The sequence below is a fragment of the Xenopus tropicalis genome, chromosome 3 (genome assembly GCF_000004195.4).
Source record: "Xenopus tropicalis strain Nigerian chromosome 3, UCB_Xtro_10.0, whole genome shotgun sequence".
Classification (NCBI taxonomy): domain Eukaryota; kingdom Metazoa; phylum Chordata; class Amphibia; order Anura; family Pipidae; genus Xenopus; species Xenopus tropicalis.
The window spans coordinates 74,093,444-74,237,622 of NC_030679.2; positions in this window are offsets into that span (position 1 = coordinate 74,093,444).

Here is a 144,179-nt window from a genome sequence, read left to right on the forward strand (position 1 = left end):
ATATTTATACACACCATTTGCAGCAACAAAACCTGGGTGCTAGTACCAAAAGAAATACACTGGAACAAGGACAGCACTCCTAGGATTTAAAGAATTGAGTCCAGATGAAGGTTTCTGTGTGAATATACTGTATGTGTGTGTGCTGATCATCTTCAGAACAATTGTCTTTTTCCAGCCTGAATCATCATGTAACTATGTTACTGTATCTGTGTAATAATCGAATAAAAACACATACATCATTATATATTATATATAAATTCCACTGGGGGCGGCCTTATAATTTGCTTTTTGATATTTCAGTCCTACGGCTACATAGAAAATCCAGTTTAATTTCCTATCAGGGAAAATGATAGTGCTTTCTCTCCTAGCAGTAAATATTTTTCAAACAAAGGCTTCTCTTAAAAGTGGAACTAAACTAAATGTATCATTTTTAGGAGAAATGTTTGAACAAACTCCAGTCATGATATAAAAACACAACAGTCTTCAATAACTTATAGTATATATCACTAGTGTACAATATGTATGAAAGAATAAATATGAGCACATATACAAACTCATATGATGCTGCAGATCTTTTTTATTGCAACGTCTCTCTTGACTATATAGTATTTTAGATTATCTCTTGCAAAGAAGCACAATATGTCTAGGCTTTTAAGGTGCATTTGACACTGCATTCTTAGTAAAATACAGGTGTTGTACATAGGACTCATGTAGGAGATCTAAAATACTTCCATGTTTGTATTCCTACAACAGCTTTGCTATCCAGTTATCAGTAGAGGCATGGAGGCCTTTGTCAAATGCTGGGAAAGGCAGAAACTCATCTGCATCTCCCTTGTCAGTGTCCACAAATAACTTATGCATGGGCATGATAGCTTTGACTAAGAATATTTCTATTCATCTCTTTGTGCAGGACAAGCATAGATAACCTCTTAGCATTTTCAGTATCCTGCATTAGACGGATGCCTGAAGAGGATGCCTGTGAGAAAACAAACTATTGGCAAAAGCTTTTCTCACAATGCCAGCCAATTAAAAACTAATATACATCTATGTTTGAAACCTCACTATAGACCTATACTATTATAATACAATGTCTGACTGCAATATTTATATTACATATCTATATAAACATTTAAGAATAGGTTGTGTTTATCCATAAGGACACTGCAGGGAGAGAAATCCATCTACTATGAGATACATGCTGCTTCTTCCCGATATCAGCAAGCATTTGCAACTCTTTTCTTTCCACAATGGAAGTTTTGCTCCAGTTTTTTGCACTTTACAACTAGTCCCTCCCCCCTTCTTAAATGAGTCCTTTAAAATGTCAGCTACATAAAACACAATAGACAAATGGTGGAATTACATTGTCAGTCGCATGAAGTCACTTAATACAGCTAACCTATGAAAATGAAACAAAAGGGATCTTTTTCTTTTTTATGCTTAAGATAATAGGCGAAAAATTATGTATGTATGGAAAAAGTAGTGGCGTTTTATTTTTCCAAGCAGTGATACTGAACTCTATGTGATTTGGTTAAATTCTGTATCCATCCCACCCAATTAGTAAAGTAGCTTTGTATTGCAGTTTGAATTCTATCCCCAAATAATATTCTGAAGATGTAGATTTCAAGGTTTACTGTTATAGACCATATATATATATATATATATATTCTTTTAACCATGTAACAATGTAGTTTACTTTAAACAGGGGTGCTGGCCCATTTTTCTGCTTAGTTAGGGGGTCATAATTCTGTTGCATGTGTTTAGGAGATAATTACATATTTGTGGATACATTTGTGCTTGTGGTTTTTCTGTAAATAGAAGCAACATATGTGGGATAATAGTAGCAGTTATGAAATTCTGTTTGTCAGTTGAGTTGACCTGCTGCACACAATAGCACAATGATGCAATGAGGAGAAGGTTATATTTTCTTCCTTTTTACATTTTACAAACCTAGCTGGGTAATTTACTGAAGTTACAGATAAACCTTCAGTTTGTTGATGTTTTTTCTACAAAAGTCAGCAAGATTGGTACCTGGATAAACAATCTTTGGATAAAAAGTTATTTGATTAATTGAAATTTGGCATGCACCATATACACCAGCTTTATATCTGTCAACATTTATAGAATGTGACATTTCTAAATCTACCTCTTTTTACGGCTTAGATCATTTTTTGAGCTGTTTTATCCTTGTAAAATATGTAGCTAGAATATATATCTTCACTATTAATCATACACTGTCCGAGCATTTTTAGCATTTTGTCTCATCCAAGCTTGGAGAATTGAAATAATTGGGTAATTTGTCCATGTCTGAACCAGCCTGTGTTTGGAAAAGTTGGTACAGTTCAAAGGACATTTGGTCTACTTCAATAGTACTTCAATAAAAATGTGTTAATACCTACTGGACTATAGTGTAAGGGCAATTCCACTCTAAGGCTGAAGTGAGACAGGTACAATTCATTAAGCTGGCCCTGTGGAAAAGATTAACCCCAATATGTAATAAATATGTTTACCATAGCCTTAGGGGGTTATGTAATAAAAGGCACTAAGTTTGCCCAGTAGTAGTAACCCATAACAACCAATAAGATGTTTGCTTTTAAACAGGAGACCAGTAGATGCTGATTGGTTGCTATGGGTTACTGCTCCTGGGCAAACTTAGTGACTTTTATTACATAACCCCTTAAGGCTCTGGTAAACAATATATCTTTTAAATAAAAGATCTTCCACTAGATATTTCTGTTAATACATATACAATGAACACAAATACTGCCGCAGTGTTTTCCTCCTGCATGAATGATTTACCTTGTGGCTGGATCATTAAGAGGCACAGGTGAAACAATTATTTTGAGTTGTAAAACAGTACCAGGGGCAGTATTGGGTTGAGAGTGAACACAGTGCACTAGAAAAAAGAGAAAGCAATTCTTAAACAGCACTTGGCAATAGCCTACCTATATTATTAAAATAAAAACAATTAAATAGAAGTGATACAGGCCTAGAAAACACAAGTGAATTTAATTTTAGACGTCATTCTACAAGGAGCTCTGTATCTTTGAATTGTTAAAGGAATACTGTCATGGGAAAACAAAAATAGATTTTTTTTTATTTAATCTTGAAATTTGGGCTAGCCATAGTCTTTCCCGGGGTGCCACAGCCATGTGACCCATGCTCTCATTAAACTTCAGTCACACTTTACTGCTGAGCTGCAAGTTGGAGTGATATCACCCCCCAGCAGCCGATCAGCAGAACAATGGGATGGTAGCAAGATAGCAGCTCCCAGTAGATATCAGAATAGCACTCAATAGTAAGAAATCCAAGTCCAGCTTGGGACTCCTCCAGTTACATGAGAGTAGGAAAAACAATAGGTTATTGAAATAATACAACAAAAATACACTTGTTCAAGAATCACATTTTAAATGGCAGAGTGAGTTATTTGCTATGTAAACAGTGTAATTTAGAAATAAAAAGTACACCAGGAAATTCATGACAGAATCCCTCTAAGAACCAACACAATGCACAGACCCTAAATACATTTTCCAGGGTTACCCCTATCTTGTTGATATAACATACTGTATAGTACTAACAAATACAGATATGCATTCTTTAAGAACTAAGTATTGCACCTATAGGAATCACCCACTAATATTAGAGGAACATGATTTCTGAAACAGGTATAGGCAGATACAGTATATTTATGTAGGGCTCTCATGATGACAAAAATGTTGAATGTTTTCTTTCTTAGGTGTTATTATTATTTATTTAAGGGGGTGAACTACAAATTTTCCACATGGCTGCACCTCTGTTAAAGAGGTGGTATACACCTATATACCACTTTGCTTAAATTGAGCATTCTTACATGGACTTGTTTTGCAACTGCTATTCTTTAATTATAACGCACTATTGGAAAATTGTTTTGTTTTTTCCCTAAACTTTCCTTGTGAACAGGGTAATTTAAAGGAGAAAGAAAGGTAAAATCTCAGTAAGCTTTATCAGAAAGGTCTATGTAAATACAGCCATAAGCACTCACAGAAACGCTGCACTGACTTCTCTGTGAAAAGATTTCTTGTGTCTGTAATTCCTGTGCCAGAGACACACAGCTTTCTGCTGTCTCCTCTCTCCTGCTCCCCCCTCCCTCAAGAATGCTAAGAACTCACTAAAGCCCCCTTAGGAATGTGGATCTGAGCCAATCAGCAGGATGCTGACTCTATAGTCTAACTAACTGAACATGTTCACTTGGTCTGGGTGGATGCAGGAGTGAGGCATTATGAGAACTTTCTTTACACAGCTCAGCATGTCTGATCATCTGAACAGGTGAAATTTGGGGATACTTAAGGGCACTATTGAGAGAACTGAAGGTATGCCTGCAGCTTGAGATTAACTCTTTATTAGCCTTTCCTTCTCCTTTAATCAGATGGCTATAATGAGCTCTGTATAAACAACCCCCCACCAGGGCCGGAACTAGGGGTAGGCAGAAGAGGCAGCTGCCTAGGGCGCAATGATTAGGGGGCGCCAGGCAGAAGCCTCTGCTGCCTACCCCTAGTTCCCCTACTTTGCCATTGCCCCCGCCGCTAATGACAAGTGGTGGGGGCAATGACCCACGGCATCGCACCCTCCCCCCGAACTGCGCATGCACGCCAACGGAGGGGGCGGGCGAGGTGGCCGACCAGGTTGCCTAGGGCGCCCGGACGGCTTGGCCCGCCCCTGCCCCCCACCCCTTTCCTAAAATGCAACCCTTGTTTGGCTTTAGATAAGAGGTGTTTGTTTTTTTTTTTACAGAAGGCTTATCTGCATACTGGTAATTAATTTAATACTACTCCTCTGGAAGCAGCCAGAACAACAAATAGGGATGTAGCGAACCTCAAAAAAAAAGTTCGCGAACGCCAAAAACGCAAATATTCGCGAACTTTGCGAACCCCATAGACTTCAATGGGAAGGCGAACTTTAAAACCTAGAAAAGTCATTTCTGGCCAGAAAACTAATTTTAAAGTTGTTTAAAGGGTGCCACGACCTGGACAGTGGCATGCAGGAGGGGGATCAAGGGCAAAAATTTCTCTGAAAAATACTTTGTTGACACAGCGTTGCGTAAAATCGCAAAGGCAGCTGGCAGACCTAGCGTAAATACGCAGCGTTTTTTGCTATTTCACGTTATTACCACCATGGAAACTGGATTTGCTGAAAAATGCCATGTGTGGTTTGCGCGGCGTTTTTAGGCCGAGAAAAAACGCAGAGGAAAAATGCCACGCGAACCCAAATTGCGAACATACGCGGAAAGTTCGCGAACTTGCGCGTTCGCGAACACCCGATGTTCGCGCGAATTAGTTCGCCGGCGAACAGTTCGCTACATCTCTACCAGCAAATGAGAAGTTTAATTTTAACAGTTTAACTTACAAAGAAATAACAAATAAACTAGATATTTCAGCACAGCCCTTACTTCCCAAGCCCATGTTGAACAAGGGTTATACTCTCCAAATACTGTAACTTGTCTACAGGGCTCACATATCATTACACAGAGCCCTGTGACTGGTATCTGCTTTTAACATTGTATCCTGCTGCCTGTGGTGACTGAACATTATGTTGAAGGAACAAGGATAGCTAGCAGTGTTGCAGAAGGGTTGGAGATACTCAAAAAAATAGTTTGTCTATTACCACTGCACACAAGCTCCTTATGCACAAATATTGTGGTATGAAGTACTTGTTGCATATAATAGAACAGGGGATGGAATCTTCCAAAGATTTGTTGACATTCCAGGAAATATTCTTCTGCTTGCTGCACAACAGTGAAAGTAGTACCTTGTATTCTTGTTTCGGCTTGAGAGGGGCAGTTTAAAGACACAACCAATTGCTCATTGTCCCAGAATAGTACTGTCAACATATAAGTTTAAGTTGAACTGCCCTTTAACAAGTTAAGCAAATGTATAAGTTACTTTATCCATTTGAGATAGAACAGGTAAAACTGTCTCCATGCTTAGAGCATAGATTTTTTTTTAAAGCTGCAGTTATCTCCTCTTTTCGCTCGTTTCTATTGTTTATTGGCATTAGGCTTAGTATATTGTATTTTCAGTTCCTTGCTAATGCTGCATATTGATATGGGATGGATAGCAGCTTTGTTGTTCTGTGCCTGTGAAAGGAATTCTCGTTAGGACAATGAACACCTGCAGAATGAATCAATTCATGCGGCAGAATATTGAACTGACTGGCTAAACATTAACATTACCATCTTAACAGCATGAGGATATATACACTTTGGGAGAAATATAATTAACTATTATTATAAATTATTTGAAAGCCCGATTACTGGCAGCTCTACACTGATCGCACATTGCCATTACTCTCTAGTAATTAAATATATTGTAATCAAGCATGTAACTTTATTGGGCAATTTATTGTACTCGCTAGTGGGGCTCACATACTGCACTTCTGCAGCAGTGACCCCTTTCAACCTAGCATTTGATCAGTCTGCTGCAGAATGAATAATGAAAGCAAATCTCTGATTGTTTGCTATAGATTACTATCCTTGTGGAGAATAGCTGCCTACCTGAACATGAATAAAAAGGAGTCTGTACCTGTTGAATGTCAAGGTCCTTTCAATATTTATTCAAGGTGCATTAATATACACACGTGGCTCAAAAGTTTAAGGACTTGTTCACCCCTACCTGAAGTGATAAATGCCTTTGGGGACTAGTGTATCAAGCAAGACAATCCAGTAGGTCTCTCTTTGTAAATGTTTGACCTCCAGATGTATGTACTCCAGTACCAAGCATCTTAATTGTGATACTGAGTGGTTATACTCCACCCAATGTCTGCAAACAGATGTGGGTTTTGTCTTGGGATTGTAAATATCATTACAGTTATCATTCCGTCTCCCCCTATCTGGGTGGTTAGTCTTATCCTCACTCATGCATTGATGCCTGAATGTTTCCACACAGTCCCATGCTCAGATTTATGCTCGGTGCATGTATGTTGCTGTTAAACAGACAGTTTGGCCTTTCCTTTACTGATACGTGATCATTGTTATTAGTGAGATGTCAAGCCTTTTTTCCTGCTAATTTCTCCTGTATTTGACTTCTGCCTGATAAGTCTCTACTATCTGCATCAACCCCCTCCTTTCTCAACTACACTACTTGCCTGCTGATTCTGATTTGACCCCTGACTTTTATGGCACTCCTGGCACCCCTAAAAATCACAATCAACAGAGGGAACATAAATAGCTATTAACATAAACAGATGAATAAATAAATAAATAAAAAGAAGATAGGTGCTAGGGTCACAATAACCCCCACCACAACACAGAATATAACAAAAGTGATCCTGCACACTTAATAAAAAAGCACGAGTGGTAAAGCAAAAAATAAAGTGTCTAGCAATTTCAAATACCACCCAGCAAAAAATCCAATAAAGCATACAGGAAAGGATAGCCCTGGAGCTATAAACGTAGGGGCTGCATGACAAGGGATCCGAATAACCAGCAGCCAGATTACACTGGTTTATGTTTAGAGATTGGCAGAACCAGGTGCAACTGTGATTAGGTGAGAAGGAAAGAGTTAAGGCAGTAGAAGGCTGGCCTGGGGAGGGGCGGAGAAAGAGAGGGATGTGATGTCAGAAAAGCACTCACTTCCTTATCTTCTGAGCAGGTAGAAACATCCCACCCTCCCTCTTTTTGCATATTTTGAGAAATGTCAGGAGTTTCTCTTCTTTTGGTTTTCATATTATCTATTAATAACTGAATGTGGAATTTTACCTGAATGCATTTTTATATTGTGCTTTCTGTATCTTTATATGGTATAAACTTGAGAGTCAGCTTTGTGTTTAATTCATGTTAACAACGATTTCTTGATCCAGGGAATGTTTCCGATCGCCCAGGGGGTCAGGAAGGAATTTTTTCCCTCTTGAGGCATAATTGGCACTAGCTTCAGGTTGGGTTTTTTGCCTTCCTCTGGATCAAAACAGTGGATATATGATAATATATTTTAAGTTTTATTTGTCACAGCAGCGGTAGGACCTTGCCAGAGTACTGCACAGGTCATTTTAGCAGAGGGAGAAAGGAGGTTCTCTCCTGTGACTGCACGGTGGATTGATAGATACAGACACTACTACTGCTTGTGCTAGGTGACAGCCTGCTTGGATTTCCTATCATCGAGACACTGCAGATCCAGGACTGGCAGCAGGGCTGCTGAACTTCTCTCATGGTTGGTAATGCAGCTCCTGCTGGTAGCAGAGTTTGGGGCCATCCTCTCTGTAGGTAGAGGCAGTCTAATACTCATTCAAGTCTTCAGCGAGGAACGGCAGAGCATAGTAGCGACCTCTTATGGAATTATGGCTTTAGAATATTGCATTGGGTTAGGCTGGCAAGGTCATATTTATTTGATAAAATGTGAATAAATGATGTGGCCATTTTCTCCACCTCTGTCTCCTGGTGTTTCATTGAGATATGTAACAATGGGGTTCAGTGGGGTGCCTCAAGGCGAAGGGTCAATTGAGGAGTCCCCTTGTCAAGTGAATATTCAGGCAAATGAGAATCACCCAGATCTTTCCGCAATAAGTCTTTCACGAAAGGAATTCTGGTTCAGGGTTATTCACATATCCTATGTATACCTTAATTCAAAAAGATGCCAAACTATTCCTGTATGTGCCTGTATGTTTCTAGATGTGACACCATCGCTTTTCTTTGCTTTTGGGTGAACACCAAACTTGGCACATCGCTTGCTGGAGCAACAAAGTCTAGCAACGTTGACAACATATGAAAAAAGTCTTTCTAGACTACAAACTCTTAAGTTATATGTCAAAGTAATGGGGGTTCTATGTATATTTGCAAAGAGGGTGGCATGTAGGCTGGGGCTGTGCCCCCTGTTGCAGTGGTTTGCTCTTCACGACACGAGGTGCAGATAACAGCTGAATCTGGGAAAGAAGTGCTGCCTGAAAGAGCACTGAAGGGTTTGCTTTATGTCCCTTGCACTGTATTCCATAAGTGAGATAAATTGTTTACTCTTATCCACAAAGTGAAGGTTTTGCCATTGACTAGAAAATTTATATTTTGATCCACTTTAGTCCACAATAAGAAATTGAAGTTTTTGAAGAATAACTTATAAGTCAAGTCTGATGTGCATTGTTTGTGTATGTACATATAATGGGGAAATATATGAACTGACTAACAAGGTAGGATGCTGGCTGGTCCCACCTTCAGCATGGTTAAGTCAATGGATTGCTCAATGTTATGACACAGGGGCTAAACTGAGTATTCCTCAAGGATTCCCAGTAGTTCAATATTTAACTTGTTTATCAAAACGTTCCTGACTGTCATGACCATTTTCTTGACAGTAAAGAATGTTTTAATGAATTGACACATTCATCAAAGTTGATACCTGTGTCACTATATTAAATGTGTCAGACAGGGCTGACAGTGCTCCTTCCATAAACAATTATGTTCTGCACAGGAATGAATTGGAAACAAATTGTTAAATCTGTAAATTTTTACCTAACCTTCATAAATCAATCCCTATTTTGCCACTGAAAAACAATTTATTTAGGAAGAATGAAGCATTGCATATTTGAAAGATTATACTTTTGCATGTTCTCCTTCAAGAAAAGCTGGAAAAAAATATCTTGTTATACAGATATGGGACCTGTTATCCATAATGCTCAGGACCTGGGATTTTCTGAATAAGGGGTCTTTGTGTAATTTGGATGTTCATACCTTTAGGGATCTGGCACACAGGAAAATTAGTCGCCCGTGACAAATCTCCCTTGTCACGGGCGACTAATCTCCCTGAACTACCATCCCACCGGTGAAAATGTAAGTCGCCGTTGGGATGTCACACACTGCGCAGGCGATTTTGGCAAATCGCCAAAGTTGCCAAAATCGCCTGCGCAGCGTGTGCCATCCCACTGGCGACTTACATTTTCACCGGTGGGATGGTAGTTCGGGGAGATTAGTCGCGGGCGACTAATCTCCCCGTGTGCCAGAGCCCTTAATCTGCTAAAATAAATCCAATAGGATTGTTTTGCCTTTAATAAGGATTCATTATATGTTAATTGGGGTCAAGTACAAGGTACTGTTTTATTATTACAGAGAAAAGAGAATTAAGTTATAAAATTATTAATTAATTTTAATTGTAATTAAAATTGTAATTATTTGATTAAAATAGAGTATATAGGAGATGACCTTACCATGATCCAGAGCTTTCTGGATAACAGGTTTCCATATTATGGATGCCATACCTATATAGGTATTATTTGCTTTCAGTGCATGAGGTATATGACTTGATTCATACAAATTTGCACAGTCAAACAGAAACATACAATAAGTCAAACAGCAAAATGCTCATTGAAAAAAGAGTGTTATATTTTCTGGGATGGTTGAATTCAGACAACTATGCATACTGCTAAATAAAAATCCTCAACTCCTTAAGATCACCTCAGTGCCCACATGTTCTCTTTCTTGTAGAACCAGGGAGCTTATCTGTGTGCTGTAATTTCCTTTTAATGAATTCAGGGAACGGATTTCCTTATATAAGGGCCCTTAAATAAGTAAATAAATTGCCCTTATATAAGTGGCTAAATAATTACCACTGTACTTTTCCCATTTTATTCCACATAAGTGTGACTTAAAAAACTGCTTTTTCATTGGGTGATCAAAAACATGTAATAAAATAATGAACATTGTTGACCTTTGTATCCTGTTGCTCCTGCGAAGTACATCTCTGTCCCTATGACATAAATGAGTACGTTTGGTAATGATTTAACTTCCTTTCTCCCACTCATAATTTAATCAAAACAGCACGGATGCAAGCAATTTGTAAAAATCAATTATTGAAATGGGACTATTTTATTTGAAGGTAGAAATGAAATTGCTTATCGCACTAATGTAGCTGGACAAATGTGAGCAATGCATCTACTACCTTTCTCCTCTATCAAAATACTTTCTGACAAAAGGAAATGGCATATAATATCCCTTAATAATTGCCTTGTCTAATTATGCAGAACCGAGCAAGTAGAAAGAGAGATTTCTATTTGGTGATTATGGATAAAAAAAAAATGGAGTCGTCAAATTGAATTTTACTGCTCTCTTAATTTCACTGTTCATTTCAGTTTTCTTATAACAGAGCAGGAATGGGTCTTTAAAGGCTGTTCCAGTGACCAGAAGTTTGCCTCTGTGTGCCTGTTCGAAATATTTATGGTATTTATGTTCTAGTTTAGAAAATGTAAAGTGGATAACTGTGCACTGGACTTTGCTGGTCTTACAATAGTAAAGGTAAAATGGTGTAGCCACCTCTCTTCTACCTGAAATGTTGATGCAGTGGCATTGATGTGGTATGGAATGGTTAAATGAAAGGATTGATCACCCACCTGTCTGTGCCCAAAGTTTTGTTTGTTATGCTATCATTGGTACAGAATCATGTATAGGCATCCAGGGACCAGCACTAAAGGAGAAATCTACTTTGTGAAGAGCGGGGAGGGAAACTATGCTCATCTACTATTTAAATTTATAAAACTGTTTAGGAGTTTTTCCATGCTGGAAGCCTTAATTGCATAATAAAATTAAAATTGAAAAGAAATGCTACTGTATTTCTGTTTACAAGAGTTATATTTGCAGTTAGTATGTATCAAACATCACAGCTACACTTCGAGCTACTATAAGATGGTTTGTACAGGAGATGTTTAACTGAAAATAACTACATGTTTATTAACTCGCTATATAAATCAAGAATATGGCCAGCACAAGCCTACAAATTTGTATAGCGTAGCAAAGGATTGCTATTGTTAAATGTTAACAGGGAAATAGAAGAAATAAACTTGTCTACATCAAGGTGTAATAAAGAGAAAAATATATCTGATCATAAAATGTTTATTACATATTAAATGTTTCTTTAAATACAGACAGATTACATACTAGACTACTAGACATTCATATCATTCATTACGCTCTTATCTTATAAAAAATATTGAACTATTTGTACCTGGTATTTAAAATAGGTATAGTTTTATGTTCTCTCTTTGGAAAGACTGTAAATAAACTTAGGTCCTCTGTCTGTTTCCATCCTTCCATGGTTATGCCTGATTCAAATTACCTTGAGAAATTTTGCTTGAGACAGACTTATGGATTTATGGGATCAGGGAAAAACTCTCAAGGGCAAGTAAATGGCAAGTAAAGTTAGAAACAACTCTACACAATTACTGAACCATGAATGCATCCATACATTTATCTCTTATTACCAAAGGGCAAACTTTAAAAGTTTTAAAAAAAGTCAGTGGACCTTTAAAACATACTATAGATCCTTGTTGAATTTCAGTTACAGCTTTAAGTGAATGTCATTCTATGTCTGTAACAGAATTACACAGCTTTCTTCCTAGTCTAGCCCTAGTATTTTAATTATGGTGTATGTAATGGCATCTAAAGGGTGCCACACGTGGCGATTTGCATTCTTTCGTGCGACCATCGGCCGCCACTAGCGTTCAGGGCTGAAACGGCTGATAAGGAGGGAGAAACAATAGGATTTCTACCTTCTTCTGCCGATTCAGCCCCGACGGCAGATTTTGCTCAGGCGCCTTCTATGGCGCCAGATCAAAATCTTTTAACCTGGCCGTTCGGCGAGTCGACCTATATCAGCAGCCTCCTGCGATATCGGCTCGCCGACTTGCCATATACACACCATGATCCAGTTTATTATCACATTAGCTGATTGTTGTTATCAGATACTGGGGGTCATTTATCAACACTGGGCAAATTTGCCCATGGGCAGTAACCCATGGCAACCAATCAAATTTCTGCTTTCATTGTGCTACCTGCAGTGGGCTGAAAAAAGACAATTGCTGATTGGTTGCTATGGGTTACTGCCCACGGGCAAATTTGCCCAGTGTTGATAAATGACCCCCACTGTCTTTTACACCACTGTTTACTGTGTACATACCAGCAAAGATATAAATGATAGTACCGGTGTATAAAATTAAATGGAAATGAGAATCTTTCCATTATTTCTGCAGCTTTATAAATATGTGATTTGATATACATGAAACTTCCTGTCTATCATTTCTGTACTCCCTTCTGTAAGTGGTTTTGAAAGAATGCTTTATGGGTATGGCACATCAATAAATCACATATGTTAAAATAACCTTTATTAAGATAGCAGGGTGCCAAAGAAATACAATCACTAAATAGCTCTTAATACTTAGTGATTTTGTTTGTGTGACATCTGATTATTTCAGTGAAGGTAATTTTAACGTATTTGATTTATTGCTATGTCTGTCTCATTAAGCATTCTTTTGGAACTGCTTGTAGTTTCATCACTCCAGTTTGCTTAGTATAGAGAACCTATTTACTTTCCTGCGTGCAGTGGTAAATTTCCATTATTTTTGTAACTTATACTTATAAGTATACTTATATATACTTATACTTCTTTGAAACAAATAGGCAAAAACATATATTTCACTGTTCATACAATGTACTAATAAAATATAATCTGGAAGCATCTAATGACAAGAGCAATACAATGTTCTTTATAGCATAACAGTACCGTCAAGATTACATTTCCGTGAGTGCCCAAGTAATATCATGTCCATTGTTCTTTGGGAACATTGCCAATGCATGTGCTTGCTTGTTAAATGAAAAAGCATCACAATATGGTAAAGGTAATTTGAAAGCGAAGGTAAAAAAGAGAAATATAATTTTGAGGAGTAGATGGACATAAACCAGTTAGGGGTCATTTATAAAGTTTGCACAGCATATATTCCTTTTGCATATGGTTGTTTTGTGCATGTTTTCCCCTTAAATGGTTACATTTTGTACTGCTGTGCCTGTCTTTCCTTTTAGTGCGAATCGCTGTGAAATGCACACTTTGCATAAAAATTTGCAAACGGCTCACAAATGAGGTTGAGGTTTGCACGGGCATGGTGTTAATATAGTGCATGAATATAATGCAATTTTCACTTTGCAATTTGTGAAATCTAGTTAGTGAATATTTTTTTTTACCCCACCAAAGTTGTGGTGCAATTTGGATGCAGAGTGTGCACATAAATATTCACAATTTGCAACTATGCCATGTTTAAACCCACTCAAGGACAATCTCACTGTGAATAAAAAATTTGCAATTTTGTTTGCACATTAAATGTACCAACTGTGTCCAGATTTACAAATATAAACACAGCAGGGCAAATATGTTCACTGTGTGAATAATTCTGCGCTGAGCAAACTTTATATATGAACCCCATTGACTTAAACCTTGGAACCATGTATTATGCCAGTTTTTCTAAGCTGGAGATACAGAAACAAGAGGTACAAACTATCATCAAATTAGGGGCTATATTGTGGAGGAGGATAAACCTATATTTAATGTCTGCATTGCTATTATTTTTTTATGTAGTTAAGGGTTGGTGTTTTCCTTTTGGATGCAATAGCAATCCATAGTATAGCTAAAACATGATTTACTATTTCTTTTGTGACTTAGAGAGCCTAATAATAGGTTTCCCGAGCAGGAAGGTAAGTATATCTTATTTTTGTACCCCCTCCTGTATAACAGAGAAGATTGTTATTGAAATGTTCTTAATTATTAGTGGCCATTTAATGCCATAAACACATTTTCAGTTCAATAAAACATGTCAGCCAGTTGATGCCAAATGGTCAAAACTATTAAAAACTGTATAGTTGGCTAACACGTGAAAGTATATACCACACTAGACGGCATATTTAACTATCGTGACGGTCTGAGCCTGGCCCACACTCCTTTCTTATCTCACCAAATAGGTAAAATTTCTGCTTGACACTGGTTACATGTATCATGTTAATAAATATCAGGGTAAAGCTACAGTCACAGTCATACTTATTGTAATCACACCTGAACAGGACAGAGGAAATACGGATGAGTTTGTTTGTATAATCTTTAAGTCCAAGTTTATAAAGACAGGAGAATACAATAAAAATATATGGGATTATTCAGAGGTTATTAGTATTAATAAGACCCACTCAAGGATCGCTCATGTTCTCATGCAAAATAGAAGTATTAAGCAATAATAATTCAACAACATTATTTTAGCCGTTACATTTGTCATTAAAGCATGGGGCTAATTAATTATTATTCTTTTTCTTTTTTATGATGGATAGTGATCTGTTTAGTATTCAATAATTTATTTTCCACACTGAAACAATTGGATGAAACTGCTGCACATCTTCTGAAAACCTCATACCCATGTATATATAATAACTCTGCCCCAAAGCTTTATGTGCAACGATGCAGTTGGAGTTTCCTGGCATCTTTATACAGTTTGGAGATCTGTCCCCATTAAACATCAGACTGCAGGCCATTTTCATTTCAAAATGATTAATCACCAAACAGTCCTCAACTCAGCCATATACTATAAAATATACATCTGCAGCTCCAATGTCAATGTATGTGACAGATCTGTTGATAGATATGTAGCTGTGCATCCATATCTGCAATAGTTTATACTGCACATGAATGTCAAACAAATTTGCAAATAGTTTTGGGATGATAGAAATAAATAATATTTCATTTTCTGTAATTGACCATGTCTGATGAAGAGAACTAAGTAGTCCTCAATGCTTGTAATTGTAAAGTTTTCAGTTAGATGATAAAATGGCGTCACCACATTCATATTCTGTGACGTTACGTAGAGGAAATGTTAAATGTATAGTTCTTTTTTTTTTTTTTTTGAAAGGTGTATTTTATAAATTATCATATAAACATGAAACACATCTGACAATACAATAGGATAAAATATAGTATTTATTTTCCAGGTTAAATTATACAATTGCAATAGACATCGTCTCCAGGGCTTAATACAGGCATTAAAAGGATGGGTATAAAATTACAGGGTATAAATCTGGCAGCATTTCCACTGTATTAGGTCCGTCAACCAATTAAGCTAGGTAGTCGGGTTGTGTCAAAAGAGATGGGGAGGGTCTGGGAGTCATGAGATGGGTGTGGGAATCCTCAGTTACCCTCTAAGTCACACCATGGACCCCTCTATCAAATGTATTAGGTGTGTCAGTGTTCATCCAGTGCATTGTGACCACGTGACAAGACATGGTGTGAGTGAAAGGGTTTGGGGCTTGTTGAGAGTAGATTTTGATATAAACTTGAGGTAAGCTTTGCTGGGTTACGAGAATGAAGGGTGTCTCTACTGTTAGAGAAATAAGCTGCGTTGCGAGAGTAGTAAATTGGTCCCTAAACACTGGTATAGTTCTTTTTATTCTGTGAAATAATAACATAATAATGCCATATATTATCAGAATAGCAACATAATATCTATATTAATTGCGATATTATGTCTCACAAAAAACTTCTCTAGTTTATAAAACAAGATCCAGCAATGTTCAACTTTTGACTGTAAGGCAATCATTTTGTTCTTGCCACTGTTATGTTCAGAATCCTCTTCTTGCTTTATACACTGGAATAATTTCCCTTGAATATCAACAACTGTTTTTCCACATCATCAGTTTGTGGTGATAATGCATGTGCCATCAGAAAAATAATTATTGTTGATAACATTTAATTGAGACAGAAGAATGTTGCCATAATTGTAGCTAATTGCAACGATCACTAGCATTACGCAGATTGTTTTAGAATAAATTGCTATTCTCTGTAAGTAACTTTCCTGACACAGCTTTGCTGTTGTTCCAAATGTTTCTACATCTGATCCTGTTGTGCCTCCAGTAGTGCAGAATTCAAGAAAGTATTGAATGAAAACCCATTTGCACTCGATATGGGACTCTTTACCCCTGTCATTCTTTGTGCTTGCTAACTCTTTGGGCTCCAGGAAATTGTTTCGCTTTTCTACCACCCAAAGGGGAAGTCAATTTATCCCAAAGCACAAGAAATACAATATTACAACCTTTTAAAATGCATGTCATATTAAGCTCAACACAGCACAATATGTTTCTTTAGAAAATAATTTTATATATATATTTGCCAATTCATATTACCCTGTATCTACTGTTTCTTCCTGATCTTATACTATTATAATTAATCTATCTTGGAATAAAAGCATTGAAACTATAATTCTAATGGTGCTGCTCTTGTTACTATCTAGGACATTTATTTCTATAATACATGCACACAAAATAATCCTGGTTTAGAGTGGCTCTTACAACAATGGTCTATCAGTTGAGCATATAATGATCAATGAAATTGTTTTGATATACATTGAATCATTATAACTGAATATGTTTACTGGTCTGACAATCACAGTTCAAGGTGGTAAGCAGGTACAGACAAACTGTTTTTACCCCATTTGTGTTCTGGTGGACTAAAGGCATATAAGATAGGTGGACACACTACAGGTTGATAGTGCATATAATTCTGAGGGTCTCCCTTATTTAGATCACTTGATTACATCATTCTCATCATTTTGCTACCATAGCGGTTAGTCCATAATAGTACTAACATGCCTTCTACCAATTGGTACATCAGTTGGCCTTAGGGCTAATATGTGCCTTCCTCTTCAGTGATGGCCATGAATCTTCTAATCACAGGGATCCCCTTCCTTGCTCTGTGCCATTTACAGAGATGTTGATGGAATCTTGCAAGTACTTTAATGGGAAAAAAATCATAATGTGATGTCTTCTGCCCTCCTCCTCTCTCACTATGAACTCTGTGGAGGGGGTCATTTAGTGTAGGTGTAAAAATACATGAGGCTAGTGATGGGCGAAATCTTTCGGCAGGCATGGATTTGCGACGAATTTCCGCGTTTTGCCATTGGCGGATTGTTTTGCGAAACGGATGAAAAAATTTGCCGCGGAAAAATTCGCCACGCATCCAAAAATTGTTGCGGGTGACAAAACAATATCCGCGGGCGACAAAAGAATAGCCGCGGACGACAAAAGAATAGTCGCGGACGACAAAAGAATAGCCGCAGGCGAGAAAACAATAGCCACGGGCGACAAAAGAATAGTCGTGGGCAACAATTTTTTTGATGCACGACATTTTCACCGCTTCGCAAATTGTTCACCGTTTCGCAAATCTTTTGAAAGAAACGGTAACGAAACGGGACAGTTTCGCTCATCACTACATGAGGCCACAGGAGAATAGTACAGGTGTACCCTGTGTCACAAGGGGTATAACATCTGCTTGGTGGATTGGTAGTGCTACATATCTTATGCTTTGGTCCTATGGGGCATGAACTACTGCAGTATTAAATCATATACACACAGACAGCACAGCCTTCTTGACCTGATGGAACCTCTGATATACATACCAGGGGACCATGATGCAGTGTACCGGCATTCATTATGTCATCCCCTTCACAGCATCAGTGTCAGGGGAATTAATTAATTTAGTGACTTGCTCTTGTACCTCTGGCCATGTGTAAGGCACAGTAAGGACAGTCCTGTTCCACCTTCACCACCACTGTTGTTTTGTCACACAGATACTTTGTAGTATACATTCTATGGCCCTGTGGAGTGGGATGTGTTGTGGGATTAGTGTTTGGGAGCCATTTTGAAGGAAAAAAGAGTTTTAGTAGCCTACGGATCTATAAACTCTTGAGGAAAGGCACAAAGGGTCTAAAACTTCAGTTTAATATTTAAGAAGTTGGTGTTTCTTCTCATATTTGAAAACAGGGGTATGTTATTTATTTAATACACAATCACTATGGGCAAAACACAATCACTATGCACTGATTATGAGTTTATAATTTACAAGATATTCATGGTTTTTGTGTAAGAGATATATATACTGTATAAAAAATTTGTATTTGTTTGGACTGTGCAACTTTTTCGTATATTTGCGTGACTTTTTCGTACTTTGCCACAAAATTTGTGCGACAAAATCATATTGTTGTGCCGAGTATGAAAGTTTTGGATTCATTCAAGCTTCGGTATCGTAACTTTCCTTGGGCCAGGTTGGAGCTGCAGAGTGCCATCGAGTCCTATGGGAGGTTTCCCAAAACATGCACAGAAGGATCAAAGTCAGAAAGGTTTTCCCGCCGTTTACGATCGTTCGGATACAAAAATGTTGTGACTTTCGGATCGCCAATATGATATTATCGTGACTAATACGATTTTTTCGTAAGCCTTTTCGTGATATTTGCGATCATCAGAAATTATTATTACCCAATTCGGGATTCAAACTCGTACTGTACAACCAACGTTTCGGTCCCTTTTGGGACCTTTTTCCCAAAAGGGACTGAAACATCAGTTGTACATGCAATTATAATACACTAATATTTGTTTGAACCACAAGACCCTTGGTGCTGGTTGTGTTTGATTTGGTATCTATATGGTATTCCGTGCACAGGGGCAGCTACATAGCAATCTTTGGAGTGTGGTGCTATTGTGTGGATATATATATATGCTATTTATTCATTTTATTAATACCAATTAATACCATTTAGCTGTTTAATTCTCTTTTTTAAACGCTGGATATCTCACTACAAAGACATTGTAATATTTTGTAGCAATGATGGAAACAATTTGATCCCAGCAAGGGAATAAATCTGCAGTGCTAAATTCATTACTGGTAGAGTTAATCTGTTTAGGAGTTTAGAACAGTGTGTAATGCTCTAAACACCTGAGCAATATTCATCTTAAGCCTGCAAATTGTAATATCAAGAACAGCTCACAATAATGATATCTTCTGTTTCCAACTGGAGCAAACAATATCCCATAACATAAACCTTATTATGCTGTTTGAGGAAATATAATGACTGTGGGGAAGCTGCTTAACAAAAGCAAAATGAGGTAATTTGGGCAAGAATCCAAGTAGAAAATTAAGAAGAAAATGTCAGACATACTTAAGGATTTCTCCTGCCAAAAAAACTTATTTTGCAACCATCAGCATATTGTTGCCATTTTACCCCAGTCCTCTCCTATTAAAAGTTTTTTTTATAATAAACACTAGTTTAATATATATATATATATATATATATATATTGTATATATATATATATATACACAAATATTCAGCTTCAGAAGAACTCTTATTTCTGTACTCCTTTAGTTAGTAATGGAAACATAATTGTTTTTTCCCAGTGGCTATATCACAAGAAATTGACAGTAGTTTTGAGAATTGTACTTGTTTAGTAGGGGGACCAGGACAGGATTTTATTGGCTTTCTTACAGCACTTGAATGCCATAAAAAAAGGATTCTTGTCTGGCTTCAGTTTTAGGAACTAAACTGGAAATTCATCATGGCATTAATGAGATACTGACACCGGAATTAAACCATCTATTATAACACTATCTTTGCATGCTATTTCTTATTGTGCCTTTAAAGTGTTTGCCTGATGCTTTCACATTACCTATCTGATCCCCTATGTTCCTCTATGAAGGGGCGGCCATATTTGTGCAGTAGAAGTTGGTTAGCATTAGAAGCTATAACTGACAGGCTGAGAAAGGACAGGTCAGGTTGGCAAAACAGTCAGGTTTAGGAACTTCAAGTAACAATTACTTACAAAAGTCGACCCATCAGTGAAAAAGATCCACATGACCTATATAAATATTTTGAAGAGTAGTTTTTTCGTGTCACAAATCTTTTGAAAGTCTAAACTAGTTATCTCACTGCCAAAGAACTGAGAATTTAGAGCTTTAGAGCTTTAAAGATGAGCAAAACCTGACCACCACAACTTTATCAAATATTTTAACGACAGTTGTCGAAATTCATTGTTAACGTAACAGGAGATATATTGCTAAGGAATGTGTCCGCTTATTTTTATTTAAAGGAAAACTAAAACAGCAATGAAACTTTGCACAGATTATTGTTAATTGCTATTGAATGAAATGATGCACTTTCACCCACAACACAATACTCTCTATGAGTGGGAAGTAACTTCTACCCAACAGTAAAGTTCTGTAGACGCTGGCATCATTAGCTATACCTATTTCTATGCATGTTTACTTTATTCAGGTTTCCTATACACGCTTTGCAGTAGCTTCTTTGTGGCTTCCTAATTTATCAAATATGTTTTTGTATGAATGCGCTGTGTAATATGTGTATGTGATGTGATGCAGTACAGTGCAAATATTCCCCAGAGTGCAACACTGCTTATTGCACGTCTTATCTTCCAAAAATTCTTACTTAAGGAATTGCTCATTTCTTGAGCCAAAAATAGACAGGATTTGACTATTCTATTACAAAGCATCATAGCATCCATATCATTACCTATAACTTACAATCCCTGTTAAAACACAAATGTTCTTTTCAAAAAATAATTTTAACTGCAATATAAACAGAGGAAGTAAATTGGCAAAATGCTGTATTTGCAGTTCTTCCATAGAAGGTAAAACTACATTCTGAGAGGTTTTTTCCAGTCTTATCTTAGTCCAAGTGCAAGGGATAGCTTATGATACAAGAATCATATCTTGACGCAGGTGAACAAGTATGTATTTGTCTTTACAAAGTAACAATGTATAAATATATTTTTATTTTAGCATGACCCCTTATCTTGAAACCCGTTATCCAGAAAGTTCCAAATTACTGAAAGGTCATCTCCCATAGACTACATTATAAGCAAATAATTTGAATTTTTACAAATTATTTCTTTTTTCTCTGTAATAATAAAACAGTACCTTGTACTTGATCCCAACTAAGATATAATGAATCCTTATTGGAGGCAAAATAATCCTATTGGGTTTATTTAATATGTAATTGATTTTTAGCAGACTTAAGGTGTGGAGATCGAAATTACGGAAAGATCCTTTATCCAGAAACCCCAGGTCCCAAGCATTCTGGATAACAGATCCCATACCTGTACTTTGCAAAATATACTGTGGCTGTATCTCTTTTTGTCACAAAATATTTGATACTGGTCAATGCTCTAAGTAACTGTGCTTGAGGGGGCTAATAAATACATATCATGCAAAGTATAGAAATTGTATGTATGTATGTATATCTTTATTTATAAAGCGCTACTTATGTACGCAGCGCTGTACAGTAGAATACATTAATACAAACAGGGGGTTAAAGATAATGGATAAATACAAAGTACAACAATAAATACAAGGTACAGTTGCAATAAGAGTCAGAAACAAGATGAAGGAGGTCCCTGCCCCTTAGAGCTTACAATCTATATGGAAGGGGTAACTAACAGACACAAATGGGCAAATGTAAGTGCTGTAGGTCACAGTGGGTGACACTACAATATAAGAAATTAAGATGTATGTTGTTTAAATATAAAATTAAAATAAAATAACATTCTGGGTTATGTATGTTTAGTTTCTATTAAAAGTGTGGGTTTCATTATTGGGTGCATTACAGCAAAAACGGGGTTTCTATAAGGATTAGTATGGATTGTAATGTGTACTTGATCTGATTATATTTTGTTTTCAAGCTGTCACATTGAAATACGCTATTTATAATTAACAAACTAACTGGAACTCGCTGTATGGTTCTGAAGTATGGGAAATATTAACTACGCTTTCCCTAACATACTCCACTAATTAAATACTTCACTCCATTGACTGCAGCATAATAAATGCAGCAATGGCTTGACATAAAAGTATATGTACAATAACAAGAATTTACGACACAAAATGGGACATTTTATGCAGTGGCGCAAAAAGGCGGTAGTGTATTAATTGATTCTGACATCTCTAAAATTTCATATTAACAAGCTGGGCAGCAAGCAGTTTATCAACACATTAATGCGCTGGGTAATGATGTTTCCTATGATTTCCTGTATTAGTTTTGACTTTCCTAAGATAGAGAGGATCAAAGAAACTTATTTAACTAAATGCTGATAGCAATGAATTCTGGCAAGTCTAATTACACTTGACAGAATATGGAGTAATAGAAGTTGTTTTTTCTGGCTGCCAGATGCTTCAATTGCTTCAGGCTCTCCTGTGGACTAATTTCTTCCCTGGTAGATCTTATTAGGACATGCACCTGTCAGTTGGAACATCACAAGTAGGTAGCAAGACATGCAAAGTGTAACAATGTGTTACAGAAGTGCTACTATCAACAGCTCTTTTCTGTCACTGCGGACTATGCTCAAAATGGGAAAAAAAATGCATTTAGAAGAGGCATGTTATTGATGGAACACGACAAGTTGTGCAGCTGTGGTTGGTGGGGGTCACATTCACAAAGATATCGGGCTGCATCACTGTCCAAATGCTTAACTTTGATATGCGCCTTTAATCTCAACAGTCCAGTCTACTTTCTAAACACTCTAGTGGTTTCATAAACTCATGCTTGATTAATAAGCAGAGCCTGACGATGATTCAATGACTACTGCGATACAATCCTTTGGGGAAGGCTAAGCTCTGTGCTTTCTGTTCTAGATAAATCACAACATAACAATCTGTCAAATGCAGGAATGTATTTTTCCTATTAGTTTCTTTTTCTGATATGTAAAACTAACCTGTTTGCCTTTGCCTTTTATCTTAATTTAAGAGGCTGTAGGACAAAGCGGAAAAAAATAGAAGTCACCCAACGCAGCAGTTCATCATAGTTTATTTTTAAATGACAGTGAAAGTACAAACACATTCAACTATATTAGTATAGAATGTAGGACTTTTATGTTATGCTTCAGCAATAGGAAAAAAAAGAAAAATGTGAAGTGAGGATTCAGGCTGTACTGCGGAGGGGTTTGATAAAGGCAATGGGATATTTGTTGGGCTAAGCATAACGAAGGTCTTCCGTTTAGATTTGGGGCCAGATGATGAAGCCTGGGCTGCTTGGGTGTGATTGAAAAATATTATATAACACAAATTAAGTAAGTAACATTTAAAAATTAAAAAAAGAGTTGGTTACAAATAAAACAGTATCCACGTGCATGTTATATTCTTCTTTGACAAACTAAAGTACATAGTTATCATATAATGCTCTAATACTTTCTTGGCACTGGTTTTCAGGGCCACGCTGGGGCATTGACAGAGTAGATCCAAAGCCTCCACTAAAAAGAGATTTGAATACATTATGGCCCTCAATCCAGGGCTCAACACCAGGAACTGGTGGTCGTTTAACATCCTGGGGACTGTATTAGCAGTAATTGCTAACCACAGTGTAATAGACCTTACACTATGTATATGCAGTACATTAACTATATTAGCAACAAATGCCATAGACAACAAAAGAAATGCCTCTAACTGTCTTGCAATGGAATTAGAACAGTACAATAAGGATTCCCAATAACACAAAGTATAGAATAGCACAGATTGCAACCATGGGAAATTGCTGTTGGGTTACCCCTAACACAGAAATGTCCAAGATCCTTTTAAAAAATGCAGGACACAGTGTGGAAAGTGCAGAAAAAGGCTGAAATTAGACTTTTTGCACTTTGCAGGCTACATTCTGTAATGTTGCCACAGGCCTCTGTTCTCCATTATGGAGCACCGAGATCTGCAGCACCTCTGACAAATACAGTGCATACTGTGTAAGTGTGTAAGTCAGAGCTCTATTGGTGAGGAGCAGGTGTGGGGGCATGTAGGCATCCCCCATCCGATCCCCTACCTTGTGCATCATTCAGAGGAGCAATGTAGGAAGCAGCAGAAGATGCAGCACACAGCAGGACCTTGTCCTTAAGGCTTCTGCTATTGGAACAGAGGAAAGCTTCCATGGAGTCCTTGGGAGAGCCAATTTAGGTGTAACAGAGGCTGATGCAATAATGTCCAGATACAATATATCGGCTGGGGGCCCAGTACCAGTATTACTTCTCTATTAATAACTCATGACAGCTGCACCAGTGTCATTCAGGTTGGAGATGAACTAACTATTTTCCTGTGCAAAGACACCAACCTAGTACTTCTGAACTTGATGCATTGTGGCCACTCCTGTATTAAACTCCTGGCAATGCTCCAGACCTTGCTCTCATGTCTCCCCCATGCTGTTTGTCTTTTTACATAACTTAGATGAGTTCTAAAAGGTGACTTGGTTACTGAGGGGTGTGTCAAATCTGGGTGACTCTTGTAGAGATAGCATGTCTGCCTGTGCAGAGTATGAGCAGATTAGGTTATGCCTGGGCGAAGGGAGGAGAGGAGAGGCTCAATAGCACTCTGTGTGCAATGCCAAAAAAAAAGAAAAATTCAAAGGATGCTTTCTTGCTTTACTGTCCAACACCTGTTGCCTAGCTCTGTATATCAGGTAAACAAATGTGTGTCTGTAGCTGTGTAGGTGGGGGACACACATAATTAGTTATAGGCTATAAGGGGGTAACAAACATCATGCATTAGCAACCAGCATAGGTAGAAGCATAAAAAACCAGTGCAACTCTATTCATTTTTTGTGAAGAGAAAATTGTGAAAATGTGATGGTCAAAGCTACTATTCCCCCTACACTTTCTTACTGACCATTTATATTTAGTTCTACTATACAACAGATGTGAAAGTATCTGCTTATTTTAGAATACTGTGAACATAACATACAAATATTTACTATGGCCTATGGGGCATGGCCACTGGCTAATGTCTGCAAATATATGTGAGAATAACAACAACAACAACAAAATAAATGGATCTAGAGGTACTAAAGTGACTACACAATGAAAATAAAATGATTACTTTTCAGAGTGCTTGTGTAGGTCATGTTTTAACAACAACCTGCTAATACAGGAGACTGTAAGAGGCACAAAGGGAAATAATGCCTTTGCTAGAAGACTTGTAAAATATAGGAAACTAGATACAGAAGCAACAGGGAAAAAAATTACAAAACATTCATGCGAGATAGATACTAGATCAAGGTTTTCAGCTGCATTGTGTCCTGAAAAGTTTATTCAGCCTCTGTGTAGACAACAAATGTCTCACATGAATTACTAGAATGAACATACAGTACTTCAGATTTTCCATGGTCCTTTAGAGGGGTTTTATTTGTGCTTTGTCAAATTTTCATTTTACTTTGTCAGTTACAAGTATTGTGATTCTGAAAAGGATGCAGTATTTGGTGCTGTTTTTCAATGTGAAGGGGTGGTGGCTGAGATTTTGCTGAAGGCTCTCTGAGACCCACCTCTGCTGCTGCATACCATCTTACAATCACAACTTCTGTAGCTGACAGCGCAGACAGCAGATACTGGCTATGGCACACTAGACATTTGTTGTCCATGGTAAAATTGCAAAACAAGTCATTGCCTTTCAATTAAGCTGAATCACTGCAAGTAATGTAACTTGTGGTGATTCAAATTTTAGTGGAGAGGGAGGCATTTTCAGGAGAATTGTGTCCCACGGTAAAGCTGTACCACGGGCAAAAAATCTCACCATGTCCGATTGCCCTAAGGACAGATGGAATGATGCTAAAAAGCACCAGAATAAAGAAGCTGTGTTATCAAATCACAACTAAAACTAGAACATCAATAATATCTATTTCCTGGTATTTATAATATCAAAGGTTTTCAAAATGTAATTTAATGATTATTTCCATTATAAAATGAGTTTGTGAAGTAAAGTGAGCTTGTTAATTTGTTTTGTGGACCATTGCATAATGCGTATTCATAACCTGCCCCCAAAAGCCTACTTGCTTCTACTGAACAAACCTGTGGACCTACCTGTATTTATAGCCCTGGTGAGGCAGAGCAGCGGGTCTGGTTTGGTTTGGCCAGGGCATGGTTTAGTAGAAACAGGGCATGGCCTAGTTGGGCTGAAGTGTGAGTGTGACCAAAAATCACCAAGGTTCATGTAGGGTAGGTTGATGTCTCTGCCTGAATCACTATACTAAATCACTACAGTCTCTAGATTTCTAAAAACAACAGCAGCATCTATTTAAAGAGAGTAATAATGCACAGCAACAACTCTAAGAAGGATAAGCAGATAGATCCCAAGCTTTAACTGGAAAGTGGGTAACTTAACAAAAAGCTTTTAATGTAATGCAAATTTCCAAAAAATATTAGCAATAATAGTGCTTTATTAACTTCATTATTATTATTTATGTAGTGCCATGATTTCATACAGCACTTTTAGCACTTTTACAGAGTAATGGGATACAAATACAAGACCAAACAGTTAACATTTACAGACAAGCATGTTTTCAAATTTGATTCATTTACATTGGCTGCTGTTAGGAGACAGTAGGGTGAGGGCTTGAGAGAACTTCCATTACTTAGTTTAGATAATTCAGTATACCCTACTTCATCTATATTGAATATCTATTTTTACACCAAACTAGAAAATGTGCCACTTCTCCTCTAAAGACTGAGGGCTATGGCGCAAGGGAACAGAGAATACATGGTTCCTTTGCCTTTTACCCTGAATGTGCATTGACAGGCGGGTGATGTGTCAGGGAACACAAAGTTAGGAGAGAGGGCAGTAAATCAGCATATTCCCTGTCAGTGTATTTGCGCTTAAAATTATGGATGTAATACATCCTTTCATAGAAATATGTACTCTTTTAGAAAATTAAACCAAACTTCAAGCAATGTGTGATTATCCACTTGATAAAACCATGCTAGAATTCATGATAGGAAGCAAATTATAAACCACTGGTGTAGAGTCCTTGAGAAGATAACATCTGAGAGCATTGTCAGCCCTTATCGGCTCTTATTGCTTGGTTGTATTTACTATCTATCACAATGTCATGTTATCTTCCCTATCCATAATGATTAGCAAAATAGTTTCATTAAACCTGCAATGTCATAGAACTGCCAAAGACCTAGAGTGTCAGAAACAAAGGATATGGCAAATAAATCTTGCTGAAAGGATAAATATTCAGTCAGATGTGCTCTATTAAATCACTAAAATGTTTAGAAAAGTGTAATGGTTTTCACAAACAACAGGGAATCAGAAAGAGGATTATTTTTCCATCTTATTAGCCTCCTACCTTGATGAGAATCTGGGGCTATACTGTATGTCACATAAGAAGAGTGGGAGACAAAGGCAGGACAGAACAACACAACTAAAGAAAACTTTGTAGATGTGCGACATGATTATACAAAATGTTTAAGGAAACTCTAGGTTGTTTCCTTTAATGCATTAGTCAGTTGGGCATATCCATAGACTACAAATAAAGAGTTTTATCTAGTGGTTCTACTGCCATCTGTTGAGTAACGTTCTAGCAAGATAAGTATTATGGCACCTCCCATAATCTCATAGACCTGTGTAATGTCTTTTTATCATGCTGCACACTAGATACCTATTAGGGCTGTGGCACATGGGGAGATTAGTCACCCGCGAGAAATCTCCCTGTTCGCGGGCGACTAATCTCCCCGAAATGCCATCCCACTGGCGAAAATGTAAATCGCTGGTGGGGTGATATACGCGGCACCGCCGATTTCCCTGAAATTGCGGAAGTTGTCTTGAGAGGAAACTTCCGCGATTTCAGGGAAAAGGCCATCTTCCATAGATACATTTTAATCAAATAATTCCAATTTTTTAAAATTATTTTTCTTTTCTATGTAATAATTAAACAGTACCTTGTATTTGATGGTAACTAAGCTGCATTAAATTGATATTGGAGGCAAAACAATCTTATTGGGTTTATTTAATGTTTGAATACTTTTTAGCAGACTTAAGGTAGGGAGATTCAAATTAAAGGAAAATCCCCAAATCCTGAGCACTCTGGATAATGTATGATATACCTGTATTTATATATATTTAATATAGTTTTTTTGTTTTGCATTTCCTAAGGTGTCATTTACTCCTTAAGGTGCAGAGAATAAAATGCAATTTTGGAAGCAGGTTACCATTTTTTTTACCCACAATGCAAAGTTTTCTCCCATAATTCTAGCATAATTGTGGCAATGAGATGGCAATGCACCTGACACAATTGCACTAAAAAATCGACAGTGTTTGGATGCTAGAATTTCTGATGCTTGGTGTAAACAGGACATCTCTACCTATGTATACAGGTGTGGGACCTGGGGTCTTCGGATAAGGGATCTTTAAATAATTTGAATCTCCATAACAAATCGCAGGATGTTCTGACTATAATAATTGCCAGACAACTGTTGTACCAAAGTGATGTCCCAGAAATGCATTGTAGGTCACCCAAGGATCAGATACACAATAGTGTAGATATTATCGTTATCCTACCATAACTTTCTAACCTGTCCGATCGACTAAATGACCGATTGCCATGGTACGAAAATTATGGGGATGATAATTCAGAAGCCCAAACATGGGCCATCGTTGTATGTTTACTGATATCTGGCAAATGCACAAGAAGCAGGCCTAATGTTAGCCAAATGTTAGCCACCGGTGATCTTCAACCCCCTACAACCCCTCAAGCACCTAAAAAGTTACATTTTAAGCTAAGGGCTGGCCAATCCTGTAACCAAACAGCAGTGCGCACTCCTCCCAAACACACTAGGCAGCTGAACTCTGGCTTTCATTAGATTATTCTGCCAAGGGTGTGGAGTCACAGCACACAATTGCCTGCTATGTGCTCTTAGCAGCCGGCGGTATGGGGATATATATTTAGCGCGCATGGGGAGCGAGCAAGCGCGCACGGGAGTGCAGAACGAACGTCCACGGGGGATGCAAGCGAGTGCGCACGGGAGTGCAGAACGGACGTTCGGGGGGGGGGTGCAATGAATGACAACTTATTTGTATACTCGAGTATAAGTCGAGGGTGACTTTTTCAGCACATTTTTGGTGCTGAAAAACTCGGCTTATACTCGAGTATATACGGTAAACCCAATAGGATTGTTTTACCACCAATAAGGATTAGTTATATATGCGTTGGAATCAAGTACAAGGTACTGTTTTATTATTACAGAGAAAAAGCTCCATAATTTGGAGCATTCTGGATAACAGGTTTCCAGATGACAAATCCTATACCTGCACTAGCCTTCTGTGTGTAACAGAGTTTACAGTATTCTGTTTGGAGGCAAGCATCTGATTTTCTGAAATGCAGACTGTGGTTTGCCCAGGGATTAAATGCTGAGCTGGTTATGGGGAGGTGGAAAATGCTCATATAGTTTATTCCGCCTCTGTCAGGCTGTGATCAATGTGATTAGTTCTGCCCTGAAAGTTAACTGGACAATGCAGTAGGGGTCAATATCAATTGATCAGCTGTGGGCAGGAAGCTTACCTGTGGTGGGAGAACTGGGTTAATTTAACAGTCTCCTGCTGAAACCACCTAAAAAGAAATATCCTAACGCAGTCAGCATATAGCCAGACTGGTGATGCAAGTGAATTGCATGGTAATATTATAACTACTACTACTGCCCAAGATTTAGTAGCTAAGGATTGCAGCTTTACACTCAATTCCTTTTATGTTTCTTCATTTTCTGTAGTAATTTTGCTCTTTGCTCTTATTCAGTATGTGAACAAAGAAGATTATTATAACTAACATTAAATCTCAGAACTATTTCTTTATTTGCCTCCTTCTTTTTATTTATCTTTTTCCTCCTTCCATCCCTCCCCATTCCTTCCTTCTCTATCTTTCCTCCCTTTGTTACTTCTGTCATTGAGTTAAAAAATAATAAGACTGATAGAAAAATCGGGTGTGTAAACAATACAACAGGCCTGTCAGAAAGCAAAGCTAAATACCATGTGTGCATCCGACAAGTTCAAATCTGATGGTGACTGAAAGACTATTTTTCTCATTGAAATACATTGCCTGTCAGATGTAGATGCAGGAACAAAACACACAATCTGACTTTATCTGACCCGACTTACATTACAGCTGTGGGAATCAGATTCTGTAGGATCCTACAAAATCTTGTGCTATTGGAAGGCATGATTTTGTGGATCAGATAAAGTCAACCCCACAAAATCTGTTTAAAATCTCCTGTGTAGTCTTTTATGCTCTCACACTGCCAAGGCCACTGTATAGTACTTATATCTTATAGATTTTGTAACTAGAATTTTCCTTCAGTATATGCTAATAAAGTCCTTTTGATTTATCTATGAATAGTGAATTAATGCTGCGCTAATTTCATCCATCTATGTCTGATGATACTTCCTTATATTTAATAAGCTGGGTTAACACAGGGTTTTATAACTGCCAGATAAGGGGTCATTTGAAGATTATCCATGTCAAGAACTACACACAGCTCCACACTTCCACACTTAGGGGCCTGTTTATCCAGCAGTGTTAAATGTTTTACACCAAAAAAGTGTAGAAAGTGGTGTAAAATAAGAATGTATTTGTTTCGTTAGTCATGATGTAGCGCTGTCCTGTAACATTTCTGCAAACAACATGCAGAGTTAATTACAAATACAGTAAAGAAGTGGTGATATTTTTATGAAGGTGTGGATTTACATTTTCTCTAGAGAACACAACATTGTTTTACACTGCCTCCGTCCTGGTATAACCTATTTAATGTCAATGCAGCACAGTTTTACTCCACCTCAGCTTAAAGTAACTAGGATAAATATTAAGGTAAGAAACAATTCTTAGTAAAAAGTAGGGCAAACTAAAGATGGCCATACACTGTCCACTTTGTGTCTATATAGCTACTTCTTTTAGTTTTAATACAAATATTAAAATTAAAAAATAATTTGTAATGTTTTTTTCTGGTATCCTTGAAATATTCAGATATGTGGTTTAGATGATCCTGCTTCTTTAATTATGATTTTACTGTGGAAATGCATGCAAGTTCTTTTATTTAAATATTTCCCACATTAAATATTTACACAACAGTGCATTTCTTAAATTCGTTTTTTATTGTGAACTTGGTTCAAGAAAAGCCCAGTATCTGAGGACAGTTAAGTAAGAAACAGCATTTCATATAATGGCTTTTTTCCATTGATGAAACCACTACTGCAAATTGATGAGTGATGTTGCATTTATAGAGTAAAAAATGAGGCGCTGCCTACCATGATAAAAGACATTTATATCACTGATGAATAAAATGGGATTATCACAGTAGTAGTGTCTATCCAATAAAGTGTTCATTTTTAAGTTAATGCTTTCAAATATACTTCAAACAAGAACATTTCAGGACTTGGCATGAAAGGGAGAAAATGATCCATACATAGTATTTATGAAAACAGTATTAAATCCCCATGCAAATTCCATTTCCTGAAGCCTATGTAATCCACCATCATTGACTGCAGTTATTAGAGGAAACCTTCATCTGACAATGATGTACCTTTAATACCAGTGAAGCATCTGAATGTTGAGCCTGCTTATTTCTTCAGGGTAGATTTGGTCATTTTCTTGTTAGTAAGGGTGCAGTTGATGGTTCGCTTTATAGTAGTTTGTATAATAAAGTAGCCTACAGCCAAAAAGACTCTCATTAGCCTCTCCATCATAACTGCATAAAGATAGTATAAACAATAAAAATGTTGTTTTTTTCATTTTTTTTACATTACCACATGATTTTATTTTATTTTACAATGCCAACTATGTAGCATAAAGTAAACCTTTAATGCAAAACTTCATACATTTTCTACCACCTTTTCCAGTGTAAAATCTTTTGCACAGCTAAATAAATAGACCCCCTCTGTAAAGAGGTGCTCTTAGTGGTTTAGGAGGGAATTACATGTATTTTGTTTTATATTGTGGCATATCAACTGTTTTCATAAACAAAATTTGTGCAACAAAATCGTATTGTTGCGTCGAGTATGAAAGTTTCGGATTCATTCAAGTTTCGGTATCGTGACTTTCCTTGGGCAGGCTGGAGCTGCAGGTTGGAGCTGCAGAGTGCCGTTGAGTCCTATGGGAGGCTTCCAAAATCATGCACAGAAGGATCAAAGTCGGAAAGGTTTTCCCGCTGTTTACAATCGTTCAGTACAAAAATTTTGTGACTTTCTGATCGCCAATACGATATTATCGTGACTATTCTGATTTTTTCGTAAGCATTTTCGTGATATTTGTGATCATCAGAAATTAGGATCCAATCCGAATTTTACCCATTTGAACTCGTGATTTAATGAATCTGGCCCTAGGAGTACAATGCTGATCTTACCAATTTATTTGATATTGCAATGTTACTGTGAAAATGTACCAGTTTTGAGGTATACCTTAGATAGGTGCTCTTGCAGGATCTTATTAAGGTGATCTGGCCCTGCACTCAACACTGCTAGGACTTCAGAACTGCCCAGAAACAGATGAAAAATGGATCACTCCAAATCCAGACTTGTAAGTAGTGATGGGCGAAATAATTCAGCAGGCATGGCGAATGAAAAAAAAATGTTTTTTGACGCAGGCGTCATTTTTTTGATGTACACACGTGTGCATGACAATTTTTTGGACATGTGACATTTTTGCCGTTTCACAGAAACGGGACAGATTCACTGAACACTACTTCTAAGGGCAAGCGTGTTTATTTAAAAAAAAACAACATAAGCTCAGCCTTACACGTGTTGTGATGTAACTAAAACGTATCCATAGCTCTACAAATATGTGCTAGGTACAGTATGAAATGTGTAAGGTCAAGCTTCTTGTTCTTAAAAGTCTGGATATAAAATGACTTCCAGTAGAGCTGTACCTATGTTTAGAAGCTGATACTTGGGGGCACATTTACTAATCCACGAATCTGAATCCTGAATGGGAAAAAATCGGATTGGAAACGAAAATGTTGCTACTTTTTCATCGCCATCGTGTTTTTTTTTCTAGTTTGCGCAATTTTTTCGTCGCCGTCGCGACTTTATCGTATTTTGCACTACTTTTTTGTCACCGTCGCGATTTTTTCGTATTTAGTAATTGAAACGGCGGAAAAACCAATCCGTTGAAATACAAAAATACCGATCATTATGGAAAAAAACGCATTCGGGCGCTTTTGGGACGTTCGTGGATTAGTAAATGTGCCCCTTGGAGTTGTAGAATTGTTAGCAATGTAAACTTGTCTGATATTTAATGCCTTTATATGTTGATTTCTTTTTTCCCTGTAAAAATAATAAGATGGCAGGTAATTATTTCTCTTTTGCTTCCCCAGGCCTAATTTATATGGTAGGACTGCTGTCTTAACTTAAACTTAAAGCAGTTATAATCTTGCCAAAGCAACCAATTGTCTCTCAGTCTTTCAAGCCACAACCTGTCATAGCCATCTCATTGGTTTAGAAGGCATGGCTTAGCAACACAAGGAATAGGACTGATACAGCTGAAGTTGAGATTAGCTGAAAAAGCCTATAAAGAAGCCTATAAATTTTTGTAGGCTCTAAAGATAAATGACACAAAAATATACAAGCATATGTATCCCCATCTCTAATTCTTCAGGATAAGTTGAGGCCATTGTGGCCTTTTAATAAATAAACATAATCTCTCTAATCTAATTTCCACAACGCTATTTTGGTCCTTTGTTTTCATGTTTGTATATACATGTGCTTATTTGCTTTCACTTTGTTTTTTGGACAAGCTTAGTTTTGATTGCAGAAGCAAAAATGAATTAGAGAATTATCAAGCGTATGAAGATATTACCATATGGTAATTTTTGCTGGGATATGTGCGTAGGGAAATATAAAATTAGCGTTTCTTACAATTGATTCCATAGAACAAAGAGTTTAAAATAATTTGTAAACCAAGAACGAACATAATACACAATTCCCAACCCGAATATGAATTTCTAGTTAAACAATTGAATTTAAATGTAACAGTGTTGGCTGCAATATTGGCTTACAAAAACAGACAAGGTTCCTGGAGCACAATCAAAAATTAAATCACTGTGGACTGCAAGTCCCTCTTAAAGAAAATAATAGAAAACAATTTGAAACTATCCTATGTTTAGAATGCTGATCCACATCCCAAGATTGAGCAGTGTCCCTTACAGCCTCTTCTTTATTGGACTAAGGCTGCCTCACTTTACCATTGTGTGAATGCTGGACTGGGCCAAAAATGTTCCTGTACTTGGTCAAGTTAGTCAAGTTCTTCTACAGGCTGTTTATTGTTGCCTAATGCCAAATGTTTCATTCAAGCCTATTGATAGTTATGTTCTGTTTTTTTTAAAATGTCACCTTAAAATATAAATTCAGAGTGAGTGACAGAGATAGCAACCTAAATACTGGGACCTGAAAAATGGAAAAAAAAACACAATTTATACAGGCACTTAAATCGCTAGATACAAAAAAATCAAAGGGGGTTGCCTCCCCTCCTTATTAAAAAACACTCCTGGAGATAGGCAGAAGGGGGATAGTAGCCTCAAGTTAAATAACTATTAAATTTCAACTAGTACATGAGGCAGCAGCAAATACAGCAACTTTGCCCTTAAAATAATTTGTCACTAAGGGATCCCCAACCGTTTATACGTATGAGCCACATTCAAATGGAAAAAGTGTTGGGGAGCAAGTTCCTGGGGGTGCAAATAAGAACTATTATTGGCTATTTCGTAGCCCCTATATGGACTGGCAGCCTACAGAAGGCTCTGTTTGATTGAACTATAGACACTGTTTAAAACTTGTAAAATACTCATCATCATTTATATTAAATTGAAAATATTTGATTATAAAACTCACAAAATCAAAATTATTTGTATGTGTTACCCTGAGTGAATAGTTAGACATAAAGGAAGACCTTCCCACTCTCTAATAAAAGAAATTGGATGTAAAAACCTGTAGAATTTACTGGAACATTAGGGCTGGATCATATGTTGCACGCTTAGGGGCCCATTTACTTACTCACGAACCGGCCGAATGCGTCCGATTGCGTTTTTTTCGTAATGATCAGTATTTGGCGATTTTTTCGGAAAATTGTCGCGACTTTTTCGTTACCAATACGTTTTGCGCGAAAAAACACGAGTTTTTCGTAGCTGTTACGATGTGCTCGTATTTTGTTGCGACTTTTTCGTAGCCTTCGTGCCGAGTACGAAAGATTCGGATTCATTCAAGCTTCAGTATGGTGACTTTACTTGGGCCAGGTTGGAGCTGCAGGGTGCCATTGAGTCCTATGGGAGGCTTCCAAAATCATGCTAAGTCTGAAAGTTTCGCCCGCCGCTTACGAGCACTCAATATGAAAAAGTCGCGACAAGATACGAGCGCATCGTAATGGCTACGAAAAACTCGCGTTTTTTCACGCAAATCGTATTGGTAATGAAAAAGTCGCGACAATTTCCGAAAAAGTCGTAAAGGCGCCGAAAAAATCGCAAAAAATACAAAAAAGTCGCAAAATGTTCGTTTTCCAATCAGATTTTTCCAATTCGGATTTGAATTCGTTTCTTAGTAAATGTGCCCCATAGTGTCTGAAAGTGACTGGTTCTAAATAGTCCCCATGTGCAGAAACACCAAATGCCAGCAGGGGAGAGTACTACAAAGGAACAATGGAAGAACAAATGTGGTGAATGCTTATGCTCGGGATGTGACAAACAGTGGCAACATTTTCATCTTCAGTTCAAAAGAAAATATCTTCTTTGGGATTAACATATTATGTACAGGTATGGGATTCCTTATCCGGAATCCCGTTATCCAAAAAGTTCAGAATTACTGAAAGGCCATCTCTCATAGACTCCATTATAAGCAAATAATTCTTATTTTTTTTAATGATTTCCTTTTTCATCTAATAATAAAACAGTACCTTGTACTTAATCCCAACTAAGATATAATTAATCCTTATTGGAGGCAAAACAAGCCTATTGGGTTTATTCAATATTTAAATGATTTTTAGCAGACTTATGTTATGGAGATCAAAATTACGGAAAGATCTGTTATCCGGAAAACCTCAAGTCCCGAGCATTCTGGATAACAGGTCACATACCTTTAATTACAGTAGCTGTTGTGATTGCTTTTTCTCTTAAGGTCTGCCTATGAAGGGTGTATGGCAAGTCCCACTAAAAGAAAATAAGACACCTGACGACAGTACAACGAATGTATTTTAGGATATAGCAGAAGTAGCCAAAGTAGGTTCCATTGCTCTCATATTGTGAAAGTGAAAAAGTGCACATGAACATGCAATCCTGAATGTTCCACTGTATATTTTTGTTATGCAGAGCCATCTTTTTAATAAGAACATGCCCATGCCCATTTGTCTGCATGTAAGAATGTCACCCAATTGGGACATCTTATAATGATATCTAGGGCTAAAAAGGAGGTTCTTTTTCAGTGCTTTGTTAACGTGAAACACTCTGTTGTATGAGAAGTCTTAAACATCATGCTTGTAACTGTAGATTAATAGTCCATGCAAATAACCCAATAAATAAAAATATGTTTGACATCAATATTAATGTTTCTAATTTATGCTATATCTACATTTGGCATTCCAATGCTTTAAGCCTCATTTGGCATACACATTCTGTAAAACAGTGCAAGAAACTTTTTTTGAGAACAAACTTACATTTTAAGGTAGTGAAATTATTACAATTGTTTGGAATTTTCTCCTTAGCGTATCCTAGCACAGATGTTCCATTTTATCACTGCCATGAAACTCACATAGGAGTCATGTTTGTACCCAAAATAAGTTGCTTTTTTCACCTGTGCATGGCTATCCAGTGGAATGCAGAATGGTAGCTGACTGGCCGAATATTATGATTTATCGCTGCTGTAGTCTACAGCTAAAGTAAAAGCGGCTACTACACAGAGATAAATAAAGATGGCTATTTCAGGAGACAATGTGATTAAAGTACAGGCAAGGCTTTTATCTTCATTCTTACATTTCTTTCAAAAAGGTACAACTCAGATCATGCTGCTGCGGAAAAACATACGGAATCTGCTAAGGAAACAAGGGTTGGACGTCCCACAGGGCAGGAAGACCAAATTACTTAAAGGAAAAAAAGCTTATACAAAAATAAGGAACCTTTCCCACATCCAATTTCTGATGTCTTTACACTGAATCAGCAGCTGTCTCAGGTGTCTGAGACTGAAATTTATAGTCTGCTTTAGTGGTGTGCAGCAATAGGCAGGTACAGCAAGGCAATCATTTGCTCATTGCATTACAGCTTAAGATCAGGAAAACGTGATGGCTCAATGATGAAGCAACTGGATGCGCATTTTTACTGTCAGTCTGACACCTATTTAGTTTAAACAAGCAGTTGGCTGTTTAGCTAAAATGAATAGTTACTCTTTCCCAGTCAGCTTTCATCCTTACCTCATTTATTCTGTGCTTGGGACTAAAGCAAACTGGCAGCTCAACACATTTTCATACGAGTTTAACAGTTTGGGAATATCAACTCCTAAAAAAAAATTATTCAAGCCCATCTCTTTCTGCCTCCAATAGCTTTAACTTTTTAACAATTGTAACCAGAATAGGACAAGAGGGAATTTGCTCGGGGTCCCTAGTACCGGATGGGCTCTTTAAAATAATTAAATAAAATAATTGCATAATTTATTATCTGTGTATATTCGTTTAATGCATGTTTAGTCCTTAGACAAGTTGTATGAGTTAGCTCTAACTGTCCCTCAACACTAATGGGGCCGCAAGTGCAGTTGTGGTCATGCAGATTTCTATGTAGTCAGCTGTATGAAGAATCTCATTCATTAAAGGTACTTATGTCAAAAAGCGCACCTTACACTTCTGTATAGACCTGATAAGTAAGATGGGTGACGGAGTGTGGGTGAGTGCGGGTGGAGAAGGAATGCTTGCTATGGGATGGGGGCTAGGCCCCAGTGTTTGACACATGGGTGTCAAAGCTGGATGGTAATCTCTTTGTACAAGGGTCCCAGGAGGGGGGTGGTGTATTACAGTTTGCCTGCTCTAACTTGCCCACCTGACGCTGCTGCAGAAGGCGGCTTGCATGAAAGAAAGCTATTTTGGATGGTTTCTCAGTTGGCAAGTATTCCACTGGTGGTATAAAATTTAATATTGTTTTGTGTTATTTGTTAAATGTTGCACTATATCTTACTGTTTTTATGCATTTTCTGTTAATAAAATAACTGTGCCCTGTTTCCATCCCATCCTGTATGACATCATAGGGTTGATTCACTAAAGTGCGTTAATTATTATCGGATGCTTTTTTTAAAATAGACACGTCAATTAGCGCACGATTCGCTACAGTATTACCGCGTGCGTTAATTTGCGCACCGAATAATATAAATGGTAGCATATAAATAGTAGCCGCATATAAATATTTATATGCTACTATTTTTATGCTACTATTTATATGTGGCTACTATTTATATGCTACTATTTATATGTGGCTATTATTTACTGTATATGCTACTATTTATATGCGGCTACTATTTATATGCGGCTACTATTTATTTGCACATAATAATAGGCGTTAATTAGCGCACATAATAATAGGTGTTAATTAGCGCACATAATAATAGGCAATAATAGGCGTTAATTAGCGCACATGCGGCATCGCGCGTAAATTAACGCAAGTATGCTTATAGTGAATCGTGCGTTAAGTTGTGAAAATTTAGACACAATAACATTTTTAACGCACGCTATAAATAGCTCACGTTTTAATGCACTTTAGTGAATCAGCCCTCATGTCTCTTATAAAGATAGTGGAAAATTGGGTGGAACAGGTAAATGCATGGTGATAAGTAAGGGGGCCTGCCAGACAGATGCTGCACAGTTAAAGTTACACAGCACACAGGCTCCTTTCAACCAGTTCAACCGGTTCTCATAGTGGCCTGCGTCAATTGGTGAAATACACTTAAGCATAAAAGTGCATATGAAGCATTGATAAGACAAAAAGTAAAAAAACTGCCTAAGTAGACAAGACATTTAGGAGTTAACATATAATAGACAGTGAGCCAAGTGGGCTCTCAGTACTCTTTATACAGGATGTCAGGCTTGGCAGTAAAATAGAAAGTCATAGAAAAATCTTAACATTGATTAGTAAAGCAGTAAAAGTGGAGATAGTAAACAATATACTAACATCTTTAGGTGGCATGAATTAGAGGTTAGAAAAGATGCCCTGTTTAAACTGAAGCCAACATTTCCTAGGGTGTCCTAACCTCTATAAAATGAGGGGTGCCATTATGTAGTTTCACAATACCTGATCAATTTAAGTTAGGGTAGGTGGAGTGGACATTTTCCATTTAGCTGCAATGGATAGGCAGGTAGCCATGACAGTTTGGTTGATTAAGGCAGATTTAGGGGTCTTTGGAAATGATTTACCCAGCAAAAAATGACTGGGATCTACTGGGATCATTCTATGAAATATTCTGCTTAGGAGCCCTGAAACCTCAGACCATATAGGGAATATGACAGAACAGGTACAGAATATGTGGAGAAGGGTGCCCAGCTCCCAACAGCCTTTCCAGCAAAGGGGCAAATGGTCTGGGAGAAAATAAGTAGCTAAGCTGGAGTATGATACCAACACATAAGGATATTCAATTGATTCTCTTTAACCCCTTTTGTGACATTAATCATTACGTCTACTGTATAGGCTGTAAATTACCATATTGCAAGAAATCATAGATTCTACATTCCAGGTCATCTCTTTGATCTATGATGTGTTAATGTTTACATGGCAACATGTGGCTTGACAGATGAAAGTGCTGCCCACGCAAAAATGTTTAAAGGCCATGCAGAGAAAGCAGTCAAACTGTCAATCACCCCACAGTCTCTTACACATCAAGAAATGTATTTATATTTTCCTGACAATATTCTCTAACAAGATATTGCTCCAACCCTGAATGAGCCCATATTTTCTTGTGATATAATAATAACTTTATGGGAAAAAGTGCCCAAACATGCAGCTTATTTCATATAAGTAGTGATAAGGGAATTTGTTCAGTTTCTCCCAAAAATTTGCAAAACTGCTGAAAATGTGTGAAGTGGCAAAAATTTTGCGAAATGTTCACAACTTTTCTTATGTGTGCGGCATTTCTAATGCAACCGCAACTTTTTTCTCACTCCAAATGCATTAGTCAATGGGTGTTTTCTCTGCAAATATTTTGTTGCAGCAAATTTTTGCAGCAGTTTCACAAAAAAACTCACCAATGGCGAAATGTGAAATTTCACAGCAAATCCATGCCTGGTGAAAAGAATTGCTTATCACTACCAATAAGTATTTTCAAGCAGTAATGTAAATGTCAAATAACTTGCGTTTGCGTCAATACATTCGATAGAGAGACAAAAACGCCCTTGAGATGTTAATACAAAATCTGAAATGCTTCAGCAACATTAGGCAGCAGCTAAAGCCATGCTCTTTAGGCTTTGAATACAATTACAACATGACTGCTATTAAAATGAATTTTGTAGATATGGAGTGTGACTGTCTAATGGTTTTTCACTGACATGCAAATGGCCTTTTGCTGAATTTATGAGTACACATGCCCATGTTTTGCAGTAATATATAGGGCATAACAATAAAAAGAAATGCATTCATTCTAAGAAACAAGGTGATAAAAACAGTCCATATAACAAACTCTCCTTGAACTTAGTTTCATTAACAGGGAAACCTGAAAGGGGCATCCACAACTGATACCAATTGTATATTTAAACATACTTTGATTGTATCCTAAGCATTTAAGGCTTCTGGCACATGGAGTGGACTTTTAGACACTAAACCCTTGCCTGACCTTGTTAATAAGCAACTTATTTTCATATACAAAGCAATATTTTGTGCAGACAAATCCAGAACAAGATATACAAACTGCATATTTATGTTATTGTTGCTATTTAAAGCAATTAGTCAGCCATGTTGCTCGTCCATTTCCTAGAACTGGAACACAGTTGAATAATAAACAGATGCAAACCATATATGAGGTGCAATAATATATGCTCTAGAAATATCACTAAGCAATCATGCATAGTGTAGAAGGGTATGCTTAAACCTTGACTAAACTACTAATGATAAATCATTATCCTGGCATTTGTGACAATTATTATTAAAATCTATTTTCTGTTAGTTTTAAGACACAAAGACAATATTAGATTTCTTTGTGCGTGTTGTGTTTCCAGCAAAGGTTTTCATTGTGCATTATATCTATTATATGTATGAGGGAGATGTAAACTCCCTCTGATGGCCATTTGGACTTGGGTTTATACCCAGCCACAGCTTAGTGTCAAGTTTATTATGGTTGCTGTTTGCAAACCATTCTTTGTAATTATTGAATGTCCTTTCATTTTTATTGTCAGATCTTCTTGTAATGGTACTGTGTTACCATCAGAAAAGGTATGTGCTGGTAAAGAGGCAATTTGTGGTATACCAAGATTAGTATATACCACAGTAACTACAGTATTTGTTTTGCTCTATGTTCTATAGCTGCCATGAGAAGGTTGTATATCTGAACCTGGACATATGCTGCAGAAAGCACAAAAAGCAGATCTAAACAATACTGCACTGCTCAACTATACAGGATACTTTAACAAAACAAAAAGGCATGCAGGGAGCTGTAGCCTAGGACATTATGGTTGTATTCTTAAAGCAAATGCATTAAAATGCAAAATAATTAACCAACAGGAGTTCCATCTGATCTGTGTATATTTGGCTCCATATTCTTTGTTCCTGCATTTGGAATTGGAAGCATTACCAATTGTCCTTTATCCCTATGATTTATTACTGTGTAATATAATAAGCCCAATATTGCACAAAAATATCTGTTTGTAAGATAACAGTATTGGCAGTTTGGTCAGTGTTATTATCATTGGTAAATGTTTTGAATGTCTAATTCAGTTTTTGTCTAGTTCTATAAAGAAGGGGGTAACATGGGATAGCCTCACACTTGGACTATCTGAACCAAAGTGCATGTTGAAGAACCACCCTTTATATAGATTAAGTTAACTAGTGAATGAGTTGAAGGCACACCACTGTGTCTAGTTGTGTAAATATTAATAAAGGTGGTAACCCCAACCCATTTCTTTTAGCTAGGGAATCAGTAGCCTTGAAAGTGACATGGATCAACCACTCCCCCATACAACCAGACACAAAATATAGGGACACCAGAGTGTATGAAAATTGTTACATGAACAACTCTGCATTACTGTCTCAGTAACAATTGTGGATCAAAACCATTGCATTGCTAATCCAAAGAACATCTTCTCTGGAATTTAAACATCAAGAAGCAAAAACAAGTAGGTATTGTATCTACACAGTGCACTTCTATATAAAAAGGCTAAAATAATTTTATATATATAATCAGTCAAGATATTATAAAGCCTTTTCTCCTCAAAGCTTATCAGTGCAAAACCTGTAATGTAATTTGTTAGTAAAATTAGTCAATATACAGAATTCAGTATTTTCTCTTTTTACAAACATCCTATTTTATGCTTACTTTATTGAACTGGCACATTTGTAAAAGCTTTTTGAGATTTTAAATGTGCCAGTTTTTCCATAACTGATTCAACTACAAATTCTATTTTTTTCTGTTGAGTGTTAGAATTTAGCATCAACGCTATACTAGAACACCACATTGATTTGTAATTTTCCAAAAACAGAGTGAGCATCAATACTAATCATATTCTGCTTTATTACAAATTTGGGGTTATTGTTCTGCTGAAAAATAAACTTTCTCACAAGCTTCAAGTTTCTTCCTTCCTATATCATGAATCTTATTGAGCCTTTACAATTTAGCCGACCACTGTAAAGTATATGATCCAGATCCACAAACTTATCCTAGGACCAAAAAGAAGTAGGTGTTCATTATCTATTTAAAAAGGTAGCAGATTATAAAGTAATTCAGACAGAGCTAGCTGTGTCACTATGAATTATAAACAAGAAATACATGAATAGCAAAAAAAATAATTGTTGCCACAAATGAGATCTGCAAAAAAAAAAGTTCAAATATGTTCAATTCCTTGCATATCCATGGAAGCTTAGCGACATTATTCATTGTAGCAAATAAAAAAGTATAGTACTAGTTAAATTCATGCTGCTCATGATCACACGGATGATTTTACAGGTATTATAGTTCAAGATTTGTGCTGAATAGAATCGATCACCTTTGAGGCTTTTGATTAAAAAGCTTAATTTTGAAATGTAAGAGACATTTCAGACAATTCTCAACCATTCACATATGCAATTAATATTTCTTTCCTGCATGTGGTTGAATTAATGCAGAGTGCCCTCTTTTATTCTTTGAGGAATAATTGTAATTACTAACTTTAGGCCTCCAACTGAGGTTAGAATAGATGAATCAACTGAGACAATGTTATTATTACAATTTCTCAGTTTTAGATTCAGATGTCATACCATTAGACAGTCAAAGACATCATTCATCTGGGCTGTCCAAAGTATCTTTAACTGATTTATACCTAAGATAAATTGCAAAGCCTTAGCCATCTTTAATTAAAACTATCAGTGCAATTCTTTTACTCAGCTGCAAATCAAAAATCCCTAGTCATTTTGTATGTGTGACTCTATCTCTACCACTTGTGATAAAAACAAAATTAAAATTAGGAGGGTGAACAGAACACCCCCTGTTAATACTGTATATATCTGACTTTCATTTGCACAACTATGGTTCGGTAGATTCCAATTATTACATATTTATCTAGGTGTTACAGGCCTTAAAAATAGCCTTTTTACTTATTCAATCATTTCTTCATAATTTGGTCACAAAACTTCATAAAAGTAATTTTATAACTTGTTTGGTATTTAAACCACTTCAAGTGAACCAAGGCAGGGTTTTCTCCCCTGCTTCTTCATTGTCCAGCTATCATACACATAAAGTCAAAAAATGTAGCATAGTTATAACAGTATATCTTTAATCATTATAAGTGATAATGCAATGTACCATTACAATTAAAATATTAATTAACTTTAGAAGCTCAACAGACTTTTAACAGCTCTAAGTGCAAATATAATTTTTCTTATAATAATGTTTTTGTACAGTCATTACTTTTTCCATTAAAATGGACTGCTATGTGGGCCAAATACAGCAACTTTACTAGAAAATAGAGCAAATACAGCAGCTTTACTGGAACACAGCACATAGAACTGGGATCAGCAGTGCTGGGCCTACGCGACCCGGCCAGTTACCTCTCCCATCGTACTCCCCCCCTCACTATCAGCACATATGCATGTGATCATCCCGTGTTCAGGCATGTGTGCTGACAGTGAGGGGGGAACTGCAATGTGGTGGGTCAAGCCTATGTGCCTAGCATCTAATCTTTAATATGAGGTAAAGGATGTTACAACATCAAGGTGAACCAAAAGAATTGGAAAATAAACCCACGTATTTGCTGACATTGCAAAGTAGACAACTCTTTTGTTGTAACTGTATGCAAGTTTTGCCATTATATGGGGTATTCGACTGTGAATAAACCACTAATGGTAGGGTACTTTAAGAGATATAGAATTACTACATCTCTACTGTATGAGGATTTTAGAATAAGTCAGGCTTTGCATAGCACTTGGTGTGTGAGAGCAGCTGTGCATCTTCAAGGAAATTTGGGAAATGCAGGGTGGCCTAGGTGTAAATAAGCGCTGACTGAACTGTGCCTTTAAAGGAGAACTAAGGGTAAACTATCTGAATGGTTTAACATTGTTTGGCACCCCCAATAATTCTATAATTCTAGTTGGTTACTTCCTACTTCAGGCTGCTCTGGAGTATTTTCACCTGAATGCTGCACAAGAATATGCATCTGCTTCCCTGGGTATTCCCTGCAACTCCCTGTTGTACAGTGTGGAACCTCTTTGGCCATTTCTGTACAGCGGATGGGCTCAGCTTCAGTAGTTGCAGGGTGTATTTTTTAAGAACAGGACCACCAAGTAGGTAAGTGAGAAGATCATTGTGAGGGGTGCTAACAAATTGGTGCCCCTTGGTGATTTTACCCTAGTATAGATGCTATATTTTATAAGATGGCTGTAATTTTTTTCTTTAATGTAAACCTTTCCATTCTACATTAAGTATGTTAGCTACATTTTATTAGCTAATAGGATCCCCGGAAGTGCATTTTTTATTTCTTTAACATCTTTTGTAGTCTCTTCCCCTACCACAACTGTACATGGTCACCAGGCTTTTTTTTGACCCTCGGCAGAGAAATGCCAAAAGTAACCTAATCCTACTATAATAAATACACTTTCACAATTTAAAAAGGAAATAGGAAAGAAAACAAAATGGAAAAAAAATATCCATTTTTAGATACTCATATATTACTGAGAAACTGTTTCACGCTTGGTGTTTCATCTAGAATCATTAGTCCTGTGTAAAGATAAAATGTAATGCTGGATGTCACCAAATTCAATAAAACAAGTTATCTGCACCTGGTTTAACCTACTGTATGAAAAATGAGGTGAGAAAATGATGCTTTGTACCAGATGCTTAACTCAATTGTACGCTCCTTGCAGAGCAGCAATTGACATATTAAGACACAGAGGCATGCGTTGCACCTCTCTGCTTTATAAAATCGAGTTATTCTTTATTGCCTTATTAGTTGGTTTCCAATGTTCCAGTCCATTAGTGGTCTGAGACATTTGAAAATGCTAAAGGAGCTATACAAAAATTACTGGTATTTCACAAGAATGTCAATAATCATTCCGTGTCTCAAATAGCCATGACACTGAGACCTGTTCTTTGAGTAAGCACATTGTAAAATGCTCACAGAATCATTAAGATTTTAAGGATGCTTCCCTGAAAGAATTCATTTAAATCTAAAGAGGAGAGCTGTATGCAGCCAATACACCTAAAATATATAAATATATTTTTGTTTCAGATATGTGCAACCCATATTTTATGATGTTTGAGTCATTATGCCAGGCACACATGGAATGATTTTCAAATAATGTGGAATTTGGAGGACTAAATGGAACTCATCTTAATCATCGATCTGTTGGATCAGTATACAAAAGTGCAGGCCAGTTCTTTTCCAGGCTGATTCATGCTATTTATTATTTACTTACTGATGGCTTTACCGTTTTGGCAGATCAGCTTTGCTCTGGTGAATTAGCACTTGAGTCTGAATGCCCAAAATGCTCACTTCCTTATGGATCAATGGCCCTCCATTTCAGATGGAATTGTACAAATTGGATGTCATGCTCACCATGTGTGGCCAGCTTTAGAGTGCCTATGCAGTCTATCAGGTCTTTTGCTTACCCCATTAGCCATGCTAACCTACACTATTTCTGAAAAGCAAAGGAACTGAATGATGATACTATCCTGTCTCCCGTTGCATGGAAAATAGCCTGCAGCCTCACAGCAGGAAAATGTGCATTTCAAATAGTATAATACCAATCTAATCTAATAAATGGATGCTCAGAGATGGCATAAATCCATAATTTTCTTTACTTTAGAATATATATAGCCTATACTACAATGGTACTTCACATCTGTTTTTCAGCTGATAATTGTTTTATTTTTATTTTCCTTTCTGGTACAGTTTTATTGTATAATATCAAAGAAAGTATTTTAATACATTATGGAGTTATAATTATGCAATTACACCTGTCATGTATTACATGTTGTCTGCCACAGTTTGTAAAGTGAATTACTTTTCACACTAAAGTGTCCTGGTGCTCCTTTATATATGATATATGTATGTATATTTCAGACCCTTGGTAGTATAAAACTCTGAGCTGATATACAAATGAATCACCAGAAACACTATTTAAGGGGAAAAACAGAACTCATTTTAAAAATACCAATGAAAGCAAAAGGGTTAAATTTGTAGATTGTGAAAATTAAGGGGTTTGCAAAAATAACATCCATATATAATGCACAAATCATTGATTTTTTTTTTACCCTTCTAAAAATACAGTTTCATTCTGCCGAAGCTAGATTTAAAAGCAGGGCAGTATACTAAACATGCTACATTCATTGTCAGCACACTAAATCAAGACTATTCAAAACCAGGGCAATCACAGGAAAAAAATGTCCGGGCTTCATTAACTACTTTTTCTAGTAAATGATACCCAAAGTACCTAGGAGATAACATCTATTCATCTCTGGGCTTAACTAGCACACAATCTGATTCCATCAGGACATGCAAGTCTCTAAACACCAGGGCTGTAATTTATCAAGGCTAAAAGGTGACAAAAAAGTGATCACTTGGTTGTGCATCAGTTTCTATAACAAGCTTACGCTGGATTTCTGAGTTTGTCTCATAGCCTGATCAATTAACCCACTTTTGCGTTAATGCCATACAGTACAAAATAGTTTCTATGTTGTGCTCTGAACAAAACAGATCAATAAAGGAAACATATATGTGATAATAACTGTATATTGTAAGAACTAGTCACAATGAATTTTCTACACTCGATGCTTTATTAACTTCACTAAACTCAGACATAGCCTGGAACTACATTAACTACTTTTATATGAACCGAATCAAAAAAACTGCCGACCGTAGACAGCTCTAGAAAGGGAAACCGAAGCCTAGTATTTCTCCTAGTAGGTTATTTTATTAATGCATTCCTTATGGGCCCCGATTTCATGTTACAATGCAAATTAAAAAGCTGTCAAGTTCTGTAAACTTGCACCGTTTTTGAAGACTCCAAAGGAGAAAAAGAGGACAATTTGTCAAATGTGGAAAAACTGCAGCAAGCCCCTGAATTCTGCAGTCATTTGAAGCCTCAGAAGCTGCTAATGGCCCATAAAATTTAGCAACCGCCGCATAAGCTATTGTTTAATGAAAAATCGCTTAAATTGTTCACAGATCAGTTGAGACAGTGACCCTAACGCAATGTAAGCACTGTCTGGCAAAGGTTACATTAACAAGCTCAGAAAGCCTAGGAGCAAAGCACATTATTTTCCCTTATCTTTTTTTTAACAGTTGCAAACACAAGAACAACCACAAGATAACGACAAATACATTTTGAATGTGCTGAAGAAATCTAATTTCACAATAAGAATACTTTTCTAATTCCCTCAGGGTAAAGCACAAAAATAATTATTTACATGAAGACAAATGGTACACAGGTTGCTTTTCATTCAGTTAAAAAGGGCCTGACTTGCATGAGGAATACGTCCTCTTCAGCTCAATATGGCTCACAAGCACTTTTGGTTGTTTCACATACAAGTCAATGGAAGGTGGACTAATTGTCACATGTATTTTTAAACAGATAACACTTCTGTTAATATGCTTGCCACAGGCATAAAAGATTGATTTTAACTTGTAATATGATTTCTTCCAACCCTGTAAACTAAAACTAAACTAAACCCGTGACATTTCATTTCGATTCTATTTAAAAAGTCCTGAATTAGAACTGTTGCAGTACTGAAAAAAAGCATTGGTACCAGCCATTATTCCAAAAATGAACGAATTCTTCCATGTTGTTCCAAGCTGTGTGCATTTTGTATAGATGAGTGATGTCTTTAATCACAAGGGTGGCATATTTGTACCAGAGTAGTTTTAGAACCAAACACAACCTAAAAGGCTGAATGTCAAATTGACTTTGTATGCACAGCATAATACAACAAATGTTATTCTATGTAATTTGACTAAAAGAGTTTTAGCAGATTAACAAATGTTTCAAAGTTATAACCAAAAGGGCAATAAATAAACAAGTAGCAAATCTAAACTGATAAGAGAAAATTAACTTTGTTATGTCAGTGTAAAGCTGTCATAAAAGGCAGAATACATATTTCCTATTTAATACTTAGTAAGACAGGTATGCACTAATGTAAAAAAGTAGCTCCAGGTGTCTTCATGGCTTCCCACAGTAAACTAGCCCAGTCCTAGTATCACATAAATAATATAAATAGTAAGCCTGTTATAAATTATGAGTGTGCAGGACAGGCAAATACTCACCTAGTCCAGTCTCAGCACATCCGTCTATTATCCTTTGCTGTGCCCTTCCCTTGGGACATAGTTGGTGGTAGCTTAGCAGTTTGGGAACAAATATTCTAGTGCATTAAACAGATAATACCATGAAATAGCTCTCAGTCAGAGAATAATGAAATATAAATCATTTGACAAAATATGACACAATTGGGCTGATTTAACAAATAGTCCGTAAATTGCAATTGAATTGAAAGCAAAGATCTGCCTGCTTGTAATTTGCATTGCCACATTTGTTGGTAAATCAGCCTCCAGATGTTTGGTGGTAACTAATGGTGGCAAAATTCTATAATCTGTGGTTATTGCATGCTTTTCTCAATGTCTACCTTCTTTTATGAGGAAAATGTTTCCCACAAAACCTTTTTTGCATATTTGCATTGACAAATGATTGGTGCTGTCTAACTCCTTTCCCCCCAGAGATGCACAAAAGCAAGAGTTCTATAGATTTTGCAGTCAATGTGAAATGCTCCAGTAAAGGCAAGTAATATGTGTAAATGCTCATTCACTGTTAAATAAATATTTTTTATTATCTTCTGACTAGAAAATATGAGTTGTGTTTTTTTACTGGGTGATATTTTTTTTTTCTTTCCAAAAGACAGAAAAAGCAATTACTACACTTAGGGGTATATTTATCATGCTGTGTAAAAAGTAGAGTATAACATTACAGGTGATGTTGCTCCCAATCAGGTACTTTGATTTTCTAACTTTTAAAATGGAATTGCTGATTGGTTGGACAACATCACCGGTAATGCTTCACTCCACTTTTTACACAGCATGATAAATATACCCCTTATGCCGTATATTTATCGTTAAAATATAGTAGTTCCACCCTATGGGCAGATTGGTTGATTTATTCTACTACCTTAGCCAATCAATGCCCCTGCTTTTACAAGCTTAGCACCCTCACTTCAGGAATCATTGGGTCCAGGTACTTCCTAACACCCCAATTCTCTAAAGCAGGGACAAATACATTTTTGTATTGTATACAAATTGTATAACAGCACATAATGTTTCTAACAGAAGCAGCTGTACAAGTGTGGTTCTTTCTATATAGACACTGCAAACTGTTAAAAATTACATTCTGTATTCTGATGGTATCAGCAACATAGTGTATGAGATATGACAGGACAACCTCTGAATGAAATGCTAAATATAGATTTTAAAAAGCTCAGATCTTCTTACAGGACAGCAAACATTAGAAGTAGGTTTTAGCAGAAAATAATAGCCAAAGGTATCTTTAGTGGTGCTTCCTCTGTTGCGCATGAAAATACAGGGCTCAGTGGTGAGATTGATGTAAAGGTCAGAAAACAGACATCAGGTAATTGCCCCCTTCTTACATTGAACATTGCTGGACTAATATTAAGCTGCACATATCTGTTCTTCCTTTTGGTGCGCACAAGAACAGGCAATATGAACTGCATCTATCTGTTCTATAGGGAAATCCCATTACACTAGAGAAATGAAGCATTTTCAGAATGCATGTTCTGGAGATAAGGCATCCCTGGATGCTAAATCAATGCCCAGGTGCTATCTGTCAAAAACGCTATGTAGGTGAATAGACCAAGATATCAGGGAATTGAAACAATTAAAGAAAGAGAGAAAGCAAATGCGGCATGCATTTTGATGAGAGATTCTGAAATCACCAACTGAAACTCTATAATACAAAAAGGAAATTGTAGCATATAAGAATGTTTGTACTGTATTTTGTAATGTACACTATGGGGGGTATCTACAAAAGTTATTATTCCCTTTTTTTTAATCATTTCTGCACAAAAAATAGATTTTCATGTCATGTACAAAAAAGACAATTTTTTTCATGATTTATTAAGCGTAAAAACCACAAAACTATCTTCAAGCTGTCAAGGTCATGTAGAAGTCAATGAAAGCTGTCCTAGTAGGACAACTAGTTGTAACAATCTTTATTTATTTTATGGTTTTAGAGGTTTTCTATTTTTTTTTTCATTTGTAGGTCCATGAAGATTTGTGGAAAAATGTAAAATCCATGACAAATATGTGGTTTTGCTTTCTTTAAAGTTTAATTCCAGATTCTAATTTGTATGTGGTTTTTCAATTGGGATCTTTTAATAAATGACTAGACACTGGTGTTTTTTTGCAAATTAGTTTGTTTGTGGTTTCCAAAAATGTTAAAACCACTAAAATCATGATGTTGATAAACCTGCCCTTATTTTTTTATTTAATGTTAATGCTGTTTCCGTCTTAAAACAACATTTTTAATATTTAAAGGAAAATGAACAACATTTACCATTCAGTGATTGTATAGCCTCTTCTGTTATCCAGCCTGGCACATGGATAGCTGAATAGAATTGAACGTTTTTGGACGATGGCCCACATGACCAAATCTGAATGGAGCTGCAGACTTCAGTTTTATGGATCTGCCAGAAATCTGCCACAGATAAGGTTCATAGATATTAACAAAGTACAACAAGGTGCAATGCGGTTTGTTCATCCATATAAACAGTACTATAGGTTAAAAAAAGACATGTGTCCATTGAGTTCGACATTTTATATCTAACTTCTAGTTGAGCCAGAGGAAGGCAAAAAACCCATCTGACTCGCAATGGCATTTGGATCAACTAGTGTTTAGAGATATTTTAATCTCTATTTTCTGTCTTGCTAAAAAGACATCTAACCCTTTCTCAAAGCTTTCTCATGTATCTGCTACTACAAATATTTCAAGGAGAGAGTTTCACAACTTAATAGCTCTCACTGTAAAAAAACCCTTTACAAATATTAAGATGGAACCTCCTTTCTTCTAACTGGAATGGGTGCCATTGTGTCCGCTTGAAGGACCTACTGATAAATAAAGCATTAGAGAGATTATTACATGGTCCCCTTATATATTTATACATAGTTACCATATCACCCCTTGAGCACCTCTTCACCTTTTTCAGTGTATACAACCTCAACTTGGTCAGTATTTTATCATAACTGAGATTTTCTATACCCTTTACTGGCTTATTGGATTTAATCCGAATTTTTTCTATCGTTCTTTTAAATGTCTGAAATTCGACGTTTGATAAATGGGCCCCTTAGTCTCCACCTCTGCCAGAGGGGAGATCTTTCTTGATTCCTTGTATCCCAAGACATGAACTGTTGCTAGTGAACTCAGTAGACATTATTATATTCACACATCATGCGGCGCCACAGCGGTAAGTGCCTGTCTTCATATTCAACCAAATCCCTGCCTTTAATTCTATACCTATACTACTTGGTGACAAGATATTCCCCAGTGTCTTTGCATGATGGGTGACAAATCTGCACCAGCATTGCAACACCTTCTGTAGCTTACTGTCATCATATATGATTGGAAGGTATCGGTTTATTATACGTCTAACCTCATGATATTGCCTACTTTATGAGGTGATAAACATAGGCCTTTTAACCTGAGCAACTTTTTCCCTACCACTTTTCTCCTTCAACAATGCGGACCTATCCTGCTTAAAGCTATTATGAAGGCAGACGTCAGATGTTTCAACGAATATCCTCAAAGACCGCAATCCCAACTGCGATTACAGCAAAGTTGTTGAAACAGGACCGTTGGTATTGCCCTAAAAACATGCCAAACAAACAGTAGGTAGTCCACATCTCTTTTATACAACCTTATCTTTTCCACTTCCTGTACCTCCAAAGATGTGGGTTTCCTCCTACCAACCCATTCATAAGTTGGTGTAGGTGGGCACAAATTTTGAAACCATTGAAGTCCCACATCTCTGGAGAGTCAAACTTACAAAAAGTGTGTGTCAACAAATACTCTAAGGTCCTTAAGATAAATTCACTAACTTCCACATTATAATTACTATTCTGATTGAGATGGTATTCCACCGCCTTTATACCTTTATCAGGTGGAATGCATGAATAGAGTCCTATTACATCCACCATGGCCAAACACAAAGAAGGACTATCACAAATAAAGTCTTCCAAAATCTGTAACACATGCTTAGTGTCTCACAGATAAGAATCAAGGCACTTCACTAAGGGTTGCAAAAACATGTCAACTCCAAAACCATTAAAGCCATTACAAGAAACAATGAGCCTACCTTCAGGGGGCACTGGCTCTCGTGAATTTTAGGCAGGTGACAAAAAATTGGGATTTTTGACCTCTCCGGTACTAAATAACTTTTAATTTAATAACTGCTATTAAACACTCCACCCAATTTTCCCATTAGACCAAAGCCAAAAGCAGGACCCTAAACTGCTCCTGAGGAATCACTTTCAATACCTGAGGCATACTTATCACCCAATTGCCTCCGTGACTCGCACATATAAACCTACCTATCAAGGATGACTAATTCCTCCCTTTTTTAGCTTTTCACATATCAATAGACCAATCAGATTTCAGTTCCCTCAAACTCCATGCTCACCAGATGACAGATTAGAGGACAATTTTTTCCTTTCCAACTTTGACTTTAAATTCATTGATTCCTTCTCCACCAACTCTGGAAACATTTCTACATGAGGTCCATTCACAAATAAATATGATCCTCTGTATCGTGTGACCTACATGCAGGTTTGTTTGTGTTAAATGTTGAAAATAGAAAAATATCATATTAAATATCATATTAAACAATGAGAAAATTAGATAATCCTGTATATCCTAGCAACACTATTTTACAGTAAGAAATAAGTAAAACACCATTTTTGCTAACAATGGTAAGATTATGTGTGCCTTTTATTAGCAACTAATCAAGCGTATTCATGATTTGGATTTACATGGCCTTCTACTAATCTTAATACATGAGGCTGTGTAAGTTGTTACTATGCACTACAGCATAAAGGCTGTCAAACATCCATAAACGGATCACTTCACAAATATCATAAACCTTCACATAAAATTCCCCAATTATTGCAGTTTTAATGTTCTGTTACTTTTTCCTCTATCACAGCATTTTAACCACAATTAGAAATTAATCCACTGTCTTATTCCTTATCACTGTCTATTTAAAATTCAGTTCAAGTAATTTTGTAACGTGCAAAACCTTTTACAAGCAACTGATCTTCTACGTCGATGATAATTGAGGATTTGTATTTAAAACATGCAAAGTGCCATAGGAAACAACAAACAGATAATATTGGGAAACCATTCTGTCTCATGGTTCTAATGCTATTGTAAAGCTACTCAAGCTTCAAATAATCTTCTTGGAAATGAAATGCTACTTCTTTGGGGACCTGGAATGTGACTGAATAAATTATACTCTGGTTGTATATATCAGGATTAAGCTTTGAAAGCTAGGAATTGAATTAAACCTTGCTATTATATTACTGTATGTGCATTTGTCCTGGACTTTATGTCGTATATAGTCACCAACCTGAACAATAAATTTAAGACATCTGCAACTTTTCTGGGATGTTCTGGTGTGACAAGTCTGATATACTGTATACTGTATATATACCGTATACAGGTTTTAATTTGGGGAGGTTTGGGACATTAAACTGATAATTATTATGATGTTATGTAATGTAACTTATTTTTGTAACGGAGCTAAGATGATATGGAGGGTAGAAGTCCATCTGATAAGGAAGAGCAATTACAGCATGTGAGCGCCATGCACAGCTTGATGCCAAGACTTTTATCCTTTGATCTCTTTGGCATTCTGAATCGATTTTCCAACTGAGAAATGCAATGTTAGCCTGCCTGCTATGGGTGAGTTTCAATATCAGTTAAAAAATCACTTTAAATAAGTGGACACATTAAAAAGACATGACAGGGCTGAGGAAGCGGTATTACTGTATGTGCATTTGTTCTGGACTTTATGTTTTACAGTTTAACTTTGGTTTAGTACTCCAGTTAGCTAGCAATCCTCAAGTTACTATTTGTGATAACTGTGTATTAAGATGAATACTTTGGGGCTGATTTACTAAGACACGAATTCGAATTGGAAAAATTCCGATTGGAAAACGAACATTTTGCGACTTTTTCGTATTTTTTGCGATTTTTTCGGCGTCTTTACGACTTTTGGGAAATTATCGCGACTTTTTCGTTACCAATACGATTTGCGCGAAAAAACGCGAGTTTTTCGTAGCCATTACGACTTGCGCAAAAAAACGCGAGTTTTTCGTAGCCATTACGAAAGTTGCGCAAAATCTGGCGATTTTTTCGTAGCGTTAAAACTTGCGCGAAAAGTCGCGCCTTTTTCGTAGCGTTAAACCTTAAAAGGCGCGACGTTTCGCGCAAGTTTTAACTCTACGAAAAAATCGCGACTTTTCGCGCAAGTTTAAACGCTACGAAAAAATCGTCAGATTTTGCGCAACTTTCGGAATGGCTACGAAAAACTCGTGTTTTTTCTCAAAAATCGTATTGGTAACGAAAAAGTCGCGATAATTTCCGAAAAAAACGCAAAATACCGATCATTACGAAAAAAACGCAATCGGACGCATTCGGCCCGTTCATGGGTTAGTAAATGTGCCCCTTAGAGTACAATAATTTGTCCAACCATTTGTATACCAAGGCCCATTTAGCACATATAATATATTATGTTATAGATTTTGCCTGGGTCAGTTTTAGCCAATATTTAAATGTAATACTGATTCTCTGTTGTAGCACCCACAGTTTTACCTTACACACTGCAAACAATGTTTGAATAGCTTAACTAATATGTGTGTCCTAATATTCCTAGTCAATAGCTAGATTATGAGTTTAGTAGTATATTCCTAGAATGGGTGATTTATGACTGTACATAAATATCTCCTCCTTTTAATCCTTAATGGGCCCAAGTAAACACAAGGTTTCACCATTATGGACTAGAAATGCCTCCAGCTGGCTATGTTAATTATAAATTGCTATCATTGATCTTTAATGAGGATGTGGTTGATTGTGTGTTACCATATTAGTGTAACCCGGATATTTATAAATGTTTTGGTAAAGGCTGTACACCATCCATATGCACATTGCATCCACATTTCTGTGTGATAAGTACTGAATACTGCTTTTATTCAGAAGCTATTTAATTGTGAGAACATCTTAACTGAAGCTACCAAAGTTCTTTAAATATTGCTGTCTCCTGTTTGTGAGTTCCTTGCCAAACAAAATTCAGATACTTTTTAGGTTTGACCACTGACCAATTGCAGTTTGATAATCCAAAGTAACTCTTAAGATTCCTACACTGAGGGATATGGATGCTAATATGACATTTTCCTAGTTAAAAATACTTTCACATTTTTGAGTGTGCATATAAAAATCTTCATTCAGGAATATCTTTATAAACAAATACATACATTTTTTAATATCAAGATTTAGTGTGCACATGCATTTTTCATTGTTTCCCTCAAAGGCACCTGACTAAAGTGCTAAAAGATTGATCCCTAATCCTGCTAACAAATATAGCTACAGCTAATATCTTTTTATTCTGTTAGGAGCTGTTGTACTGCCAATATAGTGCCTGTGAGCCCTTCTCATGTAGTAAAGTCCATTTACAAAATAACAGTTCCTAATGAGTAAACAGCTGTGAGACCATAGCTGCCTGCCCCCACTGAGAGTGCAATAACACCAGCTATCTAGAGTTCACAGATTGCAATGATCTGTTCAGACCTGAGAAACAAATATTATCATCACACAACCACTACACACAGGAATGCTGTATTTTAAGGTTTAATAATAGCACTAAAAAGCACTAAGGCTACAGAGGTGACAATAAAACTTAATCTGTATTTATATAGTGTAAATATTAGTATTATAATGAAATAAGGATCATGATTAAATATGATTATTAGTAATTATATGTGCTTGGAACTTATTCTCATGGACATATGTGTAATAGCACAAATGTTGATTTTGGGCACTTGAACGCCATGTTTCTAAGCAGCCCAAAAATGCAGTTTTGAAATAAACCCATTGACTTACATTGCAATCACTGGAAAGAACTTATATAAGTGCTTGTTAGGTGATAGTAGCCTGCAAACATGCTCATAGCATTCAGTGTTCCACCTACCTTAATGTGGTTACCTCCTGGAAAATTGAATCCCAATTGATTGTCATGCAGCCGAATCATGTGTCTGGTTTTGATATATCATACGAAAGGATTGAATCAGATTTTTAAATCTCGAAAAAGAATTCCCAGTGTAAAAGTAGATCCAACCTATCAGATGAAATACAGCCTCATCTTATTTTCATTGTATCCAAGATAAGTAAAGTTGTGATTTTTGGGAACATGTTTTTAGGAGTGTATCAAACCACCAGCATTCTGCAACATGCACACTGGACAGCAAAAGTGTCTTAGGAAATCTGGAAATCCAGTAACCTGAATGCTCTGTAACTAGCTGGACCAGAATCTCCAGATGAGTGACATGATACCTCATTTGATCCTTAGTAAAAGTTATAAAATACATCCATTAAAGTTAAATTAAGACCTTGTAAATTGTCACTTGTGTGACAACTACTTTCGAAGCAGCTGAACTGAAGCTGAGCTGTGACTACTTTGTAGGAAATGCGTTACGGCAGGCAAGGCATAAAGGACCAGAAATGGCAGACTTGATTAAACAAAGAAAGCAGGCATGGCAGACTTGACAAGAAGAGACAAGGCCCAATAACACACAGGGGAACTAAAAGAAGCCGATATTATCATGTTTCCTACCCCAGTTTATGATAACCAAGCTGTTTGCTCCCAACACAGGAGAGATTTCCATTAGCACTCTCAGATGTAAGAGGCACCATGCAAACAGCAGACCCTAATGGCTACAGAAGTACAATAAAACTTTTCTAAAACTGCTGAATATTGCCAAAAAGTTATTGACTTTAGAAGAAGTACTATAATCTGCAATGCATTGTTGTTCTTAACATCCGTTTAAATGCCCATCAAACTCTATACATTTATAAATGTTCAGAAATGTCTCATTTCTCTTCATTGTTCACACTGGAGTGAAATACTCTATCAACTAAATGAAAGCACTATGACATATTTCTACAGACCATGCAGATGTAAATCAGCCACTTTTGTGTCAGAGATGAATACTGATTTATTTTACATAATAAATATTATTAAAATATTTTGTCAGCTGTGAAACTCATTGACATATGTTAGCTTTTTTCTTTAAAAAGTTATTTTACAGCAGTGGAACTATTTTATGGTTTACTATACAATGAGTCTATGTTCATATTTGTAATACTTTATTATTTCGAAATTAGAAGAGTCATTTATGAACACAGCGTATTGTGCATATTGCGATTTTCTTATACAATTTGGCATGTTTTTCCCCATAATTGCAGCATAACTGTAGCCAAGCAGGGTTTCCACCTGCTGGAACTACGCCCGGTGCATTAAAATGCACACAATTGCTGTTGCACATTTTTTACAATAGCAGTACACAATTCATCAGAGCAAAAATGGGTGGGTGCCACAGCGTAACTATACAGAAGTATATTTTAGCTTGATCGCACTTGCAATTGTGTTCATAAATGAGCTTTTAGATGTTATGAGTTTGCAAAGACATTAATAAAACAACAAATCTGCCTCAAATTTCCATTTATATATATATCATGCAGAAATGTAGAAAAGGAGTGCTAACTGTAGTGATTGGCACTTGGTGCCATTAGAGGCTGATATACAAACATTACAGGTCTATTACAATCGGAAAAATGAAAATAAATACTATTGATGAGTGAATTTTTTCACCAGGCATGGATTTGCAGTGAAATTCTGCATTTTGCCATCAACAAGTTTTTCTGCGAAACACCCACAAAATTTAGCCACGGAAATTTCATGGTTGCATAAAAAAAGCCGATTTTGTGTAAAAATGTTGCGGTTTCATAAAAACTTTGTTCTTGCATAAAATAACTTGTGAATTTTTTGGTGTTTCATAAATTTTTCAGAAGTTCTGGAAATTTTCTGGCAAATCGCACTATAGGATAATAAATGTATCATTTTAAGGAGATGTGTGCCAAGATTTGGACTTAAAGTATCTAATTGGCCATATGTACATGATAAGGCAACTGATACTGTCTAAGGCATATGGGAATAGCTGACAGCATCAGGGTGGGGGAATAGTAGTGTGTTTTAAGACTAATAATCATGATTTTTTTGTGCACAGGGAAGTAATTACTTGCTTGTAATGTCACACTTGACTTCACACTATACAAACAATATATACATGTATTAAGTGATTAGGAAATTAATAACAGGAGACAGGGGTATGGTGTTTATACATGCCCTTTTATGATTGGTTAGGGGATGAACAGATTTTTCCCTTTAATATGCATGGGTTAGTCCTGCAATAGGAAGTTTCTCTTTTACATAATTAATACTTAGGTTAGGACTATGCTCTCTGTTCCAGATTGGTTGAGATTTCAATTTGTTTTTCAAATTTGATGTTCAAATGGTAAATCCAGCAGCCAAAGATATGTAAACATTTTCCCTCTGACAAACTGGGTCATTTTCAAATGGTGGGCTGGGTAATAAGTCAGGTACAAGCTGCCATGCTTTTTACACTTTGCACCCTGCCCCTCTGTCAGCACCCACAGGCGCAGGCCTTAGATTAGACCCTTTGAGCACAATGACCTGCAACTTCCTGATAACGCTGGTCTGCCTTTGGCTGTACTATATTCAAAAGTGGTAGGTGGCATATAGGCTTCCCATCTTCCACTCTTTAACTTGCACAATATTGAGTGCAAGTTAGGAAACACAGGCAACCACATGGTGTAAAGAGCACTGTCCAACTTGTCTGTTGCTAATGGTAATTGAGGGCTGCCTTGCACCCTCCAGCACAGAGCTCTGCACCTTGTGCCAGAGGAGTAAAGTACAACAATGCCTCAGACACGGGTATTGGAAAATTAACACTAAGGGGCTGATTTACTAATCCACGAATCCGAATGAGAAAAATTCGGATTGTAAAATGAACATTTTGCGACTTTTTCGTATTTTTTGCAATTTTTTCGTCTCCGTTACGACTTTCCCGTAAATTGTCGCGACTTTTTCGTAACCGTTACGACTTGCGCGAATTGTCGCAACTTTTTCATTGCCATTACAAATTTTGTGAATTGTCGCGACTTTTTCATTGCCATTATGACTTTCGTGAATTGTCGCGACTTTTTTATTGCCATTACGACTTTCGCGAAATGTCGCAACTTTCCTATTGAGAGCTCGAAAAAGTAGCGACAATTCGCGAAAAAGTCCCAAAGTACCGATCATTACGAAAAAAAACACATTTGGACGCTTTTCGGACGTTCGTGGATTAGTAAATGTGCCCCTAAGAGGACGATTTATCGAAATGTGAGTTTAGAACTTATATAAAAACTTATTCTATTGAATCCTATGGGATTTTTAGAAGAATATTTATCTATGGGTGAAAGTTAATAAATATGCTTGAATAAAAATCCCATATGAATAAATAGATGTGGGTAAGTTTTCATATATTAAGCTTTAAACTCACACTTTTTTAAATCTGCCCCTAAGGGTGGGATTTGGTTATGGTGACACAAGAACTCTAAATCAATGTGCCCCATATCTGATACGCAGAAAATAATTATCATTAGAGAAGGCCACTTTTGTCTGTATTAAACCAAGTACATGGTTAGTGATGAGCGAATCTATCACTTTTCAATTTGCAGGAAAATTCACAAATCTCGCAAAATCAGCATATAGAAAAATAAACAAAGCATTATAGAAAAATAAACAAAGGATGAGAGGCCACCCTACCTGATTATGTTATGATATTGTATGTATTATTCCAGAGGAAGAATATGCAAGCCTGCATGTACATGTTTTTTGTGTGCATGTATCTGTTTGCATCTATGCATTAATACAAAGTGATAGAGACACAATGGGCTATAGTGACAAATGTTTTGGTTTCCGGCCTGCTGCGGGTAAATAAATTCAACCCTTACTCTGCATTAAAAATGGCGTGGGTCTGTCTTTGTACTGTGGTGTTTTCCGTTCCCAGACAATACATTTATTGGCATTGTGAAACCTTTTCAAAGACAGTGAAACAGCCTGAGCACTTGTCTGAAATAGAAAGACAAACACGTTTCATACCTGTCTGACTTTACAATTAAACCATCACAAAGATGCACTGCCTTGGTGACTGTTGCGAAAGGCAATCAAACAGATGATAAATAGTATTTTTTTACTTGCTGAAAGTTCACTTTCTATTTTTTATGGTTTCAGCTGTTGTTATATACAGTGTTCTTGGGAATCATCAAAAAGTTATTTGAGGCAGGCTCAGTTCCATCCCCACGATGTAATCGTAGCGCCATCTAATGGCCATAGTGGGCTTTTGGAACAAACAGCATTTTTATAATGGCTTTACATTCAAACTTCACTGGAGCTCGATTTCGTTTCTTACCTAACATTTCACGTTAGAAAATCCAATGTATTTTCACTTCATTTGCAGAAAGCAGTTTTCCCCAAACATCAATTTATGAATTTGATGCAAACTGTTTTTATAGCTGCCATTGAGGTAAGCATGACTTTCCATTTCCAGACCGATTCACTTAATTATAGTGACATCTAGCAGCACTCACTTTTTAATTGAGAGCTTTGAGGAAAGTGCTGCAATTTGGCTGCTTCTTCTAGTTCAATTATTTGTTTGGGAAATATGAGTGAGAGCGCTATATGTGCAATTTGCATTGAACTTCAGCTGCAAACGATTATACGTCTGTATTAAAAATCAAGAAATGATATTTGGCTTTATGTTTATCGTCAACTATTTTTATATTCAGTCCCTCATCATAGCATGCGTGATAGCCTAGTTAGTGCTTTTTATTAATTGTATGCTCATTTGAGAGCTATTAAGGGATATGCATTATATGCAAGGATTATGCAGTAAGTTTGTGTGTAATTGGAGCCTGCATGAAGATATGTGAATAGATTACCAGACAGGATGTTAAACAATAAAAATGACTGCAGCTGACAATATTAATGAATCTTTTTCTGAATGGTAACTAATCATTCTAAAATGAATATCTACCCTGCTTATGTACAATAAAATCATTTAGGATGAATCATACAGGATGCTGTATTTATCAAAATGTTTTATCAAGATATTTATTTGTATGTATGTGTATTAAAATAAGATAAAGCATGCAGACTTTAAAGTTCTCTTAAAGGGGATCCAGTAGAGTTGAATGCCCATGCCCCTGGACATAATGAGACCTACTGGATAACAGGTTGTTATGAGGAAAAGTAGGGCACTGCAATAAAAGAAACAACATTTAGGTTTAGTACACTATCTATGAGTTCCTATACCTGGTGCAAACCTTCCAGCTTTCAATATACATATATTTCCAAATTAGTAGGGTAAGTAGGGCAACAGTAACTATCATGTTTCTGAAGCCACAGCTCTTAAAGGGGTAGTATACACCTACCTTACATCTTTTTTCAACATGAGCAAAATAAATAGAACTAATGCTAAAATACATTCTTCTATATTGTAATTATTTTATAAAATGCACATTTCCTATTAATTATTTTTATTAAAAAGCGTTATTCTCCATTGTACTTAGTATCTTACCTTTAATTCGCTGAGTTAGTTTAGCTAAAAGTACTGAGCTCTGTATGAGTAACCCCCTTCACACTGTCTGAACCAGGGGTGTTTCTGGCCCCTGAGCCACCTGATGCGGCTCCTGCAATGCCCCCCGCATTTACCTTTACAGCACCAGAGGGGAGAGGGGGTCCAGGGGTGGCACACAGTGTCAGACTGGGACCCCAGGGGCCCACCAGGAAACCTTAGACCCTGGGCCCCACTCTCCAACCTATTTTTAATCCTTTCCTCACTCAACAACTTTTCTATTCTCCAAGTCACTTATTTACATGCTAGCATCTATCGTTCCATCTATTTCTCCTCTTTGTTCCAATTATAAACAGATGATGACCATGAAGTAGGCAAATGGCTAGGAGCAGGAGGGCCCACCGACACCTGGGCCCACCGGGAGTTTTCCTGGTATCCTGGTGGGCCAGTCCGACACTGGTGGCGCATCACTAGTCAGAGTGGAATTGCACTCCCTGCACTAGCAGAGCCTAATTTCCATTTTAAAAACCAGACATTTTGCTTTTAAATTTACAAAAGCAGCTTTTTGTTGCCCCTGGTAACTTTGGGGGTGCTGCCGCCTGAGCAGAGTTTCTCAATCAGTATCAATGTACTGGTAATCTTATTATTTACCCCACAAGAACCAAATACAGTACCTTAAGTGTCCCTGTTTGGCTGAAGATATTACAAAACCCATAGGCAACAAATGTGGTTTACTCAAACTATATTTGTAGAACTAATTTTGGAAAAGGGGCTAAACTGACCCTTTAAGTTATTGTTGTTGAATTCCCACTCCCAGTACAACTCAGCATTGGACTGCCAACATTCAAGGACTGCTGACCAATACTGAATGTTGCAATAAAACATTGTAGGTCAGACAGCCATATTTTATATAAATAAAAACATAGTTTTGCCCTGGGTGCAAAACTTAACGCCATATATGAATGCTACAATATAGAAAGAACATTTCAATTTAACTTAGTATTGCATTGCAATTAAAGTACTGTTTCAAGAGAGTCAAACATATTTTCAAGTTATATTGATAAGAACAATGCTTTGTAACAATGTTGAATAACAAATGTAAAGTAACCAATAAAACAACACGTTGTCAGTTGTCAGAGTGATCCACAGACAGTACAGGTATGACATTCATTAAATCCCATACCACATCCACATGAGACAATCTAATCCAACTTTCTTAGCTCTAGTTTCTGCTCTAATTTCACATATGCCTTGTTGTTTGTTACTGACATGTTTTTCATAAGGAAGCACCATTACAGTAACTAGTATCTAGTGCCTTAACCATAGCAGATCTTGTTACCCTACTATGTGTGCCTGTAAGCTACAAATACACATAGACTGTAAACTTATTCATACAAAACTATAAATGCAATATTCTTTTCTAAAATTCCAAAATACCAGAGGCATGTTTTGCACTAGTTAATACACTGTAAGCAAATAAGCGCAACACACCCTTTCATCTGCTTCTGCACTGAGCACCTAAAGGTGCAATATACAAAAGATGTCCTGTGCTTAAATCAAGCACAGAACATACAAAAACAGTACTTAGTTTTCTTGTGTAACAGACCATAATGGTGATATTATTTTCGTTACCTGCATAAAAGGTGAATGGAAGCAGTAAAATTATATCCTGTATGTTTTTAAGAATAAAGAAAAAGTACATAACCAAATGCTAGGCCTATTAAATGAAAAAATGTTGGTGTATCAGATTATTGATTTATTCATGTCGATGTGAATCTGAAGCAGACAAAGCAATACTTTGTTTTGTTATTTCCTGCTGTTTATTGGACGAACAAGGATATTTTTATGAACTTTTCTTTCATAAAGGGGGCTGATTTCACATAAAACTCTTGCTCAAATGGGTATGCTGTAGGGTGGACATTTTATGTTGAGCATAAAAATAAACACCTGTAACATTAAATTTTCAGGCAGTGCAGGAGCTGAACCTGAAAAAAGATGTCATGTTTCCAACAAATTCATGAAGCTGCAAATGTATGTGACTTGGCACATACATTGACTTGGTTTATTTTTATGGTACTGCTGTTTGTAAAATCTATAGAAGCTGCGATATAGATTTAATGCTACTTTTTGTGTGACCGCACCTGAATGCCTTTAATTAGTTTCTTCTGCTGTATGCTGTTAATCCTACTTCATGAGGATCAATTATGAACGCAAATGAAACACACTTTCTAAATAACCTCTATTCAAATAATTCTCACTCAAGAATACTGCTAAGTAGTTGGGCCTGAGGGGAGATAGGTTGACAGCCTGCTGTCAAAGTTACATAGGCACTTGGCTGTCTGCAGTATACAAATATCTCTTTGGGAGCGCACAAGAATCTGGTATATTCACTTCATTCATTTTTGAAACGATATCATGGAGAGATTTATATAGGCTTAATTTGGTAATTGAAAAATTAAAGTGGTGCTTAGGTCTAAATAGCAATTCTCAGCATTTCTAACAACTGGATGCTAGATAGCAAGCTCATTACAACATTTAAATTGTTTCTTGCACACTTCCTTATTAGAGTATTGATTTGAAAATAATCCACAATATATTATATGTGCATTTATATATGTTTATATTTATGATATTTAAGCAAAGTAGGAATTTATTCTGAGTTTTGGACTCGTGACTGCGTTTTCTATTATAGTACACTGAACTTGGTTTCATGCTAGCTCTAGTTATAGTAAAAGCTGTCATTTGTCAAAGCTGTAAAGCAGGCTATTAAGAGAATGCCAAGCCATATGCTCTATATTTTTACCTCATAGTGAGGTCAGCAGATCGATGGATAATCCATCTGGAAATTTAAAATTAGGACATTATTAATTTGTTGGTATGATTTGAGAGAAAAGGTAGCAGAACGATATAATGTGAAAACCTAATTATTTTATCAGTGATTTCCCAATTATATGCAAACAAGGTGAGGTTGGAGTTCTGGTGAATTTAGCCTTGAGTCTTGATCATATTTCTCCACCCTTTTTTCCTCGGCGATAACACTTTCAGGAACCAGGACGTGTTACATTCTGTAAAGACCCATGGGGCACAGCAAGTCTTTCACTTTTTTTCTTCAGTGTTATTACCTAACATGAGTTTTCATATTCTCTATACCCCAACCATCTGTTTAAATGGAATTTAAAAATGTTGTCTTCCCACAGTATGCTACTCTTGCATTCTATGATTTATATATGCATGAAATACAATCCTTCATTTATTTATTATTTAAAAACCAATCACCTCCTGAGGCTTGATTGAAAACTCAGCTTTGCAAAATGTAGCTTATTCCTCAATGAAGGGGTTGTTCACCTGTTGAGTTAACTTTTAGTATGTTGTAGAAAGCAATATTATGAGACAATTTGCAATATGTCCTTATTTTTTATCATTTGTAGTTTTTTTAGTCATTTCATTTTCAGGTTACTAGGGTCCATGTTACCTTAGCAACCAGAGCAGTAGTTTTTTGGCTTACAGGGTCAGTGACCCCCCCCCCCCTTTAAAAACTGCAAAGAGTTGGAGTAAGCAGGCAGTTTAAAAACTTTAACAAATAAATAATGAAGACCAACTAAAAAGTTGCTAAAAGTTAATCTAATGGTGAAGCACCCCTTTAAGTACTACCAGATACAGATATATGTTACCTTGTGCTCATATAATTTGATATGAAGAAGATATAAGGCACATATAATGACTCATTTACAAACCAAAGTCTTGCTAAAATGAATGGCATTCATTAAAAGTACTTGCATCCAAACATGGTGCTTGTATTTCAGTGCAGTTGTGCCAAGGGTCATTGTGTCCCCCTATCTCTTCTGCTGAATCATGCAAAAGTACTCATGCTGCAGAAACCTATTACTGCTACCATTAACTTGGAGGTAATTACAGGGTTCCCAGGGTGTGTCAATATGCAGCAGCAGACCTGCGTCAAATTAATTACATGCTATAGTCATTTTAATTTGTATACTTTAAAGTGCCACATAATCAAGTCTTGGGTATCCATTTGAGGGGCAGTTTTAACACAGGAAACTCAGGTGTAATTTACATCGCAAGTGCAGTTGCAGGGCCACTAAATTGGCTACACTTGCACAAGAAATCACATTCATTAAATCTACTTGCGTCAACATATATTCCTTGTGTCTCTATATAGTTGTGCTCAGCATGGCTCGGTCCCTCATTCCTCCCAAATTTCTTGTAATTGCTCCTTTTGATGCAGAGGAACCCCAGAGCTGTCACCACTTTCAAACCAGGCAGTAGCTCCAGGGTTCCCTCAGCAGCCTGTGGCGATCTCTTCAGTGCAGTTGCACCAAAACACATCATATATAATGACACCAACCAGTCTTAAAAATGTTTAGTTCTATTGCATCTGATTCAGGTCAAAACGCAAGCACAATTGTGTGAATCTTAATACATGTGTAGCATTTTCCATGGCGACTACAATATGATCCACAATAGAATTTTGCCATATGTTCTTATCCCTGCCATCTACATCAACCAAAAAGATTTGAAGCCCTACCTCTATTTAACGAGCTCTGCTGGAACCCAGTTTGCAATATATTGGCAAAATGAGAGCTTATTTTTTTCTGTAGCATAGTGGAAAGGAGCTTCTCTAGCAAGCTAAAGCAGAACTAAAAATGGCAAAATTTTGTGGTTTAGCAAATTATTCAGTGGTTTTGCAACTTTTTCGATGCCTCTAGGATTATGGTTCCATCCACTAGGTGCAAGCCTGTCACGCCTTTTGATACAACGAGTTGTAGAAACCCTGGCAGGCAGGTAGGACAGAAGCCTTTGCAACAATGTGGAAGTGCAAGAGTGTGTTTGGGCATAAGTACCTTAATGAATTGTGTCAATATGTGCTGTCTATTGCATCTATTTTGGATCATCTGCATCTGTTGGTGTGTTTGTAAACTGAAATTTAGAATTAAACACCAAAAACTTCCTGTAAATGGAAGGATTCTTTTAAATGTGTATGCAGCAGCACACAGAAATAAAGTATGCATTGTTTCATTGTACAAAAGTAACCTTTATTCATGTGTTTATCTGGGGCTTGGGTGAGTTTAAAGCAAGATATAAGAATATTGAATGTTTAGTATTGTAGCACTTGGTTATGGGGCATTGTAATTCCTCCTGCTCAACAGATAAAGCAGTGGCAAATGCCATTCTAGCTCTTAGGTGGGCCCTTACAGGAACAGCGGAGGTAAAGGGTCTCTTAGCTGAACTCTGGAATAGAGTTATATAGCAGATATACCACATAGATAAAGTATTTACTCTTCTAAAGAGTAAATACAAAACACTTCAGTCCCAGTGTACCACACAATTAAATGGTGCCTTTCAGGGAATGTACTTGACCCACTAGACTCTTACTCTTGTCAATGTCATCTAGGGAGCTAACCCAACACTCCCCATCCTCCCACACTCCTGGAGCTAAAGCTTCTTTACTGAGGCCTCCTGTCTCAGCCCCAAATAAGACATCATACCTCAGGCTCCTACTAATGCCTCCAGACTCTGACCTCATGCTCACAGAAGTAATCCTATCAATTGGGGTATCTGTGTTGGGGTCCTTGGCAAACCTTAGGTAATTTACAGTACATGTAGAGTACACAGTACATGGTTGCGTCTTTACTACAGTATAATTATATCTAAACTGTTTGTTCATCCCAAATTTGCTGAATTTACATTTTGTTGCATTTGAAAGCTGGTTGTTGATTTCTTGTTTACTGTCAATATCGTAACAGCAGCCTTTAAAACCCATGTAGAGCTCAACTGCTGCTAAACCTTGATTTTCTTGCCATCAAGGTTGAATTTGCATTTTTTTAAATATTTATTAGGGACTTTGCAGGAGAAATCTACCTACAACATCAATTATTTTTGAAAAAAAAATTATCAAGTAATAGACGGGAAATGATATAACATGAAAAATAAACGTATTTCCTACACACTGCTACCAACACTAATAATTTCATGTTAGTTACCAAAGTAACCGTTTAATCAAAACTGTTTTTATGCTTTCAACACTGTAGCAGACAGTTTGGTATGTAAAACTACAAACTATTTCACCCATGAAGGACAGCATGTTATATTCTTTTTCACAAGTGCATCTTGCAGGTTTTATAATCAGAAAACTGAGGTCTGCTTTTCCACAGAGCGGGAGTCACATCAATCATGTTGTTATGGTGAGATCTTCCACGCATTCCACAAAGATTTATGTTTATTCCTTGCTGAATAATTCAGATACTTGCTACACATGCAGGTGCCACAGGAAGGGAAATGTGTTTTTTTCCACTCTGACCAGTAACAATTCTAAGCATGGTATTTACAACACCAGGTTGAATGCACTTCCTACAGTAATATGTCATTTAAAAGCATTTCCATACTTACTGAAATAGGTATCCCTTTCAGTTGAAAAGCCAAATGTCAACAGCAATATTCCATTACGTAAACCTGGAAATTTCATGTACTAAATGCTTGTTTTTTTTATGTGAAAAATGTACAGTGGGGTTTAAAGCCATGCATTTTATTGAGACAATATTGAAATTAAAACTGAATGTATTGTAATTAAGACCGTTTTAAAGAACTGAAGTGTGTAAATTCTCTTCCTTCCTGGTAAATATTATTCCTGACTGATTTCATGATGAGTAAGGACTGCTTAATTTATTAGGGTCAGATTTAATTCAGAGCCTTTCCTACTGCAGGCAGCCAGTGATGGATGCATACGTTACTGTAAAAGGCACATGTGCCTTGGGTAAATGGGCTTTATTCGATGAATGGCTCTAAGAGGGAGAATGCATTCAACATCTGAAACGTAATAAAAGCCAAAATGAGCAGATAAGTCGCTTTTAATCAGATTACAGTTTTTCAGTGTGCCTGTATTACAAAGATTTGTAATCAGTGTAAAACCCACAGGACCTAAAGCCACAGTATTGCCAGGGAAGTCAGTCTTGATGAGTAAGGAATTACTTGCTTTAATAATTCAGAGAAATAATATAAAATAAACACAGTCAGTGGAAAGCTCTTGGAAATGTTCCTATTCTTTTCATAAAGCAATATTTCAACTTAGAGGACAAAAAGAAAAGTTAAAAAATCACATGGAATTTCATTAATTTTACATGATTGTCAGAAAACATACCAGTTCATGCACTGGTCACTGACTCGTGCTCTCATTGGCATGTACTCCTGAGAAGGCACTTGTTTGCTGTGCAGCTCCAACTGTATTAATACTCGTCCATGTGAAGGTATCTCCATGTCATACTGAGGGGCTGGGCACTTTTTAATGTCTTCGTTTTCCTGTTCTGTCCTTGTCCTCTGCTTGTTCAACTTCATGATTCTTTCCTGTTTTGATCTTAGCCTGAATATGTAAGTATTTTCTTCCTATACCCTATTCAGCCTGCTTTCTATATTGTGAACCTTTTCTTAATATCTGTGACCTGGCCTAACCTTATCTTTGCTTTTACTTTCTGTTCTACTTATCTGACCCACTTTAGTGGTGGTTTTAAAGTTTTTTATTCTTCCCAATACATGTTCTCATCCTCAGGGTTATTGTGTGGTTGAATCTGTGAGGACAATGCCCTTTTCTGCTGGATTTCTGCTAGTTAGGGAATATTTAATCTATCTATATCTATCTATATCAAATCACATCACATCAAATCAATCTGTATGATCTAAGAAGAAATGTTATCATGTACACCATACATTTATTTATATATTATGTTTGAGTAGTGTGAAGCTTTCAGAAAATTATTCTTCTTTATTCACATTTTGATGGAGAACACCAATCAAAAAGAGTCAAAACAAGTACTCATTCATTTGGAATGTCCTAAGATATGTTAGCTCTGTAACCCAGTAATATCTAGTTATGTCACTTCTTCATGGATTCAACAATATGCTGCACAAATTCAGAAATTGCAGCATTTGCCTAAACTAGTGATGGGCAAATCTATCCCATATCGCAAAATTTGCGACTTAAATAACGCAAATAGCATTGCGTCTAAATTAATGTAAAAATACTTTTGGTGAATCGTGCGTTAATGTGAAAAATTAGACGCGACAACATTTTTAACTCACTTGTTTTATTGCACTTTAGTGAATCAACCCTATAGTCTTTTGCTGCAACTTTTTCCAAGCCCTATAGGGCTTTTTCTTGTGGTAAAATCTGTTTTAAAAATGTTTTAGCATCACTAGTCCAATCATATTTTTAATGGCATAATTGTCCCAAGACATTTATTGCATATAGTAATAAAAGGCTGAGTGGAATTATGCATCAGCTTGTCCAACATGTGTAAGGCACGAAGCCAGGTGGAAAGTATGTGAGATGACATCACTACGCGCGCAACTATTCGTGCACGAGACTATTCCTGCTCGTGACTATTCATGCGCAAGACTATTCGTGTCCGCGACAATTTACGTGCACGCGACAATTTACCCGCGGGTCATTACGTTGAGGCACGTTACGTTTTGGCGCCAAATGCAAACTCTATAAATAGCCGAAACACTTAGGCAACAGCGCTCGGTTATCAAGCTCTCTTGTGCCTAGCGTCCTGTATCCTATTGACCTGCTGATTTGACCTTCTTGCCTGACCCTCACCTGTGAAACCTTGCTGCCTGCCACGACTCGGACTCGTTTGACTATTCTTCTGCCTATTCCTTCAGTACTACGATTTGGCCTTCCAGCCTCTCTCCACTGCTGTGCTTCCTATCTCACCCTCGGGTAAGCCACCAGCTAGTGTGAGGTGCTTGTGGGTGGCGATCTCATCTGACCTGCTTGGCACGACAACATGTAAAAAGGTTGCATTGACATTAACTACTGAGAATCTGCAGTAAGAATTCAGAGTTCAGAGTAAATCTAAAAATGCACATGAATCTAGACTTAAAAACTGCCTTGTGTCTTTATCTTTAAGCCTTTTCTGTTCTCAGGTGAATAAACCTGGAAGAATTTAAGTCTGCCACTCATTCAAAATCATCCAATTTAAAATAAAAAAAAAATATGAAAAACTATACTGGTGCAGAGTTGCCCTTATAAAAAGAAACAGCCTACTCAATTTGTAATTATAGTAATCACTCCTCTGACCGCTCTGTGCCATGTACTGGCTTGTATTTCTACTTAATCACCTCAATCAATTAACTCTAATGATGATGAGATTAGGTTATGCCTTCATAACAGTTCAAACTGCACTTGAACTGTGACAAGTCTTATGTACTTTATAGGGGTCTGAGCACATTTTTACTGTAGCATTACTTAAAAATGAATTTGTACACTACGTGTATGGTGGCTGCCTCTATGGAAGAACCTAAACACTTTCTGGATTGATTTTCTGTAGATAGGAACCTGACCTAAAATTTCCCCGACATAATTATTTGTCAGCATCTACACATCAGAATGTATATGTCTAATATACTGTAATTAAGGGATATAGCTGTATGCAGGTTTAGCAGATTTAAAGTACAGTTAAATCACATAGTTGTGCATTTTATCCTTCAGTTTAAGTTCTGAGGTCTGATGAAATGTAGTTACAGAAATAAATGCAATGCAAAGTAATGCAAATTGCTTTAGATTCGAATTTGTGTCATCCTCCCCCTCTTGATAAATGGGCCAGGATAACTTAATCAATTGAAAGTGGTTACAGCATTATAGATCAGATCATTAATTAAAGTGTTAAAGTGCTTGTTGTCTTGGGCAAAAATAAAAAAGTTAAATATAATATAATTTGGTTCAAGGTTAAGCAGTGCATGATTTGCATATACGTATAAAAAAGTACCGCAGAACGTAACAATAAAGCAGAAGTATTTAGTGTACAAGTTATAATATTACTCTAAACTATTACATTTAAATGCATCAGTGGTTCACATGCTCAAATAAATCTAAGCTGAATGTTATGATTAAATTAAGAGTTATACCCAAACTCAGTTTTTAATGAGCCAATGTACTGAGTCCTTTAATCATGTTTGTGTTCAATAAAAATTGGACATTTTGATTCCATTCAAGAATTGCACAAGTGGTGTGTACATTAAAGCAATAAATATAATATCCTTGGCGGCAAAGGCTTCTTATTAGATGTATTCAATCTTGTTTAGGGGAGAAGAAAATCCTGCAGTTTGAGATTTTTTTATACTGATACATTTGGGAGGGGGGTAACTATGCAATCTAACGTATCCATGCCTCTGCTATGCATTGTCTCTCTGCTTTTTTGACAATCATGGCAATCATATGCAAGCCTGTAAATTTGGCCTTTGCCTCTGCTTTGTAGGTGATTTTAATCGTAACCCAGAATTTAACAGATTAATTCCATATCTAATTCTTCTTTGTTATTGTTCCAGATGGAACATGTTTTTTTGCATCACTGGGATGTCCAAAATATCTTATCCTTTTGCATAATATAGAAAATCTGCAGAGGGTTCTGCCTGACCAAACCTATCTGCCCAGGGATGGTGCCAAGAAAGATCTTTGGGATAATATAGCCCGCACTCTGGTTAAAAAAAATGGGTTTTTAAAGGACAAGGAAAGCATAATTCACTGGAGGATGCTAAAAAGTATACTAACAATAAAAGTGTTCTGCACCATGCAAGTCTATGCAATGGGTCCTGGGGAATAGTGATGAGCGAATCTGTCCCATTTCGCTGGAAAATTTGCGAATCTTTCAAAAGGTTCGTGAAAAGGCGAAAATGACGAACGTAAAAAAAAAAAATGTCGCCTGCGACTTTTCTTTTGACTCCCGACTATTTATTTTGACGCCGCAACTATTTATTTTGACGTGCGACTATTCTTTTGATGCGCAACTACAACCCGGATTCCAAAAAAGTTGGGACACTAAACAAATTGTGAATAAAAACTGAACGCAATGATGTGGAGGTGCCAACTTCTAATATTTTATTCAGAATAGAACATAGATCACGGAATAAAAGTTTAAACTGAGAAAATGTACCATTTTAAGGGAAAAATATGTTGATTCAGAATTTCATGGTGTCAACAAATCCCAAAAAAGTTGGGAATAGGCCATTTTCACCACTGTGTGGCATCTCCCCTTTTTCTTACAACACTCAACAGACGTCTGGGGACCAAGGAGACCAGTTTCTCAAGTTTAGGAATAGGAATGCTCTCCCATTCTTGTCTAATACAAGCCTCTAACTGTACAATCGTCTTGGGCCTTCTTTGTCGCACCTTCCTCTTTATGATTGGTGAAGATCTGGACTGCACACTGGCCATTTCAGTACCCGGATCCTTCTCCTACGCAGCCATGATGTTGTGATTGATGCAGAATGTGGTCTGGCATTATCTTGTTGAAAAATGCAGGGTCTTCCCTGAAAGAGAGGACGTCTGGATGGGAGCATATGTTGTTCTAGAACCTTGTTCTAGAATCTTGCTTAGAAATGGCTTCTTCTTTGCACTGTAGAGTTTCAACTGACAACGGCGGATGGCACGGTGGATTGTGTTCACTGACAATGGTTTCTGGAAGTATTCCTGAGCCCATTCTGTGATTTCCTTTACAGTAGCATTCCTGTTTGTGGTGCAGTGTCGTTTAAGGTCCCGGAAATCACGGGCATCCAGTATGGTTTTACGGCCTTGACCCTTACGCACAGAGATTGTTCCAGATTCTCTGAATCTTCGGATGATGTAATGCACAGTTGATGATGATAGATGCAAAATCTTTGCAATTTTTCGCTGGGTAACACCTTTCTGAAATAGCTCCACTATCTTTCTGTGCAACATTGTGGGAATTGGTGATCCTCTACCCATCTTGGCTTCTGAGAGACACTGCCACTCTGAGAAGCTCTTTTTATACCCAATCATGTTGCCAATTGACCTAATTAGTGTTATTTGGTCTTCCAGCTCTTCGTTATGCTCAAATTAACTTTTTCCAGCCTCTTATTGCTACTTGTCCCAACTTTTTTGGGATTTGTTGACACCATGAAATTCTGAATCAACATATTTTTCCCTTAAAATGGTACATTTTCTCAGTTTAAACTTTTGTTCCGTGATTTATGTTCTATTCTGAATAAAATATTAGAAGTTGGCACCTCCACATCATTGCGTTCAGTTTTTATTCACAATTTGTTTAGTGTCCCAACTTTTTTGGAATCCGGTTTGTATTTATTTTGATGCCACAACTATTCTTTTGATGCGCGACTATTTTTTTTGACGCCATGACTATTTAATTTGACGCTGCGACTATTCATTTGATGCATGATTATTCTTTTGACACTCGACTATTCTTTTGACGCACGTGACTATTTACAGTATTTTGACGCGCAACTATTCTTTTGATGCCCGCAACAATTTTTGGACGTGCGGCAAATTTTTCCGCTCCAAATTTTTTCATCCGTTTCGCAAAACAATCCGCCAATGGCTAAATGTGGAAATTCGCCACCAATCCATGCCTGGCAAAACATTTTGCCCATCACTACTGGGGAATACAAGTAAGATTTTGGTATGGCGCTCCCTTAGAAAGATCACAGGGCTGCTGCATTTTTTTCCAAAATGGAGCACAGACCCTGGGGAAAAAACATATAGCGATTTCATTGTTTAACAATTGGCACCCCCAGTCAATTAGCCTGGGCAAGTACATAGTGGGAAGCCCTATAATTTGCACAAAGTTGGCATTGCATGCCTCACATTGATACAGATGTTTTTCAGTAAATAAAGCAACTAAATAGCACCAGTTATAAAGACCTATCATCATATGAGGCAAGGTTAAAGTCATTCACTCATTTCTGCTTGCATGACAATGCAAAACATAGAGAAATGTTTATGAATAAAGTTTGTAGAAAAATATTTCAACAAATATGCACTTACGTCAACCAAATAAGTTGAACACTTGATTTTAAGCAGAAATGGCAAACTCATGGATTGTTGCAATCAGTGTTATCCATTATGAACTGGCTTTACAAAAAAGGTTAATGTAGATGTTGAGCTAATCTGAATGACAACATGTTACTTCACGACTAATTTCTATAAAATGCACAGAATATTGGTACTAAGTGTAACAGCTATACTAACACCGAGAAATGTGAAGTGTTATTACCTTGTTTTTAATTTCAGTTTATTGTTTTTATATTGGAGCTATCATTTTACAGAGGCCACTTATCGCAGTATGATTTCATGTATCTTTGCAGCTAATCAGGATAACTATTGCCTCTAGCATCATGCAAACTTTTTCATTTATGTCCTAGTCTGTTTAGTTGTTAGCTCTTCCTAATACTGACAGTATACACGGACAAATATAAAGGGAAATGTATTCCAAATCACTTGAGAAACAAGTACATGAGAGTGGCTAATTGAAATACACTAAAAGCCATGTAAATTTACAGTTAAATATATCTGTTCATTACATGCAGTATTTCTTTTGCACAAAACTCTAGAGCATTGAATATGTAGAGCGTGAAGTTTGAGCCTGACCTTTTCAGGACATTATAATGTGTGAGACCATACATCTGGAATTCAACTGCCTAGCTTGTTGACCCACAGAGATATTAGTGGTTTCACTGTAACCATTCTTAGCCTTTCCAATTATAGTTATTTGGTTTTATGTTGTTTCTGTGGCATTTGATCCTATACTTCCCAATGCTTTTTCCTGGTTCTGTACCAGTAATTGCACCAGTCTGGATAGGTTTCAAGGATGACCTATTTGGACTCACCTACTGCTAACCTAGTAAGCTATATATCATAGTAAAACACTAACTGCTTTTCTTCTTATACAAAATACTACTACATGGGCTATTTTGTGGCATAACTGCCATATTGCTTTCTAAATAAAACCATCATTATATAGCGAATGCTGTATACTGTTCATAGTTTGGTTTCAGTATAAGACAAAAATATGTAAACCTTAGGTTCCTATGTGGCAAGTCCAAGTAGAAAATATCTTGCTATGAGTTCCAAATCCATGGAAATCTTTAGCTGAGAATGTCCTCCAACTGTCAAGCTCAGTTTTTGCCACCTCTGGACAGACCTTCTTTTAGTCTTTTTCTGAATCTCCCACACTGCTTTCTTGTTGCAGTTTAGCAGATGAGCAGCTGCATGCCTATTACACTTGGTCAGTAACCTATGGCAAACAATTAGCTTTATTTAGCCATCTGCAGATGGCTAAATAAACAATGAAATTGAATTAATAGCCATGGGTTATTGCCCAGGTGCAAATCTGTGTAGTGTAAATAAATGAGTCAGACTGAGTTTAAGATGAATGTGGAGTGATAGCCAAGATACACCATTCAAATAATAAATAATTTGGTATGGAAAATAATACTCATATATTACTACTGTGGTAATAAAAATTATAACAAATATGTTGGAGTATATGTTAAGATTTCAGGCACACAGATCAACAAGGTCACAGGGTACATGAGTACACTGGAAGTGCAACTGATCTGGCCAAATTAGCTTCAAGATTGATCAATCCACACTCCGTGGTCCCTTATATCACTAGTAAATTTAGTAAGTTTAGTTATAAAGTTATGATCATAAAATTGGCAAGCCACCATACCACATTAAGGTAAACCCCATATGGTGGTCCTAACTATTTACCTTGGGTCATATTTTTCATAGGCTGTCCCCCCCATTGCATAGTAGCATTTCTTGGGATAAGTGTCTCCTGTCCAAGTTATTGGTTCACAGGGCTTAGTCCTTTCCCAGGATTATCATTTAGAGAAGAGAGATTGCCATGGCCACAGCATTTGTTTCATAGGCTTAATTCTCCTCTGTTTGCTGCTATTAAAGGAGAGAGACTGCCCAGGCCAACACCCATTTTTAGAGGCATAAGACCACCATCAAAAGGGATGGGTGTGGGATGCTAAAACCACAATGAAATGTGGCCATTCTTCCTGCAGAATAACTCTGCTAAATTTACTTTTAATGTATTGGATTCTACAATATGTAATGTTCCTTTCTGTAATCAGCTTCTATGTGTCATTAAAATAGAGCAAATTACTGTAATCTGTTAATTGTGTCACTTGGCATACAGTAGTCATTTATAGCATTATATGTTTTATTCAGTTTTCTTTTTACATAATTCATTATAGCTATAACTGCATTTGTCCTGCTTCCCCCACCCATCCCTAAAGAGTGACAGGAGGCACAGGGTAGTAAGGGGACCTTGTGCTTACCACCTGCCCTGTCATATGAATTAAACTGCTACTAATTCCTGATACCTTTTTTGCATCTGTAGTATCACTATGGTCATTAAATTTCAGTTTACAGTTAACAAACCAATTTTTTTCAAGTATCTTTAATATTTCCTTTATCCGTCTTTATCACCACTATGTTAAATATTAATTCCTTGGAAATACTTGAGTAGTGCTTCATTACTGGCTGCGATAATGAAATCATCATCCCATATCAACATGATTACTCCATCACTTCAAGATTGTACACAATGGTCTACTGGATTCTTTACAAACCCATTAGTGCATAGGTAGTTATGTAACATTTTATTCTAGTTTCTACTCGACTGTTACAATAATTTATTTAGTTTAAGAGCGTATCTATGTTACAGTTACAGTTAAAGGTGTTACAATTTTAATCTTAAAATCTCTCTGGTTGGTCCATATTAACTTCACAATCAGTTGGGCATGGAAATAAGCTGTTGCCCAATAGGATTTGGGTTGGGATTCACCAGAATCTGAGCATTTTAAGTAGGATTTCCATTTACTCATATCCTAGTGCATGGCCAAACTAAATCTAATCCCTTAAAGTCCTGTGACTTTTGGTCATGCTAACATGGGAATCGGGAAAGTGGTATTTCTTAGCATTTCTATAATGTAATTTACATATTCAGATTTGGGTTCATATTCGGTTTGGGATTCAACCAAACCAAAATATTCAGGATTCAACTTAGTCATACTGCAATTTGCATCAAGTAAAATTTGCAGTTGGAGAAAACGTTACCATCTGATTAAAACTGTTAGCAACATATCTAGTTTTGTAAGTTTTAGATCCATTTGCATTGCTTTATATTATATAGCCCCCACTAAATGTTTACCTCCTGGTAGAGTGGGCAGTGTGAAATGAAATGCATTTTATCTTTCATTGTATTGAGCCACACCTGTGACTAAGATGAATCTATGTCTTCTCTAAAGGTTTGTGGTACATCATGTACTCTGTACATTAGTCAGTGTTTGTCAGTATCTAATCATTACAATTGGAATCTAATACATATTCATCTAAATCCTAAGAAGCTTTTCTGTCTCTTTAGGCATATTGTGCACAATGGCTATTCTGTTTGCCCATTTTCATTAACCTCTGCACTGATTTCATGGATTCTGATTTGGTAATTTGGGTTTGGATTTGTCTTTGGTCACACTCTTTGTGATAAACTTTAGTAGTAGCTTGTGTTTAAAGACCTATCTAGTCTTTGGGTAGTACATCAGACAAGGGTCTATTTTTGTCATATTCTACAAAAAAAAATCCCCTTTTTAGACCTCGAGTCTAGCGTCTTTCTATCATTCTGGTATTCAAAACATTCTGACGCAAAAACCTACATCTTTGAAAGAAAGAAAGACACTCTCCTTGTTAGCATGAAGTGTGGGGTTTGCCTTAAATTATTGTTAAAGCACTAGTTGCAAATCATAGTAGAAGTTATCACGGTATTTACTCTATACTCATATATTGCTCTCAATTAACATACATCTCGCCATCTCAAATAGTGTTTGCTTTCAGCAGTCCATTTGAAATAGGGTTGGTAAGGTGCTGAGGCACCATATGCTCTTCTTACTGACCAGCGAATTGGTCCCATTTTGCTTCATTGAAAAATTCGCTAAACTTCAGAAAAATTCTCGAAACGGCGTCAACTTTTTTGACATGATCATTTCTTCACATGTGAAGACTTTTTTTGACAGGTCTGCAAATTTTCCATGGCAAAATTTTGCAGGCATTTCACAAAAAAAAATTACAATACACAGAATTTCTGTGTGAATCCATGCCTGCCGTAAAAATTCACTCATCGCTACTGAATTCTGTGCCATTATCAGATCATATAAATCAGCAATGAACTTTTCTGGGGCTAATACTGTATTACTTTTATTTTTCAGGAAGTAAAAAAAAAATGTTCCCTGGGTCACAATTTAGACACACTCTCTTCTGTACCACACCACAAGCCTTTCTCATGTCCACCAATTTCATGCAGTGCTTTCTACCTATTTTTTGTAATGATATATGATGCCACTTCTGTACCAACCATTAGTCCCTTGCAATATTTACCCAACTGTGACTTTCTTTCATTTAGTTTGCTTGTACATGCTCAAGCTCTTGGCCCTTTTGGTCACAATTGTAGCAGAAAATGTTAAGATTGCCTCTCTCCCTCACTGTCAATTATAGCTTTCTAAAGCGATGATAACTCTGTACATAGGTTAATTATTCATGGCTTTCCTTTACCTGCAAAGTGATATTTCTGATTCTGAAACTTTTCTTTAAGACTTCTCTCATAAACAGAGACAGATTTTTCTCATCTAAAATGTAAAAATGTTATCATCTAAAAATTAACTCCGCAAAAGCTTTGTCTTTCTTACTTCTGTCTTTTTTTTTTTAACATTTCTTTTATTGAGCATTCAGAGGTAATAGTCATTTACAATACAGTTTCCATTGTTAACATTTTGTTATTTTATACCCAAATAAGGTAAAAATAAAGTAACATTTAACATAACATTAAACCGGTGTGGTACTTTCTTGCATTGTGCTTATATTCTGTAAATTATGTGCTGTAACACTTACATAACCCATCTGTAGGTCAGTGGGGACTCTTTTACATTCATTCTTTGACTGTGCAGTTTTCCCTTTACCTGGGGCGAGGGGGGGGGGGGAGGTATCTCAGATGGGGCTACTGTGCCTCGTCAATCCATTTATCCCAAATTTTGTTGAATTTTTCTGGGCAGCCTCTTCTCAGGTAAGTAATTTTATAGAGGGGGATGTTTTTTTCTATTAATCGCTCCCAGGACCTTAAGGTAGGTCTTGATTGGGATTTCCAGTTTATAGCTATATTCTTTTTGGCATAGAGACACAGAATTGATATTAGGGTTCGGTCTGCCCTGTTAGGTGTAACATCCTCCAACTGATTCAGTAATAATGCCATGGGATCTAGTGGTAGTTGTATATCAGTTTTGGCTTTGATACATCGTATTACCTTTTTCCAGAATACCTGAATTTTTGTGCAGGACCATACCATATGTATATATCCCGCCGTGCTGTGATTGCACCGTGGGCATTTTGGGCTTTGGGCTGGGTTCATTTTGTGTAGTCTTAACGGAGTGAAGTATACCCTGTGCAAGAAGTTTATTTGGGTCAATTTGTCCTTGCTGCTTATTACCCCTTCAAAGGCGGAGTCGAGTATGTCTACCCAGACCTCATCCGTGAGCTGAGGGAGGTCTTGCTGCCATTTTGCATATAGTTTACTCAGAGAATTGTTTCCCAGCTGTGACAGTTGCCTATAAAAGTGTGACAGAGGTTTCTTAAGGTTGGCATTGTGAAGTCCGGTTTCTATTCCCCTGGGGTTTGTGTCAATTGGTTGGTTGTTAAATTGGGCAGCTGTTGCATGTCTCATCTGCAGGTATCGAAACAACATTCTATTGGGAAGGGTATATTTTTGTTTGAGGTCCGGGAATGACAGTAGATTACCATTTCCTATTATGTCAGCAAGATATTTTATGCCATATTGCGCCCATAGTTGGGGGTCTGGTATGGTATTAAAATGTTGTAAGTATGGGTTACACCAGAGTGGTGTATGGGCCGAGCAATGCTGCTGATTTTTCGGGTAGCGCTGGAGCACTTGCTGCCAAACCTTCACTGTTGCTTTCATTAGGGCTTACTTCTGTCTTTATTGGAGTATATAGCTGAGGATTCATTCAGGATGGTTTCTTTAATATTCATCAGGTGTAGGTGTCCTAATTGTTTTAAATTTTTTCGCCATAGTTCATAATTCTTTACATCTATTTAAAGAAAAGCCTGCTTATGGGTTTCTTTCTTCTCTTCTGTGGCCATAACCAGCTGCTTAAGAGATAGGATGACTGGAATTTTATGTTTACTTTCTTTCAGAGAGAGGAAAAACTGCACACAGACACCATGCTTTTCTTCAACGAGTGCCAACTTTATTACAACTTCTGTATTAGACAGATAATATTATTTTATATTATTATAAGAGCACGTCCACTAATACATATCTAAACATATAAACCTTAATAATTAATACAGCTCACTTTTTCTAGGAGACACTGTGCATTTCAAGCAAAATTTAAAAAAAAACTGCCAAATATTTAATACGCATACCTGTTTAAAATGTAAAGGTGACTGCTGAGATATTATGAAACTTGGCCACATATTTGTTTAAGAACCTTAATTATTTAAACCTTATAAGCATGTACATGATAAGCTGTAGGAAACAAACAACATTGTCTCAGAATACACATTTCTCATATCTATAGGTGAATGGTTACAGTAGGGATACCTGAAACAACTGTTCATCAAGAAATTTATGAAGAATTGCAACTGATTTCCACTAGTTCTGACAATTTGTTCAAAGACAGGATACAATTGTTTGGAGTTAACAGTTCTTCCTATGGCTCCTGGTCTGGATGCCTGTGACTTAGGGGTCCATTTATTAACCATCAATATTTTTTTTTAAAACTTGAATCAAATTTTTAGCACAAAAAGTTTGTGCAGATTTACTATGCGTCTTAACTAAAAATCCGAATTTGACAATTAGCCAGGTAAAACTTGTCGAGTTTATGTAGAAGTCAAAGGTAAAGGTTCCTTCCCTTAAAGTTCTTTCGTTTAGTCTCAAAACTTTAGAGATTTCACTGGTTTTGTCAGAAAATTCGATAAAGTCAGGATTTTTGCTGCAACAATTCGAAAAAGCTGAGTTGTTTTTTTTTGCTCACAGCCCCTTAGTGTCCTGACGTACTTGATTTACACAAAACTGACTACCTCGATTAATGTTATCAGTCCCATGAGAGTAAAACTCTATATACATATTACCTGGCTCTCTGCATTAGTAATACAAATGGTTTTGTAAGTGCTATATTTATGGTGCACATTGTATTTACTGACTTTTTTAGATGAGTTTTGACAAACAGCTCACTAAGCCACAGCAATAATTCATTGCAAATGCCTGTCTGCACACTTACACACCATTCTGTGTCATTTAGTACCATTGATTAATCATAAAGGGGAAACCCACTCAACACTGTTTTTGCATTTTAAAAGGAAATATCAGTCAAAGGGTTTTTTCCATCACAGTTTTGTTATGGTTTAAACTTCATTTCACTATAAGCGTGTCACTCCTACTTTATTTTTACATGGTAACCATAATCAGTAACAGCAAAGGACAACTAGATACTAGAGCCTTACATATATAATGCATTTTTTGCAAACTAAAATATTTTTTCAGATCACTTTCATGTACATTATATCTTTAGTTAAAGCAAATTCCAAAAGGGAATTTTGCAGAATGAAGGACTGCTGTGACCTTATGCCTATTTACTTACAGTTGTGGTAATGCTATACATACAGTAGATCTATTCCATCAGAAAAAGATCTCCAAACAATTTCACAAGGTCACCTATTCCAAAAATGTATCCACGAGGCACACAAGAAAACTTTGCCTTTTTCATTTTTTAATGATTCTAGGAAATGTGTGAAACAGTATTGAACTGCCCACATTTTCAGCAGATACATTCTATCCCTGAAACTTAGCAAGAAAGTGTAGCAATTATTGTGTCTCTTCTCCCTGCAGCAAAAGATTTATCTACCACATTTGTCGTAAACTGAATGCTAAAGTAAGTAAAGCTGTACTTCATGGTGGCTGTAAATGCAGTACTAATCTGATTGTTGAAATAATTCTTCCCAAGCATAATGTAATCTTCTGACTGAGATATAAAAAAATAAATACACGCACCAGGCTAAAACTGGAGAACACCACGGCAAATGCCTATAGTGGGTTTTCATTATACAGAATGTTTTAACTGTATAACTGAGAACACACATATCTGCAGCTTGAATGTATTACGTCTATGTTTCAGTCATAGTATACACAACCCTTAGTTGGTATGTGTAATAACCTAGGAAACACAAATCAGAAGAAGCAGACTCTGAAAGAGGTTTAATAACCCCAGAAACAAACTGCAAGGTCGGCAGTAGCTAGGTAAGTGGGTTTAATTATGTGGTTCTAAATTATTAGAAAAGCAGTAGAAATGAGACGATAAGATTATTTTACTACAGGTATGGGACCTGTTATCCAAAATGTTTGAGACATGGGATTTTCTGGATAAGTAGTATTTTCATAATGTGTATCAATACACTTAACACTACTAAAAAATAATTTAAACATTAAATAAGCCCAGTAGGATTGTTTTGCCTCCAATAAGGATTAATTATATCTAAGCTGGGATCATGTACAAAGAAAAAAATCATTTTTAAAAATGTGAACTATTATACTATATCAACTATAAAATTGACTTTATTGGAGAGGGCTTTCCCGTAGTTTATAGCCTTTTGAATAACAGGTTTCAGGATAACAAATCCCACACCTGTAGTAAATACATAAAAAATGACAGATGAGGGAGAAAAACAGAATAGGTGGCAAACAAGTTCATAGCACAAAGATAGGAAAATAAAAAGTTGGAGTGAATTGTGGGGAAACTTTTGGGTTAGGCTGAGAAATTTAAAATAAAAGAGAGATAAGGGAAAATAACATGGGACAGTAAAATAATGCAGGAAAGATGGAAAATGAAATATAGCATACAATACAAGCTGTTGAATTGCCAAGCTGAATGTAGGGAACATAGAACTCATAGAATTTGATTGCAGAAAACAATCATTCTTTTCTGCCCCTTATATTGTATGGCAAAAGTTGGCATTCTGGGGTAGCGCTAGGGGTTGAGCAGTGAGAAAAATTGGGCCACCATTTTGGTAAATTAGGTGGGTTACACAGCTTACTTAGCAGTTATCAGCTTTGGCAGGTCCCTTGCCAGTCTGATGGGCATGGTGGTGTGGTATTGTACAGTACTGGACTGTTGTGGCAACCCCTAAGGTAGGTACCCATGGGGATGTTGGCTATGGTCAGGTTCCTAACCAGGGGCTTGGTCCCTTGTGGATTGTTTGGTTTAAGAACAGTGATGTGGATATTACAACACTATGCGTAATCACTGAGCTAGGTACAAGCTGCTAGTGGGTATTGCTGGCATTTGGAAGGGCAGACTGGCAGAGGGCCTTACCAATTCTTACCAATTGTTACAATGTTGTACTATGTTAATCAGTGGCACTAACAAACAATGGTACATTGTGGCTCATATGTTTACAATGTTCAATGTTTTACATATGACTGTTATAATGAATAAAGCTGTAGCCATATCATCCAATTAAAAGGTGATGTCACATGTGTTATTTAGTAATGGGTAGAGGGAGCGAGCAATGGGTCTTGCCCCCTAGTCATGTAAGCTCCACTTGGGCAGGGACATAAATAATAATATTTACTATAATGACTATAATGTGTGAATGTGAGAGGGTCATTATATTGCAACCTCCACTTGGGCAGAGACGTGAATGTTGAATGGTGTATAAACTCTTTAAAACTCTGTAATTTTTTCTCCAATGGAAAAAATATTAATACTGTTTAAAAGCTTTGTTAAACTAAATTGAACCTTTGTGAATTATTTAAAAGTGAACTTTTTATTATACAGATTTCAAGAAATTAAGAAAGAATGCAACTCTTGCAAGAGCATCACCTTTTCTTTGGGTAGTACTCACACAAACATTCTGTGACACCAGAGTTACCTCAAATAATATATCACTGCTTTAGTTAAACACAGTTATGGAGCTAAATGGCTTGCGTGTGAGAGCTTGCATGTCTATACAATATGTGAGCCGCAAACAAATTACTATTTTATTAAACCCAGTGGTGATATTTCTGTGCTTTTGAAGGGTGAGTGATATTTATTGTTGTTAAAAACGCACTGTACCAAAAAAGTACTGATATTTTACGTATCTGTCTGTTTATATCTTCCTCTCTTGTCTATGTAATTTCCCATGGTCTGTTTTATTCCTTAGTATTGTTTTGCCCTTTCAGCAGTCACATATGTAACCTGAAGTCAAAGAAAGACCATATTTAATGCTCCTGAATTTTTCACTGGAGAAAAATACTTTTTTTCCCCATATATAAAGGTTGTTGCAAAGATTTATGTTGTTCTTCCTAGGGAGTGATCTCTGTAATTCTTTTAATGCTGTCAGAATATGTAGCTATAATGTTGTACTTTGAAACCCTCCTCAACCCAGGGATAAAAAACAAAAGTTTCTTCCTTTTTAATCAGCAGATTTCATATTCTTACTCAGCAATGCATAAATGGATTAGACAGGTGTTTTATCACACACACAATCAAAAACAAAACAAGTGTTATAGGGACCAAAAATCTCAATTAAAATAAAAATGTACTTCAATTGGTTTTTTGAACACTTTTGCAATTTTCTTACTTAAACAGTTTATTTTTTATACAAATGTGGTTATAGATACTAAAGTTTAGCACTGTTTGCCCAGGAGCAGTACCGATAGCAACCAATCAGCAGGTAGAACTTAGTGATCACCTGTTTAAAAGCAAACGTTGTCCTAGTGTCTATGGGTTACTGCTCTTGGCCAAACTTTTGGGCAAACATAGGGGCATGTTTACTAAGGCTGGAGCCAAATATCACTGGTGATGTTGCCCATAGCAACCAATCAGTAATTAGATTTTCACAATCACCTACAGTTTAGAAATCAAACATCTGACTTGGTTGCTACGGGCAACATCACAAGTGATATGTATTTCTAGCCTTAGTAAACACGCCCCTTAGTGCCTTTTTTTACATATAGGGGTTAAAGTTTTTATTTTACATAGCTTTCTGGTTGCTTTGGCAACCAGCATGTCTGGTGGGCTTCTGTGCTTGTGGCCCATGGTTAACTGACTGTGGAGGGACAATAAGAAACCAATCATACATATCCAGCTCCCTCCCTAGCATTTTGCAACTGTACTGACAGCTGGAAGGCAGAGAAGAAGCTGCTTCCCTCCAGAGAAGCAAAGCTGTGTTAGTAGCCCTGTCTAAAGGTTGGGTACTGTCTGCAGTTCATTCTGGCCTTAATATTCAGACTCTGCCCATGAAAGAAACAAAATACTTTTGTTACTAGATAAGTAGAATTATATATTTTTATAAATACGATGGACTATATTCAGTTCAGTCTGAAAACCACCTAATTCAGTGCCACATTTCCCCACAAACTCAATTGGAGTTTTAATGATAAACCATGAAAAGTTATTTGTCTCAAATTGAATCTGGCTTATTGTATGTTTGACAAGAGATAGCAACAACATTAAAGATTTCTGGTAGGCACTTCAGTAGAATACATAATAGCCTTGTGCATTTTGTGACAAAGCACTTACTCAGACTATGGCTCTGGTTTACCAAATAACAATACAGACAGTCACATGTGTTGAAACATGTTAAGTCCTTGAACAAGAATAGCATCCAAGGCTATTGTGATACTGAAATCTACAGTTAGTATTAATATTGGTATATATGGTTTATATTTATATATATATATATATATATAAAAGAAACAAAAGGAGAATTCCCTACAAACAATCAACTGCCCCAGGTGCTGGCCAGAAGTTTATGTTAATGAAGAACAGAGTGCCGCACACACAGGGACTTAAAAAAGACCAAAAAACCTTTATTAATGAACAGCCAACGTTCTTTCTGTCCCTGAAGAAGAACATATTTAGTGTTTGAAATGTTGGATTAGATTTTTTGTTCTTTTTTAAGTCCCTGTGTGTGTGGCACTCTGTTATTTATATATATATATATATATATATATATATATATATATATATATATATATATATATATATATACCAAATCAAACACAACCAGCACCATATATATATATATATGGGATCCTTTATCCAGAATGCTCCGAATTACAGAAAGCCTGTCTCCCATAGACCCCATTTTAATTAAATAATTCAGATTTTTAAAATTGATTTCCTTTTTCTCTGTAAAAATAAAACAGTGCTTTGTGTTTGATACCAACTAAGATATAATTAATCCTTACTGGATGTAAAATAATCCTATTGGGTTTAATTAATGTTTTATTGATCTCTTTGTAGATTTAGGGGCTGATTTACTTACCCACGAACGGGTCGAATGGAGTCCGATTGCGTTTTTTTCGTAATGATCGGTATTTTGCGATTTTTTCGTATGTTTTGCGATTTTTTCGGATTCTTTACGAATTTTTCGTTACCAATACGATTTTTGCGTAAAAACGCGAGTTTTCGTATCCATTACGAAAGTTGCATAAAAAGTTGCGCATTTTTCGTAGCGTTAAAACTTACGCGAAAAATGCGCAACTTTTCGCGTAAGTTTTAACGCTACGAAAAATGCGCAACTTTTTACGCAACTTTCGTAATGGATACGAAAAACTCGCGTTTTTACGCAAAAATCGTATTGGTAACGAAAAATTCGTAAAGAATCCGAAAAAATCGCAAAACATACGAAAAAGTCGCAAAATGTTCGTTTTCAAGTCGGAACTTTTCCAATTCGGGTCGGATTCGTGGGTTAGTAAATCAGCCCCTATAGGTATGAAGATCCAAATTACAGAAAGACCCCTTATCCGGAATTCCCTTGGCCCCAAGCATTCTGGATAACAGGTCCTATACCTGTGTGTATATATATATATATCCAAAAAAGACCAGCAACAGCGAGTTATTTTTCAAAAACAATCAATTGTGTATTAAAAACGCATGAACAGCCAATGTTACGTTTCGGTCCCCATCGAGAAAGGTCCCGATGGGGACCGAAACGCAACGTTGGCTGTTCATGCGTTTTTAATACACAATTGATTGTTTTTGGAATATAACTCAGTGTTGCTGGTCTTTTTTGGATATTTAAATAATTTACCTTGCACCCAAGCTAAGAGCTGAAGCAGAGTGCCACCCTGGGTTCGCTATATATATATATATCATGCAAAAAAGACCAGCAACACTGGGATTTCTGTGCAAATCAAAAAAGGATATTTAAATGTGCATATACAGCCAACGTGACGTTTCGGTCCTCCCTGGGACCTTTCTCAAGGCAACCACATCCTACACCTTAACAAGTATATATAGCCAGTGATAACCATTAATTAGGAACATGACATCGCCATATGCAAATGAGCAAAGTGACTAGTGCAAATTGACTAACTTTTGTTTAAAAATACAGTAAGAGCCAGCAATCTGGCAAAGTGATTAAAATACCAAGTAAGCATATACAGTCATTTCAGTTTCACATATATTAATACTATCACAAAACTGCACAGTGCAAAGCTTGATAAAAAAATGTTTTAAAACACAAAATGGATAATTACATGTTTCATACCAATCTCCTAACTCCTCTAGTTCAATATATGGGGGCCCCCATTTTTCCCCATTTTTTTTTTCTATAAAACTCAGCTATTATAGAAAATGCGTCGATACTTACCACACTGTAACATGTACCTATTAGTGTATTCATAAACACCTATAAACAAATATAAGGGAACCGGAACGTAACGTTGGCTGTTCATGCATTTTTAATACACAATTGATTTTTTTAAAATAATACTCGGTGTTGCTGGTCTTTTTTTAGATATTTAAATCTTTTACCTTGCACCTGAGGTAAGAGCTAACGCAGAGTGCCACCCTGGGTTTGATATATATATATACACACAGTTGGTGAAAAGATCGAATTCATATATATTTTTATATACATACAAAATGCTCACAGAAATGTGTCTGTGATAGAGTAAAACCTATTACATGACCTATTCCTGTTTTCTGTTTTAAGGTTGTAGCTAACTGCCATCAAAGTTATGTTGTCTTTCTTTTCACTCAAAGATAAACCACTGAAGGAAGAGACAGCATGAGCTCCGTTTGTACTATCTGCTGCATGTAACCGGCATTTATATTGATTTCTACTGACTGGCTTGGATACAAATTGCTAATATGAATGCTAAAATAAATAGTATGTGCAATGTAAAGCAATGTGATGGTCTAAGTTATAATTTCCTGAAAGATTTCCAATATAGTAATTTCATACAATGAAATATCTGATCTAAAAACACATGGTAGGGTAATGCAATATGTGACCTTGCATATTATATTCATTTTCAGAGAACCAAAGATAAATACTAATCAGTCACTCAAAGAAAGAAAACGAAACACAACAATAAAGACATTTATATAGTAGAGCACTATAATCTGTATATTTACAAATGTATTTTATTGTTTCGTTAAATCAAGTCTGCATACCTTTACTGTGTTCCTTGGCAAACCTACTCATTAACAGCAAAGACAAACATGACAATGGCAACTAAACATGACAAACATCATGCAGTGTATATATATATGTCATCAGTAAAAATGTAACTACATAGTAGTTATATTAATTCAAATTAATTTTATTCAAATAGTGAACAAGTCCTTACAGAATAACCTGATTATGAACAAAGCATATTTATTTACTAATATTCTATGTCCCAGCTGTACATTGGGTATTTTCAACCTAGAGAAAGTTACATTTTTTCACATAACTGTTTTACTACCTGTATAATTCTTACATGTTATATGTGCCTGGAAAGACATTAAGGGGCCGATTTATCCATTTTGTCAATTTGCATAAACTGCAGAGAAAAATCACTTTTTTAGTCCCTTAGTAACTTTTTTAAATTCTTTTAAATGGTGCTTTTTCTATTTGGATAACAAGAACACAGTGCTAATTTTGATATGATATAAATAAATACATTAAAAAAATATAAATATATATATCAGTCCTTATAGTGTCTGCACTCCAAAGCTTGTAGCTTTGTGGGGTGCCCAGCCAAATTTTAAGTATGCAAGTATATATATATATACTTATTAAAAAGATTTAACTGCATCTCTTACCTCTTACCTCACCTCTAAGTTGTCAGATACGGAGTGTATCCACCAAACTGAGAATTTTTTAATAATTAGCAAATATAAGATCATCATGCTTTATTTTTGTCTAAGCTGCACAAGAACTCTGTATTCTCTCCTGTGAGACCAATTATCTCAGGCTTTTGCAGTAATTCCTCAAGATATATAGATTTTTTCACTGGTTTATGAGGTGTGAAGTTGTTTTGCCATCCCATATTTTTACCTACCTGTAAGAGCATTGATATTAATTATTTAACAGACATTAAATAGTCAAATATTTTACTGTTGTTAACTGAGAGACAATTTCTACCTGGTCAAAAAACAATGAATAGTTTTTTTTTAGTTTACACGTGATTCTAAATAACCTGCATATTGCTCCTTTAAGGTAATTACATAAAGATGTAGATGTTGTTCCTAGTAAACCCACATGATCAAAGTGACTTCTAATTTCCTCCTTGTCTTGCTAGTCTTATACTGTATCTGCTATTTGATGCTGTTTCTATTTACTCCACACCAACCTGTTTCATTCTGTAATGCTGGTAATACATACTATTTTTTTTTTATTTCTGGCTAAAATGTGTGAACATTTGTGAATATGGTGAGCCTGACAGAGATCAATATTGTTAATCAACCTCTGGTCCCATCAGACCAAAGTTGATTGCCAGAGACACAATAAAAAAATAAATCTGGCTGACCGATGACTCTGTGTAACACAGATAGTATCGATTGTAATTAGTGCTTGCATATTAACGGCCCAGGGTGTTTTTATCTAGTCATCATGTCTTACCACTTTATTTAGATATATGATTAACAGGGGAGGAGGTGAGCAGGAACCTCCATGCTGGAATGGCAGTGGATGTCATCTTAGATTTTGCAAAAGGGTTTGATACAGTACCTCACAAAAAGTTTTAAAACTAAGGAATATTGGCCTGGAACATAATATTTGACTCAAGGAATAAAAATATAATTTTGCCTCTTTATAGGTCCCTGGTAAGGCCTCAGCTTGAGTATGCAGTGCAGTTTTGGGCTCCAGTCCTTAAGAAGCTTATTAATGAGCTGAGGGGAGTGCAGAGATTAGATTGAGAGGGTTAGACTGTCGAGGTTGGGGTTGTTTTCTCTGGAAAAAGGCGCTTGCAAGGGGACATGATTACTCTGTACAAGTACATTAGAGGGGATTATAGGCAGACAGGGAATGTTCTTTATTCCCATAAAAACGATTAGCGCACAAGAGGCCATCCCTTTAAATTAGAGGAACGGAGCTTCCATTTGAAGCAGCGTAGATGGTTTTTCACGGTGAGGGCAGTGAGGTTGGGGAATGCCCTTCCTAGTGATGTGGTAATGGCAGATTCTGTTAATGCCTTTAAGAGGGGCCTGGGTGAGTTCTTGAACAAGCAGAATATCCAAGGCTATTGTGATACTAATATCTACAGTTAGGGGCACATTTACAAAAGCACGAACGCTCGATCGTTCATGTGAACGCTCCGAGCGTATTTTTGCCGTTTTTTTCCGGCGTCCGCACGACTTTTTCGTACGGCGCACTACTTTTTCGGACGTTTGCACGAAAAAATCGGAAAAGGTTTTACTGCTGTTTACAATTGTTCGGTACGAAAATTTTGTGACTTTCGGATCGCCAATACGATATTATCGTGACTAATACGATTTTTTTCGTAAGTATTTTCGTGATATTTGCGATCTTACGAAATTTTCGTTTCCAATACGATTCTTTCCCATTCGTGATTCGGATTCGTGGATTAGTAAATGTGCCCCTTAGTATTGATATTAGTATATATGGTTTATGTATGTAAGTGTATAGATAGGTCAGTATAGGTTTGTGTGTGCTGGGTTTACTTGAAAGAGTTGAACTTGATGGACTCTGGTCTTTTTTCAATGCTATGTAACTATGTTACTTAACTCAATCTTTCTGAATATGGAATTATTCAAGCACGCAAAATGGAGTTAAAGGGGATGTACAATATGAACAGCCCTTGTCACTGAAACATTTCACTAAATGATCTTCAGCTACAGTACATACCAGTACCTACCATACAGAAAGTTTATTCCTCCCCCCACAAGCAAGGGGTCAATGGATAGTCCATATTCTTAAAAGTGATGCCCAGAATGACAGTTGAACATAGTTGAACATCAAAATATACAAAACACCTTATTCACTAAACTGGAGTTAGACTCTTATTTCACATTTGAAAATGACCTTCCCCTAGAGGTGTATTCATCAGTCCCCTTGACCACTCTTGAGAAGCCTTTGGGAATATGCTAAATGTTTATTATAGCCAGAATGTTATGTACTGATTTGTTATATGCTCTGTAAATACAGCAGAGACACCAGTTCTCATATAAATACAGCAGTCTTTGAAATGATGTTTTCTGTATTTGTTATTTTATTGCTCCCTGGCATAAAAAAGAAAGGTAAAATATATTCATACCCGAGCACAGATGAAAGCATTTCTGCTGTTTTCTGTGAGAGGCAAAAAGGTTTTCCTTCACTTGAAGGTTAAATCTGTGATTTTCCATATTTTTATACCTCCATTAGAAGGCCAAATGGAAGCTTCAGGCACATAAACCACCCCTAGCATATGAAGCCATCTCCATTTGTTACTGGTTCCAGGGCAAACTCTCTTGGAAGTCGGATTTTGACATCCATATCACGGATACATTTCAGAACTTTCACCTGCAAATGGGATTACAAATGCAATCATTAGTGCAGATTCCCCAAGAAGCTTTCATAGTATTACAATTAGATTTCCCATTCTAGCAGCATCTAAATCAATATGATATGATTAGTTACTCTTGCGGATTACATGCTGCTGTACAAAACCTTCACACGCCGAAATCTGGGTAATTTAATCAGGCTGTAATGGATTCTGGGAAAGCTTCCACTGTTGAGAAACTTAAAATGATTCTATCTGTGTAATAACTTGTCATTATGCACTTGCAGCTGAGATGCTGGACAGGGAGCAAGTGGATACCAGTGATTAAAACAGATCATATTTCATCAGTGCTAGTGGACACATCTGCCTAATTCATTTACCATAGAGAATCAGATTTATAAACTTTATGCCACATCCAACTTACTTTAGTGCAGTTTTAGAACTTAAACTCTTTGTATGAATCTTATTTTCAACCTTACCAACAGAATTTATCCATTATGGAAGAAATTAAAAGAGGAAACATGCTTTATCAAAATATATTATTATAATGTCGTATTAATATGTAAAGATGTATTAAATCTGGAAATGAACATGAAAGAAAGAAAAATTTACAGGAAAAGCAGTTCGTGTTTTTGAACAATGATGAAATATGACCTTGCTACTCAGTAAGTGGCCATGTCTTCCTTTTAAAATCAACCATATCTATCCACATGCTGAACAATTCATTTGTTTATATTCAAACTTAATGGCTACATGCAAAGAAGTGCATTGTGTAGCACCACTCCTATATTGTTAATTAGCATTGCTGGATTTAATGTTTACTCTTCACCCTCTTGTGTTTTCTTGTATTTATGTAAGACAACTCAATAACAGGTGGCACTAACCCAATCAGAAAATATATGTTATACACTAGTTAAGTACCTTGTAAAAATGACTATTCCATAATGTTAGCTTAATTCTCCTTCATTTTAAGCTTGAGCTCAGTCTGAAAAAGTCTTTATGTTTTTTCTTTGTAAAAAAAAAAATGCCCATTTTCAGACTGAGTTCGCTTTTTATGTTTCACTTTGGCTATCCCATTATTTTATTCTCCAGGTATCACAGTTATAGCCAGTGCTATAAAGGCTCTGAGAGCCTCTTTTATGTGACAGTCTCACAGCAGTAACTCCTTGCTTTCCATTGATGCTGTGATTTACTAGATAAGCCTCCATTCCATGCCAACAAAGCAGCCTGCTTTTCTGTGGCCAATAAATTCCGGTGATTACTCTCAATTTTCTTTCTTATATCAGGCGACATTTTAATATTTCCTTTTCATCCATCATATCTCCCTCGTCATTTTGAGAGCTTATTTAACTATACTGGCTGGAAAAGGTTTCCTGCTGTGAAATTCTTGTTAATGGTGAGCTTCTCCTGGTCAGTGCTTTTCATCATATTTTAATGGTGGATGGGTTTGTTGTGACATTATATAATCAAAAGTATGTTCCTGACAGTCTCCTAGGGATTCTCCAATTCTGGTCTGTTTCACTCCCCCACCTTCTGTTGCATACGTTCCGCCAAGAAATGAGTGAACATTGAGGAATTGCTGCAGCTTGGATATTTTTCACTGTCTTGCCATCAATTTTTAACTGTGTCCCTAGAGTAAAAAGATACAAATGCTGAAAAAATGAAGCAGATGGACAATCCTTCAAAATACGTTCCTCTTTATTTTTTAATGTCTGCAATTTTTTTTACGGCCACAAAAAATATCCATTTTGTGTTTCCTCTGCCTCAGTTCACATCAATTCAGCGTTGTCCTTTTTAGCCAGTTGGTGATAAGATTCCATTTGTTTACTGCTGGCAACCATTCTGCTCTTCCTTTTTGTGAGGAAGTCTTTGGTATGCAGGGACATACATCATGGCATTATAACTAATTATTCACACATGGGTGGAATGATAGGTAAACAATTGGCAGTATTAAACAGATGCTTATTGGGGCTGCAAAGACCAAGCAGTTGCATGGTTTTGAAAATTTATGTAAATAATGGCGCCTAATATGTTGGCATAAAATCGTTTGTAATATGTGCCTTTCATTACCTTATTTTTTCCTTGGTCACTCAGAGAGAAGCATCCTTTCAAGGCTAACCTCATTAGTCTTTTCATTTGAATAACATAATGTGCATGGAAACTTGCAAGCTAAACCTGGCTTTGCTGAAACGCTGGAATCTTTTGCCAGCTGCTAATTGCTCCAGTACTGGTCAATAGGCTTGATAAATATACACTGGCTATATGTGTGTGCATTAGAATATTTCTTAATACAATAAATTATGCACTCCCAATTCTTGCTGAAAGTTAGTTTATACTATACCTCACAGCTTTTTTATAGGAAATAAATTCACCATTTAGCTACAAAGATTGGAGAACAGACTTGATATATTGTATGTGGTATATATTGACTTTTGTTTCTCGGCACCAATCTTTTAGGGTGTGCAGTTTAAATGGTTGGATCTATCTATCTATCAATTGATCTATTGTGGCACAGTGCCTTAGAAAACTTTGGAGGAAAGGCACATATCTCCCAGTATGCTCTATGAGGCCCAGCCTATGAGGAGAATAGCAGATTCATGTTGTTTGCACTAAAAAATGCAACATTTTCACCATTTATTGTGTATTATGTGTCAAAACCCACAAAAAAACGCAACTGTAAAAATACATCTAAAAGCTGTTGAGGTCTTGTAAATCAATGGGAGTTATCCTAGACACATTGTAACTATATTTAATTTGTGGTTATGGAAGTTTCAGGGTTTTATTCATTTGGAACTTCACAACCATTTTTACGAAAGCATAAACACTTCAAAAAACATTTTGAGTTGATAGCACTCTTTTCATTTTCTTCCACAAATGATGTGCTTTTTAAATTCTGATCTTTTAATAAATGACTAGACATTTGTGGTTTTAGTGGAATGTAGTTTATTTGTGGTTTTAAAAACCTCTAAAACTACAAAAACCAGAATGTTGACAAATGGGCCTCCCTATTCACAATTTTATAATTTCTCTGAAATTTCCCACTATAAGTGTTTTGTTTGGTTTTCTTTCACATTTTGTTGTATTATTATTTTAATCTAATAACAGAAACTACCTTCTTTCAGGGACTGCACAGCATCATTTGAATCTATGATCAATTTCGAGAAAACGGTCCAGTTTAGAAAGTGGCTACACTCCTTTCTAATCAGCAAGCCACAAGTCAGACAATCTATATTTCATACGTTATTTCTTTAAAAAATGACCTCTATGTTGCAGAAAGGATAAACTGTTCTTATAATTTTCATCTGTAAATGGGCATTGTTGAAAGTGTTGGGTGCATCAAGAGGCAGCACCCTGTAGATTTTGGTGAAAACTGCTTATATATTTTTTTTTCTATATTTGGAAATGTCTGTCCCACCAGACTCCTTTCTGCTTTGCCCTGAAGTCTGGATTCTGGTAATTAAGATTCACAAAAGAGTCTATTCAGAAGAATAACATTGTGATTTCACCTGTATAGATCTCTCGTTCAGCAAACCATGTAAACATTAGTAATTATTTTGCCACTTCTTAATTCTTCCCCTGCTAAACAATTTGTGCCAGACAGTTTTAAGATATGGTACACTGATCTAAGACAAACAGAAAATTGTTATTGAATTTCTTGTCCACCAGAGCATGTTTTAATGTAAAATCAATGAGATCTTTGGAGATTCTTTTTAAAAATAAATATTTGCATTTAGCACAAAGAAATATTACTTCTTCAAAACCTTTAAAGGTTTTCTACTTTTATGGAATACCCTACTATTAATTTCAAATATTCCTAATATTAACTGATATCCCATCAAGGAAATCAAGATTAAAAAGAGCAGAAAATATCCTTGAAGCGATAATTGGCTTTTTGCTGTGAATAGATACACAGGGCCTGATTTACTCACACTGGTGAGGGTGCTAATTGCAAATATCAGTGCAGTATGCAAATTACTGTATATGTATGTCAGCATGGGGGTCACATAGTTGTGAGGTAACAAAAAAATTGCAGAAATTGTGCATAGCACAATGTCAAAATGGTTCTTAATGCTGGTCAAAGGTAGATAGTAAAGTTCATTGAGCAAATACCTATATAGTATGCTCAACATCTTTTGTAAGAATTTAGTTAAAATATGATCTGTCTGTTATATTTTATTGTATATATTGTGTAAAGTAGATCCTATAATTTATAAATATCTTCATACTAAATATTGTTGTGCATATTTTTCTGTTTTAGTTAAAACCTAGCTATGATGGAAAAGAGTCCAGTTACACAAAGATTTCCTAACAAGTCAGCTTATGGTTGGCAGCATATCTGTACAGCCTGGGATGCAGATGGGAAGAAATAGTTGCCAAATTTACAGCTAATGTATTAGCTCAAGTAAATATAGGTGTGAACTACAGGTTGTGAAATTGGATAGATTTATTTTTGTGAATGTCAATAAACATATTTATATACTGATCTTGCAATTCTGATATAGGGCAGACATACCACTGGTAATATTTGCTTGAGCTTTGTGTATGTGTTAGCAGCAATAAATGGTCATGTGATTTAGCCTATGCGCAATTAATGATTTATGAGACCTGACACAAAGGCTGATTGTAACAAATTAGATATATGATGTGAGCTTTGCACATAATCTCATACCTTTTACTAAAAACCACAAGCTGCAAAGCAATTATAGGGGATTAATTAACTGGGATTTTAGAATAGTGCGGGAAGTGAAATTCATCATTCCTTTTTCTCAAAAAATACAGCACGTTATTACATTAGTATGCTAATAAGCAAATTTAATCCCCATGGTAAAATTGTTGCTACCAATAAGCTACTATTGCTTACTATAAAAAAAAAAATCAAAATCCAATTTGGAAACCATGTTGCCTTGTTTTTTGTAGTTGTTAAAGGAGAAAGAAAGGCAAAAACTAAATAAGCTTTATAAGAAAGGTCTATGTAAATACAGCCATAAGCACTCACAGAAATTCTGTAAAAAAGATTTGTTGTGTCTGTTTTCCTGTGCCAGAGACACGCAGCTCTCTCCTCTCTCCCCTCTCGTGCTCCCCCCTCCCTCAAGAATGCTAAGAACTCATAGTCTTACCAACTGAGCATGTACACCGGTCTGGGTCTCGGTGCAGGAGTGAGGCATTATGGGAACTTTCTTTACACAGCTCAGCGTTATTTCTTCCCGTTTGGCTTCTGATCATCTGAACAGGTGAAATATGGGAAGACTTATGAGAGAACTGAAGGTATGCCTGCAGCTTGAGATTAACTCTTTATTAGCCTTTCCTTCTCCTTTAAATATACGAGAATGATATATTTGTCTTGTAACCCAAAGCACCCAGTCTGATGATTTTATTACTTGAGCTGCATTAGACTGCTGAAAGTATATAACTACTCCATAGGTTTAACTGACTGAGGAAGTGTAAATACAATACTATCTAGGGATGAGCAAATCTGTCCCATGTCGGCGAAAAATTTGCGAAACTTTCAAAAGATTTGTGAAACGACGGGAAATTTGTGGAACCTATAAAATGACACGTGTCAAAAAAATCGTTGCATGCATTAACATGCACGTGACACATTTTTGTGATGCGCACAACTTTTTTTCCGTTTCGTGAAACAAACGTTGAAATTTGCAGCAAATCCATGCCTGACGAAAAATTTTGGTCATCACTAATACTGTCTACTGAATGCACCTATTACCCAATTTTTTTAGTCATTTTGATGCCTATATAATGTAATTCACTGAGTTATCATTTTTTTGCTTGATATCAGTTAGTAGAACTCTAAAACCAGTACCTCTGTGGTAGGGTAACCAGATCACTTGAACATTCAGGGACACGTCTAGGAAATCCAGATAGCAGGGCAGAACTGATAGCAGTTTAATTTAAAGGCAATCAGAGCTGCACTGCATCAAGTATTTATAAGATGTGTCCCTGAATTTCCAAGTGATCTGGTCACTGTACAACGTGGCATGAGCATTACAAATGGGCCACTGAATAAAATCACACAGACTTTACTGTGCTCTGCGCTGTTCTTCTCAGTCTTTGGTAGTGTGGATACTGTTCTACTTTCAAGGAAAGCAGCAAATTCAAGGACATGGTCAGGAGTGCTGCCAAATACTTGTTTATATTTACACTGTCATATTGTCTACATCTAAAATAGAAAAAATAAAAGGACATTAACATTCTGACCCCATTAAAACTAAGAACAATGTGCACAGTATGAGCTTCTGTCCGCAAGTCATATTTTCTCACATTTACAGTGGGCTGAGAGACCAGAGGAATTCAATTACTGCATGTCACTGTTATTTATATTGATTTATACATAACCGCTTTGACAAGTCCATTGTGCAGTATTAATATGCCCTAATAGCTTCATCTGTTTATTAAAACACATTCTAGTTGTAAGGAGAAGACTATGGGGGCTATTTACTAACACTCAAGTTTTTTTTTCCTGATTCAAATTTTTTAGTGCTTAAAGTCACAGAAAAAAACTTTTTTGAGATCTACTATGCAACAAAAAGGCTAACAATCACGAACTTACTACCAATAATATACATCACAACTAATTTTTCGGCAGGCATGGATTTGCTGCAAAATTCTGCATTTCACCATTGGCGAATTTTTTTTCAAAACGGCAGCAAAAAATTTACTGTGGAAAAAAAATTGAGTGAAGAAAAAGTCACTGTCGCATCAAAAAAGTTGTGGTCAAGTCAAAAAAAGTCACAGTCGTGCCAAATACATTGCAGTTGCGTCAAAAAAGCATTAAAACATTTTGGTTGCATAAATAAAGTCATGTGCGCAAAAAAGTGGCATGGGACAGATTCACTCATCACTAATTATAACCTTTCATTTATTTTTTTCTCAACCTGTCAATGATACTCTTGATTCCCCTTTTCTCTAAATGCAATGATTTGGTTACCTCTCAAAACTGTATAATGCTAAATACTGTGGTGCTATATACTTTCCCCAACACAAGGATTCCAGGTTTTACCCTTGAAACTAATTATCTCTTTGTTACAGCATACCTATCAATTTGGAATACTATCCTCCAACCCCATATACATTTAATGCAATTGTTTACCCTGGGATCAGATTATCTACTAAGATGTGTTATGATTCATCAGAGAGGGAATCAGAATCATTACCTACTGTATACTAGTGATTATTGCCATTTAGTTTTACCACTTCCTACAGGGGACTCTACACTGACATTTGAAAGAGAGATTAACACTAATTATTACAACAGAATGTCCTATTTGCCTAGCACTTTCTACTTTGCCAAACATACTGTACACAAGGATTGTGGATTTCACCTTGGACAGCTACTGATCTCTGTCAGGAGGTCTTACAAATCTGACCAGTTTTTCTGAAAAATTTGCAAAACAGTGGAAAAATTTGGGATTCTGAACCAGCCAAAGGCAATCACAACCCTTTTGCAGTGAAGATCTATGCCTCCAATTTTCTGCTGAATGAGTGCGCTTGCTCTGCTGTCAGTTGCTTGAGTTTAGGGACCAACTCACATAATACTGTGTATATAGAATATAAATGTCACAAGCTGAGAAGTAAATAATTCAGATTAGTACATGGCAGCTCAGAAACCTGTGCAATTTGCATCAGAATTTCATAATAAGTCCTGTAGCATCAGCTCATATGACAGACAAACCTCATTTTCTGCTTGATGATTTGTACAACCCCTAAGCCTATCTTCCCAACAGCAGCCCGGAGCACACTGAGTATGTGAGTGTCACTGACGCTTCTAACAAAATCCAAGATGGGGAACTGCAGTTGCTCTTCATAGTTTATTTCTTTGACATAAAAGGATATGATGGCCTGGATCATTAGTACTATAGAGATGCTGCTGCTGCAATAAGTTCAGTATATACAATGTTATTCCTAGCCATATTTGTTTTTAGGGTTTATTTCTTTAGTTTCTTGTGTGACCCCAAGTTATGCCAAAAATTATTTTTTTTGTGTCATTTGAAAAACATACCAGCCTGGACTGGCCTGTATCACACTGTGATGCTATTTGGCTGGGTTAACCTACACCTACACTATAAAGTAATGGTTTGGATAGGGACACCATATTAAATGCACAAACTATAGTTGTTATCGATATGGACAAAGTTACAGTTCTTGCAGGTAATTCATAGTAATTCTGATCTACAGGCCTGTGCTGCTCAACCATAAGAGATGTAGAAATTTCATGATCTTGAATTTGATTCCTCGCTATTGAATTTTACAGAAGTTCTCTGACATGAAACACTCTGACGATTAATGGACTTAATGAGATTAATAGCTTTAAATGCATTCCATAACTGACTTTATTGTAAAATTGTCAACTCGTTAATGTGAATGTCACCTTCACCTCATGCTGCTTTGCCTCTTTTATGACACTGGGGATATGGGAGATACAAAAAAGAACTATGGTCTATTAGCAGCCTCCAAAAGTAAATGATTAAATCTTTGATTACTCTATGTCATGTTCTTTCTTAATGATGTTGAATATATATATAGTGATGAGTGAATCTGCCCCATTTCACTTTGCGAAATGTGGCTACCAAGTGACTTTTTTATGTGCTACTATATATACAGTGTAGATATATATTTATAATTTTGCTAAATTTGTACAGCAAACAATGTATTCCTGTAACTAGTACAAAGTAAAATATGTCAAGCATACAATTGTACTTTATTATGTATGCAACAAACATGCTAGGAATATTGTGGGTACAGTACAGCTAAAGCCGAAACAGGAATAGTCAGAGTATAGTGGCAATAATTGCACTGATGCATTGCAGGCAGTTTAGTTTCCCCTCCATTTTCTTATATTTAAAGGTCTGCTGTCAATTAAAAGCATGTGTCTATTACTAGGCAAAGAACTGCTAAGTTAGATTAAAGGATCTGTCAACCCCCAAAAAAATGTTTTGCCTAATTAAAATAACATAATTCAAAGCAACTTTGTGATATACATTCATAACAAATTTGTAATGTTTTTTAGGTTATTTGTATATATAACTGCTATTAAATACAGTGTCTGCCTGTCCTTTTTTACATGAGTTGAATGAAAAGGACTTGTGCTGTAATACCTTGCCTGTTGAAAGGGGAATTCAAGCTACTCCACATTTGATTCTTGCAAGGTAAATAATTAGATTGCCAGTATTAATACTATTTACAAAGGTACTTGAATACATTTTCACTTATTAGCAACTTGTGAAAACCAACGCACCCATTTAGCCTGCTCTGATCAACTGCATGCAATTGCATGTATGGACATAAGAGAACCCTAGAACTACTTGTAGCCTGAACCAGGTGTTAACGCCAGCATTCTATTATGACTGTGCAGGGCTGGAACTAGGAGTAGGCAGAACCTCTCCTGCCTACCCCTAGTCCCCTCTCTTGCCTCTGCTGGCTGTCATTACGGGGAGGGGGCAATGTCCCCCCCGCGCGTGCTCGACGGAACTGCGCGGGAGGGGAGAAGGTGCAGGGGCAAGGTGGCCAACTGGGTGGCCTATGGCGCCTGGTCAGCTTGGCCCGCCCCTGTAACTGTGAATTGGACAATAATACCATCCTAGTGCAGTCCACTGGAAGTGAAGCCATTTGCTCTAACTATGGCTGTATCTGATGGAATATACACTGTAGATGTTTTGTTTGCAAGAACCTGAGGCAATCCTACTTTTATTTTTCACAGCACAGAGAGGTGTAGTTGCACACCACAATCTCCCTTCCTCCTCTACTTAGTGAGGGCCCATCTAGGCAAGAGAGTCCCGGGTTACCCATGTTCTACTATCATTAGCTGGACAAGGCATTCTTTAGCCAAGATAGGGTTACACATCCTTAGCCAATCATTTAAGCCTGACACCATCTATTAGCCTTTTGAAATAGGTTGCCTTTTCATGTAGCAGAAGTATTTTATATGAGTGGTTCTTTTTATGACCTTTGGGGTTTTAGTTTCTGGGTCATTTTCCTGATGATTGATGAATAGGCATTTAAACTGAGCATCTAATATAGATGTCAGAGGCATGTTGTGTTTGCTAATCATGAGCTCTTTACACACAAGATTTCAATTATTCCTAGCTGTCAGCATGAGCACCATAAAAATGGTACAGTACAAGCAAGTACATTCTATTATGTCATTCAGCCACTGCGGGTACATAAATGTTGTAACTAAGTAATAATAATAACTATTATTATTATATAATTAAGGCCCATATAAGGTATAGTATTTGAGGATAATAGCTATTTTAACAAAATGTATCCATAAGGTCTTTTTAATCATAGGTTTTCTGACTATGGAAGGCTTGCTTTACTAAGCTGAATGCATGGCTATTACAAGATAAGAGATCCTTTGTACTCGCCCATAGCAATATATTTAGGACATTAAGGGGGATGGCAGAGGGGAAGTTTTGTTGGCCCCCCATCTCCTCCACCATAAGTGACAAGTTAACTTCCTACTAGCATTAATGTAGAAAGCTAACTTCAGACATTTTGCCACCTGTGCTTGAGTAGATTAACAGAAAGACAACAAAATGCTGCTATGTCTGCCATGGTCCACAGAGATTTTGTCCATACAGCTACAAAAATAACCACCCCTTTAAATGAAACAGGGGTTGTTTGTTCATATATTGTAACATATTCAAGATGGCCAACTACTTCAAAGTCATTCCTGGTCTAGCCAGACCTACACTGATTTTAATCTGATTCATTAAGAATTCTAGAATGTATTTAGACAGTTCTCTAGGGACTTACTTGCAACTTGCTTTCCAAGGTTAAAACTCCCTAATAATGTCCCTTTATATTGGGCACCATGGAGCTTACCTGACTGAAGCCTGGGGTGAATGAATCATCAACCTGGAGCTGGCCACTGCTGCAGTATAAACTATAGAAAAAAGGGAAAGTTGTGCTCAGCAATTTTTTAATTATTACATGTAGGTGCAATAAGGGTATAACCGAAAAATTCATACAGACTGAAGTGCCCCTGAGGGCAATTACCCTTGGATCTTCCATGTACACAAAAGTATCATCACCATAAAGAGATACATTTCACTTCTCAACCCCCTGTAAGACACAAGTAAGTAACAAAGCGAGAGAGGGAGTATCATCATTACCTGGAACCCCAAGCCCACAAACTCTCAGCTTAAGTGCAACTTAAACATTGGCCCAAGGAAAGTCATGCTTTGTTTATACAGAAATGACATTTCTGCACTGTGCTTTACAACTCTCCGTTCTACTTAATTAAACATTTTCAGTTATCAGAAGTTTCAGAAATTATTAAAAGAAGTATCTGTTTATTGTGTCTGCCCTACTGGTTCTCACTCCTGAAACAATATAGCAGAAGCCAGCTCATTCACAGACCTATAGGAGAACTAAAAACTCTGCTCCAAGAGGATAAACTAGAGAATAGAAATGGATAAACAAATATCACTTTTAACTGCAATTTCATTGATGTTTAATTTAGGACTATACTATGTTATACGCTAGAACTAGTGATAAGTAAAATATTTTGGCAGGCATGGATTCGAGGCAATTTTCTGTTACACCATTGGCGGATTATTTTGCTCATCACTACTTAGAACTAAGATTACAGACAATCTTCAAGGTATACTTAATTTCCTGGCTAATTGTTGTTATATCTCGCTGCATTCACTGCACTGTTTCTTGAAATTCCATTTTACAATGCACCCTGTGTCCCTCTAGACTAAATCTTCTCAAATTCCTACAGCACCACTACAAGATATACACATGCAGACATATCAGTGAAAAAGTAGACCTTGTCAGTTGCTCAGCACAATTGCAATGGAAATATTTACTCCCTAGCTATTATTTGCAGATTATCATATTTTATTCTTATTTAACTTGTGTGTTCTGGCTTCTGGGGACACTGCAAAGGCCTGAAAATAATGGCAAGTAAACTGTATTAAAATATGTACAAAACAAACATTAATCAGCTTCTAGGGGCTAGTTGCACTAAGTTGATAACACTTAAAATCCTGTATTATAAAAGGCCAGAATGAAAGGGTATTGATTAATTAATAAATAAAAATGAATACAAAGTCTAAAAATGATGACTGTATTCATGCAATTTTAAATAAGGGTATTTTATACAGTAACAAGCTGATTTTCCTTTCATATTGCAATGCATTATATATGTGTGTATGTCCCACCAACCAATCCCCTGCTGTGAAATTGTGCAATATACGGATAGCTGAAGTACATTATACAGTCAGGGAGACATTTGTGACCCCCCCATCCTCATTTATAAAATGCATGAATTTATAAAATTTTATTTGTAAAATATTTTCATTTGGGTTTAATGGTAGCTAAGGTTAAAAAAAATCAGATTCAACATTTTGCAGAAATAAATCCTGTCTAACTCTAGAGTATCCAGTGAAAGGTAAATAAAACCCCACAACTGCCCCCAGTTTGCAGAGAGGTAAAAAATCCTTCCTAACCCAATATATAAAAATATTCTATTCAAATGAAATATAAGTAAATTCTAGAAAAGCCTAGAATATTTCTTAACTAAGGTGTTGATTAAATGATATTTGTGATGATGCCACGAGTTTAAAAATGCAGGTTAGCTATGCACACAGAACAATCTTCCCTTCAGTCAAATATTCCTGAGAGGGATAGTACAGAGTGCATATTAAATTATTTAGTAGAGAATCAAATCTGTATTCTAAGGGAAATTGTGTTGAATACACAGCTCTTGATATAGCAAAATGGTTTTAAGATTTGCCATCCCTTATCCCCAGTGCGGCTAAATGGGAATTTAGGTCTTATTGACCTGAGCAAGAAAAACTCAGCTGATGCGTCTGGAATTAGTTTTTTACGTACATATATGATAAAGTCCCCATTGCTTGGCCATTACAATGTGCTTTATTTTCTCCACGTGCAAGGGATGTGGTCTAGGGAAATTGCAAAGGACGTTTGGATTCATAGATTAAGACCCTGCACTATGCTTTTTACTATTATCTATTGTAAGTGACTGGGGAAGAAGGTGCCTGGGTGAAAATGGTTTATCCGAAGAGGTTATGAAGACTATCCCCCATATGTAATAAAACACACTAAGTTTACCAGGAGCAGTAACTCATAGTAACCAATAAGATGTTTGCTTTTAAACAGGTGACCAATAAAGGCTGCCTGATGATTAGTTGCTATGGGTAATTGCACCTGTGCAAACTTAGTGCCCTTTATTACAAAGCCCCCTATAAGAGTTATTTAAGAGAGACCAGTGGAAGATGGGGAAGCATGTCACTTCAACAATCATTTCTTCGCTTACGGTAGTCTGGCTGCAGTTGGTGCCAGATAAAAACATCGAAGCTCAGACCACAAGGGAGGCAGGCTTTGTTCAAGGTGTTAAAAATGTAAACATTGACACAACAGGCACACTCATTAGAAAAAGTAGGGATTTTCCTAGCATGCCTTAAAAGAAGTACCTTAAAATCTAAGAAATTGGTGGCTGCACTGCCTGCTATCTACATCAGGAACTAGTTAGAAATTAGGGAACATGGGCAGTAAAGTCACATTATTACTAGCCATCATGGTTCTCCTTTCTGTTTGGCCTCCCAGGTGCCAACCACTTGGATATCAACGTGATCACATGATGGGAAGGGCAAATGCAGCAGAGGCAAATGATATTGTGAATTTGCTTCTTTAATAGATTCTAATAGAATCCATTTTGAGAAGCCATTATTTGCCCTTTAACATTTTTCTTTTATTTATAAAATTAATATTTGACAAACTGAATTTGTTTAGTTTATTTCTTTAACAGGTAATCATAGAGACACCTTATTCATAGCTGGCAAGCTTTCAGCATAGTAATCATTTAGATTTCATATTCATGTGTCCATATTTACAGGCACAATTTGGCACAAATCTCTTGTGCTGAACTTCTCTGACTTTACCTAGGAAAATAAATATTGCTGTGCCCGGTTACTTTGTCTTTGCTAACAGAATAAAATGGTACTGCCTTTGATTTAGACACAATGAAATGAAGAGCCTGGCTGCAGTTTGTTTCTTGTGCTACAGCAGTAAGTTTAATTACTCCCAAAGAATAAGCAATCAGTTATTCCACAGAACATTAATAACATAAATAGATGCACTGGCTTATTTGTATATGACTGCTATGAACTTGAAATGAATCTTGTGTAACAGATTATTGGTTCATTAACCAAAACAAGTGCCAAGGGCTAAGCACAGTAAGTACACAGTACACTTACACTTAGAGCAATGTAAATGAACTCTAAGTTAGCCCAGGTCTAGTAAGATGTAGCAACCAATCAGATAAGTGTTTTCCATCAGCTGACCTGCCAACTGCTGATTGGTTGCTATGGGTTACTAGACCAATAACAAACTTGGTACCTGTAATTACATTTCCCCCTTGTGCTTGTATGTGTCATTTTTGCAGAGCAGCTGTCCTCTGCACCCATGTGCAGCTTCTTTAACATTATATCATACCAGGAATGCCCATGCTTTGTCAATGTGCTATCACTCCTGCAATTCATGCATTTTAAAATGAGCAAGTATCCTGTCTCGAACACATGTTATTAATTCTTTCCTTCTTGACTGTATGCCACTCCATGCAGGGGGTAGATGCTGCAAGAATCTGGTAGAAAGAGCTTATTAGTGAAACTGACTTTTCCATAAAACATTTATAAATTGCATCAAATTAAATTTCCTCTCTTTAAAATAGATGACATATATTTTCAATTCACCATATATTTCCTATCCCAATTCCCACATGATTCATACTTTTTTTTCCTGCAAAAAGGAAAATGTTGAAAATAAACAAATCTGTTCCAAATAGCAGCCTTTAACACAACACTGAATTGCCATCTACCAGCAGCTATTACAAAATCCCCATGCTACTGTGTGTCACTGACAAATGATAATGCATGGACAAAATATGTTAAGATTTTAGCAGCCTCTCCTCTGGGTAGGACCCCATATTCACATCACATTTTAAGCTTATCAATGACGTCATGGAGCAAAACTGGTGTCAAGGCTAGCCCATTTTTTTAAGCAATAATATTACTGCATATTTGTCCTTACTGATGATCTATATAGCACGCACACAAATTTAAAGGCAAACCTTGTAATGGGTTAGGTTTTAATAACCCACTGTCACTTTCCATTACACTATTTATGTTATCTATAGGTTTCAATTATGTCCCATTCCTGGTTCTTTCATATAATGTTTCCATTCCTATCCAAGATCTCTGTAAATACTCCAGCCTGTGCATTTAAGAATTTTTCTTTCAGCAGCACATTATCTACAGCTCTGGAGCAAAATCAATATTTAATACTCTGTTAAATTACTTTCATAAGTGACAAAATATTTGGATCCTATGCAGCTCCAGGCATATCTTCGGATATTATTTATGCTCTAAAAAATGAATTTGGGCAGATTCCTAGTAATTTCTTCAGAGACTCTTTAATCTAACTAGAACTCCTAAAAAACACGCAGAGCAATGGATTATATTCAGAATTGGTGCTGTGTTAAAATTTCTGACTTTCTTAACACATTTAATATTCTATTTTCCCCCCAAAACTTTATGGTATTACACAGAGAAAAAGAAATATCTTTCTACTTACTATTTTACAGACAAGCAAGGGTCCTCAGTGACCTCAATATCTGTATTACCTGCTAACGTGGCACATGCAGGATATATGAGGTTCTTTAAATACCTGGGTTTTCATACTTGAAATAACATATGAATAATGGTCATCATTCCTTTTGTCAACTATAGAAGGCTAAATGTTTTCGTACAATGGACATTTCGCATGTGCTTTTGTCTGGCTCTCCATGCTAACTATAGTCTTCAGACTTGTCAAATGTTTGCTAACTTCCTAGCTGCTCTGATATCTCAGACTTCTCATCTCTAAACACCTACTGCCTTCCTTTTATAAGGAATCCAACTACCTGCTAGGCAGACAGATATCTCTGTACTGAAGTTTCACTGAGTTTGTTTCTTCCAATATTCAGCCTGGCTGGCACAACTGGCAGCGCAAAATGCTTTAATCAGCTATTGGCTGTACATAGCATGTTGGATTCCATCACAAAACGTTGTCCAATTTACATCCCCGGATTTTAAGTTTTCCCGCTTTTTACACCGTTTTTTTGTGGTCCCACCAATTTTAATACATTCCTATGGGCTCTATTCCCGGATTTTACATATGAATTTCCCGCATTTTACACTGTTTTTATCATGCCTCTCCCTAGCAAATCGCTTAGTTTTAAGGTAAAAATACAGCTTACTTTAGGAATTAAAGTTCCCCCCATGTCTTGCGATCACAGGCGCCATCTTAGGAAGGTAAGTGTCACCTCTATCGCCTCATATTTCATACTGCGCATGCGTACCTATCCGGGAGCGTTCCCCATTGAGAGTTGCACAAGTATGGGGAACAGCTGTACAAGGTGTAGATTTTTAAAAGAGTACAGATTTTTGTTTCAGTGCTGCACAGTATTCTTTTCCGCATCTTATTAATTTATAGTGATATTCAAACTTTTAGCAAACACATGTATTAAATGCAAAATGTTTTACAGTACTGTAAAAAGTTGTTTCAGTACTTCTGCTAAAACCTGTGAAATAACTCAGTAAAGGAACTGTGTTGCAAATAAAAATTTATTCCTGTACTTATTTCCTTTAAATCATTGACATTTATGTGTCCTTAACACATTTCCCTGATTTTACATTTTCCCTGATTTTACATCTTTTTTTCATGGTCCCCTGAAAAACGTAAAATGGGGGTTCTACTGTATATATATATACATACATACATATATATATATATATATATATATATATATACACATACACATACATACATATATATATATATATATATATATATATATATATATATATACACATACATATATATGGGGCAACCATATGGGGGTTTTAACCTTGAAAGCAAGAAAGTTGCAGGTAAAACTTAGTCCCTTGGCTAAATGTATATTGAAGCAGTAGAATTCTTAATGAATCGCATAAGTCAGTGTAGGAACTGGTCAAAAGGGATGACTTTGACGCAGTTGGCCAGCTTGAAGTATATTGCAATATATGGACAAACAATCCCTGTTTTGCCTAAAGGGAAGGGCATTTCTTAGCTTAAATGCACCGAATGTCTTAATGTCCTGTATATATTGATAATGGGTGAGTGCAGAGGATCTCTTGTTGTTGTTTCTATATATATATATATATATATATATATATATATATATATATATATATGCTGAATATACAATGTAATAAATGTTCTCTGAACTAATAAAGTAACATTCCAATGGTATTGATGGGAAATCAGAATCATGCATAATTGTGCAGTTAGCTGTTTGTGACAGATTAATTTCATGATCAGAATTGAAAGCCAAAATGTGATAATGTGCCAGTTTGAAAGGCAAGAAAATTCAGTAAATATTTTTTTTCTTAGCTGCCTAGATAGCTCAGATTTTAAGAAGAAGTTTGTTATAAAAAATGTCCTTGGCTTTTTTGATATGGGCCACATCATTTCCAGCATTGAGCATAAACACATGCCTACCTTGTCTTGGATACTGTATAGAATGCATTGTAGATAATTTTTTTAATATTTGGAGAAAATCTTTATGGCATTTTAGGAGATCATAGAAAGGAATAACAGTGGCATGAAATTTCAGTTAATTTGTGGTGACATAAATATAACCCTTTTTATACCGTTGTCTTTTTAGAGTAAAAGATTTTACAAAACAGTGTACACAATTGAAATGGACAAAACCCCTGCGTGATTCTAATAAGAACCAAATAATTGTCAGAATAAAAGTAAAAATCACTATTTATTTATTACCACTGTCAACAATTGATTAAACATACTCAACCCATAAAGCACTGTAGTACTAGTGCAGGAAAGGAGGGCCCCCTCCATATGTATAGATAACACCTTATAGACTATACAGTATCTCTACCTACACAAAGGCTGGGCACCCCTTTTTTTCTTCCTTTGCCCCCTAATGACCCCTTAACAGACTATAGCAATGTTTGTGATTCTGCTCAATTGGATACAGCAGACTTGCTGATCACCACGCTGGAACGGAAGGTGGCATGGGTATTTCAAAGATACTTTTATACAGCTGGAAGTTCAATTGCACAGTGGAACTCTTGGTTTTATCTTGATGCTCATTTGCATGATATGTTGACATATGTAGATTAATCTTTATTACTTGAGTGCATTGAATGCTTTATGGGATAAAGTTAGGGTCCCATGATGAAGCAATAGATGAACCTCAACTGACTCCATTTTTAGGAGTTTAACACCAAACGTTTTTGAAGGATCATAAAATCTTGCAATCCATTGGACTGATAGAACAACAAAATGGAGTCATAATGCATGACCAGTCTTAAGATCCAGTAATTATGTAGCATGGCATGCTAAGCTGCATTATATTACTAAACACATTGCATAGTCAGTTTGTATATCAGAAATTTATGCTTATGAGATGTGCTTATGATACTGTTTGTGGATGCGAATCATATCATCTATATGGTGTTATATATACATGTGGAGGGGCCCCTCCTTTCCTACTTACTGTAGTGTTTTTATGGGTTGGGTATTTTTTATTCATTGTTGGCAGTGGTAAACAGTGATTTTGACTTTTATTTTGAGTATATGAAAGAAAAGATACTTTTCTCATACTATGTATGCAAAAGAACAGGATGTTTCACTCTTAAGAAAAGGGGTTTAAACCACAGCTGGGTAAACTTTAGCCCATACAGCATCCACAAAAATTAGAATTTTAAAAGTGAAGCTTGGATTCCTTCCCAGGATTCTGCTGCTACCAACCCTTTTTAAACCTTTTTTCCTAAATTACCCTTGCTGCCACTACAGTGCAGGGGTATTTAATAATATACACCTCCCATCATACTAATATTGTGCAGAAGAGAATTTCTTGATTAGCTTCTATAAGGAAAAAAACATTTCGTTCTTTTGAATTTAACAGTTTTGCGCTTTTTTATTTGAGTGCAAATCAGTCTATAAAGTTATATACAAGTACTGTGTGCTATTCCTGAACATAATCATGCTATGAATATCCCCTATTGTTTTATTAGCACAACCTATATATTGTTTCCTTACTCCTTCACCCCATGGCTCCATTGCTAGACCCTTAGTCTCTTTACCTCTGTACCGTTATCTCCTCTGTGTGATACCTATCCTACCCCTCCTTACACAGCACGCTCACTTTGTTCCTAAGATAAGAAGAAGTCAATATGTCAGCAGCATACCAAGCAGCAAGGTCACTGGATCCTGAAGAATTTATTAATGTTGTCTAGCTTGTCAATTATTCAACATTTTTTCCTTATTCTTACTCCATCAAATAAAATTATTTTCTTATTTGATGCTATGTTACAACTTTTAATGTACAAAAAATTTTGTTATGAATGCATTTTAAATATTTTTGCACAAAGATCTCAGGCACAATAAAAATCATTTACATTTCAATTATAACAAACAATCCAAGAAGCTTCCCTATTTTATTTGTTAAAAAAGTTAAGAAACATACTAAAAATATGGTTTGTCTTCTGTGGGAACAGGGAGATATACTGCTTTTCTTTTAGTTGCATGTTTATCTCTGCATCTCATACAGAAAATCACGGGCAATCTTTGGCTTCACCAAGGCTTAATAATGAGAAAAATCTTGTAGTCATATAATGGCTTTTGCCTTAAGGTGATACTGACACTAAAAAACTACTCTTCAAAATATGAATTTACATTAAAGGTTACCTATAAATCATGTTGATCATTTTTCCCTGATAGGGCTGCTTATGTAAGTAGTGTTAAGTGTTACTTGAAGTTCCTAAACTTGACTGTTTTGCCAACCCGATTTTCCCTTCTCAAGCTGTCAGTTATAGCTTCTAATGCTAACAGACTACCTGCTGCACAAATATGGCAGCACCCTCACTGAGGAACATCAGCGATTAGATGGGTAATTCAAATGCATGTATGTATGTACAGTATATACAGTATTTTTTTATAAAGTGCTACTTATGTATGCAGCCTTGTACAGAAGAACAATAAATTAATACAGCAAATTGTAGTTGTGATAAGTTATGAATAAAAGAGACAAGAGTATAGAGGTCCCCACCCCATAGAGATTAGGCTTCAGACAAATACTTTTAAGGCAAAAAAAGGTGAAATTAGAGCTTGCTGCAATATGCCAAAGTGAAACTCTGCCACTATGACTGTAAATATAGAATTTGTAGTGGTATTTTACTTTCACTCTTTCATAAATATGTGCCAAAAACCCTATAAAATACTCTAGTGGACTGTGGCATTGCGTCTTTTGAACCCCCTAAATAGCATGAGGCACTGGGCCACAATGTATACAAACTTGTATTCTGGGGCCAAAGCTTAGTAGCAGTAAGAAAGGCTAATTGGTGAAAATCATTGTCACTTGAGTAGTATTAATCTATCCTTGTGGCTGAATTGGTTACATTTTTTGTTTACCCATGTAATCAGTTGCAGCAACTGTGAAGTCTAATGAAGCCAGGAACCTGCTTATCTGCTCAAAAACTGTGATAACCAAGCTTCTTGGAGTGCATCCACACTGCATAGTTTAAATTACTTGATTCAAGATGCAGGCCTTATAAATGAAGAAGCTTACTTTCATTCTGGAGGAGTTGAGGATATTCACTAATGACCTTTTGGTGGCCAAATTTACTCAAGTTAGTGTCTACTCTGTCCCACTCAGTCTGTACTTCTTCAGTGCAGTGTATGTTCCACTGCAGTGTGTAACAGGGCTATCCTTAACTAGTAGACTCCCACCACAACGAAGATGGTTGTGCTCTTCCATGGCCTAGTGGCTCTTATTTTTTTAATTAAGCCAAAAGGAACAGGGATAGCATCTGAAATGTAATGGACCAAGGTTTTTCACAGGAATGACATGATACAGACTTGAGACCTGGAAGCCTGTCTTTTCAGTAAACACACGTTACATGAACACTTTTCCTGGGGATCCTTATTGATCCTCACTGACACAGCATTGAGGGCTGAGGGGACTGAGGGGACTTCCTCTTATAAAACCTCTCCCCTTGTTTCTATGTCATGTCCAGCATACAGCACACAAGCTTCTCACAAGCTTTTGTAGGTTTCCACTAACCTACGCCACAAGTTTTAGTTTTCTAACTGGAGTACAATCACACAGGGTCCTACCCCAGAACAGTAACTCATTGTCAGAGCCACAGACTGCCCTTGCTGACTAGTCTGGCTACCACTAACTTCTAAAGTGAGCTTGATACCCATCTCCTAACTTGCCTAGTCCAAACAGGATGCAGCTTTCCACCTGGTCTGTCTTGCTTTTGATATTATGAGGCCAAAGAAGAAGTTCCTGTCACAAGGACTTCCTTATATAGGATTTGTGAAATTCTTCTAAGGGCCAACATTAAAGGTTGGTGCAACCCACTGGCTGAGCTGAACTAGATTTTGCCCAAATATTTACAATATAAATAAATGTTTGTTTACCTCCTGCTCCGCCACCTGCTCCATCCAGCTGCAGTCTGTCCTGTTTCACTATACAATCCCTCCCAACTATACAATCCCTGAACTTCACCATGCCTTTAGGTCTCTCCTCCCCCATATTTCCCTATTAATAATCCCTTACAAAATCCCAGCACATGCATATTGCCTCAGTAGTGCAGTGGCAAAATCTGGGCTTGAGTCCAGAGTCCAAGGCTTTGTTTGGTTTCAAAGACACTGCCAACTTACACATTACAGTTGGATTCTTAACATATATTTTAGTACAGTATTTAGGCATTTTATATCCACTATGAGTTATATTTGCTGCTGGTTGTAATAAAGAATCTAAATGATCTTTTTGTGTGCTTAATGTTTGTCGTAGGGGGAAATCATGACACCCATATATTTGGGAACCTACTAGTTCAAAAAAGCACTGAGCCAGAGCAAATGCAATTTAGCAATGTATCCATCCAAGTCAAAGTGACCATTTTTAAACTCACTGATTACAATCTTGAGGTATAAGAGATTGTATAAAGGTGCAAAGAGGGCAGTGTTACAGCTAATTTTAGCCCAAGAGAAATGATAAAGAGCCCCTATGATTGACTGAGAAACAGGAAGAAAAACTACTAGTCTGTCCTGTAGTTGAAAGGGACGCAGCAGACTCTCTGCACTGTCTCTCTGCGTGATATAAAACCAGGTTGGGAGTTTAGAGTTAACACCATTAGATATAACAGATTGAAGGAACATTTATAATCATATACATTGTACAATCATATATATCTAGAAACTGTTCCTTGTAGGTAAATTTAATGCTCAGTTATTGCATGTGCTCTTCAATATATTTGATAAAGCTTGCTTTTAGATTTTAGCTGTTTTAGAAAGGAAAACCCATAGTGTCACAGCCTACCTTATGCAGGTGTGGAACCCATTATCCAGAATTTCTGAATTAAGGAAAGGCCAAGTCCCAAAGACATCATTTTAATCAAATAATTCACATTTTTAAAAATTAATTCCTGTTTCTCTATTATAATGAGACAGTAACTTGTACTTGATCCTAACTAAGATATAATTAATCCTAATTGGAGTCGAAACAATCCTATTGGGGTTAATTACTGTTCAAATAATTTTTAGTAGGTGTAACCCTTTCTTGGCACATTCACTTAATATGGGCTGTATTTTCACAGGAGATGTGTGTTTTCAAAGAATATTGATACTGGGAACTGGGAACAGCGCAGTGCCTCCACCTAGTGGACACTGAGGAACACACCTCTAGGGGATTTCCACTAGGAATAATCACACATGGTTTGCAGCAATATTAAACTTTATATAACTTTTGGACATAAACAGTAGAACAGCTTTTGGGTGACTGATAATCCTTTCCTGAGGAAACTTGGGAGGGCTATCCACTCTGGCACAGTCTCTGTACTTGCCCAGCCCACTTTAGATCCGGATAGATCCCCAACCCTTAAATCAGTTCAGTCCCTTCCCCAAGAGCTCTTTAGTCCCCCCAGGTAGCGCTACCTGCCCCAGAGTACCTTCCCTGTTGAATAGGGTGGCTGCTCCCACGTAGCAGGTAATTGCAATACCTGTTCCTCCAGGGGACACACACACAGAGTACCACAGAGGACTTTATATTCCCTGGCAGTCCAGCAGACTTTTATCCTTTCCAGTCTGAACACACACTGTTTGTGCTAACTGCTCACTCTGGGTCTTCCTCTGAACTGGCAAACAACAGCAGGGGCTCCCTTTATAAACTGATGGGCCCGCCCCTAGATTTTTGGCTCCAAAGCTTAGGCACACCTCTCCCAGACGTGCACTGGGGCAGCCAGCCAACCGGATCCCTCCCCAGGCTGTAGCTAGGCTGGATGAGATCACAGACTGAGAAACAGGGGACAGGGTTCTCTGATCCCCTACATAGGCTTAAGGTAAAGAGATCTGAATTAAGGAAAGACCCCTTATCCGGAAAACCCAAGGTCCCAAACATTCTGGATAACAGGTCTGTTACCTTTACAATATAAAATCAAAAAGCATAATAATAGTAGATATATATACTGGATCCAATTTCTCTAACAACAATAAGGAAAATATGAAAACTGTACAAATATGCAGCAAATATTACCTATCAATGTCAACATGTTAATGTAATCTAATGTAATGTTATTCTGGCATCCATGACAGTCCATGACAGTCAACTGATAAAGCAGGGATAGTAAAATGGATAGTGTCTCTCAGCTAGTCACTGCTGAGACCTGATAACATGTATCTGACACATCTATTACAGGGATCTTTAACTGGAGAGATATTATATATATGTATGTGTAAATTTATTTATATAGCATATAAAGGCATAAACTGTGCATTTTTACAACACAGTACAAACAGGGAACACAAATCTGCAATTATAAATATAGAGGGTAAAAAAATAGAAAATACTATGTACTAGGAAACAGGAAAGAGTTCCCTGCCCCTAAGAACATACAGGTACAATCTAAATAAACGCCTTTCAAAGGGATTTTCACATCGCAAGAAATCAGCATTTGTATATGCAGGTAAAACAAAACTGAAATGGTAATAGCCTGAAATCAAAATTGGCATTGTATACACAGTGTACCTAGGTATACTAGAACTATTCTGTGGCACACATATAAAACACAATTTGTTTTTCTATACACACAGAAAAAATGGATAGAAAAGTCGGTAAAAAAATCAGCCTTATATCTATGAAGCTGTGGCATTTAAAATAATGTAGAGGTAAAAGTATTAAATATGAGTAGAACCATTACATTAGAAAATTGCATATTGTAACCACTTTACTAAGTGTGGTGGTTTATATGCAAATTTACTACACTTACAAACTATTTTCTACGCTTTCTTAGGTTTAAAAATATGTCACTTTTTACATAACTATCAACAGTGTAAATAAGCAATGGTACACATTTATTTATATTGCTTCATACATATGGCCCTTTGTGTCTGCCCTGTGAAGGAAGCAGAGAGATAATAGATGGGTTAGAATGAATTACAGCCAGCATGAATTGGGTTAGAATGAATGGTTTAGCATGAATTACAATCTTTTAGGTATTTACCTACAAGAAGTCACATTCAGAGACTAGTTCCCATCATTTCCAAATATGTTAGGTGATCCCTGTGGTGTCTGACATAAGGGCAAACAAATGAAAATTTTTAACCTTGAGAAAGCTAGTTTGTAAAGAAAAATGTACCTTTGAAAATGCATAATAAAATACTGTCATTCAGTGGATCAAATGAAAATAAATGTAGAACTGGACAGATTAGGGATGGCTGTCTGTGTTGAAATACAAAGACAAAGGATACATTTGATAAGGGATACATTTTATTAGTGACTTAATGTCCTTTAATACTATTGACCTAGATAAGTTCTTTTTTTGTCTGTCTGAATTATATGTTCAATGCACTCCTGCTTTGTAATACAAAATGTTTAGTGCTGAGCAAACGTTATGGGCACAAGTGCAGTGAAAGATTTCCAGCACCGTTGCGCACAAGATTCTGCAAAATTAAAACAACTGAATATCCGCTTCTTTGTAAATCAGGCGCAATTGCATCAGATATTTTCTGTGTCTGTCTGACATAATTTCTGTTGTTCGCTGGTGACAATTGCAGCAGTGCTTGATTCAAAAAAGAAGGCAGGAAAAGTACCTTTAATTAAAGTGGTGTTATGCACAACTGGCTGCAGGGATTAAATGGATTCTGCCATGATCTTTATGGTATACTTTTTTTTTTCTAAATTACACTCCTTACATAGCAAATATTTCACTCTGCCATTTAAAAAATTGTAATCTTGATCCAACAAATGTAATTTTTTAGTAATATTATTGGTGTCAGTGCATTGTACTTAACAGTATTAAGCAATTTTTTTGCCAGGCATGGACTCGTGGCAAATTTCTGCATTTCCCCATTGGCGGATTATTATGCAAAATGGGAGGACGAAATTGGTTGCGCAACATTTTTTTTTGTTGTGCAACATTTTCTGAATTTTGCACATTTTTTACAGTTTTGTGAATCTTTGCAAAGTTTTGCGAATTTTTTGGCAAAGTAAAACGAGACAGATTCACACATCACTGCTACCTAATTCTGAACTTGCAGATCCAGTGCTACACAATAGAACTGCTTTCATATAACCTATTGTTTTTCCTACTCCCATGTAACTGGAGGAGTCCCAAGCCGGACTTGGATTTTTTGCTATTGAGTGCTATTCTGATATCTACCCAGCTCCAGATTTCAAATCCAGGCCCCCCCGAGGCCGCCCCCCCATTTGTGCCCCCCCCGGCGCGTATGCGCAAACCCCACCCCCACCGCACGCCGACGCCAGAAGTCGGTGTGAGAAGTCCCCATTTCTCCGTATGGCCAAAAAAATTTTAAATTTTGCTGCAGCGGGGTGGTATGCCGCCCCTAAAATTGTGCTGCCCTAGGCCCGGGCCTTTGTGGCCTCGCCACAAATCCGGGCCTGTATCTACCACTTTTAGCAATACAGGTGTCAGGGAGCTGTTACTTTGCTACCTTCCCATTGTCCCACTAATTGACTGCTCTGGGAGGAAGGAAAGGAGGTGATATCACTCCAACAGCGCAGCAGTAAAGTGTGACTGAAGTTTATCAGAGCACAGGTCACATGGATGTGGCACCCTGCTGTAATTATTTTTACCAGTGAAAAAAATAATTCCTCAAATTCTTTCTTCTGGTTGTTATTTGCATGGGTACAAGGATTCAGAGGTATGATAGTACTAAGCAGCATTGAGCACTACTACCTAAAAGTAGGTGTTCAACAAATTATGAAAAATTGACTCTTCTTTAGCAAATGTTTCAATTTAAAAAATTTCATGATTTCACAAATATGTTTTAGTTCTAGTCTTTGTTTTTTCCATGTTAATAGTCAATTAAGTTTTTTTAGATAAAAATTTTAAATAAATAAGCAATTATTTGGATTTGGTAAATTTAGACTTCATTTGATTTGAAAATGCAACTCCGTAATTCACACAAAGTTTGATAAATAAGTAATAAAAGGCACTAGGTGTGCTCAGGAGCAGTAACCCATAGCAACCAATAAGATGTTTGCTTTCAAACAGGTGACAAGTCAATGCTTTCTGCTGATTAGTTGCTGTGGGTTACTGCTCCTGGGCAAACTTAGTGCCCTTTATGACATAACCCCAGTAATGCACTTTTATATATTGATATGGGAGTGTGCAGAGTAATTAATTTTCTGTCTGTATGAATTATGTGGTTACACCTTTACACTCCTGCTTTATAATTTAATATGTTTAGTGGTAAGCTCAACTTTACCTTTGCTTTGGATTTAAGAGAGTGTTTGAAGACTTTTATGTCTATAAAGATGGTACAATATTTAACATTTAGGTTTTCTTGACAACATGGTATTTAAATTCTGAATAACATTTCCTATTGTGACATTAATTGAGATGCTTAATAATTCATAACTAAAACTATTCTCTCTGGAATAAACAGATTCAGTTGATAATTTACTCTAATAAGTGATCTAAGTAAGAACTTGACCATGTTTTTAACCTACTAGAAGAGTTTGAAAATAATTAGGGTGTATTATATTTTACACGCAGAATGCAAGATTAGTTGTTAGACCAGTTTCTCAATCAAATATACAGGCTTACATTTTCCTACCTCTAAACTACCAAAATGTATTTTATTTATGAATAGTGTATTAATAGTGTATTAATAACAATTAAGCACAATTAAATTTACATACCACAATTACAGTACATACCATTTTTTTGCCAATAATGTTTAAAAAAAAGAAAGAGATTGGTCAGGATTTACATCAAACATTTAATAAAGGAATCAAGCTAATGATGATATAGTGGTAACAGCATGTTTGAAGTCTAAATGTGAACTCTAGCTGAGACTCACAGAGCAGACACTTAGGGGCCCATTCATAAAAGAACAAATTTCAGATTGTTAAAAGCATGATTGGAAAAATGGTGTAGTAACCACGATAAATTTGAATGTGCGTAAATTGCACGTAAATTTGTGAAATTTTCAAAGCAGGTTGCTCTAAAGCTGGCCATACATATACCAATACATATACTAATAATACTGTATGAAAAGTGTGGCAAAAGTTTCCTATAATTATTGGTATGTCCATGGTGGCACATCCATCACGATTCATACCCACATGCTATGGATATCAGCTTGTGTGACAATAGGGCAGGTTAGAAAATGTAATTTGTTGATGCACCATGCAAACCAGTTTATAGGGAATCAGCAGATGAGAACACCTTTATAAATTTTATTATTATTATAAAAATTTTAGATTTTTACGTCCAATTTTAAAAGGACTTTTATTTTACAGCTCTTTATATCTGGGTAACAAGCATAATGTACAACATCTAAGGGGTATTAAAATTACTCTCTTTCAAGCACAGAATATAAAGTGAAATGTGCCTTTGCAAATACAACTGGTGGTGGCATCATGAAGAATGTGTCAGGTAGTCATTTAATTTGGTGGCTGTATGGCTGGTAGGATGCTAGGAAGATTTACAGATCTGTAATTCTCATTTCACTGATTTTTGCTTATACTGTGTAGATGTAACGCTTATAATGAGTCAGTGTTTAATGTAATTCACCTACTTGACAACCAACTCTTTAGCTATGGAAATATTTGACTTATTTTGGATTGATAACTTCAGTGAAACTATATTATATGGCAAATTCTTGTTTACTAAATCCACTGGTTGCAGAAAAATTCATTGATGGCTTGAGCTTTAAATACTGCATATACAGCTGTTTCTTTCCCTCACATAAAGACTAGTAACTCTCTGAACTTTTTGCTACAGTTCTTCATATAAACTGCAATAATACATATTGTTTCATTGTTATTTGTTGCCTTCCAGAATTGTTAATAACATGCACTCATATAATTTTGTTTTCAAACAAAATCCTTCTTGGAAAACATGAACCTCAGAAAGTCCTAGTAGCTATACTGCATAGTTATGGTTACTTTTTTAATATTTGCCTACTCTGTGACATGATCTGAATCCAGAGAATCCATTACTGCCTTGTGCACATTCATTAGTGCATTTGGGCATGTTGGAAAATAATCTGTTCTGAACACTGCATAGATCAATTTGGTGTGACATGTAAAATCAGACTCATGTAGTTTCAACACCTCTAGGCATCTTCCAGTTAGAGTTACTGCTTTGAATATATTTGTTATGTTTGAAAAAAGTTGTTCAGTCAGTTTTTGCCTTTAAATTTAATGTGAATTTTTGTGTTCATTAGGTAATATTGGAAGTTTGTTAGGACGTGTGCAATCAAACTCTTGTCAGTACGCTGAACTGTGCCGGCATTAAACAATTGAGCCACAGGGGTATCTCTACCTGCTACCATTTTGCCATCCCCAACCTTTTTAATTACATGTGTCACTAATTTAGTGATTAGTGGCCTTTATAAGCTTGCGTCATGCTACTCTCACTTGCTTAATCATGATAGCTCCTAAACCTAATCCAGCCTGTTACTCTCCAAACTTCTGTGATTCTTCCTGATTCCCTACCTGGTTCCTGGAGCCCTTTCTTCTTCCCTGATCCTATTCCCCAGTCCCCAATTGGTGCCTATTCCCTGTTTGATTTCCTGGTTTTGACCTCCAGCCTGTTTCCTTACTTTGCATGCCTGCTGCCTGCCAAGACCTTAGCCTGCTTTTCAGAATTTGCCTGTCTTCCACCAGCCTTGATCCACACCTTGTTTACTGGACTCCTCCTAGACTGCCTCTAGCCTTATCCACAGGCCTGTATTTGGACTTAGTTATTATTTAATTCAATTTGTTATTTTTCCATTTTATTAAACCTGTCTTCATTCTGTGGCCTTAAGTTATTATCCAGCCATTAAGGAGAGTATCTTTGGTTACTTAGCACATAGGTTCCTACCTGTCAGTCACTAACTCACCAAGTGTCCAGACCTGACAAGACTGTATGGTGTTGGACCAGCAATAGTTTGTTTGAAAATACTGAAATGTTTTTGTAACATAATTTTAAAAAATGGCATGTTTATGAGTATCTTGTACTGTAATAGGTCATACCCAGGCTGGCAGTAACAAGTACCTGACACACCCAGTAAAGCATGTGTTACATGCAGCTTTCTTTCTCTCAGGTGTGCCCTCACTGTACTGTTGGAGGAAGGGTTAACTAATTGATTCCACTCACAGAATTTGATCTCACAAATAATATTAGCACCAGTGCTCCTTAAAACAAATGAAACTCTTTACAGATGAAATGCTTCACAAGAGGCTGATGATGGTACAGGCATAAATCAGTCTACAGTTACTTCAAATACTTTCATCCCTGAGATGTCATTCCTACTTTTCAGCTGTAGTGTTCACAAAAGCCCAGAGGTAGTACTCAATGCCTTTGTCAAACAATCCCCAATGTTAGGTGAAGCTCAAAGTGGTCCCACAATTGTTTGATCTCTTTATCCCTGAGCCTAACCCTTTTCTGGGAGCTTTGTTACTGCAGGGTAATAATGCTTACTGATCTCCTTGTTGGAGCCTCTGGCTGCTCTACCAAACACCCTAACTCTGCCTCTAACTGTGAGCTATTACAAAGTGTTAAAAAAACACTTACTTCACCTACTGGGACCTACCTCCACCACAGGCCCTTCAGCACTACCTCCTCCAGCAAGTAGAGACCAAAAGAGAAAGAAGATGTGGCATCTTACCCTTTTATAACCTTAGGGAATCCTGACACCCTCTGGCTAGTTATTGAGCTTCAAGGTAAACACTTTACCCAGGAATGGGAAACATTTCCCACTCTCAACTGTAAAAAAGGACCAGCTTTTAGTTGGCCAAAACCTTTCCAGGGGAACTACCTGAAAAACCCGTGCCAAAACCTTACACCCCTACATTAATATTCTACATTCAGTGTTCAGTGAACACTGCAGAGCTTGTGAAATCCTTACAGAAAATCATTTGATACTAATGTGTTCAATTAAGCTCCATTTACAGAATGCAGTAGAACAAAATGTAATGTTCTTGCACAAGGAGCTACCTTATACTTCAGCTACCTTTGCCATCAGGTCCACATTTATCCTTTATATAGCCATATGGACCGCAGTTACCCAATTGTTTTTAGGTGATGTTCTTCCAGGACATATAGCTTATGGTGGAAGAAGTAATAGCTATTGCATGATAGGGTTATTTTATATGTTTTTTTTTGTGCAACAGATTGTTTTTTTTTTTTTCATTGTGTATAATAACACTATGGTTTTTTTCCTCAGCTTTCCCACAAATACAATAATCCATAAGAATTGCATAAAACAATCTGTGCACGCATGTGGCTTTTATCTTAAAAGTCTCTCTGTGTCCCTTTATTCCACTACAGAATATAATATCTGTTTGAAAACCAATGCATAACTGTAATTTTCTGTATATTGCAAGGCCTGCTGTAAAAAAAAGATGATGGCAGAACACACAATACCAAAATGTTTATTAATATATGGGATGAAATTATTTCTGTGACCTGAAAGCAGACCATAAAACTTGAAAAGTGCAATGAGGTCTGAAGATAGCTTGTATTCATATTTAAATTGTGTTTATTTCACAGAATATGACACTATTATATGACGAATCCCACATTATGAGGGAAATGGTAATTTGGTAATTTGAATTTGAAAGCCATCTCATTTTCCTGACCCCAATCTCTTTTGTGTATTTATATTCTGCTGGAGAAAAATAAGGTAAGTAACACCATTTCTGCTATATTACTTTATAGTTCATGTTGTTTGAACATTCTTTTGTTTATTGGATTCTAATATTTTCACTGATGCTCAGTAAGAATGCTAACCATTGTTGCTTATTTTAAAGCCAGGAATGTCAGTTTTTGTTTTAACAGAATGGACTACATTCACTTTTACCTTGCACCTTTAGACCCGTACAAATGAATAGAATATTCCTAGGCAGGTCTGTAAACAGGGCTTAACCTAATTCATAGCTTTGCTACAGTAGGTAATACATATACAGAGTTGATTTAATTAAAATGGTATTGATTCCTTTATCTATTATGTGTCTGTGGTTTCTGGTTATCATAATCATATGTTATAACAAACAAAAACTAGATGCAAATATTTTGCTATCATAAAGTGTTTTTGATAATCATAAAAGATTTACTGTTTGTTTGAAATAAACATGAGCCCATGCTTATTAGTGATGATAAAAGACAGGTGCAAAACCTACCTCTAAGGCTTGGTAAAAACCCCTCCCATCTTCAAAAAATTGTCTTTGACTGTCAGTCTGAGAAAAGGAAAATGACCCCGAGAGAAGTACAGCTGTTTCTGCCAGCTATATAGAGATTACAGAGATCTGACATCAATGCATTCATCTAGTAAATGTATTTCCCATTACCATTTGACTCCTGCAGTTAAAGAGAAGATGTGTTAAACAAAAATCTATGTAATAGTTATTTTTAGTTTTTGTTTCCTTCTATCACAATATAAATAATATAGAGGACTTAATAATTTGTAGTTTAAAGGTAACCACCATGAAAATACAAATTTAATATAAGCTCATCTCATGGAAATTAGAATTCAAAACTTTGTACAGATTTTGATTTACAGTTGGGTCTAATACATCAGTGCATAGTGATGGCCGAAATAATTCACCAGGCATGGATTCGCCATGAATTTAAGTATTTCACCATTGGCAGATTGTTTCACAAAACGGGCGCAAAAATTTGCAGTGAAAAAATTTGCTACGTGACAAAAAATTGTCGCCCACATAAAAAAAAATTGCCGCACGTGTAAAAAAAAAATTTAAAATTTTATTTGCCCCACAATATTTTTGCCGTTTCTCGAATTTTACGCCGTTTCCCTAAACTTTTGAAACATTCGCTCATCACTATCAGTGGAGGGTTTCCGTTTGTTTAGATTTTATATTAGAGCTCACTCTTTCAAAATAACTAAACCAGATACAACTTCTACCTTTCTACATGCAGGGTTTGTCCCAGAGCCAGTTATTTTGAAAGAGTTTGCTTTAATACATCTTCCAGGCATAGGGAACCTCACCCCCACTGATATTAATCATAATCTGACACCGACTCCTGCATGAAGAAAGTAACAGTCTGCCAGATTGCTGAAAGGGGGAATAACTCAATTATGTCAGAAACAGTGGAGAATTTTCAAACAGTTATGTTTAGAAACTTTTTTATTTCCTTGAGCTGAAGCTTATATTAAATTGTCATTTTAGAGCTCCTGTTAAGGAACATATTAGGAAATCTCTGTAAAAACCAGTGTTGAAAACTGCCACATTTATGCCCTAGTATTCTATGTCAAACCACATATAGTTATAAAGCCATGAAATTCATTTTAGCTTAAATGCAGCAAGTTATAAAATTCTTGGTAAAAAAAATTTGATAAAGAGCAACACTGCTTTTTTTCACCGCTTTTTAATGCTCAAGTTTCTGTGGCATCAGATTTTCTTCCATTGACTTGAATGAGTTATGCCAATTCTGGGATGTGTAAAATAATGGAGTAATGAAAGTGCTTTGTGATGGAGGTGCTGCACAAATATTGTCATAGTATAAAACGGAAAAAAAATTAATTGCTTATTAAATAAAAAAAAATATTATAACTTAGTTCAAGTTTTTATTCCAGCATCAGTTTCTTTAGCACTGTCCTATTATCAATAACTAAACTGGCAGCTCTTTAGGTCAAATGGTTTAGATTGTTGCCAGTGTATGATTTCTGTTTTATTATTACAGAGAAAAAGGAAATACTTTTAAATTATTTGCTTAAAATGGACTTTATGGGAGATTCCCTTCCTGTAATTGTGAGCATACTGAATAATGGGCTTCTGGGATAACGGTTCCCATGCCTGTAATTCATATTATGGTAAAATACAATTATTTTATTTAAAAGTAAAGAAACTGAATTCAGATTAAACTTTTGGTAAACATCTCATTGTAAAAAAAATGTCATTTATTCTACATGCCACTTGAGTTATATTCTTCTGAATATCACCTGAAAACCAAATAATGTGTCTTGAGCCACAGTAGTAGGTTAACTATGTTTGTATGAAGAAAGAAATATATTTTCCTCTAGCTTTGGCATACCTAGATTTCCAGCATCTCCAAGTAATGTGAATGTGTCTCAGCCCTTGGTGTCTGACCTTATGCTATGAGTCTACCCTGTTTTCAGTCAACCACAGCAAAAGTCCTGCCCCTTACCTTTTAGGTTTCATGGAAGCTGAAAGAAATGTTAACGTTTCCTAAATCAGTGCCATATGCAGTTCCAAGTCTTGTTGCACGTCATTCAAGACAACAGTCAAAGATAAGATTTATCACTTCTCTCCTAAAAGATAAAGCCATAGCATATGTTTCACAATATTTAGAGAAAAATGATTCAGTGCAAGGCACCATGTTTGTTTTTTTATAAATGACATTTAAATAGTTTAGTAAACTTAAAGTATAGTGATCCAAATTACAGAAACATTTGGAAAACTCCAGGTCTCAAGCATTCCAGATATAAATCCCATACATGTGTTATTTCCAAAGAAATATGAAATAAGAAATATGTTCTTTGCTGGCAAAATGTATATTGAAGCAGCATTAGGGGGCTATGGTTGAAGGCAAGTCAAGCTAGGGATTCTGTATCTTCTTAAACTTTTGTGGACAGCCTTTGGCTAAGTAGATTAACCCAAAAGTTCTAGCTGAAGTCAGTTAGTTTTATCCATTTAAAGAGTGATGGAGGAGAGGGACTTATCCCGTGCAGGGCCACCTTTTTTGTTGGCATAAAACAAAAGTGCATGCATGAGTAGTCTAGAGGCAATTCTGGGTATCAAACAATCTACTAGGCCCAGCAGACAGGTAATTGGGTTTAACACCTGGGATAAAAAGCGTTCCTCTGAAAGGAACTGCATAACTTGTCTCCAGAATCTCTGGACATTTGGGCAATCAGTCTGCATCAGGCACATTGCAGAAATGGCATTTGAAGTGACACATCTCATATACAGTTGTGAGAGAAATGTGGCAACTTTTCTCTTGGAAAATTAACAATGAAAATTCACTAGTGTTTAATACTAATAACACTAATATAATAATAATAGTGGGGAAAATTCTCTAAAGAATTTATGCCTTAAAGAAAAGACATGCATAAGATATTAGCTTTGGGGAGGTAATAGAGGGTAGTAGGCAGAAGCAAATAATAAGATGCAAAGATGGCAGCTCTATCCTTAGATGCCTGAAGCTGGAGAAATTTCCCTTGGTGCAAAGATAATCTTTACCAATGCAAGTAAATTATCCAAACTTGTAATACTCTCATTTGGTTGGTAAATTTCATTTTTAACTTTTACCCTTTAGGATCTATGCCTCTAAAGATGGGGTCAGACTTATGTATGGCTAGTGAATGATACTTTGGAAGTGCATGCCTCAGCTTGTGTGGTTGGCACAAAAAAAAAGAAGATAATTAATATGATTTTGAGCTACTTTTACATCATTTTATAAAATCCCACTGTAAAGTATGGGCCCAGTGTGGGCTTTACATACCTAAAGCACATAAAGTACAAAATGTTAAGAAGGGCAGGAGTGCTACCTGAATATCTCCTATTTGATTACGCAAGCATTATGGAATATAATTTTTTTTATAAATTTAATTTTAATACATATTTTACTAAATGTTCTTTCCCAAAGCATTCTCTGTTATGAAGTGGACATGAGGTTGATCAGGGATAAATAAGGGATTAGTCAAGATAAGGAATTAGATACTTAGAAAAGGCATGGCAATTTGGAGCAGATAAAAGATAATTAAGAAAATGAAATGTGTATTTGGCCAAGGTAATAGATAAGTTAGAGGGGATATTTTCCATGAAGGAATTCTGGCAAAGAGCCATTCACTGAAGCATAAGAACCTTTATAGAAATTGTATTTGTTTAGCGTGCCATGGTTGTAACCTAGTGTGCATGGGAATTCATGCTGCAGCAGCAGCTAATTTGTCAGGTGCTTGGGGGCACTCGAATGTTTAACAGCTATAAAACGGCCTAAGAGACAACTTGCAAGTTTGTTGCACCGGTCATTTGTCCCATGTCTCTACAGTTACAGTGATTTATGCACACAAGCACACACACACACACATGTATGAGAGAGCTTAGCAGTCAGAAGAAATGATATTTTCCCTTGCATTTACATGTGGAATACTTTATGCAAAAGTCAATTTCCTGTTTGCACAGTATGATAAGGAATGAGCAATGAACGACAAAAAAGGCCTCATGGACAAAGCAATACAAATTAAACTAGGCAAATTAAACTAAGTTGCAATCAGTCTGATTTAAAGGAGTATTTCATATATAAGGTAATTTAACTATGTTATAGAAACAGTGTCAGACTGGGCCACCAGGAAAACTCCCGGTGGGCTCATGTGTCAGTGGGCCCTCCTGCTCACCTAGCCATTTTTCTTGTATGCTTTTACCATGGTCATTCCTAATTTCTATATGAGAACAAAGAAAATAAATAAAAGGAAGAGTAAATAATAATATATATGGGGAAGTGATTAAGAGAATAAATAATGCGAGTAAAGAGAGAAGAAACATTTTTGGAGACAGTTTTCAGGTTTTCTGGTGGGCCCCTGGCACCCTAGTCCAACACTGTATAGAAATGTCCAATCTTTTAGCATTTCTTTTGTTCTTGAATTGTTTTTGTTCTTCTTCTGTTTCAGACAGGGGTCACTGACCTAAGCAACATAGAAAACTATTGTTCGGTGAGGCTATAATTGTATTACTTATCTTCCTATACAGGCCCTTTCCTGTTCATCATGGTTGCTAAGGTAAACTGAACTCCAGACAGCTACTGAAATATAAAACTGGAGAGTTTCTGAATAAAAAGCTAAATAATTCAAAGACCACAAAAAATAACCTATAAAGACCAATTACCAAGTCTCGGAATCTCTCCATCAACAGTACTTCATAATAAAGGTTAGTATTTAAATTTAAGCTATCTCTTTAAGATCATCACACAGAATATGGAAGTGATTAGAGTAAAAAATCTAATGACTATAGATTCTGAAAAGAATGCATGGGCTAATGCATACTGTATGTTTCAGAAGGAAACATAATTTCATTAATTTTACTGCAGTGAACTGGGAATCAAATACTACTCATATTCAATGCACCCAGTTAGATCCAATATGACAATGGCAACAAGCACATTCTCTGTTGAGAATCAACACTGGTGTGACATCAAGGGAATGTTATATAATATATAATATATATATATTTCTGACTAAACACCCGACAAAATGAAACTATACATATAGTTTTCTAGTAATTACTAGTTGCGAGTGTACTGAACCTTTAATATCGTTCAATTCATTAGGGAAGTCCCTCTTTTTTCACAAGCAACTTTTACTTACTTGTTTAAAATGTCTCTATTTTCATTGTCTGTATAAAAATAGGAAATTAGGCCACAAGCAGTTGCACACAGCTCGTATATATCCTTATGCCATACCTATCAGTCTGCATTTTAACAGATACACAGTATAGAACTTCTGTAATTCCAGTTAATTCTAAATATAACCTTTACATGATATTCTGTGCTCAAGAAACTCGATTCAGTCTTGCAAAAGTCTGTTCCGACCCTAATCACCACACAGTGATGTAGAACATAATAAACCTTCAGAGGGAATAAGTCTTTCCATACTGTGCAGTACAGAGAAGCCTTATTCTGTAACCTCTAGGAGTGATGCATTTGCTGGCCAGTGTCATCAGTAAAGCAAATTAAGCAAATGAACAGTCTGTTGTGTGTAATAAATCTGTGACCTTGAAGAGCTTAGAATGCATACTGTGTCAGGCCAGAACAGAGACCAGACAAGGACAAGGTAGCAGATTGATCACTTTACCGGCAATTCAGTAAGACTCTGAACAGACTATTTTTCTTGATGTTATTTTCAGATTGATGTATGAAGAGATATTTCCCTGTGCCAAGCACAGTTCATACATAATTTTATATTGCCACTCTATAAATCTCAACAGTTATGGAACCTTTCCTAGCTGACAAGGTATGCAAACAGCAATGAGAAAGCAGGGAAGAAAACCTTGGCCTTTTTTTTTTCTTAAAACAATTCAAATTCAGGAAAAGGCAAGCTTTATCTTGAGCTGCCCATACAAAACAACAAAGGAAAATGAACAAATTACAACTTTACTTAAATATTTTGAGTCTAAAGCTGAATTTTGCAGTTTTCTTTTGATGTGATCCAAATAAGTATGGAGATCTAAATTACAGTGAACACTCTTAAATGACATTCACAGTATTTCTTCTTTGCTTCTTTTACAGTTGCCGCCTGGTACCATGACTCCAAACCCCAAGCACTACTTAGTTGTAAAAACAAAATCTTAGAGAAGCAGGAGCCCGCCTTGAATCTCAATGTGTGTTCATTGTTGCCTTTAGCAAGTCTCTTTAATTCCATGTGCCTGTAGCAATAGCATAGTATTATACTGAATTTGCATATATCCAGCAAATATCTCTAGGCACACTGGTATAAAATACAACAAGGATATCCCTCCTAGTATATACTGAAGAAATACAATAATGCCCATAATGTATTTTGTTAATTCTAATGGAACGATGGGAGCATTTAGTAGCCAATGCCATCTTCATCTTTTAATGTATTGCTAAAATGTGAATTTGGTTGAATGCCAAAGTCTCCACTATCATTTTTGTAGAATACCAAACTGTATCCTAATTATAACTTGCAAAACAACATAAAAGTGATTGTCCTAAACAATGGAAATATCAATTTCACTACATGCATTTTCAGTTGTCAGTCTCAGTTCAATCACAGGACAAGAAGATCTGCTTATTTGGCTCTTTTGCCAAGGATATGGGGTATACCTATTCCCTGCAGATAAGTATTTAGTCCAGAATAGCTATTCTCTTTTAAAGGGCAAACTCTTTTTCATGGTCATGCAGAAAGTGTCTAAACAGTATGTATTTGTTTTTAAAGTATGTATTTGGTTTTAAAGATTATTAATTACATATTAAAGACTAGAGTTATTTTGAAGGTTTGCATAATCACCCTTTCAGACATTTACATGTATAAAAGATATAAATTGTGGCAGTCAGGAAGCATGCTGTACATTGCTTTAGCTTGTGGAGAACCATGTGTTATGCAACAAAAACTTTGCATTATCTATCTGCATCAGCCATTTCTATATGCATCAGCCATTCATTTAACATGACCCTGATATTTCCTTTTCTTAACCTGACATTTTTTACTTGTTTGCTAAGATACTTGTAGATAGACTGGAAGCATTTCTTGATGTCCTTTTGAAAGTGATCTTCAATTTCTTTTAACTGCAGTTACTTAAAAATCCTCCAGTTGGTGGGGTTTGTAATGTTATGTTTAGTTGGCCTTTAAAAGATAATTGATAATAATCTGAGACTTTTCATTAAAAAAATTGTTCTCTGACAAATTCAGCATGCATAATTATGTTTGTTTAATGTGACAGAGTGTTCTGTTTAACCTGCCTCTAATTGTCTTTGTTTTAGCTAATTCAGTTCGCTCTATTAATTAGTAAGTTGAAAAGAATACCATGTTTTCTCACTCTGTTCCATAAGCTGCAGTATCAAGCTGCCAACGGATGCCCACATGTTGATGTTGATTTGCAAATAGCTCTTGAGTTATTATATTTTATCAGTTCTAAAACCTGTGTAGGTAATCATCATTTTCTCTTTCCTGCAGTGAGCCCTTGTGTGTGTAATACTGAATTGACATGGGAGTCTTCAATGACATTGTGGATTGTTTTTTTACACAACTGTTTTCTGACATCGCGTGGCAACTCTTTCGGCATCAATGTTTACATCAGCAATCACTAAACACTGCTTGCCTTGGTTAAAGAGTTCCTTAAGGGCCTCTATACCTCCTTATAACAAAATGGATTTAATAAGAGATAGATGTACCACATAATTATATTGAAGGGCTTTACCAGTTTCTTTAAAGATGCTTATTATTCTGCTTACAGATCATACTGCATGAAAGGAGAAACAGGAGCAACCTTGTATGTTTACCTGTACAAATATAGGTATAGCCCTTGATTAAGTTCTCAGGAAACTTTTCAGGTATTCTGTCCATTTACAGGATACTGTACTAGGCCTTAGGCTAATGCCAGACTAGGCGTAGGGTGGATATTTTCGGCAAGCAGAAAAGCGCTTGTGAAAATACCACCCTACGCCTCCTACATGTACCTGCACCCGAATGAATAGAATACGCTCGGGTGCAGGCACATGTAGTCAAAATACAGACTTTTAAACTCTCACGTTTTTATGCATACATGTGCCTGCACCTGAGCGTATTCTATTCATTCGGGTGCAGGCACAAGTAGGAGGCGTAGGGCGGAATTTTCACCCTACGCCTCGCCTGGCATTAGCCTTACATTTCCCTATATTGTTGACATGGTATTAAGAAATGCTCTTCTGATAATAGTAAATGTCTTTGACAAAGCAAAAAGAATCATTTCTGTCTAGCTAAAAAAAAAGTTTTTTAATAGATTTTTTGGGAGTCACCTGTATTTCTACCTCTCACAGGTGCAGAGCAATCGGTGTGTGATCTGGGTAGAATGGTGTTTGGTCTAAGCAGAATGCCTTAACAAAAAATGTCAAGCGCATTGTCCATTCAAGAAAAGGTACTAATGATCTTTTGCATAATGGGTTTTATTAAACGTTTCTTATAGTAAATCAAGGATTCAATCTGACATTGAAGTGTCTTTTTAAATAGTCAGTTGTCTACTTTTGCTCAGTCAGTTGCCACACCAGCTAATAAAGCCTGCACTCTGGTTGGGGGAAACAGTAGTTTTTTGGGGTTTTTTTGTTTTTTTTAAATAGCCCTCACCATTGCTCCCTCTTTGTGTTGGCAGCCATGTTGTTTGCTGTGCATAAGCATAATGAGCGAGTCTCCCCACTGCTCATTATGCACTTGCATCTGATGTAAGTGTGGTGGATGTGATTCACCCTCCAAAGTCACACATATGTGTTTATTAGCAAGTAATGGCATTGGCCATTTTGCATGTACAGGGAGCTTCCTTCTGGTGTGGGCAGCCTTGTGCTGGAGGAGGCTTTTTTTTTAAAGAAACTATTGTTTCCTCCAACCAGAGTGCAGGCTCTATTAGCCCACATCCCTGGTGCGGGAAACAATTTGAGGCTGATTGGTGCCCTTTAATGAAATGAGTTACACCTATCTAATGTGCCAATCTTAGAATGAGGTTACCTGTTCATTTAAGTTATTCTGTACTATGTTTCCATATATCAAAGGTACAGTCTTCCAAAATAGTATATTCAGCTCCTAGAAACAAGATCTTGGATCCACTGTGTAAGTTAAATCTGCTTCAAAGTAAAGCCTCCCCAGGAAGAAGGAGATATAATCACTGCCTAGATAAGCAGGTAAATAAATTAGGGGTGACACAAATATTTTAGATCCAGTACCATCTGACATATAAACAATGATAATATGCAATAGCAGTCAACACAGTCCAATAAAACTGTCTATATTGACAATCAAGGGCACTTTAATGCACTCTACACAGCAAAGTTTCAGGCACCATATGGGCTTTTGTCAAGCTTGGGGCCCTTCTCATGTGGTGTTCATATAACAAATTTAGCCAACACATCACATGGGATTTTAAAATATGCATTTATTAAGATTTCTGTTCTCCTAGTGTCTATTCTGTCCCTGTTTCCCTTTTGGCCTGTCTTGTGGTTTGATTTACTGCCTCTGATTTGGCCTGATTTGGCCTCCTGTTCCTTACCTACTGCAGGAAACAAGTACTCAGTTCCATTAGCCATGTGATAAAAGCCAGTTGTTTAAAATGTGTAGGGAAGCTGAATACTGTTAAACCTGTATTTATCCTTCCATTTATGATGCCTGCTACCCAGGTGTCTGTTGTTTTTCTCCAATATGATTATTTAGGGTATTGACAAAACCTTGGCTGAGAAGAGAGTAGAGGGGTCTGCTTACCTGTCAGAATACTGTGCATCTATTAACTGTAACAGAAGAGGAGAAGGATGATGTACTTCTGGACACTTAGTGGAAAAAAGACTAAACAGAACAAACGTACTGTAGCAGGAGAGCTTTCAGCTTTTCATTTTTAACAGAGTCTTATATAACCTCATATTTTTGAGTATCTTGAAAATCTTTTATTATATATCTGTTTCCCAGCAATTTATTGATGTTTTAAGAGTTATACTGTGGGTGCTCTATACAGAAAGAAATAAGTGTTTTTTTTTAAAAAAGTGCTAAACTCTTTATTTAAACACTTAATAGCACTGGGTAATGATACAGGCAAATGAATCCTTCCAAACTTTTTTTCTATCTGTCACTTGGTCTGACCAAATTGAAAGGGACTAATTATAATATGAAGAACACAATGAAGCTGGGTTCTTTGAGTGCTCAATGGTTTTGGGGTGTATAAAAAAACTGATATTTGTAGGTTCACTGAAATGAATCCTTTCAAAATTTTCCCCCTTGTTAGCCTGTCTCTGAACCTTGGTCCCAAATATACTTTTTCCTTGTATTCTTTCTAAACTATTTTGAGGCAACGCCATCACCATTACATATTAGCAAATGGTGCAAAAGTGGAATTAATTAAAAGTGTTAAAAAAGGTTTGGAATTCCTTTTCTGACATTTTTTGGAATCTTTTTCCACAATGTTGTTCAAAACACCAGTAAAATATTTTATGTAAAATATTTAGCAAAGATATTTAATATACATATTTAAATATTTAATAGAGTTTGTGCATCACATTCTATTGATTTTTTTTTTAATTTCTTTTAGGCCGTTCATGCACAGAAGGTTGGTCCACATAAGTTTAGTGTTTTCTCCAAAGATATCTGTGCAAATCACTGTTTGTTGCACATTGTCACATTGTTTATTCTAATAAATAATCTATTATGAAAAAATGATTTTGGTTAAAGTGTTTGAAAGAATTGCCTCTTCAACAATACATGTATTCAGTCTTAGTTAACCTTATATACTGAAAACCTTTTTAGTTGAACCTTTCTTTAAAAGTAAAGCATCCTAAGCAAAATCAGATGTAAAATAAATAAAAATGCCATGATAGCATCTTTGGTGTCCAGCTGTGCAGTATTACAGACTTTAGACTTTAGACTTTAGTCTCGTGTTGAGAACATCATATGACCTGCTTTCTGTGTTTACATCCTAACCCCAAGCAGCAGCAGGCTGCTAAGAATTGTCTCCCTTTGCAGGGAGGTTTTATTTATACTAACTATTTCTCATTGCAGAAAATAGTCAGGTGCTGTGACAGCTTATTGGAGAACTCCACGTTACTTCCTCAGAGGTTTCCTGTGATTACCCACATCAAGCCTCCAGAGGCATGTTTAATTCATAGATCAGCATTGAAAGCATCTTTGCATGGCACATGGAGTGAAAAAGTCCTCTTTACTGAAATGCCTGGGGACAGCTGTGGAATTTGTATAGTCATCCCACCAGGTAGTCAATCTTGTAAAAACCCTGATATTACAAAGTAAATAGAACTGATACTATTTGTTTAAGGTTATTACAGTTTCCAACGGGGTATTAAAGCAAGTTTCTATTTGCTAAAGATATCAGGGCTACATTTCCATGTGATGTAACTGAATGTGATCATTCTCTTTTATTTCAGCCACTGAAAACTGGGGGCTGCAAAAAGCTTGTCTTGTGTTCTGGCAGATCTACAATGAACAATACCCCTATTAAAAGTGATGTCAAAGAAATCTTAAGAGTTTCACCTTGATATATGGGGACATAAAAACTTTAGCTTTATATAGCAATAGTCTTTCATTAATGCTTCATGATTCATTTTTCATCTTGGATTTTGGGGACTTTCCTATTCCTGTCATCAGAGCAAAATAAAAATTACACATAAATGTTTCATACTTTTAGTTCTAGACATGTAGGTCGCTTTATCACATCACAATTTTTCATTCCATTAGCTATCATAAAAGAGCTGTTTAGCTTCCTTTCTCTGTGATATGGAATGGCTGTGATTTGTGTCATGCAGCTGTAGACATTGGCACAAGTAAGGAAAATCTTAGTGTCTGTCATCATTGCCTCTGTGACAACCATGCCTCAGACAACACTTTTCCAGGGATGCAAAAAGCTGCCCCTGGTAACTTTGAGGCACCTTTTCTTTAAACAAAAATTTGCTTCATTTAGAATAAAGAACCTAAATGGGTTTGCTAGCAGTCAGATCCCCCTATTCTGAGGTAAGGGTGATGGTAAGGTGGGTAGAGACCAATAGTAGAAAGTGCCCCTGTGCTCATCCATTTGCTACTTACACTAATTACATGATCATATAAGTTCCTTGTGTAAAGAAAAAAAGGAACAAAATGATATTTTCAAAAAATAAGTTTGCTGAAAAATTGTTTATGATTTTCTTTCAAATTAGTTGTAGCTCAATAAATGGAAGAATCAAAGTCTACTACTTTATTTATGTCTGCAATGTTATCAGTATGCTGGTTAGATCCCAATGTGCATATACAAGGTCCCATTTATATTTAAGGATGTACCTTTACTGTACAGTTTACTGTATATGTTGTTTTATTCTGTATATCCTGTATGTATTGCTTGTTTCACATATACCTAGAACAGTCGCTAAACTAAAAACCTGAGCATGTATTCTGAGACTGTATATCAATTGTCTGGTTGGAAAATAAAGGGTTATATTTGAAACCGTAAAATAAAAGAGCAATGAAAAAACAAGGAAATTTCTTGAAATGGTGAGATTAAAGGACAATAATCAAAATCTGAGACAGGCACAAAGGCAAGCCTAAAACAAAGAAAACAGACAATCAATGTAAAAAGTCACATAGCCATAAAAGGCCAAGAGAACAGAATAAAGGAAGATCAAACAGAAACAGGCCAGTAGAGAGAATTAAATGGTTTCTATATTATACATTGACGAATGTTTGCTAGTATATAGGGTGGCATAAGAGAGGTGTTACATTAAAAATGTTTATCAGTTAAATATATGTTAACAATCTCAGACTTATCATAGTATAGAAAAAGCTTCACATTTAAACCAACACATTCATTCGTTTGATGTGCATGGGCTTTGGCTTTGAATTCAAAAGGCTCTTTATATTCCATGTGCATTAGGAATGTACTGTATAGGTCTAGAAGGGATACCTAACAGAAAGAAGCAATTTGATGGCATGAGATCTAAGGGAAAAATTAGCACTACCAACACCAGCCCCCATTTAATAAAAGGCACAAAGTGCTTGCTTTTAAAAAGATGAGCAGTAAATGCTACCTGCTGATTGGTTGCTATAAGTGATGAGAAATGTATCAAATTTTGCTTTTGATATTAACTAAGAGGTTAATACATTTTTAGTAAAAACAAACAAAGCACCAACAAATTTAAGCATATATATTGAATTGCCAGCATTTAACAGTGCTGTATTCAATTGGAGACAAAGGTGTTTATGCTCCTGCCTACCTCATCCCATAACTTAAATGTCTGAATGAGCAGCTGTGGATGCAACTTCTTGCACTCCCTAGTGCTTTTGCAGTTCTGCACGAGGGCAACAGTAAATTACCCCTTATATGAATTTGTTACTTGCCTGCATATGATTCTGCCGGAAATGTTTTCCTTATATTTCCAAACTCCTAATTATTCCAGTTACCCAGAACCCAGGCATTGCAGAAATCAGCAAACTGTCCACAGTGCCATTCCAGCTTTGGTAATGGGCAAGTTTGGCAAGCACAACATTTTTGGACTGTTACCCCAGCCAGGAGCAGATACACTGAGCTTTGCCCACAACTTTGAGGCACTATTTAAAAAGTTCCAAAGGCTTTCTTTGTGGTAAAACCTAATGTGTTTCATGTGTTCACACACATATTCATAGGTACCTGGTGGCACAGTTCAACTACCATGTTCAAAGGGCCATAGTAACATAAATTGTCATATATCAAATGTTAATACAAAGCCCAGCTGTTAACATTTGTGGCATGTGATTTTTTGTAGCAAAATGGCAATGTCAAAGCAAAAAAAAAAAATATATATATATATATATATATTTATATATAGTACAAAAATAGACCAGCAACACCGGGATTTCTTGTGAAAAAAGTGAAAATGTGTATTTAAAATAGCATGAACAGCCAACGTAATGTTTCAGTTTCCATCGGGACCTTTCTATATATATGTATATATATATATGTGTGTATATATATATATCACCGAAAGTACTGCACACTCCATTAATGTACACTTCAATTTATTGCTTCAGAAGCAATACATTGACGTTTCGGTCCTGGTCTGGGACCTTAATCAAGATGTTACACACAATTGTGTGTAACATCTTGATTAAGGTCCCAGACCAGGACCGAAACGTCAATGTATTTTTATGAAGCAATAAATTGAAATGTACATTAATGGAGTGCGCAGTACTTTTGGTGAGAGATGTTTAATACAACTACATGCAGCATGCAACCATGTGAGAGAAAGCATTGATGTGTAAAGGGAGTGCGGACAATTTGATATATTATATATATTTTTTTTTTATTTTTTTTTTTTGTGAAGGAGTTTCCTTTTAAGTTGATCATTTGATATGAGGAGCTATGTTAGGGTTTCACCATTCCTCCTTCCGCTAGCAGTTTATAGAGTTTATAGAGTATCATCTGTAGATAGAAAATCACGATCCTTCTACATTAGTTATATTCTCATGTTCAAAACATGAGAAAAAACAATTCTGTATTAACATGTTATAAATATACCAAGGGGCTGATTTACTTACCCACGAACGGGTCGAAATGAGTCCGATTGCGTTTTTTTCGTAATGATCGGTATTTTGCGATTTTTTCGTATTTTTTGCGATTTTTTCGGATTCTTTACGAATTTTTCGTTACCAATACGATTTTTGCGTAAAAACGCGAGTTTTTCGTAGCCATTACGAAAGTTGCGTAAAATCTGGCGATTTTTCGTAGCGTTAAAACTTGCGCAAAAAGTTGCGCTTTTTTCGTAGCGTTAAAACTTACGCAAAACTTTGCACCTTTTAAGTTTTAACGCTACGAAAAATGCGCAACTTTTCGCGTAAGTTTTAACGCTACGAAAAAAGCGCAACTTTTTACGCAACTTTCGTAATGGATACGAAAAACTCGCGTTTTTACGCAAAAATCGTATTGGTAACGAAAAATTCGTAAAGAATCCGAAAAAATCGCAAAACATACGAAAAAGTCGCAAAATGTTCGTTTTCAAGTCGGAACTTTTCCAATTCGGGTCGGATTCGTGGGTTAGTAAATCAGCCCCCAAGTGTTTCTTTTTTATTTCAAAACACTTTTTTAGCAATGCTACGCAAGCAGAAGTTGTCAATATATTTTTTCAGCATGTATGATTATTATTTGACATGTTCCTCGCTTCTAAATTGCTCATTCTTTTAAATTATGAATAATATATAATTAAATATCAAATGCCTTTTGAGATTTCTGCTATTCACTTGACATTCATTCGAGGCCACTTAATGATTTTTCAGTTTCTATATTTTCTGCGCATTGTGACAATTAAAAAACATCAAGGAAAAAAAAACCACACAGATCAACAAGGTACTCTCTTTCTATTATGGGCAAACTACTACTGTTCTAAAAACAATAACAAAATTACAAGCAGAAAACATTGTTTATAAATTGGGAAAAGCGACATTTGGGGCCAAAACATCTGATCAGCAATGGATTTTGTTCCGTATGACCTTTACCTGGTCTTTTTGCTAAAGAAATGAATCTCATTAGATGGTTTCTTTTAAGTCCAACATCAAGGCAGATACAAATTGCTTTTGTCCATCATAAAATGAAACTCAGACAGTTAATTAAATGGCAAAGTAAATTCTTACTCATGCAGCTCAAATTAAGCTGAGGGTAACTGCACAAGTCTTAACCCATTCCGTATTAAAGAATACAAAAATAAATTACTTTCCTTATTACCTCATGGTATCAAGGGATCAAATCTTTTGAATAATTTAATAAAGCTCAATTCATGGTCAATGAAGGTGAGAGAAAGTCTTTAGCAGTTTACATTTTTTTATAGTTTTCCCCAAAGTAACTTTTAATTTCCTCTCATATAAGTAAATACATTATCATCTAGATTTAAATAAAACAAACTATTGTGTCATTGTGTGCTCTGTGGACAACAGGAAATGAAATAAAGTCCTTTAAACTATTGTCAACTCCACCTATGATATTTACATATTTTTCATTATTGTATTGACAAAACTAGCTGTTAGATAAAAATCCCTGCTGTATGTTGTCATACTTTACAAGAGTAAACCTGTAATAGCAACATTCTGAATATGTTGATTTAACCCCACAGAACCCCATAGTGCCATAGAATATAAAGCGGTAACATGATTTTTATGAGAGACATTAGTCTTTTTTTTTTTAATAGGAAGAGTTATCAGCAAAGACAGCCCAAGCACCCCTTTTTACCGGAGGTAAATAGTTAGGGCAACCATATGGGGTTTACCTTGATGTACTATGGTGGCTTATCAATTTTATGACTATAACTTTGTAACTAAAAACCCCTGTATTTGAAAATACATGCTCTGTAAGCTGGAGAGGATTAAGCATCTTGGAGGCACTTGATTTTACCTACGAAAATATCAGTTCAGCTTGGTGTAGCTATCAAGATGATATGCCCAAAACAAATTAAAGCTTGAATAAGGAAGTTCATGTGACGTCTCATTAACTACAGGTACCATGGGATCTGGAATCTGTCATCTATAGAGTTTTGAATTATGGGGAGACTCCATTTTAAAGGGGTTGTTCACCTTAAAATTAACTTTTAGTAAGACATTAATTTTCTATCTTTTGTGGTTTTACGGTTATTTAGCTTTTTGTTCAGCAGGTCTCCAGTTTGGAATATTAGCTGCTATCTGGTTGCTAGGGTATTATTTTCTTTAGCAACCAGGCAGTGGTTTGAATAAGAGATTGGAATATGAATAGGAGTGAGACTGAATATAAAGACAAGGAATACAAAGTAATAATAATAAAATTGTCGCTGCGCAGAGCAATAGTTGTTTTTGTCAGTGATCCATTTGAAAACTGGAAAGGAGGAAAATAATACAAAAATGATATAAAAATAAATTGTGAAGACCAATAGAAATGTTTTTAGGAATATGACATTCTATAACATACTAAAAGTTTACTTAAAGGTCAGCCACAACTTAAAATAACTGAAAATGTTAAATCATATTTTTCTGTCATAATAAAACAGTATCTTGTACTTGACCCCAACTAAGATATAATTAATCTTTATTGAAGGCAAAAAAAAACCTATTGGGTTTAATTAAAGTGTAAATTATTTTTTAGTAGATTTAAATTTTGGAGATCCAAATTACAGAAAGTAAACCCTTTTTCCAGAAAACCCCAGATCCCAAGCATTGTGGATTACAGGTCTCATACCTGTTCCAACTTGTGGGATATGCACATTTTTTAAAAATCCTTTGTATGGCGTCCGTAGAACCTAATATAACAAAAGAATTGTCCGCTTAAAAAGGAAACTTAGAAATTACATTTCTGTGTTTTAGCGCTTTCTGGATAACTGGTGTTATATCTGTGAAGTTTGTTCCAAACAAAAGTATTTGGTTAGACGTTGCCCCCTGTGTCACATTGCTTTATGGTATGTCCTTATATTAGGCTGAAATGAACTACATCACAAACCAGCACATTATGGACCTGATTTCCATGGAATATTTGGTTCTGAGAAACAGCAAAAAGTGCTTTCAAAATGATACACTTGTAATTGTATACACTTAATCCAGCTCATCATCTAATGCTACTGAAGAAATGCCTTGTAATGTAGCCAATGTTCCATTTTGTACTCTAATATAAGTGGCTAGAGCCTTTTTAATACTTTATAACCTCAAAGAATTTTCATCTCACTGATGAATGCAGATGGCCACTTTGGTATGCAGTAAGTACACCATGGTAATATGACCTAAAATTGCAATCAAGTGAATAGCTAGAAATAAGGCACTTTTCCAGGGCAGATTGTCCATGTGATACTCGCTGCAATTTACCAGATGTATTTTTCTTCATGTGTGTTCAGCAAAAAAATCATAAAATATCATGTATGTCAGTAAAGCTCTACCTGTAGCCATGAACATATATTTGACCTGTTGCTGGCAGTTTATAATAAATCACTAGATTTATAACCAACCTCAATAAAAAATTGGTACATTTTGTAGGTAGTAGCATAGTTCCTATCATCAAAATAAATGCCTGTTTAATGCTTCTGCTTCTTGTTCTTCTTTTCATAAAAGGGTTTAAGGGTAATTTACCTCTATACACAAACTAATACAAACACATTTCCATAAGACCACCTAGTTTGGTAGCCTGTTTTTTAAGCATGGTTCACAATAGATTATATGGCTGAATTAAAACATAAACAATAAACCTTTGATAATCTCTGTGCAGAGACAACCATGGCTAGCCCAGCTGGCCATAACAGAAGGACTATGCGTGAGAAAGAGGGGCAAGCTGGCCTTTTGTATTGTCCCTGTAGTGACAGAACAACTTTGTAGTTTTATTTCATATAAGGTGAGAAGGTATGACATTTCAGATCTTTTCACAATGGTGGTCCCTTGGCATTTCTAAAAGACATTGCAATCTATAAGGTTTTGCTGTTTTGTGTTTATCTCACAATCTTATATAAACACAATTCTTTACACTCTTTACACTTACTCTTTTATAAAGATAAGCCCTTGCAATATCTATGTTTGATATATTAAAGAACTTAAGGGCTCTGGCACACGGGGAAATTAGTCGCCCGCGACAAAACTCCATGTTTTTGTCGCGGGCGACTAATCTCCCCGTGTGCCAGAGCCCTAAAGGAGAAAGAAAGGTAAAAACTAAGTAAGCTTTATCAGAAAGGTCTATGTAAATACAGCCATAAGCACTCACAGAAATGCTGCACTGACTTTTCTGAAAAAAAAAAAAAAGATTGTGTCTGTAATTCCTGTGCCAGAGACACGCAGCTTTCTGTTCTCTGCTCTCTCCTGCTCCCCCCTCCTTCAAGAATTCTAAGAACTCACTCCCCCCCCTTAGGAATGTGGATCTGAGCCAATCAGCAGGAAGCTGACTCATAGGGGCTGATTTACTAACCCACGAATCCGACCCGAATTGGAAAAGTTCCGACTTGAAAACGAACATTTTGCGACTTTTTCGTATGTTTTACGATTTTTTCGGATTCTGTACGAATTTTTCGTTACCAATACGATTTTTGCGTAAAAACGCGAGTTTTTCGTATCCATTACGAAAGTTGCGTAAAAAGTTGCGCATTTTTCGTAGCGTTAAAACTTACGCGAAAAG